Genomic DNA, 141546 nt, shown 5'->3' on the forward strand with positions numbered 1-141546 from the left:
CATGGTAGGCGAGAGTCTGATATGTTGTGATAGAGAGTTCCAGAGTAGGGGTGAAGCACGGGAGAAGTCTTGTATGCGGTTGTGAGAGGAAGATATGAGAGAGGAGTAGAGAAGGAGATCATGAGAGGATCAAAGGTTGCGTGTAGGTAAGTACCGGGCGACCATGTCCAGATGTATGGAGGGGACAGGTTGTGGATGGCTTTGAATGTTATAGGGTTTTGAACTGGAGCCTCTGGGCAATAAGAAGCCAGTGAAGGGCCTGGAAGAGAGGAGAGGCTGGGGAATAACAAGGAGACAGGTGGATTAGTCGGGCAGCAGAGTGTAGGATGGATTGGAGTGGTGCCAGAGTGCTAGAGGGGAGGCCAGAGAGTAGGAGGATGCAATAGTCAAGGCGGGAGATGATAAGCGCGTGCACTAGCATTTTTGCAGTTTCTTGGTCAAGGAATGTACGGATCTGGGAAATGTTTTTGAGTTGGAGTCAGCAGGAGGACGCAAGGGCTTGGATTTGAGGCTTGAAAGAGAGGGCAGAGTCAAGGATCTCCCCGAGGCACCGAGCATGCGGGACTGGGGAAAGTGAGCAGCCATTGACATTGATGGATAGATCTGGTGGAGGGGTAGAGTGAGATGGGGAAAGATGATAAATTCTGTTTTGCCAAGTTCAGTTTTAGAAAGTGAGTAGAAAAGATGAAATAGCGGACAGACATTGTGAGATTTTGGTCAGTAAGGAGGTTATGTCAGGTCCACATAGGTAGATCTGCGTGTCATCGACGTAGAGATAATACTGCATACCGTGGGATTCTATGAGCTGTCCCAGGCCAAAGGTGTAGATGGAGAAGAGCAGGGGTCCTAGGACTGAGCCTTGGGGAACACAGACAGAAGGCGAGATGAGGAGGTGGTGTGGGAGAGGGAGACACTGAATGTCCGGTCTGTTAGATATGACGAGATCCAGGATAGGGCCAAGTCTGTGATGCCAAGAGATGAGAGAATCTGTAGCAGGAGGAGATGGTCCACAGTGTAAAAGGCAGAGGACAGGTCCAGGAAACTGAGAACAGAGTAGTGTCGCTTGCTCTTGGCAGTTAGTAGGTCATTGGTGACTTTAGTTAGAGCAGTTCCAGTTGTGTGATGCGGTCGGAAGCCAGATCGTAACCGGTAAAAGAGGGAGCAGAAGAGGTGAGCGGACAGTTCATGATGGACATGATGCTCCAGTAGTTTTGAGGTATAAGGGAGAAGTGATATTGGGTGATAGCCAGACACAGAGGATGGGTCGAGGGAGGGCTTATTGAGGATGGGTGTGATTGAGGCATGTTTGAAGGATGAGGGGAAGACACCATTTGCAAGTGAAAGGTTGAAGAGATGTGTTAGGGTTGGGATGAAGACTGTGGAGAGGTTATGGATGAGGTGGGACGGGAGAGGATCAAACGCGCCAGTGGTGAAATGTGATCTTGACAGCAGGGTGGAGAGCTTTAGCTTCTGTCATGGTGGAGAAGCTAGTTTTGACCTGAATAGCACCATCCACTGGACTGTTATTAAGATTTATCACCTTTGATGGTAATAGTTGGGACTTGCTTAGATTGGGTATCCAACCCAAAAGCTGTAAGATAGCCATAGTTTTGGAAATCCTCTGATTGAGAATTTCGGCTGAAGGACCAATTACTAGAAGGTCGTCCAAGTATGGCACTATAGCGACGTCTTGCTTCCTGATGTGGGCTACAGCTTCTGCCATGACTCTGGAGAAAACCCTTGGGGCCGAGGCAATCCCGAAGGGAAGAACATTGTATTGGAAGTGTAGGACCTTTTGATTGATTTGGACCGCAAATCTCAGGTATTTCCTGTGGCGAGGATGCATTGGAATATGGAAATAGGCATCTTTGAGATCTATTGTCGCCATATAGGAATGAGGAGCTATCAGAGGGATGGCTGTTTTTACTGACTCCATTTTGAATTTGCGGTAAGTTATGTATTTGTTGAGAGCTTTTAGATTTATTATAATCCGAGCCTGCCCAGAAGGCTTTTTTACCATGAAGATACGGGAATAGTGACCTTCCCCCCGCTCGTTTACCGGGACCACGGAAATAGCTCTCGAGTGTAGTAAGTCCTGTATTCCTGCCATCATCAGTTTTTGAGTCTCCCGAGATGACGGGGCGGTGACTCTTAAGATCCTGGGAGGAGGTGCATCGAACTCTATGAGAAGACCCTGCTGGATTACACTTACTACCCAAGGGCTGTTGGAGATATTTTGCCAACTGAGAACAAAGTTCGAAAGCCTCCCCCCCACCGGATCGGAGTCATTGTTTTTCTTGCTGAGTTTGTTGGGGAATAAGGATATTCTTGGGTTTCCCCTTAGCATAACTCCACCTCCTGGATTTTCCTTTCCCTTTACCCTGGGAGGGCTGAGACTGGAAGGGTCGAAAAAAAACGCTTCCTGGGAGGTCTTTGTTCAGGAAGAGTTTTCTTTCGGTCCGTGGCTTTCTCTAGGATGTCATCCAGTGAGGGCCCAAACACATAATCACCATTAAAGGGGATAGAACACAGCTTTATTTTTGAGGTGACATCTCCACTCCACATCTTTAACCAGAGAGCCCTTCTGGCTGAATTCGTTTGGACTAGAGATCTGGCGGCCACACGGATAGACTCAAGTGAGGCGTCCGCAAGGAATCCAGTTGCTCTATGTAAAATAGGCAAGGAATCCAATACTTCCTCTCGCGGGGTACCCTGAGAGATGTGGTTTTCTAGCTCTTCTATCCAGCGGAAGAGAGAACGGGCCACACAGGTGAATGCAATATTAAATCTGAGGGCCGAGGTAGACGTTTCCCAGGACTTTTTGAGAAGGCTCTCAATCTTCCTATCTAAGGGGTCCTTTAATTGGGAAGAATCTTCGAACGGCAGTGCCGTCTTCTTAGCCACTCTAGCCACCTGAACGTCTATCTTGGGGATGTTCCATTTGATTGAATCCTCATCTAGAGGAAACCGTTTTTTAAAGTCCGAAGGAGTGGATAGCCGTTTCTCAGGTAGTTCCCACTCGTTGTTAATCATGTCAATGATACTTCTATGTACGGGGAAACCTGGTTGCTTTTCGGAATGTATACCGAATAACTCGTCTTGTATAGACTGAGGAACTGGTTCCTCTTTTAGCCCTATAGTGTTCCTCACTGCAGACACCAATTCCTCAATGTATTCAGATGAAAACAGATATTTCCTGACTTCCGCAGATTTATGGGGTAACACATCTTCCCATTTGACTGAAGATGATGTATAAGACTCTTCAGACTCTGACCCGGAATATTCCTGGATTTTCCTTTTTTTGGGAAGTGATGGACCAGGTGAGGATGGTGGTGGTGGTGGAGGAGGGGCGAGCGTGGCCAAAGAGGTCTGAACCTCTTGTCTAACCATGGAGCGAATTTCTTCAATTAATGAAGGGTGTTCCGCCCGGACTATTTTATCCGTACGAGGTTGGCACAGCTTTTTCTCCCAATTTAAGGGCATTTTCACACTACAAGTAGCGCATTTGCACTTAGTAGTTGTTCTAGGGCCAGGCTTGACTCCCTGCAATGAGAGAGGAAGCGGCATAAGAAGGTATACATAAAACTACCATTAAATGGGACCCATCTCTGCCACACTTACAGGGGCTTGAGGAGCGCTGGGCTCTGCAGCTGCAGGGCAAGACGAATCCATGCTTACAGCAGGCTTACCTGAGACGTCTTCGCAGCTTATATAGAAAATAAAGGCTGCACCAGCGCGTGGCAATTAGCCGCCCCTCCCCCTCCGCGGTCCTAGGCAGGTGTGCGAGGGTGCAGCGTGCCTCACACGCCGTTCGGTAGTCCATTTCGCTGGGCTGGACAGTATCGCTCCTATGCAGGAGCGCCGACCCGGAAGTAGAAGACACCACGTGACTTCCGGGTCGCCGAACAGCGCGCACAGGAGGGGGAGACGCCGGAAAGCTCAGGGAGGCCTCCGGGATGGGCTCACCGGTCCGCTTTACCCCCAAGGGGAGCGCAGGAGGACCGGGAAACGCGGTCCCGAATCCGAAGAGACGGGAGCAAGTACCGGAGGAGGAAGCCCAGGGGCCCGACCACCAATGCCCGGCAGAAAATAAGAAACACAGGTACACTGCAGAGCCGGACGCGCAGCGCACCAGAACCTCTCCATGCCCCATGGGGAACAGGAAAGACACTGGTTAATGGGAGGTGGGAGGGGTTTTTAACCTCTTGTGCTTCCTGTCCCCCATTAGGGTATGGAGACAACCTCCAGTGGCTGTCGTGGAAGGCTGCTAGAGAAAATTGTACATTCACACTGAAGGCATCAAAACTATGAATTAACACATGTGGAATTAGATACTTAACAAAAAAAGTGTGAAACAACTCAAATTATGTCTTATATTCTAGGTCCTTCAAAGTAGCCACCTTTTGCTTTGATGACTGCTTTGCACACTCTTGGCATTCTCTTGATGAGCTTCAAGAGGTAGTCACCCGGGATTGGTCTTCCAACAATCTTGAAGGAGTTCCCAGAGATGCTTAGCACTTGTTGGCCCTTTTGCCTTCACTCTGCGGTCCAGCTCACCCCAAACCATCTCCATTGGGTTCAGGTCTGGTGACTGTGGAGGCCAGGTCATCTGGCGTAGCACCCCATCACTCTCCTTCTTGGTCAAATAGCCCTAATACAGCCTGGGGGGGTGTTTTGGGTCATTGTGCTGTTGAAAAATAAATGATGGTCCAACTAAACGCAAACCGGATGGAATAGCATGGCGCTGCAAGATGCTGTGGTAGCCATGCTGATTCAGTATGCCTTCAATTTTGAATTAATCCCCAACAGTGTCACCAGCAAAGCCCCCCCCACCATCACACCTCCTCCTCCATGCTTCACGGTGGGAACCAGGCATGTAGAGTCCATCCGTTCACCTTTTCTGCGTCACACAAAGACACGGTGGTTGGAACCAAAGATCTCAAATTTGGACTCATCAGACCAAAGCACAGATTTCCACTGGTCTAATGTCCATTCCTTGTGTTCTTTAGCCCAAACAAGTCTCTTCTGCTTGTTGCCTGTCCTTAGCAGTGGTTTCCTAGCAGCTATTTTACCATGAAGGCCTGCTGCACAAAGTCTCCTCTTAACAGTTGTTGTAGAGATGTGTCTGCTGCTACAACTCTGTGCGGCATTGACCTGGTCTCTAATCTGAGCTGCTGTTAACCTGCGATTTCTGAGGCTGGTGACTCGGATAAACTTATCCTCAGAAGCAGAGGTGACTCTTGGTCTTCCTTTCCTGGGGCGGTCCTCATGTGAGCCAGTTTCTTTGTAGCACTTGATGGTTTTTGCCACTGCACTTGGGGACACTTTCAAAGTTTGCCCAATTTTTCGAACTGACTGACCCTCATTTCTTAAAGTAATGATGGCCACTTGTTTTTCTTTACTTAGCTGCTTTTTTCTTGCCATAATACAAATTCTAACAGTCTATTCAGTAGGACTATCAGCTGTGTATCCACCAGACTTCTGCACAACACAACTGATGGTCCCAACCCCATTTATAAGGAAGAAATCCCACTTATTAAACCTGACAGGGAACACCTGTGAAGTGAAGACCATTCCCGGTGACTACCTCTTGATGATCATCAAGAGAATGCCAAGAGTGTGCAAAGCAGTCATCAAAGCAAAAGGTGGCTACTTTGAAGAACCTAGAATATAAGACATAATTTCAGTTGTTTCACACTTTTTTGTTAAGTATATAATTCCACATGTGCTAATTCATAGTTTTGATGCCTTCAGTGTGAATGTACAATTTTCATAGTCATGAAAAATCTTTAAATGAGAAGGTGTGTCCAAACTTTTGGTCTGTACTGTATCTCCCATCAATATTGGATAAATGCAAAAGCCCAATATTCATATCTGGAGTTCCTGCAATTGTCCAGTTTTCTTTAATCAGATGAAGCTCTTTCCCAGGGAAGGGTATTCCCCCATCCCCATGTAAACTGTCACAAACGTGGTTTGTGGAACCACTGTGCCACAGACCGTGAAGAGCTTCGAGGTGCGTGACCAAGCGATCACCTGACTATTCACTAGAGCCTCTGATGGTGAAGTTAGACTTGGCTCTCGATGAACACCAGATGCCACTCCAGGACAGACCGACGGATGCGCAACTGCTGGACCCAGAGGACAGACTGGAGGGAGCGGCTGGCAGAGTTTGCATCAGACAGTGTTTGTATCAGAGTGCAGCAGGCAGGAATTGCACGAGAGTGCAGGCAGGCAGTATTTGCACCAGAGTGCTGCAGGAAGGATTTGCAGCAGGGATTGGAATGCAACCTTACACAACTTATTTAGACTGCAAAACAGGAAGGTTGCTCAGGTACCTCCCCAGTGGGGAGGAAGCAATATATACATCATGTCCCTCAGCTATTGGCTGGGGAGGAAATAGCATGTGCACATGCTGACTCTTTAAGAAGGCAGGAGTGCCTGCGCGTGTGCCCTAAGGACATGGCTAGAGGACCAGCTGGTAGCATGCCGAGCGTGGGGAAGGGAAGAACTGTCTGCAGCATGGGTGAGTGAAGAGAAACACCGGAGACCCTGCCTGTCAGCACAGGACTCCTGCATGGTGCTAACATAAATAAATCTCAGTCTTTTCTTCAAAGCATTTCTCTTCTGTAATTACCTAGTCACTGCAGGAAGTTCCAACTATCACTTGTCTTTACGGAGACACTTAGGTTTTAAAGTTTTAGGTTGGGGTCACACTTACGAGTGTGATGCGAGAAACTCACGCGCGTCTCTCGCATCAATACCTGGCATTATATAGAAATACATGCAGCTGCACACTTCGGTCCTGAGTGACGGCAGCAGTGCCGGGTATTGATGCGAGAGATGCGCGCGAGTGTTATGATCAGGTGGCCTTGGAGCAGCATGAAATGACCTTCGCTGGAGCAGTGGTAACTTTACTGACCGCAAACCCTGATCCTATCACCGCAATTAGAAGTAGCCGTGGGGTGTGCCTAACCAGACCTAGACACCTCGACACAGCCTAAGGACTAAATATCCCTAAAGATAGAAATAGGAAAACTCTCTTGCCTTAGAGTAGACCCCCAAAGGATAGGTAGCCCCCCACAAATAATGACTGTGAGTAGGAGAGGAAAAGACACACGCAGAAGAAAACAGGGATAAGCAAAGGAGGCCACTTCTACCTAGATAGGAAAGGATAGTACAGGATACTATGTGGTCAGCATAAAACAGTACAAAATATCCACAGCAGAAAAATACAAAAACTCCACCACCTAACTAAAGATGTGGAGAGTATATCTGCGACTCCAGCGAATCCAACTAGACTGAGAAAAACATCAGGCACAGTCTAGCAGGAACAAAATAGAAACAAGATCAGCACAGAAAATAAACACACAGCAGTGTGTCAAAAAGCAAACACTTATCTTTGCTGAAATGGCAGCAAGCAGGAGGGCCAGGCAGAGGACCAACACTTCCAAAGGAACATTGACTACTGGCAAGGACTAATGAGTCCTGCAAAGCTAAATACCCCAGTCCAAATTGCAATTAGCAGAAACACCTGTCCAAGACTGCTGCTCAGGAATAACTGCATTACCATCAACAACCACCGGAGGGAGCCCAAGAGCAGAATTCACAACAGTACCCCCCCCCTGTTATGACCTGGTGGTCAGGACAAAAATGGACCTGGTGGTTAAGAGCACACGGAATGACCTGATAGTTACTGATAATAAAGGACGAGCTCTGGGACGTGGGAACTCTGCTGACCGCAATCCCTAATCCTATCAAACACACTAGAAATAGCCGTGGATTGCGCCTAATGCTCCCTATGCAACTCGGCACAGCCTAAGGAACTAGCTAGCCCTGAAGATAGAAAAATAAAGCCTACCTTGCCTCAGAGAAATTCCCCAAAGGAAAAGGCAGCCCCCCACATAAAATGACTGTGAGTAAAGATGAAAATACAAACACAGAGATGAAATAGATTTAGCAAAGTGAGGCCCGACTTACTGAACAGACCGAGGATAGGAAAGGTTACTTTGCGGTCAGCACAAAAACCTACAAAAGGACCACGCAGAGGGCGCAAAAAAGACCCTCCGCACCGACTCACAGTGCGGAGGCGCTCCCTCTGCGTCCCAGAGCTCCAGCAAGCAAGACAACAATAAAAATAGCAAGCTGGACAGAAAAATAGCAAACCAGAGAAGTACAAGCTGGAACTTAGCTTCTGCTGGGAAGACAGGTCACAAGAACGATCCAGGAGTGAACTAGACCAATACGGGAACATTGACAGGTGGCATGGAGCAAAGATCTAAGTGGAGTTAAATAGAGCAGCCCGCTAACGAATTAACCTCGTCACCTGTAGAAGGAAACTCAGAAACACCCACCAGAGGAAGTCCATGGACAGAACCAGCCGAAGTACCATTCATGACCACAGGAGGGAGCCCGACAACAGAATTCACAACAGTACCCCCCCCTTGAGGAGGGGTCACCGAACCCTCACCAGAGCCCCCAGGCCGACCAGGATGAGCCAAATGAAAGGCACGAACCAGATCAGCAGCATGAACATCAGAGGCAAAAACCCAGGAATTATCTTCCTGACCATAACCTTTCCACTTGACCAGGTACTGGAGTTTCCGTCTCGAAACACGAGAATCCAAAATCTTCTCCACCACATACTCCAACTCCCCCCCAACCAACATCGGGGCAGGAGGATCAATGGATGGAACCACAGGCGCCACGTATCTCCGCAATAACGACCTATGGAACACATTATGGATGGCAAAAGAAGCAGGAAGGGCCAAACGAAACAACACAGGATTGATAACCTCAGAAATCTTATACGGACCAATGAAACGAGGCTTAAACTTAGGAGAGGAAACCAAATCCCCAACACGAAGTCGGGGACCAACACAGCGCCGGCGGTTAGCGAAACGTTGAGCCTTCTCCTGGGACAATGTCAAATTGTCCGCCACAATCTGCTGCAACCTATCCACCACAGTATCTACACCAGGACAGTCCGAAGACTCAACCTGCCCTGAAGAGAAACGAGGATGGAAACCAGAATTGCAGAAAAACGGCGAAACCAAAGTAGCCGAGCTGGCCCGATTATTAAGGGCGAACTCAGCCAACGGCAAAAAGGACACCCAATCATCCTGATCAGCAGAAACAAAGCATCTCAGATATGTTTCCAAAGTTTGATTAGTTCGTTCGGTTTGGCCATTTGTCTGAGGATGGAAAGCCGAGGAAAAAGACAAATCAATGCCCATCCTAGCACAAAAGGATCGCCAAAACCTCGGAACAAACTGGGAACCTCTGTCAGAAACGATGTTCTCCGGGATACCATGTAAACGAACCACATGCCGGAAAAATAATGGCACCAAATCAGAGGAGGAAGGCAATTTAAACAAAGGTACCAAATGGACCATCTTAGAAAAGCGATCACAAACCACCCAAATGACTGACATCTTTTGATAAACAGGGAGATCCGAAATAAAATCCATAGAAATATGCATCCAGGGCCTCTTCGGGACCGGCAAGGGCAAAAGCAACCCACTGGCACGAGAACAGCAGGGCTTAGCCCGAGCACAAGTCCCACAGGACTGCACAAAAGAACGCACATCCCATGACAAAGACGGCCACCAAAAGGATCTAGCCACCAAATCTCTGGTACCAAAGATTCCAGGATGCCCAGCCAACACTGAACAATGAATCTCAGAGATAACTCTACTAGTCCATTTATCAGGGACAAACAGTTTCTCCGCTGGGCAACGGTCAGGTCTATCAGCCTGAAATTTTTGCAGCACCCGCCGCAAATCAGGGGAGATGGCAGACAAAATTACCCCCTCTTTGAGAATACCCGCCGGCTCAGGAACACCTGGAGAGTCAGGCACAAAACTCCTTGACAGGGCATCAGCCTTCACATTCTTAGAGCCCGGAAGGTACGAAACCACAAAATCAAAACGGGAGAAAAATAACGACCATCGAGCCTGTCTCGGATTCAACCGCTTGGCAGAGTCAAGATAAGTCAAATTCTTGTGATCTGTCAAGACCACCACGCGATGCTTGGCTCCTTCAAGCCAATGACGCCACTCCTCAAATGCCCACTTCATGGCCAACAACTCACGATTACCAATATCATAGTTACGCTCAGCAGGCGAAAACTTTCTAGAAAAGAAAGCACATGGCTTCATCATTGAGCCATCAGAACTTCTTTGCGACAAAACAGCCCCTGCTCCAATCTCAGAAGCATCAACCTCAACCTGAAACGGGAGCGAAACATCTGGCTGGCACAACACAGGGGTAGAAGAAAAACGACGCTTCAACTCCTGAAAAGCCTCTACAGCTGCAGAAGACCAATTGACCACATCAGCACCCTTCTTGGTCAAATCAGTCAACGGTTTAGCAACGCGCCGATAAAAATTAGCAAAGCCCAGGAACTTGTGCAGGCTCTTCACAGATGTCGGCTGAGTCCAATCGTAAATGGCTGGACTTTAACACGGTCCATCTTGATAGTAGAAGGGGAAAAAATTAACCCCAAAAATGAAACCTTCTGGACTCCAAAGAGACACTTTGACCCCTTCACAAACAAGGAATTCGCACGAAGGACCTGGAACACCATTCTGACCTGCTTCACATGAGACTCCCAATCATCCGAAAAGACCAAAATATCATCCAAATACACAATCAGGAATTTATCTAGGTACCCTCGGAAGATGTCATGCATAAAGGACTGAAATACTGATGGAGCATTGGAAAGCCCGAATGACATAACCAGGTACTCAAAATGGCCCTCGGGCATATTAAATGCTGTTTTCCATTCATCGCCCTGTTTAATACGCACAAGATTATACGCCCCTCGAAGATCTATCTTGGTGAACCAACTAGCCCCTTTAATACGAGCAAACAAATCAGACAGCAACGGCAAAGGATACTGAAATTTGACTGTAATTTTATTAAGAAGGCGGTAATCAATACAAGGTCTCAAAGAACCATCCTTCTTGGCCACAAAAAAGAACCCTGCTCCTAACGGTGATGACGACGGGCGAATATGGCCTTTCTCCAAGGATTCCTTCACATAACTCCGCATAGCGGCGTGTTCTGGCACAGACAAATTGAACAATCGGCCCTTAGGAAACTTACTACCAGGAATCAAATTAATTGCACAATCACAATCCCTATGAGGAGGTAGGGCACTGGCTTTGGGCTCATCAAATACATCCCGATAATCCGACAAAAACTCCGAAACTTCAGAAGGAGTGGAAGACGAAATTGACAAAAATGGAACATCACCATGTACCCCCTGGCAACCCCAGCTGGACACAGACATAGATTTCCAGTCCAATACTGGATTATGAACCTGTAGCCATGGCAACCCCAAAACGACCACATCATGCAGATTATGCAACACCAGAAAGCAGATATCCTCCTGATGTGCAGGAGCCATGCACATGGTCAATTGGGTCCAGTACTGAGGCTTATTCTTGGCCAAAGGCGTAGCATCAATTCCTCTCAATGGAATAGGATACTGCAAGGGCTCCAAGAAAAAACCACAGCGCCTAGCATACTCCAAGTCCATCAAATTCAGGGCAGCGCCTGAATCCACAAATGCCATAACAGAATAGGATGACAAAGAGCAAATCAGAGTAACGGACAATAGAAATTTAGACTGTACCGTACCAATGGTGGCAGACCTAGCGAAACGCTTAGTGCACTTAGGACAATCGGAGATAGCATGAGTGGAATCACCACAGTAAAAACATAGCCCATTCCGACGTCTGTGTTCTTGCCGTTCAGCTCTGGTCAAAGTCCTATCACATTGCATAGGCTCAGGCCCATGCTCAGATAGCACCGCCAAATGGTGCACAGCTTTACGCTCACGCAAGCGTCGATCGATCTGAATGGCCAAGGACATAGACTCATTCAGACCAGCAGGCATGGGAAATCCCACCATGACATCCTTAAGGGCTTCAGAGAGACCCTTTCTGAAGATTGCTGCCAGGGCACATTCATTCCACTGAGTGAGCACAGACCACTTTCTAAACTTCTGACAATATATCTCCGCTTCATCCTGACCCTGACACAGAGCCAGCAAGATTTTCTCTGCCTGATCCACTGAATTAGGTTCGTCATAAAGCAATCCAAGCGCCAGGAAAAACGCATCAACATCACGCAATGCCGGATCTCCTGGCGCAAGGGAAAATGCCCAGTCTTGAGGGTCACCACGCAACAAAGAAATAATGATCTTTACTTGTTGAACAGGGTCACCTGAGGAGCGAGGTTTCAAGGCAAGAAACAATTTACAATTATTTTTGAAATTCAAGAACTTAGATCTATCACCAAAAAACAAATCAGGAATTGGAATCCTAGGCTCTGACATCGGATTCTGAACCACAAAATCTTGAATGTCTTGTACCCTTGTAGTGAGATTATCCATCCAAGAGGACAGACCTTGAATGTCCATGTTTACACCAGTGTCCTGAACCACCCAGAGGTAAAGGGGAAAAGAGAGACAAAACACACTGCAAAGAAAAAAAAAATGGTCTCAGAACTTGTCTTATCCCTCTATTGAGATGCATTAGTACTTTGGGCCACCTGTACTGTTATGACCTGGTGGTCAGGACAAAAATGGACCTGGTGGTTAAGAGCACATGGAATGACCTGATAGTTACTGATAATAAAGGACGAGCTCTGGGACTTGGGAACTCTGCTGACCGCAATCCCTAATCCTTTCAAACACACTAGAAATAGCCGTGGATTGCGCCTAAAGCTCCCTATGCAACTCGGCACAGCCTAAGGAACTAGCTAGCCCTGAAGATAGAAAAATAAAGCCTACCTTGCCTCAGAGAAATTCCCCAAAGGAAAAGGCAGCCCCCCACATATAATGACTGTGAGTAAAGATGAAAATACAAACACAGAGATGAAATAGATTTAGCAAAGTGAGGCCCGACTTACTGAACAGACCGAGGATAGGAAAGGTTACTTTGCGGTCAGCACAAAAACCTACAAAAGGACCACGCAGAGGGCGCAAAAAAGACCCTCCGCACCGACTCACAGTGCGGAGGCGCACCCTCTGCGTCCCAGACCTTCCAGCAAGCAAGACAACAATAAAAATAGCAAGCTGGGCAGAAAAATTGCAAACCAAATAAATACAAGCTGGAACTTAGCTTCTGCTGGGAAGACAGGTCACAAGAACGATCCAGGAGTGAACTAGACCAATACTGGAACATTGACAGGTGGCATGGAGCAAAGATCTAAATGGAGTTAAATAGAGCAGCCCGCTAACGAATTAACCTCGTCACCTGTAGAAGGAAACTCAGAAACACCCACCAGAGGAAGTCCATGGACAGAACCAGCCGAAGTACCATCTATGACCACAGGAGGGAGCCCGACAACAGAATTCACAACACCCCCCCCCTTGAGGAGGGGTCACCCAACCCTCACCAGAGCCCCCAGGCCGGTTAGGACGAGCAAGATGAAAGGCACGAACCAAATCAGCGGCATGGACATCAGAGGCCGAAACCCAAGAATTATCCTCCTGGTCATAACCCTTCCATTTGACAAGGTACTGAAGCTTCCGCCTCGAAAAACGAGAATCCAAAATCTTCTCAACCACATATTCTAACTCCCCATCGACCAACACAGGGGCCGGAGGATCGACAGAGGGAACAACAGGCTCCACATATTTCCGCAACAAAGATCTATGGAAGACATTATGGATAGAAAAAGAGGCCGGAAGCGCCAGACGAAAAGACACCGGATTAATAATCTCAGAATTCCTATAAGGACCAATAAACCGAGGCTTAAACTTAGTAGAAGAAACCTTCATAGGAACATGACGGGAAGATAACCAGACCAGATCCCCAACCCGAAGCCGGAACCAACACACCAACGGCGGTTAGCAAAACGTTGAGCCTCCTCCTGAGACAACACCAAATTGTCCACCCACTGAGCCCAAATCTGCTGCAACCTGTCAACCACAGAATCCACACCAGGAAAGTCAGAAGACTCAACCTGCCCAGAAGAAAAACGAGGATGAAAACCAAAATTACAAAAAAAAGGCGAAACCAAAGTAGCCGAACTAGCCCGATTATTAAGGGCAAACTCGGCCAATGGCAAAAAAGCCACCCAATCATCCTGATCAGCAGACTCAAAGCATCTCAAATAGGTCTCCAAGGTCTGATTAGTACGCTCAGTCTGGCCATTTGTCTGAGGCTGAAATGCAGAAGAAAAAGACAAATCAATGCCCAGCTTGGCACAAAAGGCCCGCCAAAACCTGGAAACAAACTGGGAACCTCTGTTGGACACAATATTCTCAGGAATACCATGCAAACGGACCACATGCTGAAAAAACAACGGAAACAAATCAGAAGAAGAAGGCAATTTAGACAAAGGCACCAAATGAACCATCTTAGAGAAGCGGTCACAAACAACCCAGATAACCGACATCCTCTGGGAAACAGGAAGATCGGAAATAAAATCCATAGAAATATGCGTCCAGGGCCTCTCAGGGACCGGCAAAGGCAAAAGCAACCCACTAGCACGGGAGCAACAAGGCTTAGCCCGCGCACAAGTCCCACAGGACTGCACAAAAGACCGCACATCACGCGATAAAGAAGGCCACCAAAATGACCTACCAACCAAGTCTCTGGTACCAAAAATGCCAGGATGACCAGCCAACACAGAACAGTGAACCTCAGAAATCACTCTACTAGTCCATCTGTTAGGAACAAACAGCTTCCCCACAGGACTACGATCAGGTTTGTCAGCCTGAAATTTCTGAAGAACCCGTCGTAAATCAGGAGAAACGGCAGAAAGGACCACCCTTTCCTTCAAAATACCGACTGGTTCCATGACCTCAGGAGAATGAGGCAAAAAACTCCTAGAGAGTGCATCAGCTTTAATGTACTTAGAACCCGGATGGTACGAGACCACGAAATCAAAACGAGAAAAAAACAAGGACCATCGAGCCTGTCTAGGATTCAACCGTTTGGCAGACTCGAGGTAAATCAGATTCTTATGATCGGTCAAGACCACAATACGGTGCTTAGCTCCCTCAAGCCAATGTCGCCACTCCTCAAACGCCCACTTCATAGCCAACAACTCCCGATTGCCGACATCATAATTGCGTTCAGCAGGCGAAAACTTACGGGAAAAGAAGGCACACGGTTTCATTAAGGAACCAACAGGATCCCTCTGTTGTGAATTCTGTGGCCAAGCTCCCTCCTGTGGTCGTGAGTGGTACTGCGGCTGGTTCTGTCTGTAGGCTTCCTTTGGTGGATGAGAGTGGTACTGCGGCTTCTGAGTTTCCTTCCTCAGGTGATGAGGTTAAGTCGTTAGGTGCTGCTCTATTTAACTCCACCTGGTGCTTTGATCCTGGCCTCCAGTCAATGTTCTAGTATTGGTCTTGCTTCCTCCTGGATCGTTCCTGTGGCCTCTCTATCCTGCATAAGCTAAGTTCTGCTTGTGTTATTTTTGTTTGCTATATTTTCTGTCCAGCTTGCTATATTGTTTTTTTCTTGCTTGCTGGAAGCTCTGAGACGCAGAGGGAGCACCTCCGTACCGTTAGTCGGTGCGGAGGGTCTTTTTGCCCCTCTGCGTGGTTGTTTGTAGGTTTTTGTGTTGACCGCAAAGCTATCTTTCCTATCCTCGGTCTATTCAGTAAGTCGGGCCTCACTTTGCTAAATCTATTTCATCTCTGTGTTTGTATTTCATCTTTACTCACAGTCATTGTATGTGGGGGGCTGCCTTTTCCTTTGGGGAATTTCTCTGAGGCAAGGTAGGCTTATTTTTCTATCTTCAGGGCTAGTTAGTTTCTCAGGCTGTGCCGAGTTGCATAGGGAGCGTTAGGCGCAATCCACGGCTACCTCTAGTGTGGTGTGTTAGGATTAGGGATTGCGGTCAGCAGAGTTTCCACGTCTCAGAGCTTGTCCTATGTTTTTGGTAAATGTCAGGTCACCTTGTGTGCTCTGAACTTCAAGGTCCACTGTGGTTCTGAATAACCTGATCATAACAGTACTGGAGGCCCAAAGTACTAATGCTTCTCGATAGAGGGAAAAGAGAAGTTCTGAGACCATTTTTTTTTTCTTTGCACTGTGTTCTGTCTTTCTTTTCCCCTTTACATCAGGGTGGTTCAGAACACAGGTGTGGACATGGATATTCAGGGTCTGTCCTCTTTGATGGATAATCTCACTATAAGAGTACAGAATATTCAAGATTTAGTGGTTCAGAATCCTATGTTAGAACCTAAAATTCCTATTCCTGAGTTATTTTCTGGAGAGAGAGCTAAGTTTTTGAATTTTAAAAATAATTGTAAACTGTTTCTGGCTTTGAAACCCCGCTCCTCTGGTGACCCAGTTCAACAAGTTAAAATCATTATTTCTTTATGACGTGGCGACCCTCAAGACTGGGCATTTTCCCTTGTGCCAGGAGATCCTGCATTATGTAATATTGATGCGTTTTTTCTGGCGCTCGCATTGCTGTACGACAAACCTAATTCAGTGGATCAGGCAGAGAAAAATTTGCTGGCTCTGTGTCAGGGTCAGGATGAGATAGAGATTTATTGTCAGAAGTTTAGAAAGTGGTCCGTGCTCACTCAATGGAATGAATCTGCGCTGGCAGCTATTTTCAGAAAGGGTCTCTCTGAAGCCCTTAAGGATGTCATGGTGGGATTTCCTATGCCTGCTGGTCTGAATGAGTCTATGTCCTTGGCCATTCAGATCGATCGACGCTTGCGTGAGCGTAAAGCTGTGCACCATTTGGCGGTACTATCTGAGCATGGGCCTGAGCCTATGCAATGTGATAGGACTTTGACCAGAGCTGAACGGCAAGAACACAGACGTCGGAATGGGCTATGTTTTTACTGTGGTGATTCCACTCATGCTATCTCCGATTGTCCTAAGCGCACTAAGCGGTTCGCTAGGTCTGCCACCATTGGTACGGTACAGTCTAAATTTCTATTGTCCGTTACTCTGATTTGCTCTTTGTCATCCTATTCTGTTATGGCATTTGTGGATTCAGGCGCTGCCCTGAATTTGATGGACTTGGAGTATGCTAGGCGCTGTGGGTTTGTCTTGGAGCCCTTGCAGTGTCCTATTCCATTGAGAGGAATTGATGCTACGCTTTTGGCCAAGAATAAGCCTCAGTATTGGACCCAGCTGACCATGTGCATGGCTCCTGCGCACCAGGAGGATATTCGCTTTCTGGTGTTGCATAATCTGCATGATGTGGTCGTGTTGGGGTTGCCATGGCTACAAGTCCATAACCCAGTATTAGATTGGAAATCAATGTCTGTGTCCAGCTGGGGTTGTCAGGGGGTACATGGTGATGTTCCATTTCTGTCTATCTCATCATCCACCCCTTCTGAGGTCCCAGAGTTCTTGTCTGATTACCGGGATGTATTCGATGAGCCCAAGTCCAGTGCCCTACCTCCGCATAGGGATTGTGATTGTGCTATCGATTTGATTCCTGGTAGTAAGTTTCCTAAGGGTCGACTGTTCAATTTATCTGTACCTGAGCACGCCGCTATGCGGAGTTACGTGAAGGAATCTTTGGTACCAGAGATTTGGTGGCTAGATCCTTTTGGTGGCCGTCTCTGTCGCGGGATGTGCGTTCTTTTGTGCAGTCCTGTGGGATTTGTGCTCGGGCTAAGCCCTGCTGTTCTCGTGCCAGTGGGTTGCTTTTGCCCTTGCCGGTCCCGAAGAGGCCTTGGACACATATCTCTATGGATTTTATTTCGGATCTCCCCGTCTCTCAAAGAATGTCGGTCATTTGGGTGGTTTGTGATCGCTTCTCTAAGATGGTCCATTTGGTGCCCTTGTCTAAATTGCCTTCCTCCTCTGATTTGGTGCCATTGTTTTTTCAGCATGTGGTTCGTTTGCATGGCATTCCAGAGAACATAGTTTCTGACAGAGGTTCTCAGTTTGTTTCGAGGTTTTGGCGAGCCTTTTGTGCTAGGATGGGCATTGATTTGTCTTTTTCCTCGGCTTTCCATCCTCAGACAAATGGCCAGACTGAACGAACCAATCAGACCTTGGAGACATATCTGAGATGTTTTGTTTCTGCTGATCAGGATGATTGGGTGTCCTTTTTGCCTTTGGCTGAGTTCGCCCTTAATAATCGGGCCAGCTCGGCTACTTTGGTTTTGCCGTTTTTCTGCAATTCCGGGTTCCACCCTCGTTTCTCTTCAGGGCAGGTTGAGTCTTCGGACTGTCCTGGTGTGGATATTGTGGTGGATAGGTTGCAGCAGATTTGGACTCATGTAGTGGACAATTTGACCTTGTCCCAGGAGAAGGCTCAACGTTTCGCTAACCGCAGGCGCTGTGTGGGTCCCCGACTTCGTGTTGGGGATTTGGTTTGGTTGTCATCTCGTTATATTCCTATGAAGGTTTCCTCTCCTAAATTTAAGCCTCGTTTCATTGGTCCATATAGGATTTCTGAGGTTCTTAATCCTGTGTCTTTTCGTTTGACTCTTCCGGCTTCTTTTTCCATCCATAACGTGTTCCATAGGTCATTGTTGCGGAGATACGTGGCACCTGTGGTTCCATCTATTGATCCTCCTGCTCCGGTTTTGGTTGAAGGGGAATTGGAGTATATTGTGGAGAAGATTTTGGATTCTCGTGTTTCGAGACGGAAACTCCAGTATCTGGTTAAGTGGAAAGGTTATGGTCAGGAGGATAATTCCTGGGTCTTTGCCTCTGATGTCCATGCTGCCGATCTGGTTCGTGCCTTTCATGTGGCTCATCCTGGTCGGCCTGGGGGCTCTGGTGAGGGTTCGGTGACCCCTCCTCAAGGGGGGGGTACTGTTGTGAATTCTGTGGCCAAGCTCCCTCCTGTGGTCGTGAGTGGTACTGCAGCTGGTTCTGTCTGTAGGCTTCCTTTGGTGGATGAGAGTGGTACTGCGGCTTCTGAGTTTCCTTCCTCAGGTGATGATGTTAAGTCGTTAGGTGCTGCTCTATTTAACTCCACCTGGTGCTTTGATCCTGGCCTCCAGTCAATGTTCTAGTATTGGTCTTGCTTCCTCCTGGATCGTTCCTGTGGCCTCTCTATCCTGCATAAGCTAAGTTCTGCTTGTGTTATTTTTGTTTGCTATATTTTCTGTCCAGCTTGCTATATTGGTTTTTTCTTGCTTGCTGGAAGCTCTGAGATGCAGAGGGAGCACCTCCGTACCGTTAGTCGGTGCGGAGGGTCTTTTTGCCCCTCTGCGTGGTTGTTTGTAGGTTTTTGTGTTGACCGCAAAGCTATCTTTCCTATCCTCGGTCTATTCAGTAAGTCGGGCCTCACTTTGCTAAATCTATTTCATCTCTGTGTTTGTATTTCATCTTTACTCACAGTCATTGTATGTGGGGGGCTGCCTTTTCCTTTGGGGAATTTCTCTGAGGCAAGGTAGGCTTATTTTTCTATCTTCAGGGCTAGTTAGTTTCTCAGGCTGTGCCGAGTTGCATAGGGAGCGTTAGGCGCAATCCACGGCTACCTCTAGTGTGGTGTGTTAGGATTAGGGATTGCGGTCAGCAGAGTTTCCACGTCTCAGAGCTTGTCCTATGTTTTTGGTAAATGTCAGGTCACCTTGTGTGCTCTGAACTTCAAGGTCCACTGTGGTTCTGAATTACCTGATCATAACACCCTCTGAGACAAAACAGCCTCTGCCCCAATCTCAGAAGCGTCAACCTCAACCTGAAATGGAAGAGAAACATCCGCTTGACGCAACACAGGAGCAGAAGTAAAACGATGCTTAAGTTTCTGAAAGGAAGAGACAGCCGCAGGGGACCAATTCGCCACATCAGCGCCCTTCTTCGTCAAATCAGTCAAGGGTTTAACCACGCTGGAAAAATGAGGAATGAAACGGCGATAAAAATTAGCAAAACCCAAAAATTTCTGAAGGCTCTTCACGGATGTGGGCTGAATCCAATCATGAATGGCCTGAACCTTAACCAGATCCATTTCTATAGACAAGGGAGAAAAAATAAAGCCCAAAAAGGAAACCTTCTGCACCCCAAAAAGACACTTAGACCCTTTCACAAACAAGGCATTGTCACGAAGGATCTGAAATACCATCCTGACCTGCTGCACATGAGACTCCCAATCATCGGAAAAAATCAAAATATCGTCCAAATATACAATCAGGAATTTATCAAGATAATCCCAGAAGATATCATGCATGAAGGACTGAAAAACAGATGGAGCATTAGAGAGTCCAAATGGCATCACAAGGTATTCAAAATGGCCCTCGGGCGTGTTAAACGCAGTTTTCCATTCATCACCCTGCTTAATACGAACAAGATTATATGCCCCTCGAAGGTCAATCTTAGTAAACCAACTAGCTCCCTTAATCCTAGCAAACAAATAAGAAAGCAAAGGTAAAGGGTATTGATACTTGACCGTGATCTTATTCAAGAGGCGATAATCAATACAGGGTCTCAAGGAGCCATGTTTTTTAGCAACAAAAAAGAACCCCGCTCCCATCGGTGAAGAAGATGGCCGAATATGCCCCTTCTCCAAAGACTCCTCAATATAGCTCCGCATGGCGGTATGTTCAGGCACAGACAGGTTGAAAAGTCGACCCCTAGGAAACTCTTAGCCTGGAATCAAGTCAATAGCACAATCGCAGTCCCTGTATGGTGGATGGAATCAAGTCAATAGCACAATCGCAGTCCCTGTGTGGTGGAAGGAAACTGGACTTGGGCTCATCGAATACATCCTGAAAATCAGACAAAACCTCCGGAATTTCAGAAGAGGGAGAAGGGGCGATAGACATCAGAGGAACATCATTATGAACCCCCTGACAACCCCAACTAGTCACAGACATGGACTTCCAATCCAAAACAGGATTATGTACTTGCAACCATGCAAAATCCAGCACGATAGCATCATGCAAATTATGCAACACCAGAAATCGACAATCTTCCTGATGGGCTGGCGCCATGCGCATGGTCACCTGTGTCCAAAACTGGGGCTTATTTTTAGCCAAGGGTGTAGCATCAATGCCCCTTAAAGGAATAGGGTTCTGCAAAGGCTGCAAGGAAAAACCACAACGCCTGGCAAACTCAAAGTCCATTAAGTTCAAGGCGGCGCCTGAAACCACAAACGCCATGACAGAAAATGATGACAATGAACAGATCAAGGACACAGATAACAGAAATTTAGGTTGTACAGTACTGATGGTAATTTAACTGGCGATCCTCTTGGTCCGCTTAGGGCAGACTGAAATGACATGAGAAGCGTCGCCACAATAATAACACAACCTATTGAGACGTCTGAAACCTTGTTGTTCTGTTTTAGACAGAATCCTATCACACTGCATTGGCTCCGGAATTTGCTCTGAGGATAACGCCATAGCGCGCACAGTTCTGCGCTCCCGCAAGCGCCAATCAATCTGAATGGCCAGAGACATAGAATCACTCAGATTGGAGGGTGTGGGAAACCCCACCATAACATCTTTAACGGATTCAGAAAGACCCTTTCTGAAAATTGCCGCCAAAGCATCATTATTCCATTTAGTCAATACAGACCATTTTCTGAATTTCTGACAATACAATTCTGCCGCCTCTTGACCCTGAGACAGGGCCAACAAGGTCTTCTCAGCTTGATCCACCGAATTAGGTTCATCATACAGTAATCCTAACGCCTGAAAGAAGGAGTCTACATTAAGCAAAGCAGGATCCCCAGATTCCAGGGAAAATGCCCAATCCTGTGGATCACCACGCAGCAGGGAACTGATGATTTTAACTTGTTGAATGGAATCACCGGAGGATCGAGGTTTCAATGCAAAAAACAGTTTACAATTGTTTTTAAAACTCAAAAATTTGGACCTGTCACCAAAAAACAAATCAGGAGTAGGTATCTTCGGTTCTAAATCAGGAGTCTGAACAATGTAATCAGAAATACCCTGTACTCTAGCAGCAAGCTGGTCTACACGAGAAGCTAATTCCTGAACATTCATGCTAGCACAAGGCTCTTCAGCCACCCAGAGGTAAAGAGGGAGGAGAAGACAAAACAGGCTGGAGAAAAAAAAAATGGCTCAAGATCTTTCCTCCCTTCTTCTGAGATGCAATTTACTCATTGTTGGCCAGTAGTACTGTTATGATCAGATGGCCTTGGAGCAACATGAAATGACCTTCGCTGGAGCAGTGGTAACTTTACTGACCGCAAACCCTGATCCTATCACCGCAACTAGAAGTAGCCGTGGGGTGTGCCTAACCAGACCTAGACACCTCGAAACAGCCTAAGGTCTAAATATCCCTAAAGATAGAAATAGGAAAACTCTCTTGCCTCAGAGTAGACCCCCAAAGGATAGGTAGCCCCCCACAAATAATGACTGTGAGTAGGAGAGGAAAAGACACACGCAGACAGAAAACAGGGATAAGCAAAGGAGGCCACTTCTACCTAGATAGGAAAGGATAGTACAGGATACTATGCGGTCAGCATAAAACACTACAAAATATACACAGCAGAAAAATACAAAAACTCCACCACCTAACTAAAGATGTGGAGAGTATATCTGCAACTCCAGCGAATCCAACTAGACTGAGAAAAACATCAGGCACAGTCTAGCAGGAACAAAATAGAAACAAGATCGGCACAGAAAATAAACACACAGCAGTGTGTCAAAAAACAAACACTTATCTTTGCTGAAATGGCAGCAAGCAGGAGGGCCAGGCAGGGGACCAACACTTCCAAAGGAACATTGACTACTGGCAAGGACTAGTGAGTCCTGCAAAGCTAAATACCCCAGTCCGAATTGCAATTAGCAGAAACACCTGTCCAAGACTGCTGCTCAGGAATAACTGCATTACCATCAACAACCACCGGAGGGAGCCCAAGAGCAGAATTCACAACACTCGAGTTTTCTCACATCACACTTGCAAGTGTGACCCCGACCTTAGTCTTTAACCCCTTTCTGCCATTGGACGTACTATTCCGTCCATGTGGGGTGGGACTTAATTCCTAAGGACGGAATAGTACGTGCAGCGAGATCGGCCGCGCTCATGGGGGGAGCGCGGCCGATCGCGGTCGGGTGTCAGCTGCCTATCGCAGCTGACATCCGGCACTATGTGCCAGGAGAGGTCACGGACCGCCCCCGGCACATTAACCCCCGGCACACCACGATCAACCATGATCGCGGTGTGCCGGCGGTATAGGGAAGCATCGCACAGGGAGGAGGCTCCCTGCGGGCTTCCCTGAGACCCCTGCAGCAACGCGATGTGATCGCATTGCTGCGAGGGTCTCTTACCTTCCTTCCTGCAGCAACCCCGGATCCAAAATGGCCACGGCATCTGGGTCCTGCAGGGAGGGAGGTGGCTTCACAGAGCCTGCTCAGAGCAGGCGCTTGGTAAGCCTGCAGTGCTGCAAGTCAGATCGCTGATCTGACAGAGTGCTGTGCAAACTGTCAGATCACCGATCTGTGATGTCCCCCCTGGGACAAAGTAAAAAAGTAAAAAAAAAATTCCACATGTGTAAAAAAAAAAAAATTCCTAAATAAAGAAAAAAAAAATATTATTCCCAAAAATACATTTCTTTATCTAAATAAAAAAAACAAACAATAAAAGTACACATATTTAGTATCGCCGCATCCATAATGACCCGACCTATAAAACTGTCCCACTAGTTAACCCCTTCAGTAAACACCGTAAGAAAAAAAAAAAACGAGGCAAAAAACAATATTATCATACTGCCGAACAAAAAGTGGAATAACACGCGATCAAAAAGACAGATATAAATAACCATGGTACCGCTGAAAACGTCATCTTGTCCCGCAAAAAAACGAGCCGCCATACAGCATCATCAGCAAAAAAATAAAAAAATGATAGTCCTCAGAATAAAGCGATGCAAAAATAATTATTTTTTCTATAAAATAGTTTTTATCGTATAAAAGCGCCAAAACATTAAAAAATGATATAAATGGTGTCGCTGTAATTGTACTGAACCGAAGAATAAAACTGCTTTATCAATTTTACCAAACATGGAACGGTATAAACACCTCCCCCCAAAGAAATTCATGAATAGCTGGTTTTTGGTCATTCTGCCTCACAAAAATCGGAATAAAAAGCGATCAAAAAATGTTACGTGCCCAAAAATGTTACCAATAAAAATGTCAACTCGTCCCGCAAAAAACAAGACCTCACATGACTCTGTGGACCAAAATATAGAAAAATTATAGCTCTCAAAATGTGGTAACGCAAAAAATATTTTTTGCAATAAAATAAAATAAAAGCGTCTTTCAGTGTGTGACGGCTGCCAATCATAAAAATCCGCTAAAATCCTGCTATAAAAGTAAATCAAACCCCCCTCCATCACCCCCTTTGTTAGGGAAAAATGAAAAAATTAAAAAAATGTATTTATTTCCATTTTCCCGTTAAGGTTAGGGCTAGGGTTAGGGTTAAGGCTACAGTTAGGGTTGGGGCTAAAGTTAGGGTTAGGGTTTAGATTACATTTACGGTTGGGATTAGGGTTGGGATTAGGGTTAGGGGTGTGGTTAGGGTTACCGTTGGGATTAGAGTTATAATTGGGGGGTTTCCACTGTTTAGGCACATCAGGGGCTCTCCAAACGTGACATGGCGTTTGATCTCAATTCCAGCCAATTCTGCGTTGAAAAAGTAAAACAGTGCTCCTTCCCTTCCGAGCTCTCCCGTGTGCCCAAACGGGTTTACCCCAACATATGGGGTATCAGCGTACTCAGGACAAATTGGACAACAACTTTTGGGGTCCAATTTCTCCTGTTACCCTTGGAAAAATACAAAACTGGGGGCTAAAAAATTGTTTTTGTGGGAAAAAATTTTTGTTTTATTTTTACGGCTCTGCATTTTAAACTTCTGTGAAGCCCTTGGTGGGTCAAAGTGCTCACCACACCTCTAGATAAGTTCCTTAGGGGGGTCTACTTTCCAAAATGGTGTCACTTGTGGGGGGTTTCAATGTTTAGGCACATCAGTGGCTCTCCAAATGCAACATGGCGTCCCATCTCAATTCCTGTCAATTTTGCCTTGAAAAGTCAAACGGCGCTCCTTCCCTTCCGAGCTCTCCCATGCGCCCAAACAGTGGTTTACCCCCACATATGGGGTATCAGCGTACTCAGGACAAATTGTACAACAACTTTTGGGGTCCATTTTCTCCTGTTGCCCTTGGTAAAATAAAACAAATTGGAGCTGAAGTAAATTTTTTGTGAAAAAAAGTTAAATGTTCATTTTTATTTAAACATTCCAAAAATTCCTGTGAAACACCTGAAGGGTTAATAAACTTCTTGAATGTGGTTTTGAGCACCTTGAGGGGTGCAGTTTTTAGAATGGTGTCACACTTGGGTATTTTCTATCATATAGACCCCTCAAAATGACTTCAAATGAGATGTGGTCCCTAAAATAAAATGGTGTTGTAAAAATGAGAAATTGCTGGTCAACTTTTAACCCTTATAACGCCCTAACAAAAAAAAATTTTGGTTCCAAAATTGTGCTGATGTAAAGTAGACATGTGGGAAATGTTACTTATTAAGTATTTTGAGTGACATATCTCTGTGATTTAATTGCATAAAAATTCAAAGTTGGAAAATTGCGACATTTTCAAAATTTTCGCCAAATTTTCATTTTTTTCACAAATAAACGCAGGTAATATCAAAGAATTTTTACCACTATCATGAAGTACAATATGTCACGAGAAAACAATGTCAGAATCACCGGGATCCGTTGAAGCGTTCCAGAGTTATAACCTCATAAAGGGACAGTGGTCAGAATTGTAAAAAATGGCCCGGTCATTAACGTGCAAACCACCCTAGGGGGTAAAGGGGTTAATACACAAACGGTCCAGTGCTTAATATGTACATAAAAATAAAATAACAGACATATATAAAAGGTACAGAAACACTTATACAAATAAAGGGGCAAAAACAGCAGGATTATCCTGTACGCAGCAGTTCTCTGTAAGGCTAGCTTCAGACTTGCGTTCGGCAGGGCTGCGGATGAAAGCCTTTTCCCTCCATGAAGCCCCGCCCACTGCAGCACCTCTTCCTTCAGCTCCACCCATGCATGCGTCCTGCGTACCCTATCTTTAACATTGGTTATGCAGGCCTTGCGGATGTATGCGGATGCCTCCCCATGCATCATTTTGATGCTGCATGGACCAACAAAATGCAACATGTTGCGTTTGACACAGTTCAGCGCAGCTTCAAAACGGTGCATGCGGATACATCCGCATGGCCTGCGTAACCAATGTTAAAGATAGGGTACACAGGACGCATGCAGATGTAGGCGGAGCTGAAGGAAGAGGTGCGGCAGTGGGCGGAGCTTAACGGAGGAAGAATGCTTTGATCCGCAGCCCAGCTGAACGCAAGTCTGAAACTAGCCTAAGGCATCACTGGACCCCAGCCTGATCAATAAAACTGAGACTTTATAGAGACTTACGTGATTATGAGAGTAATCGTGTGTATTTATGGAGAAAAGTGGCTCCACAAGGCCAGCAGATCAGACGTACACCTTCACAATCCTCGGTTTCGTCAATTAGTGATCGGTCGGAGATGTCTGGTCCGTCTATGACCACTAGGTCAGGAGTGTCTTTGAGGAGGCAGAGGGACCACAACTTTCATCCATGACATGAATACCATTCACCTGACTATCAGAGACGCGACAATAAGGTAATCAATCTAAGTAAACATAGATTTACGGAAACTGATTTGGCCCTTTTAGAAAAGGGTCTATCCTTTTCACCAGCTGCGCCGTTTGATGTGTTTACGGCTGTAAAGGACCTGCATTTGTTTGCGCGTTCTTTAATTTTTAAAAAATATATTTTTTTATGGTAAAATTGTTGAATTGTTCCCAACAGAGGAAGAACAAATAGCGCTACGCACTTTGGAGGAATTGGCTATTGAACACCATACTCCCGAGGGAGGTAAGGTTCCATCAACAATTCGCCCCAAATCCAAGAAGTCCCCTCCCCTGTCATCCTGTCCGAATGTGGACCTCTTTGTTCAGATTGTAACCAAGGAGTTCAGAGAAATTCCACGGTACATCCATTGTGATAATCTGTCCAAGAGGGAGAGGGAGCGTCTGTGCGTCCTTCAGGAATTACCTGATGTAGAATTTAAACCGGCGGACAAGGGGGGTAAAATTGTGGTATGGCCTAAGGCCCTCTATGAGAGGGAGGCCTTTCACCAATTACATAATACCCCTTGTCCGCCTATTCCGCACAGTTATTGTCCATTATCAATAATGCGAGGGAAGTGGGGACAATTACTAAGGAGTTGGCAGCGGCATTGGTGGTGACAGAGCCTACTGTCCCCACCTTCTATCTGTTACCTAAAATCCACAAGGACGCGCAGACGCCCTCTGGTTGTCCAATAGTGTCAGGGAGGGGGGGCTTCTTGGAAAACATCAATAAATGGATTGATTCCAAATTACAGCCTTTAGTCGAGGGCTTGCCATCGTTCTTAAAGGATACTGGTGATTTGTTAAGACAGGTGGACTGTATATGTCTTGGTAACGATATGATGATGATTGAGTCCCTATATACCAGCATCAGGCACGAGGACGGTCTAAGGGCAGTTACATTTTATTTGGGTACCTCTAATCTGCCAAAGGACATTATTGACTTAGTGATCCAGTTGCTTGGCTTCACCTTGACGCACAATTTTTTTGTTTTTAAGGGGTCTTTCCTACAGCTCCAAGGAACAGCTATGGGGGCATCTTTTGCCCCGGCTTATGCCAACCTGTTACTGGGGCTGTGGGAGAGGGACCTCTCCCTGCCAGATCAGTCGTCGCCGATGTGCCACGTCCTTTCTTGGATGCGGTACATCGACGACATTTTACTGATCTGGCAGGTGTCTGAAAAGGACCGCCGGGACTTCATGGTGTCACTTAATGATAATACATTGAATATATATGTTACCTTTAAATATGACATTGACACCACGGAGTTCCTTGATGTCACACTTAAACGGGATATACATGGGGAGATACAGATATCTTCCAAAAACCAACGGCCACCAACATGCTATTGCATGCTACCTCCTCCCATCCTGGCCACATGATTCAGTCCATTCCCACCGGACAATTTTTGCGCCTTCGCAGGTTGTGCTCAACGGATGCTGATTTCTTCAGACAAGTGGAAGATCTTAAGGACCGACTAATTCAGCGTGGTTATAGTAACCGTAAGATAAACAAGGCGTATAATAGAGCAAGGTTTTCTACTCGGCATACATTGCTCTATGAAACGAGCAGGGATAAAAATAATGACGAGGTGGTTCGTTTTGTCACTAAATTCCATTATCATTTCCCTCATATGAGAAGGGGGTTGGAGAGATCTTGGCACATCCTGAAAGCGGATCCAGTAATTTCCAGATTCCTCCCTGAGAGGGCATCCGTCACAGCTAGGCGATCCAGAAATTTACGTGACCATTTGGTCCATAGTCATTACGTGAGACAACTACTTTTTTGGATAAAATGGCGGGGAAGTATGGTTGTGCCCCTTGTGGCCGTTGTGTTGCGTGCTCCAGCATTGATCGGTGCAATACATTTATTAATGCTGAGGGATCACGTCAGTTTAGTATAAAAAAATGGATTACGTATATTGACAAAAATGTAATATATTATGCCGTATGCCCGTGTGGTAAAATCTCCGTGGGCATGACGACACGGCAATTCAAAATACGGATTAGGGAGCACGTACGTGGCATTACGGCAGCAGCTACGGAATCTGACACATCCATGTTAAAAACACTTCCCCGCCATTTTAAGGATCACCACAACTGTGACTGTGCCCTCCTTAGATTCCGCGGGATTGATAAAATAGATGCTGGTATCCGCGGTGGGGGGATTTCAAAACGTTTGGCCCAATTGGAGTCCAGATGGATTTGGACCTTGAATACGGTCCATCCATCTAGGCTCAACGAAAATGTGAGCTTCGCACCATTTTTATGATCATCCATGCCCTGAGCATCACCCATCTGCTTGTTTAGGGATTATCTGTGCTTCTGGCCCTGTGGTCTTTACATAGTAACATAGTTAGTAAGGCCGAAAAAAGACATTTGTCCATCCAGTTAAGCCTATATTCCATCATAATAAATACCCAGATCTACGTCCTTCTACAGAACCTAATAATTGTATGATACAATATTGTTCTGCTCCAGGAAGACATCCAGGCCTCTCTTGAACCCCTCGACTGAGTTCGCCATCACCACCTCCTCAGGCAAGCAATTCCAGATTCTCACTGCCCTAACAGTAAAGAATCCTCTTCTATGTTGGTGGAAAAACCTTCTCTCCTCCAGACGCAAAGAATGCCCCCTTGTGCCCGTCACCTTCCTTGGTATAAACAGATCCTCAGCGAGATATTTGTATTGTCCCCTTATATACTTATACATGGTTATTAGATCGCCCCTCAGTCGTCTTTTTTCTAGACTAAATAATCCTAATTTCGCTAATCTATCTGGGTATTGTAGTTCTCCCATCCCCTTTATTAATTTTGTTGCCCTCCTTTGTACTCTCTCTAGTTCCATTATATCCTTCCTGAACACCGGTGCCCAAAACTGGACACAGTACTCCATGTGCGGTCTAACTAGGGATTTGTACAGAGGCAGTATAATGCTCTCATCATGTGTATCCAGACCTCTTTTAATGCACCCCATGATCCTGTTTGCCTTGGCAGCTGCTGCCTGGCACTGGCTGCTCCAGGTAAGTTTATCATTAACTAGGATCCCCAAGTCCTTCTCCCTGTCAGATTTACCCAGTGGTTTCCCGTTCAGTGTGTAATGGTGATATTGATTCCCTCTTCCCATGTGTATAACCTTACATTTATCATTGTTAAACCTCATCTGCCACCTTTCAGCCCAAGTTTCCAACTTATCCAGATCCATCTGTAGCAGAATACTATCTTCTCTTGTATTAACTGCTTTACATAGTTTTGTATCATCTGCAAAATGTAATGTCTTTGTAATTGTTACCCTGCATTTTTGATTTTAATTGTTTTTATATACTTTTATTGTAGTTCCCGAGTGTCTTCTTTGTACCTTTATTTCGACTGAAGATCTGGTGTCAAGAAATTAAGGGACAAGTGATGGAGATAATCCAATTAAAGACACTATGAAAATAAACGGATACTATTTCATGTAACTGTGTCCTATTGTCTTGACATGTATTGAGCTATCTGAGACTCAGTCGTCTGTTTTTTGTTCTGGTTACATATTTGTATTTTTGTTTGGTGTTTTGCCCCGTTCCCCATTCCTTATCTGTTGTATACATATACATTTTCCATCTGGCGACTTAGTTTGGGTCTAACAGGGGTTGCACTGTGTGATTACACCTATTTCTGCGCTGCTGTGGTAAGTGGTGCTCCCGTACCTGTACGCGCCTGTCTCCCTGTCTCTGCGCCCCTGGGCGGCTTTCGGCGTCTCTCTGTGGCGAGCGGTGTCCTTGCAGGACCTGCCGTCACGTGATGCCGATGCCGGCGTCGCAGTTGCCAAGGAGATGCGTGTGTCACTTCCGGTTGGGTCCGCGACTTCCGGTTGGCGGCCACGCTTTTCTGGCCGGCATTCTGCGGTGTAGGTTTATGAGGTGGGACATTACATGGGATTGCAGGCCCCCTTGGAAGAAGGAAGGTCCGAAACGCGCGTCGGAGCGGACGGATCGGTCATTGGTAGACTGATGCCTGGTATCGCCTATATTCTGGTAATTATGGTTATGATATTATTGTGAGGCGGTTACCTTATACCAAACATGGTGCTGTGGTTACTCACTGCGGTACTGAGCGCAGGCACAATAGGGCTGTAATTGTTATTAACTTTTTTGTTGTTTGGGGTCTATATGGTTATAATTGTGCTTTTGCCCTTATGTGAGGTTATAGTTTTTCTGCCTCATTTAGTTCCAATGTCCCGGTGTGTTCTGACATTTACAACATTCCACAATGTATCAATCTTTTTGAATATTTTCCTCTTACACGTTGTTGTTTGACCTAATTTTTGGTCATTTTTAACTAATAAATTATAATTTTCTATACATTATCCGGACCTTTTAGTCATTTTGTTGTGTGGACTTTTGTACATTTGTGTTAATGATAGGGGCTGATAGTCCGTATAGCATACACAGGGACATTATAATTGTTTATTGGGATCTGCTGTGTTACTATGTGGCTCTGTTCGTTAGGGATTGTGATCTATAAAGCTGTCACACTGTTTAACCCCTACAGTGAACACTGAGAACCTGGCCAATCAAACAGCGGAATAAAGCATGATCAAATGTTGGCTGTAGATCAAAATGGCTTTCCTAAAAAAAATCCTGAAAAAAAAGCACGGCCTTCTCATCTTTGGCAGCAGAAACATAAAAAAGAGATAGGAAATAATAAAGGTAAAGTTTAAGTTTAGTGTGCCGACCGTGGGTAGGTGAGGTGATGATGGAACGGACTGAAGAGCCCCTGGTGCTGGTGGAACGGGCTGAAGAGCCCCTGGTGCTGGTGGAACGGGCTGAAGAGCCTCTGGTGCTGGTGGAATGGGGCGAGGAGACCCTGGTGCTGGGTATTATTATTTCTATGGCACCATTAATTCCATGGTGCTGTACATGAAAAGGGGTTACATACAGTTATAGATATCGTTTACAGTAAACGAATTTACAATTACAGACTGGTACAGAGGGGAGAGGACCCTGTCCTTGCAGACTTACATTCTATGGGATAGTGGGGAAGAGACAGGAGGTCCGGGATGCAACAGCTCTGGTGGTTGGTGAGGCGGCAGAATGGTTATTGCAGGCTGTAGGCTTTCCTGAAGAGATGGGATCTCAGGTACCATCTAAAGGATCCGAGGGTGTTGGATAGTCGGACGTGTTGAGGCGTGGAATTCCAGAGGATGGGGGATATTGGGGAGAAATCTTGGAGGCGGTTGTGTGAGGTTCGAATAAGTGTGGGGGAGAGAAGGAGGTCTTGGGAGGATCGAAGATTACGTGAGGGAAGATATTGGGAGATTAGTTCAGAGATATAGGGAGGGGACAGGTTGTGGATGGTTTTGTAGATCAGTGTTAGTAGTTTGAACTGGATTCGTTGGGGAATTGGGAGCCAGTGGAGGGATTTGCAGAGGGGAGAAGCAGAGGAGCAGCGAGGAGAGAGGTGGATTAGTCGGGCAGCAGAGTTGAGGACAGACTGGAGTGGTGCAGGAGAGTTAGCGGGGAGGCCACAGAGGAGGGTGTTGCATTAGTCGAGGCGGGAGATGATGAGGGCATGCACAAGAGTTTTGGTAGATTGTGGGATGAGGAAGGAATGGATTCTGGCAATATTTTTGAGATAGAGGCGACAGGAGGTGGCAAGAGTTTGGATGTGCGGTGGTGGACCGGGCTGAAGAGCCCCTGGTGCTGGTGGAACGGCTAAGTAGCCTCTGGTACTTAAGAATTAAAATACAACGTAAACTCCTGAGTTCATGGGGAAAAAGCTTTTTTTTTTATTAAAGTCCCTCTACAAAATCAATATTCAAGGGAGCGAAACAGGTGATGATACGAAAAAGGGACTAGCGCTAAAGTAGACGTTAACACCCGTCCTGGGTCTTTAATCATTGAGTCACTGTATTGAGTAGGTAACTTAAGAGTTGGCTGTAGAAATGCTGGTGACTGCTGTTGTGATTTTGCAGTGCTCCTGTGCGTTGCTGGGGTGGTCCCATGCGTTGCTGTGGTGCTCCCGTGCCTTGCTGTGGTGCTCCCGTTCCTTGCTGCGGTGCTCCCGTGCCTTGCTGTGGTGCTTCTGTGCCTTGTTGTCGTGCTCCCATGCCTTGCTGTGGTGCTCTCGTGTGTTGCTGCGGTGCTCCTGTGCCTTGCTGTGGTGCTCCCGTGCCTTGCTGTGGTGCTCCCGTGCCTTGCTGTGGTGCTCCCGTGCCTTGCTGTGGTGCTCCCGTGCCTTGCTGTGGTGCTCTCGTGTGTTGCTGCGGTGCTCCTGTGCCTTGCTGTGGTCCTCTCGTGTGTTGCTGCAGTGCTCCCGTGCCTTGCTGTGGTGCTCCCGTGCCTTGCTGTGGTGCTCCCGTGCCTTGCTGTGGTGCTCCCGTGCCTTGCTGTGGTGCTCTCGTGTGTTGCTGCGGTGCTCCCGTGCCTTGCTGTGGTGCTCTCGTGTGTTGCTGTGGTGCTCCCGTGCCTTGCTGTGGTGCTCCCGTGCCTTGCTGTGGTGCTCCCGTGCCTTGCTGTGGTGCTCCCGTGCCTTGCTGTGGTGCTCCCGTGCCTTGCTGTGGTGCTCCCGTGCCTTGCTGTGGTGCTCTCGTGTGTTGCTGCGGTGCTCCCGTGCCTTGTTATCATGCTCCCGGGCATTGCTGTGGTGCTCCTGTGCATTACTGTGGTGCTCCAGTGTGTTGCTGCAGTGCTCCCGTGCCTTGTCGTGCTCTCGTGCCTTGCTGCAGTGCTCCCGTGCATTGCTGTGCTCTCGTGCCTGGCTGTCATACTCCCATGCATTGCTGCGGTGCTCCCGCTGATTCTCCATATGTGGGGGAAATCTACTGTTTGGGCGCATGGCGGCGCTCGGAAGGGAAGGAGCCATTTCACTTTCTGAATGCAAAATTGGCTGGAATAATTATCGGTCGCCATGTCACATTTGCAGAGCCCCTGATGTCCGTGGAAAGCCCCAACAAGTGACCCCATTGTGGGCACCAGACCCCTCAGGGACCTTCTGTAGATCTGCACTGAGCGCCCTAAGCCCACAGGAGCTTCACACAAGTTTATAAGGTGGAACTAAAAACATCACATTGTTCTCAGATACAAACAATCTGCGGCGCAAGGTCTCCTGAGGAAGCTGCAGAGCCTGGGCGGCGCTCATAGGGTTAATGAGCAGCGTGGAGGGGGCGGGGCTGACACTGCAGAGTGCCTGCGACAGGCAAACTCTGACCGGAAGTGACTACAAAAAGGCGCGGAAGTCAGCGCTCCCTCCTGTCCTGCTGTGCTCCGCCCCTCCTGGTCACATGGTGGTGTCGTCACCACAGGTCCTTCGGATTAGAAATACTGCTGTGCTCCGCCCCTCCTAGTCACACGGTGATGACATCACGACAGGTCCTTCAGCTTAGAAATGCTGCTGTGCTCCGCCCTCCTAGTCACACGGTGGTGACGTCATTAAAGGTCCTTCAGCTTAGAAATACTCCTGCGCTCCGCCCCTCCTGGTCACATGGTAAAGACGTCACCACAGGTCCTTCAGCTTAGAGATACTGCTGTGCTCCGCCCCTTCTAGTCACACGGTGGTGACGTCATTAAAGGTCCTTCAGCTTAGAAATGATGCAGTGCTCCGCCCCTCCTGGTCACATGGTTTGGACGTCACCACAGGTCCTTCAGCTTAGTGATACTGCTGTGCTCCGCCCCTCCCGGTCGCATGATGGTGACGTCACCACAGGTCCTTCAGCTCGTGCGGCGCGGGCAGGTGCTGTGTCCGTTGGACGTATAAATAGCTCCTCCCCAGCGATCACCGGCCCCGCACGGCTCCTCCGCTCCCGGCTGTTATGTGGCGGCTCCGGGAGAAGGTAAGAGGCCGCTGAGCAGCATTGGGCGCCATTGTGCGGGCAGACTCCACTGCCGCCCCCTCACCAGAGGCGACCTGAGATTGTGGTTCCGGGGGCGAAGCTTCTGAGTGGCCCCTAAGAAGGGAACCGCCCTAATAGTGCAGGAGAAGCTCAGCAGATGAGCGGCTGTTACTGAGGATAATCTCTATATATATAATTGTCTAAGGGTCACTTCCGTCTGTCTGTCCTTCTGTCACGGTTATTCATTCGCTGATTGGTCTCGGCAGCTGCCTGTCATGGCTGCCGCGACCAATCAGCGACGGGCACAGTCCGATTAGTCCCTCCCCTACTCCCCTGCACTCACTGCCCGGCGCCCGCTCCGTAATCCCCTCCACTCACCGCTCACACAGGGTTAATGGCAGCGGTAACGGCCGCGGTGTAACGCACTCAGTTACCGCTGCTATTAACCCTGTGTGTCCCCAACTAGTTACTATAGATGCTGCCTATGCGGCATCAATAGTAAAAATAGGTCATGTTAAAAATAATTTTAAAAAAACCTGCTATACTCACCATCCGCCACCTTTCCCGCTCCTCGCGATGCTCCCAGGATCGCTCCATTGCAAGCGGCAGCTTCTGGTCCCGTCCCAGGGCTGGTGTGCGACAAGGACCTGCCGCGACGTCACGGTCATGTGACCGCGACATCATCACAGGTCCTGCTCACACCAGCCCTGGGAACGCAAACTGCCGCTTGCAATGGAGCGATCCTGGGAGCATCGCGAGGAGCGGGAAAGATGGTAAGTATAGCAGGACTTCAACGGGCTATAGGTGAGTATATGTTTATTCTTATTTTTTTTATAGGTCTCTATACTACGTGGCTCTGTGCTGTATACTCCGTAGCTGTGCAATATACTACGTGACTGGGCAATATACTACGTGGCTGTGCAATATACTACGTGGCTGGGCAATATACTCCGTAGCTGTGCAATATACTTCGTGGCTGGGCAATATACTACGTGACTGGGCAATATACTACGTGGCTGGGCAATATACTACGTGACTGGGCAATATACTACGTGGCTGGGCAATATACTACGTGGCTGGGCAATATACTACGTGACTGGGCAATATACTACGTGGCTGGGCAATATACTCCGTAGCTGTGCAATATACTTCGTGGCTGGGCAATATACTACGTGACTGGGCAATATACTACGTGGCTGGGCAATATACTATGTGGCTGGGCAATATACTACGTGGCTGGGCAATATACTACGTGGCTGGGCAATATACTACGTGGCTGGGCAATATACTACGTGGCTGGGCAATATACTACGTGGCTGGGCAATATACTACGTGGCTCTGTGCTGTATACTCCGTAGCTGTGCAATATACTACGTGACTGGGCAATATACTACGTGACTGGGCAATATACTACGTGGCTGGGCAATATACTATGTGGCTGGGCAATATACTACGTGGCTGGGCAATATACTACGTGGCTGGGCAATATACTCCGTAGCTGTGCAATATACTACGTGACTGGGCAATATACTACGTGGCTGTGCAATATACTACGTGGCTGGGCAATATACTCCGTAGCTGTGCAATATACTTCGTGGCTGGGCAATATACTACGTGACTGGGCAATATACTACGTGGCTGGGCAATATACTACGTGGCTGGGCAATATACTACGTGGCTGGGCAATATACTACGTGGCTGGGCAATATACTACGTGGCTGGGCAATATACTACGTGACTGGGCAATATACTACGTGGCTGGGCAATATACTCCGTAGCTGTGCAATATACTTCGTGGCTGGGCAATATACTACGTGACTGGGCAATATACTACGTGGCTCTGTGCTGTATACTCCGTAGCTGTGCAATATACTACGTGACTGGGCAATATACTACGTGACTGGGCAATATACTACGTGGCTGGGCAATATACTATGTGGCTGGGCAATATACTACGTGGCTGGGCAATATACTACGTGGCTGGGCAATATACTACGTGGCTGGGCAATATACTATGTGGCTGGGCAATATACTACGTGACTGGGCAATATACTACGTGGCTGGGCAATATACTATGTGACTGGGCAATATACTACGTGGCTGGGCAATATACTCCGTAGCTGTGCAATATACTACGTGACTGGGCAATATACTACGTGGCTGGGCAATATATTCCGTAGCTGTGCAATATACTATGTGACTGGGCAATATACTACGTGGCTGGGCAATATACTCCGTAGCTGTGCAATATACTACGTGACTGGGCAATATACTACGTGGCTGGGCAATATACTCCGTAGCTGTGCAATATACTATGTGACTGGGCAATATACTACGAGGACATGCATATTCTAGAATACCCGATGCGTGAGAATCGGGCCACCATCTAGTTCTACAATATGTATATAGCAGTCACATACTATATAGCACAGGCCACATAGTATTTGTCTGCTATATACTACATGGCTCCTATATACTACGTGGTCTGTGCTATATACTATGTGGCTGCTATATACATACATACATACATACATACATACATATTCTAGAATACCCGATGCGTTAGAATCGTGCCACCATCTAGTCTCTTTATGAAGACTGTCACAATTCCCACCGTGACCGTCACCCCTACGTCACGGATTGAGGTGACTTTGGGCCAACAGACGGCTATCACATGTGCAGGGGGGCTTATCTTAGTTATCCCTCCACTGCTAACAATGTGATGAAAAACCACACACAAGGCTATTGACCTCTTAGTTTACAGCAGGGGCTTATTCTAGGTATCCCACTGCTTTTCTATATACCACGAACTGCAGGGATTTATGTATATCCCGCTTACAGTTCCACTTAACACTTGCAGCTCTCTGGCGCCCCCTTACTCTCAGGTCAGATTAGGTACTGCACCCTGGGTAATTAGTCGCCAGACAGGCTGCCTGCTATGTACTGGCTATTGGGCACGCTGCAGCGACGCGATAAACTACTCCCACACAGGCAGGAACAATAATTATCAACGCCGCAGTCGCTACAATGCCACCCAACTACCCAGTACAAAGGTATGCTGCCACCAGCTTCGATTAAACGGGTCCGAAGCTAACCCGCAACAGTAGTGTAATTCCCTTCAGAAGACTTAGGGTACGGTTTAGAACAGAAGAACGAATCTAGTATTAAATATTATACTCCATCAAAGGTTTAAGGCAGTGTTTATAAACAGTTATATAAAGATGTTACAATATGAGACCATTGAAAATATGTACAAGATAATTATAAACCCCCCCCAAAAAACAGGGATTACATGAGAAATCAACACTTACATGTGTTCAGAGCATTGCATGCAACCAGACTAGTTCCCATATGTCCCAATGCATCAGGACTGGCAGTCAGGCTCCTCAGGTCAAAACTAAACTGCTGGGGGCCTGGCAGAAACTTATAAACTGCAGCCCGTGACATCACCAACAGGGCTGGTTTACCCAGACCCTCCTATCTCTTCAGTCTTAGTAAATTTCACACAAGTTTGTCTAATGCCTGTATCTCTGCTCCAGAACATGTCAGAATCATAACACACCCAGCATTCATCTTGTATTAAGATTTGCTCTCTATAGATACTAAATTCGGGCTAGTAGGGACACACAGTTCCAGAGAAATCTGTACTTATTTACCTGGTGGAATTAGAAGCCCGCGTTTACCGTGGCGGATAGATCCACCGATGGACGTTAACAATATGTACTTTTTATTTTCCTAGCCTAAATCGTTGGCCCAATATCTTGCAATATTAGGACAAAGGACCTCATGTTTTTAAAGAACTTCTATACCAGTTTCAGCTGGTACAACTGTCCATGCATCTATGCGGTTGTAAAAATTCCTTTAGGAGGGGCATGAGGGGTTTGGGAGCTGAAAGTCAGGAATGCAGCAAGAAGCAATAAAAGCTCTTCTACATCCATTGAAAAGAAAAGCTAAACCCTGAAGTAAAGGAGAAACTAAACTTATTATATACATTTTCCTCACAATGATGCTCTCTAATACCCCTATAATGCCTCCTCACTGTATAGTACCACCCACACAGTATACTGACCCCTTAGTAGCCCCCAAACTGTTTGATAGCTCCAACACTGTATGATGGCCCCTTCACTATAATCTCCACACTGTATGATGGCCCCCTAGATAGCCTCCATGTAGTATAATGCACCAGGTAGTCCTCAATATAGTATAATGCACCCCCCATATGACTCTATATAGTACAATGCACTCCCCATAGGCAGACTCTATAGCATAAGGCAGCACCTATAGGCAGACTCTGTAGTATGAGGCAGCAACCCCCCGCCGCGGCAGGCAGACCCTGCACTATAAGGCAGCACCCCACACACACACACACACAGTTAAACTCTGCAGTATAAGGCAGCCCCCATAAAGAAGAACAGTAAATAAATACTCGCCTCCCTTCTTCCTGGTTCCTCTTCTCCCGCTCACCTCTGGACCGCAGGCGCCGGGCAGTGATGTCATCTCTCCCCGTCAGTGTCGGTGATGTCATACGCTGACAGGGGGGGTGATAGGAGCGTACCGCTCCTTCCCTCATCAATGCCATCAGCTGCATCGGCTAGATGCTGATCCTACGATGCCAAGCGGGGGGGCCACTGCTGTCATCGCCCCCCCTCCCCTCCCCCCCCCCGCCTTCTCAGGGGCCCCATAGCGGCTGGGTGGCAGAGCCGAGAGATGGACTCTCCCTGCTCTGCCGCAGAATGTAACTGTATCGGCACGCTGTGCATGCAAATACAGTTACAGTAGTGTAGCTCCGGGTGGGTCCCCTCTGCCCCCCGGGTAGCTACGCTACTGCTTCTCACAGCCTGGCCCCCGGTGTAATGTCCTCAGGAGGATCTCTGTATACACTGTGGTGATTTTTGATGCTTTTTGTGTTCTTGGCATTTTCTAGAGCATTAAGCAGCTGTGCGCTGTTATTAATGGGATGTCACCCTTTGTGGCTATTGGCCCCTTCCCAGAACACTAACTCCAACCCCGGCCACTTTTTTTTTTTTTTTATTGCGATGCACAGACAGTGCCTACTGATTCCAACTCTCAGCAGCGATGAGCTGATCTCACGGAGACCAGGTGACCATGATGAATTGGCTTCCGTACTTGGCTCAGCGCTAACTGCGGATTTTCCTGGACACCAGTGCGTGTCCTACTGATGGGATGGGCACGTAGATTCTACATAGGATGGCACTGGTACCAGAGGATTCACGACTTGTCACGAAAAGGGGGGTGACCTTTAGCTGACACACGGGTATCACATGTGCAGGGGGCTTATCTTCTTTATCCCTCCACTGCTACAATGTGATGAAAACACAAACAAGGCTACTGACCTATCGATTTACCGTAGGGGCTTATTTTAGTTATCCCACTGCTGCTACAATTTATCTCGAACTGCAGGGATTGATGTATATCCCGCTTTCCAGTTCCGCTTCGGAACTTGCAGCTCTCTGGTGCCCCCCTTACCCTCAGGTCAGTCAGGAAACTGCAAAAAAAAAACCAGGGATTAAAGAAGATAAACACTCGCATGTTGCTTAGATCGTCCTAGCTAACCATACTGGTGGGAGGAGCCAGACATCCCAATTCATCAGAGGGTCCTGGTTCAAGAGCTTCTCAGTAAAAACTGAAGGCTTGCCTGAGTGCATTAACTTATACTTCTGGGCTTGTGACATCACTAAAGGGGCTGGTTTACCTGCACCCTCCCCTTAGCTGCCCGGGTGCACACTTTGGTAAGAAAACTTATAATGCTCCTAAATGTGCTTGAACCTAGCAGAATAACGGAACACACATCACTCATCTTATATTGAAATTAGCTTTCTAATGAGTCTAAACTCGGGCTAGCTATTCCACTCTGTTTAGGAGAAATCCATTTCTCTGGTTCTCTTGGTGCTAGATTTTAGCTAAAGGCCCTGTAACGAAGCTCTATCAAAGCACATTCGAAATGTGTATCTATCATACACTGGCGTCGCAATATGGCTTCTTTAAGATCTCCCCCACACACAGCAAGCCCAGGTGGTTGGAGACAAAGAAATTCCTACGGAAGGAAGGAGTGAGGAGGGTCAGAGCCCACACTGGAGTTTCCAGTTACTCAGGGTCTCGGCCATAGGGGGTTTGTGCCTATACCAGTGCAGGCAGTAGGAAGGGAAAGAAGGCGGGTCGGAATAGCCCGCAGCGTGTCTTGTAAAGTTGGGCAGATACTCAAACATGGCATATTCACATTATCATGACAACTTGTGAGAGCGGCCTTAAAGGAGTCGTGCAGGTCCCCACAAGCTCCAGCTTCTCACTGATCCTATGGATGTGTTGGTGATGAAAGGGCTGTCCGGGGAAACCATTGTTACAAGATACAATTGTCCTCACTGATGGAGAGACCTTGTCGTTCTGTACACCATCTATGTACATAGACTTTTTGTTACTGCAAGTTGTCGTCCTCCTCGGCTAAAATTATTCTTCAAAAATGCACGGAGGTGTTTTGTAACCCATCTGTAAAAAGGGCGGTCACCAGAAGCTGCTCTGCTGATGGTGGAGGCGGCGGGCGGTCACCAGAAGCTGCTCTGCTGATGGTGGAGGCGGCGGGCGGTCACCACAAGCTGCTCTGATGATGATGGTGGAGGTGGCGGGCGGTCACCAGAAGCTGCTCTGCTGATGGTGGAGGCGGCGGGCGGTCACCAGAAGCTGCTCTGCTGATGGTGGAGGCGGCGGGCGGTCACCAGAAGCTGCTCTGCTGATGGTGGAGGCGGCAGGCGGTCACCAGAAGCTGCTCTGATGATGGTGGAGGCGGCGGGCGGTCACCACAAGCTGCTCTGCTGATGGTGGAGGCGGCGGGCGGTCACCACAAGCTGCTCTGCTGATGGTGGAGGCGGCGGGCGGTCACCACAAGCTGCTCTGCTGATGGTGGAGGTGGCGGGCGGTCACCAGAAGCTGCTCTGCTGATGGTGGAGGCGGCGGGCGGTCACCAGAAGCTGCTCTGCTGATGGTGGAGGCGGCGGGCGGTCACCACAAGCTGCTCTGCTGATGGTGGAGGCGGCGGGCGGTTCTTCGTTCATCGATGCTTATTACCACTCCTCTGTATGAAGCTTCTGACTCTGCGGCGTGTCTTTCGCACCCACCGAACAGTTTTTCACAGAACTTTCTTTTTCCACTATGGATGCACTCAGAATAGTAAATAATCAGTGTGAAGTGTCTCCTGTACATTGTGCACGTTCTCTGGAGACACGACCAGGACACGTCTCTACTTTCTGCACATACTGTACTGTATAGACAATAATTCACACAATATATACCGTAATAATTTCTATAGTGCCAACATATTCAGCAGCACATGACAAGCTGAGAAATGTCCAGGAGAAAGATATTGGAGCTCACAAGCTACAGTCTATAAGAACTGGGGGGACGCAATCGGTAAAATGTCCTTGTCGTGTATGGTCCAGCCATAATAAATGGGACAGTCACATAAAGCTGCATGACCCGGTCACCGACCAATATATGTACAGGGGCTACGGAAAGTATTCAGACTCCTTTACATTTTTCACTATTTGATTAATTGCAGCCATTTGGTAAATTAAAAAAAGTTCATTTTTTTCTCATTAATGTTCACTCTGACTGGAAAAAAATGTAGACATTTTTTGCAAGGTAAATAAAAAAGAAAAGCTGAACTATCACATGGCCATAAGCATTCAGCCCCTTTGCTCAGACACTCATATGTAAGTCCCATGCTGTCCATTTCCTTGTGATTCTCCTTGAGATGGTTCTCCTCCTTCATTGGAGTCCAGCTGTGTGTAATTAAACTGATAGGACGTGATTTGGAGCGGCGCACACCTGTCTATATAAGACCTCACCGCTCACAGTGCATGTCAGACCAAAGGAGAATCATGAGGGCAAAGAAACTGGCCAAGGAGCTGAGAGACAGAATTGTGGCAAGGCACAGATCTGGCCAAGGTTACAACAGAATTTCTGCAGGACTCAATGTTCCTAAGAGCACAGTGGCCTCCATAATCCTTAAATGGAAGACGTTTGGGACCACCAGAAGTCTTCCTAGACCTGGCCGTCCAACCAAACTGAGCAATCGTGGGAGAAGAGCCTTAAGGTGCCTTCACACTGAGCAACTTTAGAACGATAATGATAGTGATCTGTGACGTTGCAGCGTCCTAGATAGCGATATCGTTGTGTTTGACACGCAGCAGCGATCAGGATCCTGCTGTGCCATCGTTGGTCGGGGAAGAAAGTCCAGAACTTTATTTGGTCGCTGGATCTCCCGCTGACATCGCTGAATCGGCGTGTGTGACGCCGATCCAGCGATGTGTTCACTGGCAACCAGGGTAAATATCGAGTTACTAAGCGCAGGGCCGCACTTAGTAACCCGATGTTTACCCTGGTTACCATAGTAAATGTAAAAAAAAACCAAACACTACATACTTACATTCCTGTGTCTGTCGCGTCCCCCGGCGTTCTGCTTCCCTGCACTGTCAGCGCCGGCCGTAAAGCAGAGCACAGCGGTGACGTCACCGCTCTGCTTTACGGCCGGCGCTTACAGTGCAGGGAAGCAGAACGCCGGGGGACGCGACAGACACAGGAATGTAAGTATGTAGTTTTTTTTTTTTGTTTTTTTTTTACATTTACTATGGTAACCAGGGTAAACATCGGGTTACTAAGCGCGGCCCTGCGCTTAGTAACCCGATGGTTACCCGGGGACTTCGGCATCGTTGGTCGCTGGAGAGCTGTCTGTGTGACAGCTCTCCAGCGACCACACAGCGACGCTGCAGCGTCACTTTAATGTGATGGTACCTTTAGTGAGAGAGGTGAAGCAGAACCCCCAAGATCACTGTGGCTGAGCTCCAGAGATGCAGTAGGGAGATGGGAGAAAGTTCCAGAAAGTCAACTATCACTGCAGCCTCCACCAGTCAGACCTTTATGGCAGAGTGGCCCGATGGAAGCCTCTCCTCAGTGCAAGACATATGAAAGCCCACATACAGTTTGCTTAAAAACATATGAAGGACTCCCAGACTATGAGAAATAAGATTCTCTGCTCTGATGAGATGAATAAGGACCTTTTTAGTGATAATTCTAGGCGGTATGTGTGGAGAAAACCAGGCACTGCTCATCACCTGCCCAATACAATCCCAACAGTGAAGCATGGTGGAGGCAGCATCATGCTATGGGGGTGTTTTTTCAGCTGCAGGGACAGGACGACTGGTTGTCATTGAAGGAAACATGAATGCAGCCAAGTACAGAGAGATCCTGGATGAAAACCTCTTCCAGAGAGCTCTGGACCTCAGACTTGGCCGAAGGTTCATCTTCCAACAAGACAATGACCCTAAGCACACAGCTAAAATATGGAGTGGCTTCAGAACAACTCTGTGACCATTCTTGACCGGCCCAGCCAGAGCCCTGACCTAAACCCAATGGAGCATCTCTGGAGAGACCGGAAAATGGCGTCCACCAACGTTCACCATCCAACCTGACGGAACTGGAGAGGATCTGCAAGGAAGAATGGCCGAGGATCCCCGAATCCAGGGGGGGAAAAACTTGTTGCATCATTCCCAAGAAGACTAATGAGTGTACGAGCTCAAAAGGGGCTTCTACCCAATACTGAGCAAAGGGTCTGAAGACTCATGACCATGTGAGGTTTAGGTTTTGCTTTTTTGTATAAATCAGATTTATTGAAGCAAATAAACAATTCAAACAATGGTACAATGCTGAAACAATTATTAAACTCAACGGGGTACAACCCGTAGATCGTACAAATAGAGAAAGTCTCAGCAAATATTAAATGTAGTTGGCCACTGCCAACGATAACACTTTCAAGTTAGCAATGATACTTTTCATAGTTGAAACATATAAACAGCATCAAAGGCAATCAAGCATTACTAGCTATATTTAATCGTTTATATTAGTATAGAATGTCGTTAGATATAAGAAGTAAGCAGAAGTAGAAAGAATTAAAGAAACGGAAATAGGAGGAAAGAAAGAAGAGAAAAAGAAAGGGAAAAAAAAAGGGGGGGGGAGGAAAGCGGGTGAAGGAGGTTTTGCTTTTTTAATAACTGCAAAAATCTCTTTTTTTTTTTTTTTTTTTTTTTACCCCACTCACAATGGAGCACATTAATGAGAAAAAATGGATTTTTTTTGAATTTACTTAAAGGCTGCAATGAAACAAAGAGTGATTTTTTTTTTAAAGGGGTCTGAATACTTTCTGTACCCACTGTATGTCTGATCCGGTCACTGGCCAGTATACAGTGGGGCAAAAAAGTATTTAGTCAGTCAGCAATAGTGCAAGTTCCACCACTTAAAAAGATGAGAGGCGTCTGTAATTTACATCATAGGTAGACCTCAACTATGGGAGACAAACTGAGGAAAAAAAATCCAGAAAATCACATTGTCTGTTTTTTTAACATTTTATTTGCATATTATGGTGGAAAATAAGTATTTGGTCAGAAACAAACAATCAAGACTTCTGGCTCTCACAGACCTGTAACTTCTTCTTTAAGAGTCTCCTCTTTCCTCCACTCATTACCTGTAGTAATGGCACCTGTTTAAACTTGTTATCAGTATAAAAAGACACCTGTGCACACCCTCAAACAGTCTGACTCCAAACTCCACTATGGTGAAGACCAAAGAGCTGTCAAAGGACACCAGAAACAAAATTGTAGCCCTGCACCAGGCTGGGAAGACTGAATCTGCAATAGCCAACCAGCTTGGAGTGAAGAAATCAACAGTGGGAGCAATAATTAGAAAATGGAAGACATACAAGACCACTGATAATCTCCCTCGATCTGGGGCTCCACGCAAAATCCCACCCCGTGGGGTCAGAATGATCACAAGAACGGTGAGCAAAAATCCCAGAACCACGCGGGGGGACCTAGTGAATGAACTGCAGAGAGCTGGGACCAATGTAACAAGGCCTACCATAAGTAACACACTACGCCACCATGGACTCAGATCCTGCAGTGCCAGACGTGTCCCACTGCTTAAGCCAGTACATGTCCGGGCCCGTCTGAAGTTTGCTAGAGAGCATTTGGATGATCCAGAGGAGTTTTGGGAGAATGTCCTATGGTCTGATGAAACCAAACTGGAACTGTTTGGTAGAAACACAACTTGTCGTGTTTGGAGGAAAAAGAATACTGAGTTGCATCCATCAAACACCATACCTACTGTAAAGCATGGTGGTGGAAACATCATGCTTTGGGGCTGTTTCTCTGCAAAGGGGCCAGGACGACTGATCTGGGTACATGAAAGAATGAATGGGGCCATGTATCGTGAGATTTTGAGTGCAAACCTCCTTCCATCAGCAAGGGCATTGAAGATGAAACGTGGCTGGGTCTTTCAACATGACAATGATCCAAAGCACACCGCCAGGGCAACGAAGGAGTGGCTTCGTAAGAAGCATTTCAAGGTCCTGGAGTGGCCTAGCCAGTCTCCAGATCTCAACCCTATAGAAAACCTTTGGAGGGACTTGAAAGTCCGTGTTGCCAAGCGAAAAGCCAAAAACATCACTGCTCTAGAGGAGATCTGCATGGAGGAATGGGCCAACATACCAACAACAGTGTGTGGCAACCTTGTGAAGACTTACAGAAAACGTTTGACCTCTGTCATTGCCAACAAAGGATATATTACAAAGTATTGAGATGAAATTTTGTTTCTGACCAAATACTTATTTTCCACCATAATATGCAAATAAAATGTTAAAAAAACAGACAATGTGATTTTCTGGATTTTTTTTTCTCAGTTTGTCTCCCATAGTTGAGGTCTACCTATGATGTAAATTACAGACGCCTCTCATCTTTTTAAGTGGTGGAACTTGCACTATTGCTGACTGACTAAATACTTTTTTGCCCCACTGTATGTACATGGACGAGCTGGGAGCCACCTACGTAACAAGTCCGCCCATGATATTTCTTGGTGAATCTTCCTTTATCACCTATGTGTGATATTGAGAAGTCAAGATTTCCTCCGGTATTTACATCCGCACAAACACTGCGACACTGCCGGGTTCTCTATATCCGAGCACCTGCAGCCTTACGTTACCAAGCACAATGCTGAACGTTGGGTGGCGTGCATATAGGAATACTAGCCGATGACTGAACCATACGTGGTGTAAAGCCACCACCACTGGACTCTAGAGGAGACGTGTTCTGTGCAGTGACGGATCGCACTTCTTCACCCCCTGACTGCATTGTGCCCGCTGTGCAGGTGCTGGAGGAGGATAATGCTGTGCAGGTGCTGGAGGAGGATAGTGCTATGGGCTTATTGGGGTCACACAGTTCAAACCTCAACCCCATCCAAGACCAGAGGGATGAACAAAAGCTGAGATTGTTGGGAAGAGGTCGGGCACATCAGCCTGACTTCACAAATGCTTATCTGAATGAATGGGCGACAATTCCCATAGACACCTCCCAAATCTTGTAACAATCCTCAAGAGCGGCTGCGATTACATCTGCAGATGGGCAAATGCCATAGTAATGTTTATGGATGTAGATGGAGGACAGAGAAGCTCCTGGACGTGACTTTGGAGATGGGAGCTCTAAAAACATGTCTCAATATGTTCTGAATCTATGAATGATCCCTCTGACTTCAACCCTCTCTATCAAAGACGCCTGCAGGACCAGATCCCTCCAGATCATCCAGTTCTCTTACGTTCCCTCTCCTGAATCACCAACCTCGAATGGAGAAAGAGATCACCAGAAGAATAATCGACCTCGCCTTGGAGATCATCTCCCTGCTGAGCGGAGAGGTAAACTCTTCTATATTTCTATTATTATCTGCTGAGTGGAGAGGTAAACTCTTCTATATTTCTATTATTATCTGCTGAGCGGAGAGGTAAACTCTTCTATATTTCTATTATTATCTGCTGAGTGGAGAGGTAAACTCTTCTATATTTCTATTATCTGCTGAGTGGAGAGGTAAACTCTTCTATATTTCTATTATTATCTGCTGAGTGGAGAGGTAAACTCTTCTATATTTCTATTATTATCTGCTGAGTGGAGAGGTAAACTCTTCTATATTTCTATTATTATCTGCTGAGTGGAGAGGTAAACTCTTCTATATTTCTATTATTATCTGCTGAGTGGAGAGGTAAACTCTTCAATATTTCTATTATTATCTGCAGAGTGGAGAGGTAAACTATTCTATATTTCTATTATCTGCTGAGCGGAGAGGTAAACTCTTCTATATTTCTATTATTATCTGCTGAGTGGAGAGGTAAACGCTTCTATATTTCTATTATTATCTGCTGAGTGGAGAGGTAAACTCTTCTATATTTCTATTATTATCTGCTGAGTGGAGAGGTAAACTCTTCTATATTTCTATTATTATCTGCTGAGTGGAGAGGTAAACTCTTCTATATTTCTATTATTATCTGCTGAGTGGAGAGGTAAACTCTTCTATATTTCTATTATTATCTGCAGAGTGGAGAGGTAAACTCTTCTATATTTCTATTATTATCTGCTGAGTGGAGAGGTAAACTCTTCTATATTTCTATTATTATCTGCTGAGCGGAGAGGTAAACTCTTCTATATTTCTATTATCTGCTGAGTGGAGAGGTAAACTCTTCTATATTTCTATTATTATCTGCTGAGTGGAGAGGTAAACTCTTCTATATTTCTATTATTATCTGCTGAGCGGAGAGGTAAACTCTTCTATATTTCTATTATCTGCTGAGTGGAGAGGTAAACTCTTCTATATTTCTATTATTATCTGCTGAGTGGAGAGGTAAACTCTTCTATATTTCTATTATTATCTGCTGAGCGGAGAGGTAAACTCTTCTATATTTCTATTATCTGCTGAGTGGAGAGGTAAACTCTTCTATATTTCTATTATTATCTGCTGAGTGGAGAGGTAAACTCTTCTATATTTCTATTATCTGCTGAGTGGAGAGGTAAACTCTTCTATATTTCTATTATTATCTGCTGAGCGGAGAGGTAAACTCCTCTATATTTCTATTATCTGCTGAGTGGAGAGGTAAACTCTTCTATATTTCTATTATTATCTGCTGAGTGGAGAGGTAAACTCTTCTATATTTCTATTATTATCTGCTGAGTGGAGAGGTAAACTCTTCTATATTTCTATTATTATCTGCTGAGTGGAGAGGTAAACTCTTCTATATTTCTATTATTATCTGCTGAGCGGAGAGGTAAACTCTTCTATATTTCTATTATTATCTGCTGAGTGGAGAGGTAAACTCTTCTATATTTCTATTATTATCTCCTGAGTGGAGAGGTAAACTCTTCTATATTTCTATTATCTGCTGAGTGGAGAGGTAAACTCTTCTATATTTCTATTATTATCTGCTGAGTGGAGAGGTAAACTCTTCTATATTTCTATTATTATCTGCTGAGTGGAGAGGTAAACTCTTCTATATTTCTATTATTATCTGCTGAGTGGAGAGGTAAACTCTTCTATATTTCTATTATTATCTGCTGAGCGGAGAGGTAAACTCTTCTATATTTCTATTATCTGCTGAGTGGAGAGGTAAACTCTTCTATATTTCTATTATCTGCTGAGTGGAGAGGTAAACTCTTCTATATTTCTATTATCTGCTGAGTGGAGAGGTAAACTCTTCTATATTTCTATTATTATCTGCTGAGTGGAGAGGTAAACTCTTCTATATTTCTATTATCTGCTGAGTGGAGAGGTAAACTCTTCTATATTTCTATTATCTGCTGAGTGGAGAGGTAAACTCTTCTGTATTTCTATTATTATCTGCTGAGTGGAGAGGTAAACTCTTCTATATTTCTATTATCTGCTGAGTGGAGAGGTAAACTCTTCTATATTTCTATTATTATCTGCTGAGTGGAGAGGTAAACTCTTCTATATTTCTATTATCTGCTGAGTGGAGAGGTAAACTCTTCTATATTTCTATTATCTGCTGAGTGGAGAGGTAAACTCTTCTATATTTCTATTATTATCTGCTGAGTGGAGAGGTAAACTCTTCTATATTTCTATTATCTGCTGAGCGGAGAGGTAAACTCTTCTATATTTCTATTATTATCTGCTGAGTGGAGAGGTAAACTCTTCTATATTTCTATTATTATCTGATGAGTGGAGAGGTAAACTCTTCTATATTTCTATTATTATCTGCTGAGTGGAGGGGTAAACTCTTCTATATTTCTATTATCTGCTGAGTGGAGAGGTAAACTCTTCTATATTTCTATTATTATCTGATGAGTGGAGAGGTAAACTCTTCTATATTTCTATTATTATCTGCTGAGTGGAGGGGTAAACTCTTCTATATTTCTATTATCTGCTGAGTGGAGAGGTAAACTCTTCTATATTTCTATTATCTGCTGAGCGGAGAGGTAAACTCTTCTATATTTCTATTATTATCTGCTGAGTGGAGAGGTAAACTCTTCTATATTTCTATTATTATCTGATGAGTGGAGAGGTAAACTCTTCTATATTTCTATTATTATCTGCTGAGTGGAGGGGTAAACTCTTCTATATTTCTATTATCTGCTGAGTGGAGAGGTAAACTCTTCTATATTTCTATTATTATCTGATGAGTGGAGAGGTAAACTCTTCTATATTTCTATTATTATCTGCTGAGTGGAGGGGTAAACTCTTCTATATTTCTATTATCTGCTGAGTGGAGAGGTAAACTCTTCTATATTTCTATTATCTGCTGAGCGGAGAGGTAAACTCTTCTATATTTCTATTATTATCTGCTGAGTGGAGAGGTAAACTCTTCTATATTTCTATTATTATCTGCTGAGTGGAGAGGTAAACTCTTCTATATTTCTATTATCTGCTGAGTGGAGAGGTAAACTCTTCTATATTTCTATTATTATCTGCTGAGTGGAGAGGTAAACTCTTCTATATTTCTATTATTATCTGCTGAGTGGAGAGGTAAACTCTTCTATATTTCTATTATTATCTGCTGAGTGGAGGGGTAAACTCTTCTATATTTCTATTATTATCTGCTGAGCGGAGAGGTAAACTCTTCTATATTTCTATTATTATCTGCTGAGTGGAGAGGTAAACTCTTCTATATTTCTATTATCTGCTGAGTGGAGAGGTAAACTCTTCTATATTTCTATTATTATCTGATGAGTGGAGAGGTAAACTCTTCTATATTTCTATTATCTGATGAGTGGAGAGGTAAACTCTTCTATATTTCTATTATCTGCTGAGCGGAGAGGTAAACTCTTCTATATTTCTATTATCTGCTGAGTGGAGAGGTAAACTCTTCTATATTTCTATTATTATCTGCTGAGCGGAGAGGTAAACTCTTCTATATTTCTATTATTATCTGCTGAGTGGAGAGGTAAACTCTTCTATATTTCTATTATTATCTGCTGAGTGGAGAGGTAAACTCTTCTATATTTCTATTATCTGCTGAGCGGATAGGTAAACTCTTCTGTATTTCTATTATTATCTGCTGAGCGGAGAGGTAAACTCTTCTATATTTCTATTATTATCTGCTGAGTGGAGAGGTAAACTCTTCTATATTTCTATTATCTGCTGAGCGGATAGGTAAACTCTTCTATATTTCTATTATTATCTGCTGAGTGGAGAGATAAACTCTTCTATATTTCTATTATCTGCTGAGCGGAGAGGTAAACTCTTCTATATTTCTATTATCTGCTGAGTGGAGAGGTAAACTCTTCTATATTTCTATTATTATCTGCTGAGTGGAGAGATAAACTCTTCTATATTTCTATTATTATCTGCTGAGCGGAGAGGTAAACTCTTCTATATTTCTATTATCTGCTGAGCGGAGAGGTAAACTCTTCTATATTTCTATTATTATCTGCTGAGTGGAGAGGTAAACTCTTCTATATTTCTATTATCTGCTGAGCGGAGAGGTAAACTCTTCTATATTTCTATTATCTGCTGAGCGGAGAGGTAAACTCTTCTATATTTCTATTATTATCTGATGAGTGGAGAGGTAAACTCTTCTATATTTCTATTATCTGCTGAGCGGAGAGGTAAACTCTTCTATATTTCTATTATTATCTGATGAGTGGAGAGGTAAACTCTTCTATATTTCTATTATTATCTGCTGAGTGGAGAGGTAAACTCTTCTATATTTCTATTATTATCTGATGAGTGGAGAGGTAAACTCTTCTATATTTCTATTATTATCTGCTGAGTGGAGGGGTAAACTCTTCTATATTTCTATTATCTGCTGAGTGGAGAGGTAAACTCTTCTATATTTCTATTATTATCTGATGAGTGGAGAGGTAAACTCTTCTATATTTCTATTATTATCTGCTGAGTGGAGGGGTAAACTCTTCTATATTTCTATTATCTGCTGAGTGGAGAGGTAAACTCTTCTATATTTCTATTATCTGCTGAGTGGAGAGGTAAACTCTTCTATATTTCTATTATCTGATGAGCGGAGAGGTAAACTCTTCTATATTTCTATTATTATCTGCTGAGTGGAGAGGTAAACTCTTCTATATTTCTATTATTATCTGCTGAGTGGAGAGGTAAACTCTTCTATATTTCTATTATCTGCTGAGTGGAGAGGTAAACTCTTCTATATTTCTATTATTATCTGCTGAGCGGAGAGGTAAACTCTTCTATATTTCTATTATTATCTGCTGAGTGGAGAGGTAAACTCTTCTATATTTCTATTATCTGCTGAGTGGAGAGGTAAACTCTTCTATATTTCTATTATTATCTGATGAGTGGAGAGGTAAACTCTTCTATATTTCTATTATCTGATGAGTGGAGAGGTAAACTCTTCTATATTTCTATTATCTGCTGAGCGGAGAGGTAAACTCTTCTATATTTCTATTATCTGCTGAGTGGAGAGGTAAACTCTTCTATATTTCTATTATTATCTGCTGAGCGGAGAGGTAAACTCTTCTATATTTCTATTATTATCTGCTGAGTGGAGAGGTAAACTCTTCTATATTTCTATTATTATCTGCTGAGTGGAGAGGTAAACTCTTCTATATTTCTATTATCTGATGAGTGGAGAGGTAAACTCTTCTATATTTCTATTATCTGCTGAGCGGAGAGGTAAACTCTTCTATATTTCTATTATTATCTGCTGAGTGGAGAGGTAAACTCTTCTATATTTCTATTATTATCTGCTGAGCGGAGAGGTAAACTCTTCTATATTTCTATTATTATCTGCTGAGTGGAGAGGTAAACTCTTCTATATTTCTATTATTATCTGCTGAGTGGAGAGGTAAACTCTTCTATATTTCTATTATTATTTGCTGAGTGGAGAGGTAAACTCTTCTATATTTCTATTATTATCTGCTGAGTGGAGAGGTAAACTTTTCTATATTTCTGTCACCTGCTGAGGGGTAAACTGAGGTCTGTGGTCCTTCATGTGTTTAAGGCAGCGTGCTATCCTGGAATGGGATGTGATAGCAGCTGTATAGGCTTTGCTATGATATAGATATACAGGGGGTACGGAAAGTATTCAGACCTCTTTACATTTTTTCCACTCTTTGTTTCATTGCAGCTGTGAGGAGGGAGCAGCCGCCATCTTGGATATGGGGCATAACGCTGGCCTCCTATCAGAGATCGGCCTGACTCCATTTTGTCTCGTATCAGAATTCACCTGGTCACACGTCTGCAGGGACATGAGCACTCCTGGCCCCCACCTTTTTCCTACTTGAATGAAGACGCTTTAGTATAGTAATGGACTAGACCAGTGTAGCAGGCAGATGGCACTTCAAAGCTTGATTGAGGAAGCCACACCAGCAGGGGGCATGGAGGTGCCTGGGGGCTCAATTAAAGCATACATGTCAGGTGGCTACAGGAGGACACGTCTATTGTCTTCCCAGCTGGACCATCTACAACATAACATTATGAATTATTGACGCATCGTCCGAGGTACAGGCTCGTAAAAAATTTCCTCATAGCCCTGAAGAAATTGTGCAACTCCCAGGTCAGTGAGAGTTTTGGAACCTGAGATATAGAGATCAGCCTCCCACAGTGATCGAATGGGTCTAGGTTTGATCCCTGTACGACCGGCAGAACAAACCGCATGCGTTGGTACCTCCCGTGTACTGATCCGATCATCCTGAGAGAAGTTATTCCATTTATTAGGTATTGGGAATAGATTCTGCAGGGAAGCTAGAGGGTGGAGATGATTAGCCCGCCCAGGTACAGGGGGGAAGGGACACATGGAGAGTCAGACGCAACAGAAGAAGATGATGATGAAATAAGGAACAGGGCATATGCCAGCCAGAGGGGAGCAAGCACATGCTTTTTGGGGGCTGCCCGGCAACTAGAAGTCTTGTACCTGTGGAACGCAGAGCTCCCCGGCCTCCACAAGCGACCTTCAACCTGGTAAATTGACCTAGAGGTTTTATACCTGTAAGCCTTGTACTATTATTGTTCTATTTTACTCTGACTGTAACTCTTGAAATATTTTTACTGTATATTTCTTGTAATTATCTAGTGCGTCCTTAAGGCAATTAAACCATAAATTAATTTTGGGCTGATCCTTTTATTCTGATTGCGAATCTTAGAATACCCGGCGTGGGTAACAGGGCAGTCTCCCCAGCGGCCATTTGCTCTAGGTGCAGTTCCCTTATTGACCTGAGACGAAGGGGGCGCCGGAGAGCTGTGCCTGTGTAGTTACGTCACGAATTGGTGACGTGGGAGGAACTGGGTTTCCTTCACAGCAGCCATTTGGAAAATTCAGAAAAGTTTTTTTTTTTTTTCTCATTAATGTGCACTCTGCACCCCATCTTGACTGGAAAAAGCAGAAAATGTAGTAATTTTTGCAAATGTATTAAAGAAAAACTGAAATCTCCCATGGTCATAAGTCTTCAGCCCCTTTGCTCAGTATTGAGTAGAAGCACCTTTTGAGCTAGTACAGCCATGAGTCTTTTTCAGAATGATGCAAAAAGTTTTCCCCCCTGTCACGATTCCCCTGACCGCTGTCACCAATGGGTCAGGATTCACACCGTGACCTTCACCCCTACGTCACAGATTGAGGTGACTTTAGGCCAACAGACGGCTATCACATGTGCAGGGGGGCTTATCTTAGTTATCCCTCCACTGCTACACTGTGATGAAAAACCACACACACAAGGCTATTGACCTCTTAGGCTTCTTTCACACTAGCGTCGGGCCCGGCCCGTCGCAGTGCGTCGGGCCGAGGTTACCGACGCTAGCGTTGCCTCCGCCGCACAACGGGTGCAGCGGATGCTGCTTTTCAGCGCATCCGCTGCCCCATTGTGAGGTGCGGGGAGGTGGGGGAGGAGTTCCGGCCGCGCATGCGCGGTCGGAAAAGACGGTCCGTCGGCTGCAAAAAATGTTACATGGAACGTTTTTTGCGGCCGACGGTCGGCCGAAAAACGGCGCAACCGTCGCGCGACGGTTGCGACGTGTGGCAATCCGTCGCAATGCGTCGCGTAATGTTAGTCAATGGAGAAAAAACGCATCCTGCAAACACTTTTGCAGGATGCGTTTTTTCTGCAAAACGACGCATTGTGACGGATTGCAGTTAACGCTAGTGTGAAAGTAGCCTTAGCTTACAGCAGGGGCTTATTCTAGGTATCCCACTGCTTTCAATATACCACAAACTGCAGGGATTTATGTACAGTGGGGCAAAAAAGTATTTAGTCAGTCAGCAATAGTGCAAGTTCCACCACTTAAAAAGATGAGAGGCGTCTGTAATTTACATCATAGGTAGACCTCAACTATGGGAGACAAACTGAGGAAAAAAAATCCAGAAAATCACATTGTCTGTTTTTTTAACATTTTATTTGCATATTATGGTGGAAAATAAGTATTTGGTCAGAAACAAAATTTCATCTCAATACTTTGTAATATATCCTTTGTTGGCAATGACAGAGGTCAAACGTTTTCTGTAAGTCTTCACAAGGTTGCCACACACTGTTGTTGGTATGTTGGCCCATTCCTCCATGCAGATCTCCTCTAGAGCAGTGATGTTTTTGGCTTTTCGCTTGACAACACGGACTTTCAACTCCCTCCAAAGGTTTTCTATAGCGTTGAGATCTGGAGACTGGCTAGGCCAGTCCAGGACCTTGAAATGCTTCTTACGAAGCCACTCCTTCGTTGCCCTGGCGGTGTCCTTTGGATCATTGTCATGTTGAAAGACCCAGCCATGTTTCATCTTCAATGCCCTTGCTGATGGAAGGAGGTTTGCACTCAAAATCTCACGATACATGGCCCCATTCATTCTTTCATGTACCCGGATCAGTCGTCCTGGCCCCTTTGCAGAGAAACAGTCCCAAAGCATGATGTTTCCACCACCATGCTTTACAGTAGGTATGGTGTTTGATGGATGCAACTCAGTATTCTTTTTCCTCCAAACACGACAAGTTGTGTTTCTACCAAACAGTTCCAGTTTGGTTTCATCAGACCATAGGACATTCTCCCAAAACTCCTCTGGATCATCCAAATGCTCTCTAGCAAACTTCAGACGGGCCCGGACATGTACTGGCTTAAGCAGTGGGACACGTCTGGCACTGCAGGATCTGAGTCCATGGTGGCGTAGTGTGTTACTTATGGTAGGCCTTGTTACATTGGTCCCAGCTCTCTGCAGTTCATTCACTAGGTCCTCCCGCGTGGTTCTGGGATTTTTGCTCACCGTTCTTGTGATCATTCTGACCCCACGGGGTGGGATTTTGCATGGAGTCCCAGATCGAGGGAGATTATCAGTGGTCTTGTATGTCTTCCATTTTCTAATTATTGCTCCCACTGTTGATTTCTGCACTCCAAGCTGGTTGGCTATTGCAGATTCAGTCTTCCCAGCCTGGTGCAGGGCTACAATTTTGTTTCTGGTGTCCTTTGACAGCTCTTTGGTCTTCACCATAGTGGAGTTTGGAGTCAGACTGTTTGAGGGTGTGCACAGGTGTCTTTTTATACTGATAACAAGTTTAAACAGGTGCCATTACTACAGGTAATGAGTGGAGGAAAGAGGAGACTCTTAAAGAAGAAGTTACAGGTCTGTGAGAGCCAGAAATCTTGATTGTTTGTTTCTGACCAAATACTTATTTTCCACCATAAAATGCAAAACAAATGATAAAAAAACAGACAATGTGATTTTCTGGATTTTTTTTTCTCAGTTTGTCTCCCATAGTTGAGGTCTACCTATGATGTAAATTACAGACGCCTCACATCTTTTTAAGTGGTGGAACTTGCACTATTGCTGACTGACTAAATACTTTTTTGCCCCACTGTATATCCCGCTTACAGTTCCACTTAACACTTGCAGCTCTCTGGCGCCCCCTTACTCTCAGGTCAGATTAGGTACTGCACCCTGGGTAATTAGTCGCCAGAAAGGCTGCCTGCTATGTACTGGCTATTGGGCACGCTGCAGCGACGCGATAACTACTCCCACTCAGGCAGGAACAATAATTATTAACCCCGCAGTCGCTTCAGCATCGCTCAACAGTCTGCACACTTTCGCTGCCACCAGCTTCGATTAAACGGGTCCGAAGCTAACCCAACACAACAGTAACAGTAGCGTATTTTCCCTTCAAGAGACTTAGGGTACGGTTTAGAACAGGAGAACGGACTAATATATAATATTATATCCCATAAAAATTAGGCAGTGCTTTATCAAAAATATTTTATAAGATGTTACGAATGAGACGATTGCAAATATGTACATGGGTAATTATAACATAAAGGGAATAAAAGAGAAAAGATAACACTCACATGTTAAAAGCATGGCGGGCACCCCAGGCTAGTGCAGTTTCCATACATCCCAGTCCATGGGATGTACTCAGCTCTTCCAGGACAATAGGACAAGAAGTCCAGAAGAAGAAATCAAGCAGAAAGACTCAGCTGGGGAGCCTGCCACAACTTAATACCTTCAAGGCTTTGACATCACAGAAGGGCTGGCTTATCCAGACCCTCCTCTCTCTACATTCTGAGTACTTCAATCTTAAATTTATCTACTTGCTATAACTTCGCTACAAAACATGACAGAGTCAGACTCAACCTATCATTCATCTCGGATTAACGTGAGCATTCTAATGAGATCAAATATGTCCTATCTGGGATACATATTTACAGAGAAAACCCTACTTCTTTACCAGACGGAGTTAGAAGCCCGAGTTTCAAGGGATGGGTAAATACACCGAGTGAGGATAAGAATATATATTTTCGTATTTCTAGCTTAAATCGTTTGCCTAATATCTAACAAAAGCTAAACAAAGGATCTTTCATGGATCCTGGAAGATTCTACTTCACTTTGAACTCAGTCGAGGGGTTCAAGAGAGGCCTGGATGTCTTCCTGGAGCAGAACAATATTGTATCATACAATTATTAGGTTCTGTAGAAGGACGTAGATCTGGGGATTTATTATGATGGAATATAGGCTGAACTGGATGGACAAATGTCTTTTTTCGGCTTTACTAACTATGTTACTATGTTACTTATAGCTGAACAAGAGCTTACACAGGGAATGCCAGTTGTAAATTCCTTTCGGCCATAAAACTTCCCCCAGTCTCTGAGAAGGAAAGCCAGGAGTTGGCAGCTACAAACTGTTACTCCAAGAAGGGGGGCTTAGCCCACGCAGGCTAGCAAGAGAACTACCTATGATATTTCATACCATATCGTGACACCCCCCCCCCCCCCCCCCCTGGATTTGGGGATCCTCGGCCATTCTTCCTTGCAGATCCTCTCCAGTTCCGTCAGGTTGGACGGTGAACGTTGGTGGACGCCATTTTCAGGTCTCCAGAGATGCTCCATTGGTTTAGGTCAGGGCTCTGGCTCAGCCGGTCAGGAATGGTCACAGTTGTTCTGAGGCCGCTCCTTTGTTATTTTAGCTGTGTGCTTAGGGTCATTGTCTTGTTGGAAGATGAACCTTCGGCCAGGTCAGAGGTCCAGAGCACTCTGGAAGAGGTTCTCATCCAGAATATCTCTGTACTTGGCCACATTCATGTTTCCTTCAAAGACAACCAGTCGTCCTGTCCCTGCAGCTGAAAAACACCCCCATAGCATGATGCTGCCACCACCATGCTTCACTGTGGGGATTGTATTGGGCAGGTGTTGAGCAGTGCCTGGTTTTCTCCACACATAACCGCTTAGGCCTCTTTCACACTTCAGTCTTTTGGCGTCAGTCACTACCGACATAGTGACAGATTGACGGATCCGTCACAATTGTTGCGAAAACGGTTCTAACGGATCCGTTTTTTTGACGGATCCTTTACTTGGGGGTTGTCTGGGAGAAGTATCTACTTTTTGGAGCATGCGCAATTGAAAAAACGGATTGGGGCGATGGATACGCCGAAAAAATGGTTGCGGCGGATCCGTCGCCCATAGGCGCCCATTCTATGGAATGGCGGACGCGACGGATCCGTCGCGATCTGCTATTTCGGCGTTGACAAAAAACGTTCCAATGTCCGTCTATTTTCAGAAAACGTCCGCCAAATTTCGACGGATCCGTCGCATGGCGGATGGAACGGACGACCATCCGTCACAATCCGTCACTAATGCAAGTCTATGGGAAAATAACGGATCCGTCAAAAAAAAATGACGGATCCGTTATTTGAGGAAAATGGCGGTTTTAGACTGTCGCCAAATAACTGAAGTGTGAAAGAGGCCTTAGAATTATCACCAAAAAGGTCCTTATTACATAGTAACATAGTAACATAGTTAGTAAGGCCGAAAAAAGACATTTGTCCATCCAGTTCAGCCTATATTCCATCATAATAAATCCCCAGATCTACGTCCTTCTACAGAACCTAATAATTGTATGATACAATATTGTTCTGCTCCAGGAAGACATCCAGGCCTCTCTTGAACCCCTCGACTGAGTTCGCCATCACCACCTCCTCAGGCAAGCAATTCCAGATTCTCACTGCCCTAACAGTAAAGAATCCTCTTCTATGTTGGTGGAAAAACCTTCTCTCCTCCAGACGCAAAGAATGCCCCCTTGTGCCCGTCACCTTCCTTGGTATAAACAGATCCTCAGCGAGATATTTGTATTGTCCCCTTATATACTTATACATGGTTATTAGATCGCCCCTCAGTCGTCTTTTTTCTAGACTAAATAATCCTAATTTCGCTAATCTATCTGGGTATTGTAGTTCTCCCATCCCCTTTATTAATTTTGTTGCCCTCCTTTGTACTCTCTCTAGTTCCATTATATCCTTCCTGAGCACCGGTGCCCAAAACTGGACACAGTACTCCATGTGCGGTCTAACTAGGGATTTGTACAGAGGCAGTATAATGCTCTCATCATGTGTATCCAGACCTCTTTTAATGCACCCCATGATCCTGTTTGCCTTGGCAGCTGCTGCCTGGCACTGGCTGCTCCAGGTAAGTTTATCATTAACTAGGATCCCCAAGTCCTTCTCCCTGTCAGATTTACCCAGTGGTTTCCCATTCAGTGTGTAATGGTGATATTGATTCCTTCTTCCCATGTGTATAACCTTACATTTATCATTGTTAAACCTCATCTGCCACCTTTCAGCCCAAGTTTCCAACTTATCCAGATCCATCTGTAGCAGAATACTATCTTCTCTTGTATTAACTGCTTTACATAGTTTTGTATCATCTGCAAATATCGATATTTTACTGTGTAAACCTTCTACCAGATCATTAATGAATATGTTGAAGAGAACAGGTCCCAATACTGACCCCTGCGGTACCCCACTGGTCACAGCGACCCAGTTAGAGACTATACCATTTATAACCACCCTCTGCTTTCTATCACTAAGCCAGTTACTAACCCATTTACACACATTTTCCCCCATCAGAGCAGAGAATCTTATTTCTCATAGTCTGGGAGTCCTTCATGTGTTTTTTAGTAAACTCTATGCGGCTTTCATATGTCTTGCACTGAGGAGAGGCTTCCGTCGGGCCACTCTGCCAAAAAGGCCCGACTGGTGGAGGCTGCAGTGATAGGTGACTTTGTGGAACTTTCTCCCGTCTCCCTTCTGCATGTCTGGAGCTCAGCCACAGTGATCTTGGGGATCTTCTTTACCTCTCTCATCAAGGCTCTTGTCCCACGATTGCTCAGTTTGGCTGGACGGCCAGGTCTAGGAAGACTTCTGGTGACCCCAAACTTCTTCCATTTAAGGATTATGGAGGCCACTGTGCTCTTAGGAACCTTGAGTCCTGCAGAAATTCTGTTGTATCCTTGGCAGATCTGTGCCTTGCCACAATTCTGTCTCTGAGCTCCTTGGCCAGTTCTTTTGACCTCATGATTCTCCTTTGGTCTGACATGCACTGTGAGCTGTGAGGTCTTATATAGACAGGTGTGCGCCGCTCCAAATCAAGTCCTATCAGTTTAATCACACACAGCTGGACTCCAATGAAGGAGTAGAACCATCTCAAGGAGAATCACAAGGAAATGGACAGCATGGGACTTACATATGAGTGTCTGAGCAAAGGGGCTGAATGCTTATGACCATGTGATATATCAGGTTTTTTTTCTTCAGTCAAGATGGGGTGCAGAGTGCACATTAATGAGAAAAAATGAACTTTTTTGAATTTAACAAATGACTGCAATGAAACAGAGTGAAAAATTTAAAGGAGTTTGAATACTTTCCGTACCCCCTGTAGAAGGAAGAGAATATAATGCGAGAAATGAGATTTCTCAGAGAATTAAATCATAGTGTGCAAAACCCGAGAGACATTATTACTATCTCCTCACACAGGAATACACAGTGGTGAGGAAGACGGCGGGGGGTCCGAGCCCCGACACCAAACCGCCCCCAATCTCATGGATACCTGACAGGAAGCAGAAGATCCTGCACCTGACCACCAAGATCACTGATCTGCTGACCGGAGAGGTGACTGCTGGGAGATTATACAGTGTACACTGGAGGATTCTGGGTGATGAGAGGAGACTGCTGGGAGATTATGCAGTATACACTGGAGGATTCTGGGTGATGAGAGGAGACTGCTGGGAGATTATACAGTATACACTGGAGGATTCTGGGTGATGAGAGGAGACTGCTGGGAGATTATACAGTATACACTGGAGGATTCTGGGTGATGAGAGGAGACTGCTGGGAGATTATGCAGTATACACTGGAGGATTCTGGGTGATGAGAGGAGACTGCTGGGAGATTATACAGTATACACTGGAGGATTCTGGGTGATGAGAGGAGACTGCTGGGAGATTATACAGTATACACTGGAGGATTCTGGGTGATGAGAGGAGACTGCTGGGAGATTATACAGTATACACTGGAGGATTCTGGGTGATGAGAGGAGACTGCTGGGAGATTATACAGTATACACTGGAGGATTCTGGGTGATGAGACTGGGTGATTATACAGTATACACTGGAGGATTCTGGGTGATGAGAGGAGACTGCTGGGAGATTATACAGTGTACACTGGAGGATTCTGGGTGATGAGGAGACTGCTGGGAGATTATACAGTATACACTGGAGGATTCTGGGTGATGAGAGGAGACTGCTGGGAGATTATACAGTATACACTGGAGGATTCTGGGTGATGAGAGGAGACTGCTGGGAGATTATACAGTATACACTGGAGGATTCTGGGTGATGAGAGGAGACTGTGGGGAGATTATACAGTATACACTGGAGGATTCTGGGTGATGAGAGGAGACTGCTGGGAGATTATACAGTGTACACTGGAGGATTCTGGGTGATGAGAGGAGACTGCTGGGAGATTATACAGTGTACACTGGAGGATTCTGGGTGATGAGAGGAGACTGCTGGGAGATTATACAGTATACACTGGAGGATTCTGGGTGATGAGAGGAGACTGTGGGGAGATTATACAGTATACACTGGAGGATTCTGGGTGATGAGAGGAGACTGCTGGGAGATTATACAGTGTACACTGGAGGATTCTGGGTGATGAGAGGAGACTGCTGGGAGATTATACAGTGTACACTGCGGGATTCTGGGTGATGTTGGCCTTGGGTACCATCTGCCATTTCTTCCTACAGGTGTCGGAGGACTATGGAGGACATCAGGACGTTGTGATGGAGGATCAGCGGCTTGCTATGTTCCCTGGTAAGGAGAGGCCAGGATATAACAGGAGGAGAATCTCGCACACAGTAGTGCGGGGGTCACTCCCGGGATATTGGTCTTTCTTGTCCTGATGTAGCAGCGATTGTGAGTCCTTGTTTTCAGCTTTGATGTAAATGAAAGTGACCACAGGAGATCTGGCGGGATCAGGAATACGACCCCCAAGAAGGGAGCGGTGTCGGCGGTGGCCACAGACAAGTCCTTTCTCCTTCTTCCTGACCGATCGTCTTTTATATCACAAGATAATTTCCTGCTTGTAATAGAATCACATCGAGCTTAGAGGAGACTCCATATCATGAGTTTTATGTTGTTACTAGAGAAGACACATTATGGAGACGGTTGCGTCCGGCCTTCTCCTCCTCTGCTGTCGGAGGTCACTGCAATGTCTGAAGACCCTTATCTGATATACAGGTTTATTCTCACAGTTTGTTTCCTATAGACGGACGCAGTGTAAGAAATTCCCCGGAGAGATGTTTGTCTCCTCTCTATTCCCAGGACTGTCCGGAGGAGAATAATCAGGTAGATGATGCTATGATCTCCCCCACATACAGTACAGACCAAAAGTTTGGACACGCCTCCTCATTTAAAGAATTTTCTGTATTTTCATGACGATAAAAATTGTACATTCACACTGAAGACATCAAAACTATGAATTAACACATGTGGAATTATATACTTAACAAAAAAGTGTGAAACAACTGAAATTATGTCTTATATTCTAGGTTCTTCAAAGTAGCCACCTTTTGCTTTGATGACTGCTTTGCACACTCTTGGCATTCTCTTGATGAGCTTCTAGAGGTAGTTACCGGGAATGGTTTTCACTTCACAGCTATGCCCTGTCAGGTTTAATAAGTGGGATTTCTTGCCTTATAAATTGGGTTGGGACCATCAGTTGTGTTGTGCAGAAGTCTGGTGGATACACAGCTGATAGTCCTACTGAATAGACTGTTAGAATTTGTATTATGGCAAGAAAAAAGCAGCTAAGTAAAGAAAAACGAGTGGCCATCATTACTTTAAGAAATGAAGGTCAGTCAGTCCGAAAAATTGGGAAAACTTTGAAAGTGTCCCCAAGTGCAGTGGCAAAAACCATCCAGCGCTACAAAGAAACTGGCTCACATGAGGACCGGCCCAGGAAAGGAAGACCAAGAGTCACCTCTGCTTCTGAGGATAAGTTTATCCGAGTCACCAGCCTCAGAAATCGCAGGTTAACAGCAGCTCAGATTAGAGACCAGGTCAATGCCACACAGAGTTCTAGCAACAGACACATCTCTACAACAACTGTTAAGAGGAGACTTTGTGCAGCAGGCCTTCATGGTAAAATAGCTGCTAGGAAACCACTGCTAAGGACAGGCAACAAGCAGAAGAGACTTGTTTGGGCTAAAGAACACAAGGAATGGACATTAGACCAGTGGAAATCTGTGCTTTGGTCTGATGAGTCCAAATTTGAGATCTTTGGTTCCAACCACCGTGTCTTTGTGCGACGCAGAAAAGGTGAATGGATGGACTCTAGATGCCTGGTTCCCACCGTGAAGCATGGAGGAGGAGGTGTGATGGTGTGGGGGTGCTTTGCTGGTGACACTGTTGGGGATTTATTCAAAATTGAAGGGATACTGAACCAGCATGGCTACCACAGCATCTTGCAGCGGCATGCTATTACATCCGGTTTGCGTTTAGTTGGACCATCATTTATTTTTCAACAGGACAATGACCCCAAACACCTCCAGGCTGTGTAAGGGCTATTTGACCAAGAAGGAGAGTGATGGGGGCTACACCAGATGACCTGGCCTCCACAGTCACCAGACCTGAACCCAATCGAGATGGTTTGGGGTGAGCTGGACCGAGAGTGAAGGCAAAAGGGCCAACAAGTGCTAAGCATTTCTGGGAACTCCTTCAAGATTGTTGGAAGACCATTCCCGGTGACTACCTCTTGAAGCTCATCAAGAGAATGCCAAGAGTGTGCAAAGCAGTCATCAAAGCAAAAGGTGGCTACTTTGAAGAACCTAGAATATAAGACATAACTTCAGTTGTTTCACACTTTTTTGTTAAGTATATAATTCCACATGTGTTAATTCATAGATTTGATGCCTTCAGCGTGAATTTACCATTTTCATAGTCATGAAAATACAGAAAAATCTTTAAATGAGAAGGTGTGTCCAAACTTTTGGTCTGTACTGTGCAAACATAAATCACTGATTTGTGACTCCTCTCACATTTTTCTTGTGTTTTTAGGGTGAAGATCTGGTTAGTATTAAGGTTGAGGTCATAGATGAAGATGTGGGAACAGATTTCATGTCCGATCAGCAGTGTAAGGAGGTTGTTGTTAATGTCTGTTAGAGGGTCACCTCCATGCTACTCCCGTCATCCCATGTAACACTCTTTTGTTCGTCTGTTTCCTACAGATGGACTCCGTGTAAGAAATCCCCCGGAGAGATGTCCGGCTCCTCCGTATTCCCAGGACTGTCCGGAAACTCACCAGGTAGATGAAGCTCGGCCTCCACCACCTCTATATGGGGCCGCGCTCAGAGATTTGGGGTCTTCTGGTGATGTGTCTGCTGTATTGTACTGAGTTGTTGTATATGTGACATCAGGGCGGAGATCTGACCATCATTAAAGTGGAGGATGAAGAACAGCAGATAAAGGACGATCAGCCGTGTGTGAGCGATGTGAAGGAGGAGGAGAGTCCAGGACATGATACCGCAGGTATGTAATAATGGGGTCACTGGGGTCTTCTGGTGCCGTTCCACCTTACAGCTATGTGACAGTAACAAATCTGATAATAGTGATGGACTGATGTGTGTAGATTAACCCCTTTCTGACATATGACGTACTATCCCGTCGAGGTGACCTGGGCCTATCTGACCCTCGACGGGATAGTACGTCATAGCGATCGGCCGCGCTCACGGGAGGAGTGCGGCCGGGTGTCAGCTGCCTATGGGCACGCCCCCGGCACATTAACCCCTGGCACACCGCGATCAAACATGATCTTGGTGCGTCGGCGGTATAGGAAAGCATCGCGCAGGGAGGGGGCTCCCTGCGGGCTTCCCTGAGACCCCCGCAGCAAAAAACAAGACCTCACATGACTCTGTGGACCAAAATCTGGAAAAATTATTGCTCTCAAAATGTGGAGATGCAAAAAATATTTTTTGCTATAAAAAGCGTCTTTCAGTGTGTGACGGCTGCCAATCATAAAAATCCGCTAAAAAAGTAAATCAAACCCCCCTTCATCACCCCCTTAGTTAGGGAAAAATAAAAAAATGTATTTATTTCCATTTTCCCATTAGGGTTAGGGCTGGGGTTAGGGCCACAGTTAGGGTTGGGGCTAAAGTTACGGTTAGGGTTTAGATTACATTTACAGTTGGGAATAGGGTTGGGATTAGGGTTAGGTGTGTGTCAGGGTTAGAGGTGTGGTTAGGGTTATTGTTGGGATTAGGGATGTGTTTGGATTAGGGTTTCAGTTATAATTGGGGAGTTTCCACTGTTTAGGCACATCAGGGGCTCTCCAAACACGACATGGCGTCCGATCTCAATTCCTGTCAATTCTGCGTTGAAAAAGTAAAACAGTGCTCCTTCCCTTCCGAGCTCTCCCGTGTGCCCAAACAGGGGTTTACCCCAACATATGGGGTATCGGCGTACTCAGGACAAATAGGACAACAACTTTTGGGGTCCAATTTCTCCTGTTACCCTTTGGAAAATACAAAACTGGGGGCTAAAAAATAATTTTTGTGGGAAAAAGATTTTCTATTTTCACGGCTCTGCATTATAAACTGTAGTGAAACACTTGGGGGCTCAAAGTTCTCAAAACACATCTAGATGAGTTCCTTAAGGGGTCTAGTTTCCAATATGGGGTCACTTGTGGGGGGTTTCTACTGTTTAGGTACATCAGGAGCGCTGCAAGCGCAATGTGACGCCTGCAGACCATTCCATCTAAGTCTGCATTCCAAATGGCACTCCTTCCCTTCCGAGCCCTCCCATGCGCCCAAACAGTGGTTCCCCCCCACATATGGTGTATCAGCGTACCCAGGACAAATTAGACAACAACTTTCTAGGTCCAATTTCTTCTCTTACCATTGGGAAAATAAAAAATTGGGGGCGAAAAGATAATTTTTGTGAAAAAATATGATTTTTTTATTTTTACGGTTCTGCATTATAAACTTCTGTGAAGCACTTGGTGGGTCAAAGTGCTCACAACACCTCTAGATAAGTTCCTTAGCGGGTCTACTTTCCAAAATGGTGTCACTTGTGGGGGGTTTCAATGTTTAGGCACATCAGGGGCTCTCCAAACGCAACATGGCGTCCCATCTCAATTCCTGTCAATTTTGCATTGAAAAGTCAAACGGCGCTCCTTCCCTTCCGAGCCCTGTCATCCGCCCAAACAGTGGTTTACCCCCACATATGGGGTATCGGCGTACTCAGGAGAAAATGGACCCCAAAACTTGTTGTACAATTTGTCCTGTTACCCTTGGTAAAATAAAACATTGGAGCTGAAGTAAATTTTTTGTAAATAAAAATGAACATTTAACTTTTTTTTTCAAACATTCCAAAAATTCCTGTGACACACCTGAAGGGTTAATAAACTTCTTGAATGTGGTTTTGAGCACCTTGAGGGGTGCAGTTTTTAGAATGGTGTCACACTTGGGTATTTTCCCTCATGTAGACCCCTCAAAATGACTTCAAATGTGATGTGGTCCCTAAAAAAAATGGTGTTGTAAAAATGAGAAATTGCTGGTCAACAACCACCCTTGGGGGTAAAGGGGTTAACATCTATCTCTTGTGCCTATTGTATCCTGTGTCAATGGTTTGCCACCACAGAGAGGGGCCAGAAGACCTCTGTGTCTGATTTCTCCTATTCCTGGACTGATTAGAAGAACTTCACCTTCATATTATAAGTTGTCAGGTTCTTTTAGCAGTTAAGGTGTTAATCTTCTCATTTGAGCTCCTGGAAGCTTTCCTGCATTAATGCTCTCAGCTGTTCACTGTTGGCCACTCCCATATAATCTGGGCCATGGCTATCACTCATTGCCAGAGATAGCTTTTGCTGCATGGTTAAGAGATGTTGGTTTGTTATTGTTTGAGAAGGTGTTTGGTGGATTTATCTGTGTGTGCTAATCCCCATCCTCCACTCCTTGGTGTATTCTTCTGTTATATCTGTAAGCATGTCTGTATGATTGGTGTTTTCCTTTATTCCTGTTTACATTACTCTTAGTCTGGTGTATAATGGTGCACTACTACTCCCCTCTTCCCTGGGTGGGGTAAGGCACAGACTGAGGATGAATTCGGCTGCTAGGGCAAGGTCCCCGGCAACGTCACCATCAGAAGTGATCCGGGGAACAGGGCGCGCTAAGGCGTCCCTAACCTTGGGGATAGGGAAGGAACCCCTGGTCCCGGCACACCCTTGGGGATAGGGAAGGAACCCCTGGTCCCGGCACACCCTTGGGGATAGGGAAGGAACCCCTGGTCCCGGCACACCCTTGGGGATAGGGAAGGAACCCCTGGTCCCGGCACACCCTTGGGGATAGGGAAGGAACCCCTGGTCCCGGCACACCCTTGGGGATAGGGAAGGTACCCCTGGTCCCGGCACACCCTTGGGGATAGGGAAGGAACCCCTGGTCCCGGCACACCCTTGGGGATAGGGAAGGAACCCCTGGTCCCGGCACACCCTTGGGGATAGGGAAGGAACCCCTGGTCCCGGCACACCCGACAACAGAGTTGAGACGTCTCGCTTGTGGTTTAGAGTTAGTTCTTTGGATACTTTAGCTGTGAATATCAGCTGCACAAGTGACCGACATCTGAGGGAAGACTTAATATTTTATTTATTGATTGACAATGTTCATTGACTGTTTGGAAGTCACCAAAATCTTTCAAAGAAATTATCAATTTTATTCAGGAAGACGACTCCAATGACTGGAATAAAACATAAGTACAGACTCCCTTCCTCCTCTATATAAGAAATGTTATGAAAACGCTTCTTGCCCTGCCAGGACCTTGGTGTCCTTCAGACCCTCATATCAAAAACCTGACTGTTGCCTCCATTAGCAGTTGAGAGGCTTTGGCAGTGGTTCTGAAGCCTTAGAATTTGGAGTAATATCCAAGATAAAACCTCCAACCTTTAATTTCCGCTGTTCTGGTTTTCACTCAAGCTTCTGACTTCCCTGCGAATTCTCCCATTGATTGGGTTAGTGTAACAATGTAAGAGTGCGGAGTTATTGATGAACAGGCATGAGATGTCCGGCTGTGAAGCAGTGGTGGTGGCAGAATCGGCACAGTATGGAACATAACGAACAGGCAGGAGATGGTCATGTTTTTATTAGTAGTTTCCTTTTTATTTTTTAGTTACCCTCCCCTTTGTAGGACAGAGTTCCTTCCCTGCAGCTACATGTCCGTATGTCTAATGATTATACTAATGTAACTGTATCATTATTTTTTTTCTTTTTGGTAGCCATTTGTGTAGGGTATGGATCCTGAATCCACTAGACTATCACCAGGAGATGAGACCCGCAGGGGAGGTTTAGATAGTGCCACCGGCCGTGTGATAGGACAGGCCAGATAACTAACGAAAAACACCGACTGTCCAAAAGGAATGGAAACGGCTAAAGGTAATCGGCTCAGCGGCCAGACGCCAACAGAAGAGCACTGGACTGCTTTGCAGATTTAATGGAAAGTCACAATATGTTTTTTCGGTGTTGGGGGCAGTAGAAATGGCAGAACAGAGTGGAATATCAAATGATCATAAGTATTCAGCCCCTTTGCTCAGACACTCATATGTAAGTCACATGCTGTCCATTTCCTTGTGATCCTCCCTGAGATGGTTCTACTCCTATATTGGAGTCCAGCTGTGTGTAATTACACTGATAGGACTTGATTTGGAGCGGCGCACACCTGTCTATATAAGACCTCACAGCTCACCGTGCATGTCAGACCAAATGAGAATCATGAGGTCAAAGGAACTGGCCAAGGAGCTCAGAGACAGAATTGTGGCAAGGCACAGATCTGGCCAAGGTTACAACATAATTTCTGCAGTACTCAAGGTTCCTAAGAGCACAGTGACCTTCATAATCCTTAAATGGAAGACGTTTGGGACACCGGAAGTCTTCCTAGACCTGGACGTCCAGCCAAACTGAGGAATCGTGGGAGAAGAGCCTTGGTGAGAGAGGAAAAGAAGAACCCCAAGATCACTGTGGCTGAGCTCCAGAGATAGTCCCCAGACGATCAGACTGATACCTAGCCCCGACCTATTCAAGCGCGCTTTAAAAACCCATCTCTTCAAACAAGCCGACCACATCAACTACTCAGTAAACTAAATTTTCCCTGTTCCCTCCTTCCAAATATTATTCTGAATCTGCCCCCTACTATTCATCTGTCTCCACACCCTCCATGCACATGATAACTGCACTTGATACTTGACTATTGCACTTAAACACACGGGCTGATGACCGGATCATGCAGCTTTATATGAAAATCCCTATTTATTATAATTGACAGACCTGTAATAACGAGCACTTTTCACCTATTGTGTCCCCCCATTTCCCTGTAGATTGTGAGCTTGCGAGCAGGGACCTCACCCCTAATGTCACTGGTTAAATTGTCTTAACTTGTACTGAATTTATTGTCTGTACATGTCCCCGCTTATTGTAAAGTGCTGCGGAATATGTTGGCGCTATATAAATAATTATTATACGGAGATGGGACAAAGTTCCACAACTATCACTGCAGCCTCCACCTGTCGGGTCTTTATGGCAGAGTGACCCTACGGAAGCTTCTCCTCAGTGCAAGACATATGAAAACCGCATAGAGTTTGCTAAAAAACACATGAAGGACTCGCAGACTATGAGAAATAAGATTCTTTGGTCTGATGAGATGAAGATAGACCTTTATGGTGATAATTCTAAGCAGGTATGTGTGGAGAAAACCAGGCACTGCTCATCACCTGCCCAATACAATCCCCACAGTAAAACATGGTGGTGGCAGCATCATGCTATGGGGACAGGATGACTGGTTGTCATTGAAGGAAACATGAATGTGGCCAAGTACAGAGATATCCTGGATGAAAACCTCTTCCAGAGTGCTCTGGACCTCAAACTTGGCCGAAGGTTCACCTTCCAACAAGAACATTTCTAAAACAATCCACAGCGAGGAGATTGGAACAAAACAAAATCCTCTAAACTGCATGCTCGCAAACGCCAGAAGCCTGACAAACAAGATGGAAGAACTAGAAGCAGAAATATCTACAGGTAACTTTGACATAGTGGGAATAACCGAGACATGGTTAGATGAAAGCTATGACTGGGCAGTTAACTTACAGGGTTACAGTCTGTTTAGAAAGGATCGTAAAAATCGGAGAGGAGGAGGGGTTTGTCTCTATGTAAAGTCTTGTCTAAAGTCCACTTTAAGGGAGGATATTAGCGAAGGAAATGAGGATGTCGAGTCCATATGGGTTGAAATTCATGGAGGGAAAAATGGTAACAAAATTCTCATTGGGGTCTGTTACAAACCCCCAAATATAACAGAAAGCATGGAAAGTCTACTTCTAAAGCAGATAGATGAAGCTGCAACCCATAATGAGGTCCTGGTTATGGGGGACTTTAACTACCCGGATATTAACTGGGAAACAGAAACCTGTGAAACCCATAAAGGCAACAGGTTTCTGCTAATAACCAAGAAAAATTATCTTTCACAATTGGTGCAGAATCCAACCAGAGGAGCAGCACTTTTAGACCTAATACTATCTAATAGACCTGACAGAATAACAAATCTGCAGGTGGTCGGGCATTTAGGAAATAGCGACCACAATATTGTACAGTTTCACTTGTCTTTCACTAGGGGGACTTGTCAGGGAGTCACAAAAACATTGAACTTTAGGAAGGCAAAGTTTGAACAGCTTAGAGATGCCCTTAATCTGGTAGACTGGGACAATATCCTCAGAAATAAGAATACAGATAATAAATGGGAAATGTTTAAGAACATCCTAAATAGGCAGTGTAAGCGGTTTATACCTTGTGGGAATAAAAGGACTAGAAATAGGAAAAACCCAATGTGGCTAAACAAAGAAGTAAGACAGGCAATTAACAGTAAAAAGAAAGCATTTGCACTACTAAAGCAGGATGGCACCATTGAAGCTCTAAAAAACTATAGGGAGAAAAATACTTTATCTAAAAAACTAATTAAAGCTGCCAAAAAGGAAACAGAGAAGCACATTGCTAAGGAGAGTAAAACTAATCCCAAACTGTTCTTCAACTATATCAATAGTAAAAGAATAAAAACTGAAAATGTAGGCCCCTTAAAAAATAGTGAGGAAAGAATGGTTGTAGATGACGAGGAAAAAGCTAACATATTAAACACCTTCTTCTCCACGGTATTCACGGTGGAAAATGAAATGCTAGGTGAAATCCCAAGAAACAATGAAAACCCTATATTAAGGGTCACCAATCTAACCCAAGAAGAGGTGCGAAACCGGCTAAATAAGATTAAAATAGATAAATCTCCGGGTCCGGATGGCATACACCCACGAGTACTAAGAGAACTAAGTAATGTAATAGATAAACCATTATTTCTTATTTTTAGGGACTCTATAGCGACAGGGTCTGTTCCGCAGGACTGGCGCATAGCAAATGTGGTGCCAATATTCAAAAAGGGCTCTAAAAGTGAACCTGGAAATTATAGGCCAGTAAGTCTAACCTCTATTGTTGGTAAAATATTTGAAGGGTTTCTGAGGGATGTTATTCTGGATTATCTCAATGAGAATAACTGTTTAACTCCATATCAGCATGGGTTTATGAGAAATCGCTCCTGTCAAACCAATCTAATCAGTTTTTATGAAGAGGTAAGCTATAGGCTGGACCACGGTGAGTCATTGGACGTGGTATATCTCGATTTTTCCAAAGCGTTTGATACCGTGCCGCACAAGAGGTTGGTACACAAAATGAGAATGCTTGGTCTGGGGGAAAATGTGTGTAAATGGGTTAGTAACTGGCTTAGTGATAGAAAGCAGAGGGTGGTTATAAATGGTATAGTCTCTAACTGGGTCGCTGTGACCAGTGGGGTACCGCAGGGGTCGGTATTGGGACCTGTTCTCTTCAACATATTCATTAATGATCTGGTAGAAGGTTTACACAGTAAAATATCGATATTTGCAGATGATACAAAACTATGTAAAGCAGTTAATACAAGAGAAGATAGTATTCTGCTACAGATGGATCTGGATAAGTTGGAAACTTGGGCTGAAAGGTGGCAGATGAGGTTTAACAATGATAAATGTAAGGTTATACACATGGGAAGAAGGAATCAATATCACCATTACACACTGAACGGGAAACCACTGGGTAAATCTGACAGGGAGAAGGACTTGGGGATCCTAGTTAATGATAAACTTACCTGGAGCAGCCTTAGAATTTTCCACAGGTCTGACCGCTTCATCATTGACATTACCTGTCGCAGAGCTGATCACTGTAGAAGCAGGTCTGGTTTAGATCTCATGGCTGTGTGTTTGTTTCTCTGATCATCGGTGATCCAGCCCCTATTCTCCTATGAGAACATGCACAATCTTTATCATGGTCGTCGTCCTCATCCCTGTCAGTTTTCTCAGCCTGAAAAATATGATAGGATACTTGCGACTACCACCATGGCTGCTGGTGCTGCTCCCACCCACAATTACAGCTGCCTGTGCCACTACTAGCACCAGCAGCGCAGCTCTGCATTTCACGTATGACCTGGGCCTCATCCCTGTCCAGTTCATCAGTGCAGAGAAATGGCTTCCTTATCATCCAGCCTGGTCGCCGGGGCTCAGTGATGACATTGGCTGAATAGAAACTCCATTGTGGAACTGTTATCGCTGCAGCAGAGGACTGGTATAGACACTGCCTCAGACTCGCTGCGTTCTTGTCAGGTAACGACCTCTTATGTGACTGAGAAGTCTGAGCACCCTCCCCCAGTCCAAAATGTCCACCTCTTCTACCCCAGTATTATGCTTACCATAGCTGAAGGGGAGGACAGTCGTGGCCTCTGCCTGCTCCCAATGGCTGGACTGCCAATGCCGTGAGTTCTTGTTGGCAGGTCATGTGGCGTGTTTTCTTTTCCATCTCCCGCTCCATTGCTGCTCCTCTACCAGACATTGATATGTAACGCGCTGGTTAGTGCACACTCCTTAATAGTCAGACTAGGCTCACTGTATGTGTGGCCATGTGGTCGCCATTACCGAGCAAGTCTATGGCAGAACCAGGCTGCGAAAGCGGCGCCATAGGCTACATGTACATAAGGTGCGTCAGAATCATCGTGTGACTCGGAAGATTACGTGGTAGTAAATACGGGGTAAAAGGAACGAACTATGGACTATGGTTAAACTAAAGGTGACCACTCGAACCCGGTCCCTGAGAGGCCATCGAGTGTATATCGGACCAACTAAGGAACCGAGGGAGAGTGCAGCACAGGAAAGAATCCCCAGCAGTACACACATCGTACAGGCCTACATACTCAGATGTAGGGCTAGATCTCCAAGCGGAATCCACTGAAGACTATTGCCACAAAGGAGACCAGCAGGGGAAGGTTCAAATGGTGTCACCTGCAATGTGATAGGACAGGCTAGATAACAAACACAAAAAACAAGGTTATCTGCACCTGGACAGAGACGCCGACAGAAGAGCACAGGACCGCAAGACCAAATCCCGAGGCACGACAATGAGCGCCTGAAACACAAAACGTATCGCCCTGGGTTTCTCAGTAACAGAGGATGCAATGTGTCAGAGTCTGTATCAGAATCACAGGGTCATCACCACATGATAGGGCATCAGGCAGACTGGATGATTTGTCTGGTCAGGAAGATGACAGCACCAGCATTATCTCACTGCTGCCTCCTGTCAAGGGTCCGTGCCGGAGTCGGGCTCTGTATTCATTAACCCTTTTTTTTTGTTTCCCCCTTCTTTTTCCAAGAACCACTTTTTTCCCATTCACATAGCCGTACAACGGATTGTTTTTCAAGATAGATTTTTTTTTTTTCATTTTTTCAATACAAAACTACAAGTGTGAAGTTTTGGGAAAAAAATGCAATTTTGTCAGGTTTTTTTGTGCTTTATATAATCGCGACTCTCCAGGTTGGTGTGATTTCAGTGATCCGAAACGTAAAGAAAAATAGAATTCGGACATTTTCAAAAATGGTTTGTGTCGACACATTCCAAGACTCGTGATATTTTTGTTTTTCCATCGTTTGATCTGGGTGAAGGCTTTTTTTGTGTGATAATCTGGCCGTTTTACGAATACCATTTCTGGCTATACAAGACAGTTTATCAGTTTTTTTTTTTTTTTTATTACATTGCTTTGTTTTATTTTGGTTACAATTTTTCGTTTCTGATTATTTTATATTTTGGCAGATGTCATTTTTATGAACGCAGCAATAGAAAACAAAGTGTTTTATTCTTGATTTCTGGCTGAAGCACTTTGACCAATCGGCTAAAGTGGTCCATTTCCATTCCAGGGCAGACGGTGGGCACTGCCATGGGGATGAGCTGCGCCCCCTAGTTATGGAGACATTGACCTTTACTTGTATCAGACCCGTTTTAATCATCGTATTCACCTTTTAAAACAAAATCGTGATGATTTGTTTATCATGTGGTAAGTTACTGGAGCAGAGGCCAAGTTTGTTGAAACGATGACCCTTAACGATGGGGCGTTTCCTTGGCCCCTAATGTGTCCGTTCTCATCATATTTGGTGTCTAGTTAACAAACCACGTTTTCACCGTACTGTACACACTACCATACACTTGTTAATGGTTTTTCTTGGAGTTATTGGAATGTGCACATTGTAGATTCAGACTGAAGGCAGCAAAACAACAAAGGGACAGATATGGAAACAAGGAGTAAAGAACACGTGTGAACCAAAGCACAATAAGTGTTGTACTCTAGATTCATGAAACAAGCCGTCACCCCAACGGGCTAATTACGGTCTGAAACCCCCAACGGGCTAATTACGGTCTGAAACCCCCAACGGGCTAATTACGGTCTGAAACCTTGGTCAAAGTTATCTGAGCAATTTTCCAAGGGTGCACAGACTTTTTCCATCGGCCCATTTTCATTTTTTAAAATTTTTAATGTAAAAATTTACTTTTATGCAAAATATATACACACAGGGCATGTAGTTTTTAACTTTAGGCCCTTTAGAGATCATTTTATCTTCTTGCTTAACTGTTCATACAGTGGATAAATAATTATTTGAGCCCCGGCCAATTTTACAAGTTTTCCCAACTACAAAGAATGGAGAAATCTGTCATTTTTATCATCGTTACAGTTCACCTGTGAGACAGAATCTAAAGATAAAAAAAGAAAGAGAAAATCACATTTTATGATTGTTACATCATTAATCTGCATTTTATTACATTAAATAAGTATTTGATACAATATAAAAACAGAGCTTAACATTTGGTCCAGAAACCTTTGCAGTTACAGAGGTCCGATGTTTCCTGTGGTTCTTGACCAGTTTGACCACAGGGATTGTGGCCTCCTCCTTACACATCTCCAGATATTTCAGAGTTCAGGGGCCATGCATACCAGGCTTATACTCCAGTCAATAAGGAGCCTCTATACTCGAGTATATATGGTCCTTATTTTCCCCACTGTGTGTGCCTAAAACATAATTGAAGGTTTTCATTTAAATGGCATCTGACTGAAATCCCCTCCTGGAACATAAAAGCACTCAACAGCATGATCCTGTGGTACTATGGTCCTGTGGTACTATGATCCTGTGGTATTCTGGCCCTGTGGTACTGTGGCCCTGTGGTACTATGATCCTGTGGTACTATGGTCCTGTGGTACTATGATCCGGTGGTACTGTGGTACTGTGGCCCTGTGGTACTATGGCCCTGTGGTACTATGGCCGTGTGGTACTATGATCCTGTGGTACTATGGCCCTGTGGTGCTATGGCCCTGTGGTACTATGATCGTTTGGTACTATGGCCCTGTGGTACTATGGTCCTGTGGTACTATGATCGTGTGGTACTATGATCCTGTGGTACTATGGCCCTGTGGTACTATGGCCCTGTGGTACTATGGCCCTGTGGTACTATGATCCTGTGGTACTATGGTCCTGTGGTACTCTGGTCCTGTGGTACTCTGATCCTGTGGTACTATGGTCCTGTGGTACTATGGTCCTGTGGTACTATGATCCGGTGGTACTGTGGCCCTGTGGTACTATGGCCCTGTGGTGCTATGGCCCTTTAGTACTATGGCCCTGTGGTACTATGGCCCTGTGGTACTATGATCGTTTGGTACTTTGGCCCTGTGGTACTATGGTCCTGTGGTACTATGATCGTGTGGTACTATGATCCTGTGGTACTATGGCCCTGTGGTACTATGCCCTGTGGTACTATGGCCCTGTGGTACTATGGCCCTGTGGTACTATGGTCTTGTGGTACTATGGCCCTGTGGTACTATGATCGTGTGGTACTATGATCGTGTGGTGCTGTGGCCCTGTGGTGCTATGGTCCTGTGGTGCTATGGTCCTGTGGTGCTATGGTCCTGTGGTACTATGATCCTGTGGTACTATGGCCCTGTGATACTGTGGCCCTGTGGTACTATGGTCCTGTGGTACTATGATCGTGTGGTACTATGATCCTGTGGTACTATGATCCTGTGGTACTATGGCCCTGTGGTACTATGGCCCTGTGGTACTATGATCGTGTGGTACTATGGTCCTGTGGTGCTATGGTCCTGTGGTGCTATGGCCCTGTGGTGCTATGGCCCTGTGGTACTATGGTCCTGTGGTACTATGGCCCTGTGGTACTATGGCCCTGTGGTACTATGATCCTGTGGTACTATGGTCCTGTGGTGCTATGGTCCTGTGGTGCTATGGCCCTGTGGTACTATGGCCCTGTGGTGCTATGGCCCTGTGGTGCTGTGACCCTGTGGTACTATGAGCGTGTGGTGCTATGGTCCTGTGGTGCTATGGTCCTGTGGTGCTATGGTCCTGTGGTGCTATGGTCCTGTGGTGCTATGGCCCTGTGGTGCTATGGCCCTGTGGTACTATGGTCCTGACTGTGTGACATGCGCCAAGTGGGCGTTCCAGGAGAGGTCCCATCCAGTCATCTGTTATGATCTGGTGGTTAGAACAAATAGTGGATCTGGTAGTTAGAGCACCAGAAAAGACCTGATAGCACATTAATACAGGACAAGCTCTGGGAAGTGGAACCTCTGCTGACCGCAATCCCTAACCCTATCACGTACACTAGAAATAGCCGTGGAGCGCTCCTATCATGACCTAGGCACCTCGTCACAGCCTCAGAACTAGCTAGCCCTAGAGATAGGAAAAATAAGCCTATCTTGCCTCAGAGAAATTCCCCAAAGAAAAAGGCAGCCCCCACATATATTGACTGTGAGTAAGATGAAATCACAAACACAGAGATGAAATAGATTTAGCAAAGAGAGGCCCGACTTACTAAACAGACAGAAGATAGGAAAGGTCACTTTGCAGTCAGCACAAAACCCTACAAAAGGCCACACAGAGAGTGCAGGGAAAAATACCTTCCGCACCGACTAACGGAGCGGAGGCGCCCCTCTGCGTCCCAGAGCTTCCAGCAAGCAAGGCAATATTCACATAAGCATGCTGGACAGAAAAAATAGCAAACAAGAAAAAAGCAAAGCGAAACTTAGCTTCTTCTGGAGAAAACAGGTAACCAGGAAGATCCAGGAGCGAACTAGACCAATGCTACAACATTGACAGCTGGCATCGGACAAGGATCCAAGTGGAGTTAAATAGAGCAGCCCACTAACGAATTAGCCTCGCCACCTGTGGAAGGAAACTCAGAAACACCCACAGGCACCAGAGAAAGTCCATGGACAGAACCAGCCGAAGTACCATTCATGACCACATGAGGGAGCCCGAAAACAGAATTCACAACAGTACCCCCCCCCCCACTTGAGGAGGGGTCACCGAACCCTCACGAGAGCCCCCAGGCCGACCAGGATGAGCCAAATGAAAGGCACGAACCAGATCGGCCGCATGAACATCAGAGGCAAAAACCCAGGAATTATCCTCCTGACCATAACCCTTCCACTTTACCAAGTACTGGAGTTATCTGTCTCGAAATACGAGAATCCAAAATCTTCTCCACCACATACTCCAACTCCCCCTCAACCAACACCGGAGCAGGAGGGTCAACGGATGGAACCACAGGCGCCACGTATCTCCGCAACAACGACCTATGGAACACATTATGGATGGCAAAAGAATCTGGAAGGGCCAAACGAAATGATACAGGATTGATAACCTCAGAAATTTTATACAGACCAATGAAACGAGGCTTAAACTTAGGAGAGGAAACCTTCATAGGAACATAACGAGATGACAACCAAACTAAATCCCCAACACGAAGTCGGGGACCTACACAGCGCCGGCGGTTAGCGAAACGTTGAGCCTTCTCCTGGGACAATGTCAAATTGTCCACCACATGAGTCCAAATCTGCTGCAACCTATTCACCACAGTATCCACACCAGGACAGTCCGAAGACTCAACCTGCCCTGAAGAGAAACGAGGATGGAAACCAGAATTGCAGAAAAACGGCGAAACCAAAGTAGCCAAGCTGGCCCGATTATTAAGGGCGATCTCAGCCAAAGGCAAAAAGGACACCCAATCATCCTGATCAGCAGAAACAAAGCATCTCAGATATGTTTCCAACGTCTGATTAGTTCGTTCGGTTTGGCCATTTGTCTGAGGATGGAAAGCCGAGGAAAAAGACAAATCAATGCCCATCCTAGCACAAAAGGACCGCCAAAACCTCGAAACAAACTGGGAACCTCTGTCCGAAACGATGTTCTCCGGGATGCCATGTAAACGAACCACATGCTGGAAAAACAATGGCACCAAATCAGAGGAGGAAGGCAATTTAGACAAGGGCACCAAATGGACCATCTTAGAAAAGCGATCACAAACCACCCAAATGACCGACATCTTTTGAGAGACGGGGAGATCCGAAATAAAATCCATAGAAATATGCGTCCAGGGCCTCTTCGGGACCGGCAGGGGCAAAAGCAACCCACTAGCACGAGAACAGCAGGGCTTAGCCCGAGCACAAGTCCCACAGGACTGCACAAAAGAACGCACATCCCGTGACAAAGAAGGCCACCAAAAGGATCTAGCCACCAAATCTCTGGTACCAAAGATTCCAGGATGCCCAGCCAACACCGAACAATGAAGCTCAGAGATAACTCTGCTAGTCCATTTATCAGGGACAAACCGTTTCTCTGCTGGGCAACGGTCAGGTCTATCAGCCTGAAATTTTTGCAGCACCCGCCGCAAATCAGGGGAGATGGCAGACAAAATTATCCCCTCTTTGAGAATACCTGCCGGCTCAGAAACACCCGGAGAGTCAGGCACAAAACTCCTTGACAGGGCATCAGCTTTCACATTCTTAGAGCCCGGAAGGTACGAAACCACAAAATCAAAACTGGAGAAAAATAACGCCCATCGAGCCTGTCTCGGATTCAACCGTTTGGCAGACTCAAGGTAAGTCAAATTTTTGTGATCTGTCAAGACCACCACGCGATGCTTGGCTCCTTCAAGCCAATGACGCCACTCCTCGAATGCCCACTTCATGGCCAACAATTCTCGATTACCAACATCATTATTGCGCTCAGCAGGCAAAAACTTTCTAGAAAAGAAGGCGCATGGTTTCATCACCGAGCCATCAGAACTTCTTTGCGACAAAACAGCCCCTGCTCCAATCTCAGAGGCATCAACCTCAACCTGAAACGGGAGCGAAACATCTGGCTGGCACAACACAGGGGCAGAAGAAAAACGACGCTTCAATTCCTGAAAAGCATCCACGGCCGCAGAAGACCAATTAACCACATCAGCACCCTTCTTGGTCAAATCAGTCAACGGTTTAGCAACACTAGAAAAATTAGCGATGAAGCGACGATAAAAATTAGCAAAGCCCAGGAACTTTTGCAGGTTCTTCACAGATGTCGGCTGAGTCCAATCATGAATGGCCTGGACTTTAACAGGATCCATCTCGACAGTAGAAGGGGAAAAAATGAACCCCAAAAATGAAACCTTCTGAACTCCAAAGAGACACTTTGACCCCTTCACAAACAAGGAATTAGCACGAAGGACCTGGAACACCATTCTGACCTGCTTCACATGAGACTCCCAATCATCCGAAAAGACCAAAATATCATCCAAATACACAATCAGGAATTTATCCAGGTACTCTCGGAAGATGTCATGCATAAAGGACTGAAATACTGATGGAGCATTGGAAAGCCCGAATGGCATCACCAGGTACTCAAAATGGCCCTCGGGCGTATTAAATGCTGTTTTCCATTCATCGCCCTGTTTAATACGCACAAGATTATACGCCCCTCGAAGGTCTATCTTGGTAAACCAACTAGCCCCTTTAATACGAGCAAACAAGTCGGACAGCAACGGCAAAGGATACTGAAATTTGACAGTAATTTTATTAAGAAGGCGGTAATCAATACAAGGTCTCAAAGAACCATCCTTCTTGGCCACAAAAAAGAACCCTGCTCCCAACGGTGATGACGACGGGCGAATATGGCCTTTCTCCAAGGATTCCTTTATATAACTCCGCATAGCGGCGTGTTCTGGCACAGATAAATTGAACAATCGGCCCTTAGGAAACTTACTACCAGGAATCAAATTAATTGCACAATCGCAATCCCTATGAGGAGGTAGGGCACTGGCTTTGGGCTCATCAAATACATCCTGATAATCCGACAAAAACTCCGGAACTTCAGAAGATGTAGAAGACGAAATTGACAAAAATGGAACATCACCATGTACCCCCTGGCAACCCCAGCTGGACACAGACATAGATTTCCAGTCCAATACTGGATTATGGACCTGTAGCCATGGTAACCCTAAAACGACCACATCATGCAGATTATGCAACACCAAAAAACGGATATCCTCCCGATGTGCAGGAGCCATGCACATGGTCAATTGGTTCCAGTACTGAGGCTTATTCTTGGCCAAAGGCGTAGCATCAATTCCTCTCAATGGAATAGGATATTGCAAGGGCTCCAAGAAAAAAACACAGCGCCTAGCATACTCCAAGTCCATCAAATTCAGGGCAGCGCCTGAATCCACAAATGCCATAACAGACTAGGATGACAAAGAGCAAATCAGAGTAACGGACAATAGAAATTTTGACTGTACCGTACCAATGGTGGCAGACCTAGCGAAACGCTTAGTGCGCTTAGGACAATCGGAGATAGCATGAGTGGAATCACCACAGTAAAAACATAGCCCATTCCGACGTCTGTGTTCTTGCCGTTCAGCTCTGGTCAAAGTCCTAACACACTGCATAGGCTCAGGCCCATGCTCAGATAGTACCGCCAGATGGTGCACAGTTTTACGCTCACGCAAGCGCCGATCGATCTGAATAGCCAAAGACATAGACTCATTCAGACCAGCAGGCATGGGAAATCCCACCATGACATCCTTAAGGGCTTCAGAGAGACCCTTTCTGAAGATTGCTGCCAGGGCACATTCATTCCACTGAGTGAGCACAGACCACTTTCTAAACTTCTGACAATATATCTCCGCTTCATCCTGACCCTGACACAGAGCCAGCAAGATTTTCTCTGCCTGATCCACTGAATTAGGTTCGTCATAAAGCAATCCGAGCGCCAGGAAAAATGCATCCACATCACGCAATGCCGGATCTCCTGGCGCAAGGGAAAATGCCCAGTCTTGAGGGTCACCACGTAACAAAGAAATAATGATCCTTACTTGTTGAGCAGGATCACCTGAGGAGCGAGGTTTCAAAGCTAGAAACAATTTACAATTATTTTTGAAATTCAAGAACTTAGATCTATCACCAAAAAATAAATCAGGAATTGGAATCCTAGGCTCTGACATCGGATTCTGAACCACAAATTCTTGAATGTTTTGTACCCTTGTAGTGATATTATCCATCCAAGAGGACAGACCTTGAATGTCCATGTCTACACCTGTGTCCTGAACCACCCAGAGGTAAAGGGGAAAAGAGAGACAAAACACACTGCAAAGAAAAAAAAAATGGTCTCAGAGCTTCACTTATCCCTCTATTGAGATGCATCAATACTTTTGGCCAGCTGTACTGTTATGATCTGGTGGTTAGAACAAATAGTGGATCTGGTAGTTAGAGCACCAGAAAAGATCTGATAGCACATTAATACAGGACAAGCTCTGGGAAGTGGAACCTCTGCTGACCGCAATCCCTAATCCTATCACGTACACTAGAAATAGTCGTGGAGCGCTCCTAACATGACCTAGGCGCCTCGTCACAGCCTCAGAACTAGCTAGCCCTAGAGATAGGAAAAATTAGCCTATCTTGCCTCAGAGAAATTCCCCAAAGGAAAAGGCAGCCCCCCACATATATTGACTGTAAGTAAGATGAAATCACAAACACAGAGATGAAATAGATTTAGCAAAGAGAGGCCCGACTTACTAAACAGACAGAAGATAGGAAAGGTCACTTTGCAGTCAGCACAAAACCCTACAAAAGGCCACACAGAGAGTGCAGGGAAAAATACCTTCCGCACCGACTAACGGAGCGGAGGCGCCCCTCTGCGTCCCAGAGCTTCCAGCAAGCAAGGCAATATTCACATAAGCATGCTGGACAGAAAAAATAGCAAACAAGAAAAAAGCAAAGCGAAACTTAGCTTCTGCTGGAGAAAACAGGTAACCAGGAAGATCCAGGAGCGAACTAGACCAATGCTACAACATTGACAGCTGGCATCGGACAAGGATCCAAGTGGAGTTAAATAGAGCAGCCCACTAACGAATTAGCCTCGCCACCTGTGGAAGGAAACTCAGAAACACCCACAGGCACCAGAGAAAGTCCATGGACAGAACCAGCCGAAGTACCATTCATGACCACAGGAGGGAGCCCAAAAACATAATTCACAACAGTCATCCCTTCATACAGAGGACAGCCATTATAGGTGATAGCAGTGACCTCTGACCTCTTTCATTTAGCCAATGACACTGCAACATTCAAGCTGTTCCCAGGAGCTTCTTGGCCACAATGTCCAGCATCTCACCCTCAGTGGGTTCACAAAGGACCCTTCACTATTCTACATGACATCTTTTGACTTTGATAGCCTCTTCTGGGTACAAAAAGGTAACACAGAGCAAAAATGGAAAATAACCTGTCCATATACCACACGGGCTAACCTGAGCAGCATGTACAAGGCATCTTCACCTCGCGCACAGACCCAGAGAAACCGCACCCGCTGCCTTAAATTGGCCACCCCAAACCTGGACTGGAGGTAATGGAGCAGCCGATCCCACCCAGCTCCTTGTAAAAACCGGGCTCATCAAACACCTCTCAGCACCAAGGCTATGTGCACACGTTGCGGATTGTTCCGCGCAGAAACGCTGCAGATCCGCAAGTGACTTACAGTACAATGTAAATCAATGGAAAAAAAAAAATTCTGTGCTAACGGAAAACGCTGCGGATTAAAAGAAGGAGCATGTCATTTATTTGTGCGGATCTCCATTATAGAAATCCGCAGGGGTAAAAACACATGAAATCTGCACAAAATCCGCATAAAAAAAGCATCAAATCCACATCTGCGTTTTCTCCCAAGAGATGCGGAATCCACACAAAAAATTCCAAAGGCAAATCCGCCTGACTGTGCTGGAGTATGCTTCTCCGACCATGACCTCCGACCACGACCTGTCCCGCTGCCACCTTGCAGGGTGTAGATTTCGGCACAAGGTGATTTTTGTGTGTTGAGGTTATTTGTCCTAGGATCGCCTCAGGGGGAGTTCACTCCTATTTGTAATCTATGCACTTAGGTTCTTACATGTTGCATGTGCTTTAAGTAGATTGTTGCATTTTTACGTTTTGGCCTCTGGCCCTTAAGACGACGCTGGTACTAGTGGACTGACAATGAGGAACCAATCCCCGCCCAATGGTCAGATTCGTGTTTTGGGAAGGGGGTCAATGTGGACCCAAATTGTGCGGGTTGTTAACTTCCATATAGTATCAGTGGGTGCCTGGAATAAAGGTTTATTATCCCATATTCACCTCCAGAGTCCTATTCTATTTAATTGACAACCCGTGAAATGTATTAATGCCAGTGACGGAGCGCCTGTGTGTAAGGGGCACAAGGTGTCCGTAATTCTGAATGTTTGCCATCCTTGCTATGCTATTGTACATAACTCGTGTTGTGCATATTTATGGTACCGTTGTGGAAGTGCTCTGTATGATTACTGTTATAGTTGTAGGGAAAGCGTAGTACCTTAGTTTGGCCACTAGATTGGGGTACAGAGTTATTCAGCTTGTAAATAGTAAAGTGGGAGGAGCTAACGGCCGTTATTCTGGGAAACCTCTGGACATCCGAATCAGTTGGGCGGGAGCGCCTGTCAGGGCAGTCAGCTCTGCAGAAGTCCACGGTCCAGTCAGGCAGCATCAGGGCCAGAACGGCCAGCCGAGAGAGAAGAAGGGCCCCGTAATGGTTAAGAACAAGCCCAGCTATCCAGGGTCCGTGACCACGTAACGATCCACAGCTATAGGATACAACTGAGGCCGAAGAAGAAGCCAGGGCAGAAGGGCCGGTGTCTCGCCTGTTTGCGGCTGATTTCGGGGGCTGAAGGGCTTGTGATTACAGGATGCCTGACCGTGATAGACTGAACAGGGAAGACTCTGAGAAGCCGTGCGGTACGGTACGACCCTGGTACGTGCTGTGTGACAGGAAGGATAGTGCAGGGAAAGAGGAAGACGTGTACTGCCTAGAACATGGTATTAATGCTGCCACAGACATGGACGGGCTGCGTCCTGAAGTCAGTAAAGTTGTTCGATTGCAATGGACTGTGACTCTGTTCGTGTGAAATCGACCGAAGAAAGGAGGCTGAAGGAGTTGGACCTGGAGACACAGGTACACTTACTAAAGGAGCGGCAGGTATGCTGACTGGGAGTGTATGTGATGGGAGGCCAGGGTGTTATGGAGCAGAAGTCCTCAGCCACGACTACGCGCCTGGCCCACCCTTACATGTGCAGCGTGCCCCGCGTCTGCTTGCTGGGCGACACATTATATTTTGCTACTTTCACATTTTCTCTTCTGCTGTTAGGAAATTTCCAATTTTTGGCAGCCCAGTCCTTACAGTCTGCCTTGTGTAGTTTTCAAATGATCCCTTGGATTTTTTTAGACACATTTCCTTGTATCTTACTCCTCTCGTGGCGTTTCCACTGTTGTCTCGCCCACCATTGAGTCATTGTGTCTGTGGGATTCATATGTTCCCTGTTTAATCCTTATTTAATCGGTTACATTTTAATTAGCAAAAGAACAATAGAGGAATGTGGGCGAGAACGCCCACTAATTCGCAGAATCGCCATAGCGTGAGTGTCATGGGGTCATTCTCCGGTATCACACAATCAAGAGAGTGAGAGCTGAGGGAACCGTCCCAAGGACCTTTATTATACGCAAACAGAAAGGTCCATGGAACAGTCCAACCCAGGATAAAGTATTTCAGGAGCACGGCTGCAGACCAGGGATGGGATAAATGCCCCGGAAGAGGAGTCACAATCCTCCAACAGTATTCGCCAGGGTAATCGGGGTTTCCCAAAGTCTCTGGGGTGCCGGCCTGAGCAACAGCGTCCCACAAAGGATCTGTCTTGCTTGTCTCTGTCGTCCTCAAACCCCCTTGTTATAGCCAGGGGTAGTTAGACATTGGAGAGTTTTCAGGCCTCCGAGATCGAGGCACTACAGGGGGTGATTTGTGGCATTTGTAGAGCAGAGAGGTCATGAATGGACAGTCGGGAAGTGTCAACAGCAGGGATCATCAAGAGGCATGGGCACATTCAGGCTGGTGATGGTAACTGCGCCAATTCAATTATCGGACCTTCTGTAAGATAATTAAGACTCCAGACAAGAAGGGGAATAAACGGAATGATCCAGAGCAACAAGACAACACTCCTAAAATCAGTAACATTATGAATATAGACAGAATGAAGCCCCACACACCATATCACATCTGTTATTTAAAAACTGTAACAAGGAAATGAAAAGTTTGGAAAAAAACATTACCTGAAAAATAAGCATGTTTCCTGCATCTCCTACTGTGCCACTGACTTCCAGCCAACATGTGGCTGCGTTGTCCACAGATACTCACACGCTCTCATACTCACACATACACGCACAATGCAGCACTTATACGAGTTCTATAGGGCTGAATGGCGCCTGCAGTTTGGGGCAGTGCTTCATGCAGGTTTTATTTGAGCACAGACACTGCCCCATGCATGGAGCAGATGAAACTGAATTTGGAAATGTGCAGAGCTTTTGTGCTTTTTCCTTTTGCAATGTCACATAAAGAAAGCCAGCTCACCTAGCACTTGAAGTCCAGTTTGCACGGAACCAGGTGGATCCACACCAGATAATATCCTCGAGGGGGAAAAAAAGGGTTGTTCCAGCATCTGGTAAAATTTGTTTTTAAATCCATTAAAACTTGTAAAAATGACAATGGTTGCATAAAGAATGCGGGGGAGCAAGACGCGTTTCGAACGCTCACTTGTGTTCTTTACCACAGCTAAGCTACATAATCAAAAAATGTGACACAATTATATCAATGAATACATTCATTAAACAACAGATGTGTGAAAACAATAGTGATTTATGGTTTCTCTTTTTAGAGTAAAACCGCAAATTAAATGAATTATCATTGAAAAATGTGAGAAATCCTGATCTGGCAGACACATCCCCCTGCCGTATGAAGACCATCTCATCTATGAGTCCACCATAGCAGGACAATGATTCATTTAATTTGCGCTTCACTGTTTCCTCCGGTGTTCTTGGATTTGCTTCTTCTGGGCATTCCCGGTGACGTTGTATCCACTGCTGTCCATCGCAAACCGTCTGCAGGTAACGTCATCATCATTTTCCCAGCAGCCGACCGCAGCATGTGGCTGGAGCCTTACCAGTAGGGGAGTTCACAAGGATTGTCAGAAATTGTTCAGACCCCGCACTGGTCGAAAAAGAAATATCAACCTCAGATTAAAACTCCGGGGTTATCCCCAATGGGTATTAGATAGAGGTAAGAAAATAACTTCTGACAAAGCGGAATTATTGTGTCCTAAAACTAAAGTAAAATATGTTGGGGGGTTTTTCACACAAACCTCTCATAAACATTTTCCAATACTTTTTGAGGATGAGACATTAGCACGCTTTTCGAAAAAAGGCTGCAGTGTTGTAATAAAAGAGGCACCTTCAATTGGTAATTCACTTTCTTCAACATCTTTTACTGACTCACAAATATATATATATATATATATATATATATATATATATATATATATATATATATATATATATATATATATACAAAGCCCGTGGCTGCAGCAAAAAGGACACATGAAATGTGGTTCACGGAGATGTCGCATGCGCTCATTCACATTATGCAGTTCTGTTTTCTATGATTCTGATCATTCAAATGAGTCTAAAATGAAGCAGTATATTAATTGTGACTCAGAGAACGTAGTATATAAAATACATTGCACCATATGTGATACATTTTATATAGGTTGCACCGCACGTAAATTAAAAACCAGGTTGAATGAACATTACGATGATGGACTCATCATGGATGCAAATCACATTAATAGAAACGTCTCTGCTATTGCAAAACATTTTATTATTGAACACAATCGTGATATGTCTTTGCAAGTTTTAGGTATTGAAAAACCATTTCCACATGCAGGAGGTGGGGATATTAAACGCAAATTATTGACAAAAGAAGCGTATTGGATTTTTTATCTGGATTCAAGAAACCCTAAAGGTTTTAATCTAAGCGAGAAACCATGTATCACTATTGGCTGTTTACATTCAACAGGTGAATGAATTCATTGATATAATTGTGTCATGTGACTTGCTCCAATAGTTTTCATTGGCACATCTATAGTATTGTAGTAACATTTTTTGATTATGTAGCTAAGCTGTGATAAAGAACACAAGTGAGCGTTCGAAACGCGTCTTGCTCCCCCGCCTTGTCTACGCAACCAATGTAATTTTTACAACTTTTAATGGATTTAAAATAAAGAATTAATTTTACCAGATGCTGGAACAACCCTTTTTTTTCCTTGAGCACAAAATGATGTACCAAAAACTTCATGTATATTCCAACCTAATAGAATTGAAATCAATGTATTTACTTTGTGGTTTCCAAATAAGTCCTTAATGCATTTCTAACTCTTACAGAAAATCCCAGTAAGAACATGTTATCACTAAGTTATAAAATGGAAGAAGATATTGTGCAAAACTCATCAGAAGAAAACCTCCTCAAGCGTAACATGCATCCAGGATCTCACAGTGCAGATGTTTCACATGATGTTCCTACTCTACAAGGGCCTTTTCCTGATCAATCACAGATTGTTACCACCAGTGCGGGTCAGGACCGCGTTAAAGGGTTTCAATGTGGGGAGTGTGGAAAACAGTTTGCAAAAAGCTCAAGTCTTTCTACACACCAGAAATCACATATGGGAGAGAAGCCGTTCTTCTGTAAAGAATGTGAGAAATACTTTACCAATAAATACAGTTTTATTAAACATCAGAGAATTCACACAGGAGAGAAGCTGTATTCATGTTCTGGATGTGGGAAACGTTTTACAAGGAAATCACATCTTATTACACATGAGAGAATTCACACCGGAGAGAAACCATTTTCATGTTTGCTATGTGGGAAGTGCTTTTCTGATAAATCAACTCTTAAAACACATGAGAGAATTCACAGAGGAGAGAAGCCGTATTCATGTTCAAGATGTGAAAAATGTTTTACAAGTAAATCAAGTCTTCTTGCACATGAGAGAATTCACACAGGAGAGAAGCCGTATTCATGTTCCGAATGTGGAAAATGTTTTACTGATAAATCCACTCTTACTACACACGAGAGAATTCACACAGGAGAGAAGCCGTATTCATGTTCACAATGTCCGAAATGTTTTACTGATAAATCAAGTCGTATAACACATGAGCGAATTCACACAGGAGAAAGGCCACATTCATGTTCACTATGTGGGAAAGGTTTTACAAATAAATCAAGTCTTGTTACACATCAGAGAAGTCACACAGGGGAGAAGCCGTATTCATGTTCAGAATGTGGAAAGTGTTTCACAAATAAATCATGTCTTGTTCGACATGAGAGGATTCACACAGGAGAGAAGCCGTATTCATGTTTAGTATGTGGGAAATGTTTTACAAACAGGTCCCATCTGGTTACACATGAAAGTCGTCACACAGGAGTGAAACTGTAATTGAGTTTTTTTTTTATCAAGGTAATGTTTTTAAGGAAATCAAATGTTTAGAATTCAGACATAGAAGAAACCATATTCTTATTGAAAATGTGTAAAATAATGGCAAAATAAATGTCACTTGTTTACAGATTTACATTAGTCAATAAGAGTTTTATTTTCTTGGATAGATTAGCTTTGTTCTGCTTGGATCTGTGTGGATGAATTTCAATTATTCACATTAACAAACCTACTGTAATATTTACACCCATGGAAAATGCCCCCACAGACCTCGGAAGCATGCTCACGTGGAGCTCCTTGTAAGGCCACGTTCACACTATCAGTATTTGGTCAGTATTCTGCATCAGTATTATAAGCAAAAACCAGGTGAGGAACAATCAGAGGAAAAGTGTAATAGAGACATGCCACCACTTCAGTATTTATCACCCACTCCTGGTTTTGGCTACAAATACTGAGGTAAAATACTGAACATGTGAATGTGGCATAAGTCAGAGGTGTGGAAAGTGCGGTCTTATTGCAGCATGCGATGTGCTGTATGTAGAAATGTCTGCTAATGTAACAGACCAAACCTCCCCACAGACGGTAAAGCCTGACAGTTTGGTAGAATGGCAGCGAACCTATGGCATGCCTAGCAGATGGAGCACCAAGAGCCTTCTGTTGGCACATGTGCCGGTGCCTCTGCACTATCACCTTTTCTCTGTCACTGCGAGCACGCAGATTTCACAACCGAACACTGCTGAGCATGCAGTGATGGATTATATGCTTTCTGGGCAGAGCTATCACACAATCAAATACCCCATAAATGAAGATAGCAGTAGCAGCCCCCGTGTCATTTGACATATGCACCAGCCCCACGGTCTTCTATGATGTGTGCACCAGCCATAAATGTCTCCTGTGATGAGTGCACCAGCCCCAGTGTCTCCTGTGATTTGTGCACTAGACACAAATGTCTCCTGTGATGCGTGGACCTGTGATGTACCAGCCACAAATGTCTCCTGTGATGCGTGGACCTGCCCCAGTGTCTCCTATGATGCGTGCACCAGCCACAGTGTCTCCTGTTGTGAATTCTGTGGCTGAGTTCACTTCTGTGGTCACAAGTGGTATTGCAGTCTCTGGGCTTCCTCCCTCAGGTGTTTTGGTGAGCTCGTTGGCTGCCTTGCTATTTAGCTCCGCCTGAGTCTGTCTTCCTTGCTCCTTGTCAATGTTCCAGTGTTGGATCTGAGCTACTGCATCTTTCCTTGGGCCTGCTGCTCTGCTAGATAAGTGCTTCTAGTTTGTTTTCTGTTTTTTCTGTCCAGCTTGTTATTATCTTTTGCTGGAAGCTCTGAGAAGCAAAGGGGTGCACCGCCGTGCTGTTAGTTCGGCACGGTGGGTCTTTTTGCCCCTTTGCGTGGTTTTCGCTTTAGGGTTTTTTGTAGACTGCATAGTTCTCTTTGCTATCCTCGCTCTGTCTAGAATATCGGGCCTCACTTTGCTGAATCTATTTCATTCCTACGTTTGTCTTTTCATCTTGCTAACAGTCATTATATGTGGGGGGCTGCCTATTCCTTTGGGGTATTTCTCTGAGGTAAGTCAGGCTTGTATTTCTATCTTCAGGCTAGTCAGCTCCTCAGGCAGTGCCGAGTTGCATAGGTAGTTGATAGGCGCAATCCACTGCTGCTTCCAGTTGTGTGAGGATAGATCAGGTACTGCAGTCTACAGAGATTCCACGTCTCAGAGCTCGTTCTATTGTTTTGGGTTATTGCCAGATCTCTGTATGTGCGCTGATTACTGCACGCTGTGTTGCCTGATTGCCAGCCATAACAGTCTCCTATGATGCGTGCACTAGACACAAATGTCTCCTATGATGCGTGGACCAGCCCCAGTGTCTCCTGTGATGCATGGACCAGCCCCAGTGTCTCCTGTGATGCGTGGACCAGCCCCAGTGTCTCCTGTGATGCGTGGACCAGCCCCAGTGTCTCCTGTGATGCGTGCACTAGACACTAATGTCTCCTGTGATGCGTGGACCAAACCCAATGTCTCATGAGATGCGTGCACCAAACACAAATGTCTCCTGTGATGCGTGCAACATCCATCACCGGTATGCAGTAGTCGACAATGGTAAGTCAGTAATACAAGAAAACCATGGATGGGTCAGAGGCTGGATCAGTAAAGGGCAGAGAGCTCCACTCCGACTCAGACGCCAGCAAGGTGGAGGTGGGGTACTGGTATGGGCTGGTATCATCAAAGATGGACTTGTGGGACCTTTTCGGGTTGAGGATGAGGGAAGCTCATCTCCCAGACCTACTGCCAGTTTCTGGAAGACAACTTCTTCAAGCAGTGGTACAGGAAGAAGCCGGTATCGTTCAAGAAAAACATGATTTTCATGCCGGACAATGCTCCATCACATGCCTCCAACTACTCCACAGCGTGGCTGGCCAGTAAAGGTCTCCAAGAAGAAAAAATAATGACATGGCACCTTGCTCACCTGATCTGAGCCCCATAGAGAACCTGTGGTCCCTCATGAAAATGTGAGATCTACAGGGAGGGAAAACAGTCCACCTCTCGGAACAGTGTCTGGAGGCTGTCGTGGCTGCTGCACCAATGTTGGTCGTAAACAGATCAAGCAACTGACAATCTATGGATGGAGGTTGCTGAGTGTCATCAGAAAGAAAGGGGGCTATATTGGTCACAAATTTTTTAGGTTTTGTTTTTGCATGTCAGAAATGTTTATTTCTAAATTTTGTGCAGTTATATCGGTTTACCTGGTGAAAATAAACAAATAAATCTGGTAGACTGGGACAATATCCTCAGAAATCAGAATACAGTTAAAAAATTTAACTATAGGGAGAAAAATACTTTATCTAAAAAACTAATTAAAGCTGCCAAAAAGGAAACAGAGAAGCACATTGCTAAGGAGAGTAAAACTAATCCCAAACTGTTCTTCAACTATATCAATAGTAAAAGAATAAAAACTGAAAATGTAGGCCCCTTAAAAAATAGTGAGGAAAGAATGGTTGTAGATGACGAAGAAAAAGCTAATATATTAAACACCTTCTTCTCCACGGTATTCACGGTGGAAAATGAAATGCTAGGTAAAATCCCAAGAAACAATGAAAACCCTATATTAAGGGTCACCAATCTAACCCAAGAAGAGGTGCGAAACCGGCTAAATAAGATTAAAATAGATAAATCTCCGGGTCCAGATGGCATACACCCACAAGTACTAAGTAATGTAATAGATAAACCATTATTTCTTATTTTTAGGGACTCTATAGTGACAGGGTCTGTTCCGCAGGACTGGCGCATAGCAAATGTGGTGCCAATATTCAAAAAGGGCTCTAAAAGTGAACCTGGAAATTATAGGCCAGTAAGTCTAACCTCTATTGTTGGTAAAATATTTGAAGGGTTTCTGAGGGATGTTATTCTGGATTATCTCAATGAGAATAACTGTGTAACTCCATATCAGCATGGGTTTATGAGAAATCGCTCCTGTCAAACCAATCTAATCAGTTTTTATGAAGAGGTAAGCTATAGGCTGGACCACGGTGAGTCATTGGACGTGGTATATCTCGATTTTTCCAAAGCGTTTGATACCGTGCCGCACAAGAGGTTGGTACACAAAATGAGAATGCTTGGTCTGGGGGAAAATGTGTGTAAATGGGTTAGTAACTGGCTTAGTGATAGAAAGCAGAGGGTGGTTATAAATGGTATAGTCTCTAACTGGGTCGCTGTCACCAGTGGGGTACCGCAGGGGTCAGTATTGGGACCTGTTCTCTTCAACATATTCATTAATGATCTGGTAGAAGGTTTACACAGTAAAATATCGATATTTGCAGATGATACAAAACTATGTAAAGCAGTTAATACAAGAGAAGATAGTATTCTGCTACAGATGGATCTGGATAAGTTGGAAACTTGGGCTGAAAGGTGGCAGATGAGGTTTAACAATGATAAATGTAAGGTTATACACATGGGAAGAAGGAATCAATATCACCATTACACACTGAACGGGAAACCACTGGGTAAATCTGACAGGGAAAAGGACTTGGGGATCCTAGTTAATGATAAACTTACCTGGAGCAGCCAGTGCCAGGCAGCAGCTGCCAAGGCAAACAGGATCATGGGGTGCATTAAAAGAGGTCTGGATACACATGATGAGAGCATTATACTGCCTCTGTACAAATCCCTAGTTAGACCGCACATGGAGTACTGTGTCCAGTTTTGGGCACCGGTGCTCAGGAAGGATATAATGGAACTAGAGAGAGTACAAAGGAGGGCAACAAAATTAATAAAGGGGATGGGAGAACTACAATACCCAGATAGATTAGCGAAATTAGGATTATTTAGTCTAGAAAAAAGACGACTGAGGGGCGATCTAATAACCATGTATAAGTATATAAGGGGACAATACAAATATCTCGCTGAGGATCTGTTTATACCAAGGAAGGTGACGGGCACAAGGGGGCATTCTTTGCGTCTGGAGGAGAGAAGGATTTTCCACCAACATAGAAGAGGATTCTTTACTGTTAGGGCAGTGAGAATCTGGAATTGCTTGCCTGAGGAGGTGGTGATGGCGAACTCAGTCGAGGGGTTCAAGAGAGGCCTGGATGTCTTCCTGGAGCAGAACAATATTGTATCACACAATTATTAGGTTCTGTAGAAGGACGTAGATCTGGGGATTTATTATGATGGAATATAGGCTGAACTGGATGGACAAATGTCTTTTTTCGGCCTTACTAACTATGTTACTATGAGATGGGAATATATTTGGTTTTTATGAAGTTGCCTAATAATTCTGCACAGTAATAGTTACCTGCACAAACAGATATCCTCCTAAGATAGCCAAATCTAAAAAAAAAAAAACACTCCAACTTCCAAAAATATTAAGCTTTGATATTTATGAGTCTTTTGGGTTGATTAAGAACATAGTTGTTGATAAATAATAATAATAATCCTCTAAAATACAACTTGCCTAATAATTCTGCACACGGTGTATTTACCTCGCCTCTTCGTTCCCCAGCTACTCTGACTTCTGCAGAGCGTCTCATCAGTTTCACCATACCTCCCAACTTTTGAGGAAGGGAAAGAGGGTCAAAGTTAGGGGCGCGCAAAGCAAATTTTAGGCCATGCCTCTGACCACACCCATTTCACAACTAGTCACGCCCCAACCACACCCATTTAGCACTGCTGATCACAATGTTTCATAAACAATAATTATAAACAAAAAAATGTGGTCACAGTGCCCCATACTGTATAATGGCCACACATGAAGCTCCATACTGTATAATGGCCACACATAGTTCCCCATACTGTATAATGGTCACACATGATGCTCCATACTGTATAATGGCCACACAGTGCTCCATACTGTATAATGGCCACACATAGTGCTCCATACTGTATAATGGCCCCAAATGATGCTCAATACAGTATAATGGGCCCACATGATGCTGCATACTGTATAATGGCCACACATGATGCTCCATACTGTATAATGGCTCCACATGATGCTCCATACTGTATAATGGCCACACATGATGCTCCATACTGTATAATGGCCATACATCATGCTCCATACTGTATAATGTCTCCACATGATGCTCCATACTGTATAATGGCTCCACATGATGCTCCATACTGTATAATGGCCACACATAGTTCCCCATACTGTATAATGGCCACACATGATGCTCCATACTGTATAATGGCCACACATGATGCTCCATACTGTATAATGGCTCCACATGATGCTCCATACTGTATAATGGCCACACATGATGCTCCATACTGTATAATGGCCATACATCATGCTCCATACTGTATAATGTCTCCACATGATGCTCCATACTGTATAATGGCTCCACATGATGCTCCATACTGTATAATGGCCACACATGATGCTCCATACTGTATAATGGCTCCACATGATGCTCCATACTGTATAATGGCTCCACATGATGCTCCATACTGTATAATAGCCACACATAGTTCCCCATACTGTATAATGGCCACACATGATGCTCCATACTGTATAATGGCCACACAGTGCTCCATACTGTATAATGGCCACACATAGTGCTCCATACTGTATAATGGCCCCAAATGATGCTCCATACAGTATAATGGGCCCACATGATGCTGCATACTGTATAATGGCCACACATGATGCTCCATACTGTATAATGGCTCCACATGATGCTCCATACTGTATAATGGCCACACATGATGCTCCATACTGTATAATGGCCATACATCATGCTCCATACTGTATAATGTCTCCACATGATGCTCCATACTGTATAATGGCTCCACATGATGCTCCATACTGTATAATGGCCACACATGATGCTCCATACTGTATAATGGCTCCACATGATGCTCCATACTATATAATGGCCACACATGATGCTCCATACTGTATAATGGCCACACATGATGCTCCATACTTTCTAATGGCCACGCATGATCCTGCATACTGTATAATGGCTCCATATGATGCTCCATACTGCATAATGGCCACATTATGCTCCATACTGTATAATGGCCCTGATAATGCTGCGTACAGTATACTGGCCCCACGTGATGGTCCATACAGTATAATGGGCTCACATGATGGGCGTACAGTATAATGGCCCAACAATGCTGGGTACAGTATAATGGTCACACATGGTTACCCCACCCCCATCACTGCCTTCTCCATCACTACACACACACACTTTTCACCACGCTCCCTCGCAGCAGCCAGCAGCTTCCACTCCCGTGGTGCTGAATGATGTCATCCAGCTGCGCCGCTGACTGCTCACGTTGCTGCAGCTGTGATACGCCACTGATGAAGACCTCTCCATGTCTCCTGTGCCAGTCAGTGTCAGAGCGAGGAGCAATATCTGATCCGATCCGACACAGCTAGCATCCACTCCATACACCTCGTACACACATGGCTCCGCTCCATACACCTCGTACACACATGACTCCTGTCACTCCCTACAGATGTGTCTATCGAGTGGACCCACTGGACCGCAAATACAGTGGTTACTGATACCAGGAAGGGAGAACCAGACCAGGAAAGCAGGTTCAAATGCTTTATTGTACTGTAATACAAATACTAGGGGAGACACCCCAAAGGAAGGCCACAGGCCCACAACACCAGGGTGCCTCTAAGGGGTCCAAGGCTTGGAGTGACCCCTATACAGGGATTTCCCCTTGACCACCAATAGAGGGTCCGATGAGGCAGACACCTGTGTTAAACCAACCTAGGAGGTAGGAAGAAATGAATAAACAAAACAGGGCAGAATGTGGAACTTGGAAGCAGGAAGAAGACTGCAGGGAACCGCACAGGATACTGGACTCAGGATGCTATGAAGACCAGACTCGATCCTAGGGAAAAAGGAACACAGAGTAAGACCGGCAAATTGCACTGGTAAGCCTAGCAGGATCAGACCTGGAACAGCAACTTCAGGATAATAGAAGTTGCCCAGGCGGCGTCCAGGAGTGACTGAGATCCTTTTATCCCTCCAGCCTGCAGGTGATAGGCCGGGAGGAGGGGCAGTGAGTAGGAACGGGCTGGCCCTTTAAGAATCCTGAGAGCTCGCCTGCCCGCCCCCTATGCAATCCCTAGGAGAGGGAGAGGAAGGAGGAAGTGCAGCGGACATGGGAGCAAGGACCTGGGCAGCATGTCTGCAGAGACGGACCCTGGAGCGCCGGCGGATGACCGGAGCGTGACCCTGCTGGCTCAGGACAGGACCGGAGGAGGTAAGAACTGGCGGAGAAGAGAAAGGCGCCGCGGGCCGTGAGGTGGTGACAGTACCCCCCCCTCCAGGCCCCCCCGGGAGGCGACTGGCAAGGAACCGACGTAGGAGACGAGAAGCATGGACGTTGCCCTCCGGTTCCCAGGACCTCTCCTCAGGACCAAACCCCTTCCAGTTGACCAGGTACCATGTGGCACGCCCTCTCTTCTTCATGTCCAGAATGGCACTGACCTCATACTCGTCATTGGCCGAGATCGGAGGAGGACGCTCTCCCAGATCCCGGGAGAAGCGGTTAAGGATCACAGGCTTGAGGAGGGAACGTTGGAAAAAATTATGTATTCGCAGAGAAGGAGGCAGTCGTAGCCAATAGCACACATTGTTGAGTCTCCGGGACACCTCGAATAGTCCGATGTACCGAGGTCCGAGCTTGAAGGAGGGCACCTTAAGGCGAACGTACTTGGCTGATAACCATACCTTGTCACCCAGTTGAAACATCTGGGCATCAAGTCTTCTCTTGTCGGCATGGTCCTTAATACGCTGGGATGCTTTCTCAAGAGCAATACGAGTCTTGTTCCAGATGTCGGCGAAGTCGCGAGCCACGGCCTCTGCTGCAGGATTGGGAGTCGCGATGTCCAAGGGAGTCGGGATCCTCGGGTGCTGCCCATATACAATTAAAAATGGAGTGTTACTCACCAACATGATTATTGTACGAGAACTCCGCCCAAGGCAGTAGGGACGTCCAGTTGTCGTGGTGTGCGTTGACAGTGCCGTAGATAACCTGCCAACACCTGGTTTACCCGTTCCACCTGTCCGTTAGACTGTGGATGATAAGCCGAAGAGAAGTCCAAGACAATATCGAGTTTCCTGCAGAGAGACCGCCAGAATCGGGACACGAATTGAACTCCCCTATCGGAAACAATGTTGGAGGGTAACCCATGCAACCGGAGGATATGTTGAACAAACAATTCGGCCAGCTTGGGTGCCGACGGAAGACCAGGCAGAGAAACGAAGTGACCCATCTTGGAAAATCTGTCCACCACGACCCAGATGACAGTATTCCCGGAGGATGCAGGAAGATCCGTGATGAAGTCCATCGCAATATGTGTTGCCATGGTCTTGATGGTGTAGGCAAGGGCAAGAGTTGACCAGCGGGAAGCCGTTTGGGGGTCTTGTTGCGGGCACAGGAAGAACAGGCAGAGACGTAGTCTGTCACCTCTTGACGCATCCCAGGCCACCAGTAGTGCCGGCCGATCAACTGTAGAGTCTTAGTCAGACCCGCGTGCCCGGCTAGTAAGGAGGAATGTCCCCAGCGAAGGACGCGTTCTCGATTCGGTTCGGGCACCAGCATTTTACCTGGGGGTACCTGCGACAGTCGGAGCGGTGCAACCATTATCACCTTGGATGAATCGATGATAGGACGAGGTTCCTCCTCATGATCGTCGGTGAGAAAAGACCGGGAAAGGGCGTCAGCCTTGACATTCTTATCTGCGGGGCGAAAATGAAGACGGTAGTCAAACCGAGCAAAGAATAAAGACCAACGGGCCTGGCGAGGATTGAGCCTCTGGGCACACTGGAGATAGGCCAAGTTCTTGTGGTCGGTGTAGATCACCACCGGGTGCACCGCACCCTCTAGGAGGTAACGCCACTCCTCCAAGGCCATTTTGATGGCAAGCAACTCACGGTCACCAATGGAGTAATTCCGCTCACAGGAGGTAAAGGCCTTCGAAAAGAAGCCGCAAGAGACCATACGTCCGGAGGCGGCTTTCTGCGTGAGGACGGCCCCGCCACCTGTGGAGGATGCGTCCACCTCCAGAAAGAACTGCTTCTCAGCGACGGGCCTGTGCAGGGCTGGTGCGGAGGAGAAGGCCCGTTTGAGTGCCTGGAAGGAGCACTCGACCTCTGGAGTCCATCCATTAGCAGGTGTTCCCTTGCGTGTGAGTGCTGTGAGGGGCTTGACCAGATCCGAGAAGTGTGGGATAAACTGCCGGTAGTAGTTGGCGAATCCCAAGAACCGCTGGATGGGTTTGATCCCGACCGGCCGAGGCCAGTTCATGATGGCCAACACTTTATCAGGATCCATCTCCAGCCCAGAGTCAGAGACGATGTATCCTAGGAACGGCAGAGAAGACCGCTCGAAGAGGCTTTTCTCATACTTGGCGTACAAGCGGTTCTCCCGTAATCAAAGGAGAACTCGTCGGACGTCTCTTCTGTGTGTGGGTAGGTCTGGGGAGAAAACCAAGACGTCATCTAGGTATACCACTACACATACGTACAGCAGGTCACGGAAGACGTCATTCACGAACTCCTGGAAAACGGCTGGTGCATTGCACAGTCCGAAGGGCATCACCCGGTACTCGAAGTGACCATCACGGGTGTTGAAGGCTGTTTTCCACTCGTCACCGGCCCGGATGCGGACAAGGTTGTAAGCCCCTCGAAGGTCCAGCTTGGTGAACATCCGGGCTCCCCGGAGCCGATCAAAGAGTTCTGGAATAAGAGGCAGTGGGTACTTATTCTTTACTGTGATGGCGTTTAATCCGCGGTAGTCAATGCAAGGACGCAAAGACCCGTCCTTCTTTTTCACGAAGAAGAACCCGGCTCCTACAGGGGATGTGGACCTCTGGATGAATCCCCGGGCCAAGCTGTCTGTGACGTATTCTGACATCGCCTGAGTCTCAGCAGGGGACAGTGGGTAGATTCGTCCTGTAGGAAAAGAAGCACCTGGAACCAAATCGATGGGACAATCATAAGGCCTGTGCGGCGGCAAGACCTCTGCTTCTCGTTTATCGAAGACATCCGCATATGCCCAGTAGGCCTCCGGAAGTCCGGGCAAGGACGTAGGTACGGGCGGCAAACGGATAGGCCGGACGGACAACAAGCAATGGCTATGGCAGGCCGAACCCCAACGCTGGACCTCCCCACTTCGCCAGTCAATGACTGGCTCATGCGTACGCAGCCATGGCAGACTGAGCATGAAAGGCGGGGAGAGAGTGGGTATCACGTAAAAGGCAATCCTCTCGGTATGGAGAGCTCCAATCTGAAGCTCCACCTCACTGGTAATGCACTCAACGGAGTCTTGTAAGGGTCTCCCGTCAATGGAGGTGATGGTGCGAGGATGCTGCAGAGGGTGTATAGGAATGCCGAGGTGGAGAGCCATGTCTCGCTGAATAAAGTTACTTGCAGACCCCGAGTCCAAATACGCCAACTCTGAGAACCGCCTGTCACCGACTCTCACCTGTATGGAAACAGTTAACGGTAGAGAGGTATCACTCTCACCTAGGATGGCCTCTCTTACCTGACCTAGGTGGAGGAGTTTTCCGGTCTTCTGGGATATTGCCGGCGGAAGTGGTTGGAGCCACCACAATAGAGACACAACCTCCGGGCGACTCTCTCCTCACGCTCCCGTGGACTCATCCGGAGATGGTCCACCTCCATGGGTTCAGGTACTACGGCAGACGAAGAATTACCTGGTAACAGGAGCCTCTGAAAAGAGGGTGCCAATCGAGGTGGTCCTCTCTCCTGGGTTCTCTCCTTGGTGCGTTCTTGTAGGCGGCAGTCCATCCGGACGGCAAGGGAGATGAATTCATCCAGGGTAACGGGAAGGTCTCGTACAGCAAGCTCGTCCTTCAGGCGACTGGATAGCCCTCTCCGGAAGACACCGATCAGGGGCTCGTCAGACCAGCGAAGCTCCGAAGCCAAAGTGCGAAACTGTATGGCATATTGGCCAACCGACAGAGTACCTTGCTGTAAGTTGAACAACTCCTCCGTAGCAGAAGCCACCCGACCTGGCGCCTCAAAGATCCTCCGGAAGGTGTCAAGAAGACCCGCAGATCGGATACAATGGGATCCTCTCTCTCCAGTAGTGGGTTGAACCAGGCCAAGGCCTCGCCCTCTAGGTGTGATGCCAGAAAGGCCACTTTTGCCACATCCGTAGGGTATTGATGAGGGAGAAGCCTGAAATGCAGCTAGCATTGGTTGATGAAACCCCTGCACATCTTTGGATCCCCCGAGTACCTGGTGGGTTTGCAGAGACGAGGGGAAAAGAAGACACCTCCTACGGCATCGGGATCCAACACGGGTGCAGCAACCGGGGCAGGAGGAGACCGCTGCAGATTCGAGAGCCGCTCGTCCACAGACGTCATGAAATCCAGCATCTGGGTCTGCATCCGTCCTTGTTGACCCAGCTCTTGAAGGAGATCTGCAAGATGAGAGGAGTAAGATGCATCCACCCCCTGAGGGGAATTAAGACGGGCCTCAAGGGTCCGCATGAATGCAACAAACTTTTCCTGGCTCTGGCGGAGACTAGCGAGCTCTCTCTGAGCATCGAACCTGGCATCAGCGGGGTCCATGGCCTGGGCAAAATCTGTCACGCCCTACAGATGTGTCTATCGAGTGGACCCACTGGACCGCAAATACAGCGGTTACTGATACCAGGAAGGGAGAACCAGACCAGGAAAGCAGGTTCAAACGCTTTATTGTACTGTAATACAAATACTAGGGGAGACACCCCAAAGGAAGGCCACAGGGCCACAACACCAGGGTGCCTCTACAGGGTCCAAGGCTTGGAGTGACCCCTATATAGGGATTTCCCCTTGACCACCAATAGAGGGTCCGATGAGGCAAACACCTGTGTTAAACCGACCTAGGAGGTAGGAAGAAATGAATAAACAAAACAGGGCAGAATGTGGAACTTGGAAGCAGGAAGAAGACTGCAGGGAACCGCACAGGATACTGGACTCAGGATGCTATGAAGACCAGACTCGATCCTAGGGAAAAAGGAACACAGAGTAAGACCGGCAAATTGCACTGGTAAGCCTAGCAGGATCAGACCTGGAGCAGCAACTTCAGGATAATAGAAGTTGCCCAGGCGGCGTCCAGGAGTGACTGAGATCCTTTTATCCCTCCAGCCTGCAGGTGATAGGCCGGGAGGAGGGGCAGTGAGTAGGAACGGGCTGGCCCTTTAAGAAGCCTGAGAACTCGCCTGCCCGCCCCCTATGCACTCCCTAGGAGAGGGAGAGGAAGGAGGAAGTGCAGCGGACATGGGAGCAAGGACCTGGGCAGCATGTCTGCAGAGATGGACCCTGGAGCGCCGGCTGACGACCGGAGTGTGACCCTGCTGGCTCAGTACAGGATCGGAGGAGGTAAGAACAGGCGGAGAAGAGAGAGTAGGTGCCGCGGGCCGCGAGGTGGTGACAACTCCGCTCCATACACCTTGCACATGCGGCTCCGCTCCGTACACCTCACACACACACACGCCTCCGCTCCGTACACCTCGTACATACATGGCTCCGCTCCATACACCTCGTACACACATGACTCTACTCCGTACACCTCGTACACACATGGCTCCACTCCGTACACACAAACGACTCCGCTCCATACACATTGCACACTCTGCTCCGCTCCGTATACCTTGTACACACATGGCTCTGCTCCGTACACACGTGGCTCTGCTCCGTACACCTCGTACACGCAGCTCCGCTCTGTACACCTCTTACACACATGGCTCCGCTCCGTACACCTCATACACACACAACTCCGCTCCATACACCTTTCACACGCTGCTCCGATCCATACACACGGCTCTGCTACATCCACACTGTAAACACCTCCTGACCTCACACATACGCTTACCCTCGTCAGCGCCATGACAACCAGCAGAGTCCTGTACATGGAGGTCCTCCCGATCATGTGACCCCTGACTCCTCCCATCCTGTAACCTCATCACAGGTCCTGCGTGCACAGAGCAGCCAATATGTGGTGTGCTGCTCTGCGGGTGCAGGGACTCGGAGCTGACCGGGTGATATTATACAGCTCCCAACCAGTGCGGGACAACTAATGTCCCGCCCGTGATTACAGGGCTGACTGTCAAAATCGGGACAGTCTCGCTGGATCCGGGACAGCTGGGAGGTGTGGTTTCACTGCAAAAACACGCTGAGTCACAAGCAGAGGGGGAGTGATGGGAGAGAGCGTCACATGATGCTCTCCTCGAACACTGCTTTCAACTTTATTGGCATGTATGATGCTAAGCTGAATGCACGATGCGGGGAGAGGGCGGCACAAGGCCCCTCTTACTCAGGAGCCCTAGAGCGGCTACTGGCTGGGGGCCTCTGGAGCAGCAGGGGACCTAGGCGGCTGGCTGCCCCTAACGTCGGTGTCACGATTCCCACCATGCTGACACCTATATGTCACGGATCGTGTGTGACCTTTGGCCAGCACACGGCTATCACATGTGGAGGGGGGCTTATCTTAGTTATCTCTCCACTGCTACAATGTGATGAAAACACAAAAAAGGCTATTGACCTATCAATTTACCGCAGGGGCTTATTTTAGTTATCCCACTGCTGCTACAATATCACAAACTGCAGGGATTTATGTATATCCCGTTTTCCAGTTCCGCTTCGGAACTTGCAGCTCTCCGGCGCCCCCCTTACCCTCAGGTCAGTCAGGGAACTACACCTGGGATAATTAGTCGCCGGATGGGCCGCTTCACTGTGGACTGGCTAGCAGGTATGCTGCAGCGAGGGAATTATAAATGCTCAGGCCACAGCCAGATAATAACTTATATAACCCCGTTCCGTCGCTGCCAGCTCACATGCCTAGCCCAGAACACACTTTGCGGCCACCAGCTCAGATTTCTCACAGAGAGGGGTTCAGTGCCAACCCAATTTAGTAGCGTAAATAACTTCAGAAGACTTAGGGTACATATTAGAGCAAGAGAACAAAGCTAGTAATTTATATAATTTACTCTAAAAAAGATTAGGCAGTGTTTATAAAAGGCATATAAAGATGTTAAAATATGAGACAAAGTATGTACTAAGCAATTACAAAAAAAACAGGGATTAAAAGAGAAAGTAACACTTGCATGTGCTCAGATCATTTCAGGCTAACCAGGCTGGTGGGCGGAGCCCAAATGTCCCAATTCATGAAGAGGATCCTGCTGTAACAGCTCCTCAGGCAAGAATGAAGGGCTCACTGGCAGTCACTTATACCTGCAGGCTTGTTACATCACAAAAGGGGCTGAGTTACCACCGCCCTCCCCTTTCCCTCAAAGTGACAGATTTGCCAGCCTAACTTATTATCATATCTTGGCTTCAGAACATGCCAGAGTCACAGCACACCCATCATTCATCTTAAAATTAGCTTTCTATTGATACCAAATTTGTACTAGTTGTTCCACACTGTTCCGGAGGAATCTGCACTTTGTACCTGTTGTGTTTAGCTTCTAGCGCTTACATTGGTTGACAGATCTACCAATGGAAATTCGCAATATGGACGTCTTATTTTTCTAGCCCAAATCGGTGACCCAATATCTCGCTATAATAGAACAAAGAACCTCATGTCTTTTGAGAGAGACAATACCAGTTCTAGCTGGTACTAGATGGGAGAATAGTCTATTGCAGCTACAGAGGTCATAAAAATTCTTGTGGAGAGAGGGAAAGAGAGGTTTAGAATTCACACACACAGCAGAAACAAAGAGAGAAGGGGGGTCAGAGCCTACAGCGTGTGTGATAACATGGAAAATGAAAAATCCTACTCCATTTTATGCATTATCGTGACACCTCCCCCTTTTGGTCTGCGCTACAGAGGCAGAACCCCTTGGTATGCCTCCATGTGCACCTCAGTAGGTTCTCCCTGGCGGGACAACCCATCCGCATTGTCATGCTTCCTGCCCGTTTTGTATTCAATGGTGAAGTCAAACTGCTGAAAGGAAAGGCTCTAGCGTAGCAACCTTCCGTGGTTCCACACATGGCGTTTAGCCAGCGCAGAGGGTTGTGGTCAGTCACCACAGTGAAGGTGTGACCGTACAAGTAGGGCTGTAAGCGCTGCAGGGCCCAGATTATGGCCAGGCACTAGGCCACTTCCCTCGACATAAGTTTCTGGCTCAGGTACTACACGGGGTGCTCTTGGTCCTCCGAGTCAACCTGGCTGAGTACAGCACAGAGGCCAGACTCGCTGGCGTTGGTCTGCACCAAGAACGGTCGACTGCTGTGGACTGAATTCAACACAGGGGCATTGCACAGTGCAGTTTTCAACGCCTGGAAGGCCCCCTCACAGCCGTCGGTCCAGTTGACAATGTGGGGTAGCTTCTTCCTCATGAGGTCCGTCAAGGGTTTTGCCAGGCTACTATAGTGCGGTACGAAGCGCCTATAGTACCCTGCGGTGCCTAAGAAGGACATCACCTGTTTCTTGGTCCTGGGGGTGGGCCAGTTCATGATCGCTCCCACTTTCTCAGGCTCTGGCTTTAGGGTGCCCCCGCCTACCTGGTGCCCCAGGTAGTGGACCTCACTCATGCCCATCTGGCACTTTCCTGGCTTGATAGTCAGTCCGGCTCGGTGAATTCGCCTGAGCACCTCCTCGAGATGCTGCAGGTTTTCATCCCAGGAGGAACTGAAGATGGCAATATCATCCAAGTACGCCACCGCGTACATCTCCAGTCCTTCAAGCAGGTGGTTGACCATCTGCTGGAAAGTGGCAGGGGCATTCTTCATGCTGAAAGGCATGACCATGAACTCATACAGTCCGAAGGGTGTGATAAAGGCAGACTTCTCCTGCGCCTCAGGGCTCAGGGGAATCTGCCAGTACCCTCGACTCAGATCCATTATGGTCAGACATTTTGCGCCAGCTAACTTCTCAAGCAGCTCCTTGATGTGCGGCATTGGGTTCGCGTCAGAGGCTGTGATGGCGATGAGCCCCTTGTAGTCCATGCGGAACCAGGTGGTCCGATCCTTCTTTGGCATAAGAACTACAGGTGAGGCCCACATACTCTTTGACCATTGAATCACCCCCAGCTGTAACATCCCATCGATCTCTTGGTGCATAACCTGCCGCACCTGGTTGGAGATTCGATAGGGTGGTCGCGTAAGTGGGGCATGATTCCCGGTGTCCACCTCGTAGACTGCTAACTCAGTCCTTCCAGGTCGGTTGGAGAACACGGCCCGGAAGGGTTCCAGCTTGATCCGCAACTGCAACCGCTGGGGTTCGGTTTGCGAGGCGCTTACCTACACGTCCTCAATGGACCCACGGGCCTTGGCTTGGGCCAGCTTGTCCAAGAGGGGGTCTTCCTCCCCGTCTTTGGGCAGGCTGCAGACCGGTAGGACGAAAGGTTAACGTTCGTGATGAGCCTTCATGATGTTGACGTGAAAGGCCTTTCGCCTACTCCAAGCGTGGTCAAGCGTGACCACGTAGGTGACCAGGTTGAACTGTTTGTGGACGACGTACGGGCCTTCCCAGGCTGCCTGAAGCTTATCCTTTGGCACAGGGACCAGCACCCACACCTTTTGACCCACGTGGTAGGTCCGCTCCCGGGTGTTCTGATCGTACCAGTGCTTCTGATCAGCCTGAGCCTGCGTCATGTTGTCATGCACCAACTGCGTCAAGGTCTGCATCTTGTCACGGAAGCGCATGACATACTCCACTATGGACACTTCAGAAGGATTTGTCTCCTCTTCCCAAGATTCTCTTCCAAATGAAGGGGTCCCCGGACTCACCTGCCATACAGGAGCTCGAAGGGGGAGAACCCCGTCGAGGACTGCAGAACCTCTCAGTAAGCGAACAGCTGGTGTGGGAGGTATCGCTCCCAGTCGCGTCCCTGGGTCTCAACCAGCATGCGGAGCATCTGTTTGAGGGTACCATTAAAGCATTCACACAAGCCATTGGTCTGTGGGTGATACGCACTCGATACCAGGCTCTCCACCTGCATTCTATTACAGAGAGCCTCCATTAGGCGAGACATAAATTGGGTCCCTTGATCGGTAAGCATGTCCCTGGGAAATCTTACAAGTGAATAGATAGCCAACAGTGCATCCACCACCTTATCTGCCCTAGTTGTGGACAGAGCTACTGCTTCTGGGTACCGGGTAGCGTAGTCTACCACAGTAAGGATGTATTGCTTTCCAGAGCTGCTGGGGACTGCCAGCGGGCCCACAATGTCCACTGCGATCCTCTGAAAAGGCTCCTCTATCACTGGCAAAGGGATCAGGGGAGCCTTAAGAGCAGGCCCCGCTTTCCCCACTCTTTGACAGGTGATACAGGAGCGGCAGTAGTTGATACATCTGTCCCCATGTTGGGCCAATAGAAGTGTTGAGACAGCCGAGCATAGTTTTGCTGATCCCCACGTGTCCAGCTAGCGGGATCTAATGGGCAATCCCCAACAACTCACTCTGGAATTGATGTGGGACGGCCAGCTGTCTTTCCCTCAACCACTCCTTTTGCAATTTTCCGGGAACTGTCTCCCGGTACAACCTCCCTCGTTGCCAGAACAACCTCTCCTTATCAGTCACGGAGGTGGGCGTCTCGGCAAGTTGTCTCAAATTCTCTAGGCTCACATCTGAGTGCAGAGCGGCCTGGAACTCCTGGCTAGGTGAAGCCAGAAGCGACGTCAGGGTCCCTTCCCCACAGGAACCCTCTGGGACCTGCTCTGGTTCAGTCACAATGATGACTGAGGAGGGTCCGGAACGCAGACCGTTACCTGCGTTCCGGGCACTCTGACTACGTAGGCTGTCTTCCCGGGGATTTCCACAGACTTATCAGCTGGCGCTGCTATGGGCTCTACCTCCCCATCCACCCCCATTACCTCAGGAGCAGTGCTACTTATGGGCCAGTTATCTTCCTCGGTGGTACTGGTCAGTTGCATGGAATCCCCTTCCTCACGGTTCCCATGCACCTCCCCATTTTCTTGAGCACAGATGCTTGCTCCTGTTAGGGGTTCCTCAGCCATCCCAACCCACGGAGTGACGTGGCTGAGCACTCCTGCACCTCTGGACACATCATTCCTAGGAAACAAATGGTTATCAGGTGACACATGCATATGTTCGTCATTAGCATCATCAATATTACTCTCGGTATTTTCTGAAAAATCATTATCCAATACATCATTACCCGTTGAAGCAGTGTCAGGTAACACATGCAATTTCCCATCATTATCAGCATTTGATCGGGGAGAGGAGTTAAGGAAATAGCATGCAACCATCCTCCCCAAATCAGTCACCAATAAAACATCAGTGGGCAAGTTATCGGACAGCTCCACTTCCTTCATCCCTTTCCCGGCACCCCAATCTATGTACACCCAGGCCATTAGCAAGGGACAGCTGATGCCCCCAATCCCAGTGACAGTCAGGGTTTTCCCCAGAATGATCTCTACAGGGGCCGCTAGTTCGGGTCGGATGAGGGTCTGTTCAGCCCCAGTGTCCTTGAGGCCTGTAGCGACATAGCCCCCCACGGTGACGTGCTGCACATTGTCACACACCCTCCCAACTGCCCCACCCACCAAAAGAACTGCTGCATTGGGCCCTGGGACCTTGGCTGGGGGTATCCTCTGCTTGTCTGGACAGTAGGGACTGATATGACCAGTCCGTTTGCAAACAAAGCACTGGCGTTTGGTGGTAGGTCTGGTGCTGTTGGCAACAGGGACAGGGCCTCTGTTGTGTTGGCTGGCAGGGGCACTATCGTTGGTTGCAGGCTTACGATGACTGGCTTCCGCACTTTTGATTTACAGTTGGCCTCGTAGACATCGGCAATCTGCGCTGCTTTCGTCACGTCTTTGGGTTCTCGGTCCATCACAAACTGTCGCACCTCACATGGACAAAGACATAAGAACGGGTCTTTGATCATCAGGTTTCGCAGCTGTGCAAAGGTGGTCACTGAGAGTCCTTGGGTCCACTGGTAAAAGTGGGTCCCGAGTCCATGCGCCACATCGCTGTAACTGTCGTGTGGGCCACGTTGGAGTTTCCGGAAGTTCTACGGTAAACCTCAGGTGTAAGCTAGTACTTGGCTATCAGGGCCTGCTTGAGGGCCTCATAGTCACCATCTTGCTCTTGAGGGAGAGCAGCAAACACCTCGAGAGCTTTGCCTTTTAGCCCTGGAGTCAGGTATCTGGCCCATTTTTCCGCAGGCAGCTGGTACTGTCTGCAGGCTTTCGCAAAGGCCCACAGAAAAGTGTCCAAGTCCCCATCCTTTTCCATCACAGGAGAGTGCTTGGTCTGGGGCTTCGGTATCTGAGCGCTGGTGGGCTCACGGCTTCAGGTGGTGGAGGGTATCCCCCCTGCCGGACCATCTCTAGTTCATATTCTCCCTGGGCTTGGTGCATGGCTCTTTCAGTCTCCCGTTCGGCTCGCTGGTACTCTCGGTCAGCTTGGGCCTCTTGACGGTACTGCTGGATCAGCTGCAGACGTCCCTCACGGTCGATAGCGAGGAGTTCCAAGGCCGTCAGAAGGTGGGGGTCCAATTCGCCCTGATTGCTAGTAGGGACGATATTCAGTGGTTGGACCCCTGCTGCAGCACCACCTCTGCTTGTGCTGGCTTCTGCAGCCTCTGGCCGTTTTCCCGTTGCACGAGAGCCGTGACCAGTTGGTCTTTGTTTTTGTTTGTGACATCAATCCACCACACCCCGCAGAGGGCAATAAGAGCGTCCTTCTTAAGCTACTTATACCACTCTTCTCTCATCGCAGCCATGGTTGCCAAATAAAAGATAGGAAAGAAAAACGAAGAGAAGGGTAGGGGATAATCACCAGTACATACAATTGTCTCAGGACTCAGGACTGCTACAATGTGATGAAAACGCAAACAAGGCTATTGACTTATCAATTTACCGCAGGGGCTTATTTTAGTTATCCCACTGCTGCTACAATATCACGAACTGCAGGGATTTATGTATATCCTGCTTTCCAGTTCCGCTTTGGAACTTGCAGCTCTCCGGCGCCCCCTTACCCTCAGGTCAGTCAAGGAACTACACCTGGGAAAATTAGTCGCCGGATGGGTCGCTTCACTGTGGACTGGCTAGCAGGTACGCTGCAGCGAGGGAATTATAAATGCTCAGGCCGCAGCCAGACAATAACTTATATAACCCCGTTCCGTGCTGCCAGCTCACCTGCCTAGCCCAGAACACACTTTGCTGCCACCAGCTCAGATTGCTCACAGAGAGGGGTTCAGAGCCAACCCAATTTAGTAGCGTAATTAATAGTGATGAGCGAATATACTCGTTACTCGAGATTTCTCCAGCATGCTCGGGGATTCCCTAGCAACCAGGCAACCCCCACATGTACTTATGCTGGCTAACAGATGTAAATCATTCAGCTGCGGCAAGAAAAACGAAATCTCCAAGCACTAAAAAATACTCGGAGGACTCCCGAGCATGCTCGAGAAATCTCGAGTAACGAGTATAAACCAGGGATTCAAGCTTCAGGAGGCTAATTTGCATATTCCAGGTGCCTTCTGGGAGAAGCGAAGTCTCCCTAAGCTAGAAGATCGTTGGGTACAGCCGGGACCAGCTGCTTCGAAAGCATCACCAAACCAGGGATTCAAGCTTTAGGAGGCTAATTTGCATATTCCAGGTGCCTTCTGGGAGAAGCGAAGTCTCCCTAAGCTAGAAGATCGTTGGGTACAGCCGGGACCAGCTGCTTCGAAAGCATCACCAAACCAGGGATTCAAGCTTCAGGAGGCTAATTTGCATATTCCAGGTGCCTTCTGGGAGAAGCGAAGTCTCCCTAAGCTAGAAGATCGTTGGGTACAGCCGGGACCAGCTGCTTCGAAAGCATCACCAAACCAGGGATTCAAGCTTTAGGAGGCTAATTTGCATATTCCAGGTGCCTTCTGGGAGAAGCGAAGTCTCCCTAAGCTAGAAGATCGTTGGGTACAGCCGGGACCAGCTGCTTCGAAAGCATCACCAAACCAGGGATTCAAGCTTTAGGAGGCTAATTTGCATATTCCAGGTGCCTTCTGGGAGAAGCGAAGTCTCCCTAAGCTAGAAGATCGTTGGGTACAGCCGGGACCAGCTGCTTCGAAAGCATCACCAAAGAATTTTTGCCTGTAGGACATTATTGCAAGAGAGCTTGGCTGAGTAGATTACACAAGAAGGAAAACACACAGCAAGTCAGCAGGATCTAGGAGCAACATGGCAGATGTGACAACCTACATGGTGAGCTGCAGCATGTGCTACATGTTCACAGATCGACCAGAAGAAGAATCCAATTTCACCTGTCAGAAGTGTAGACTAGTGGCCCTTTTAGAAGAAAAGGTGCGGGGTCTGGAAGAAAGAATAGCAACTTTGAAACTCATCAAAGAGAATGAAGACTTTCTAGACAGAACAGAAGCATCTCTACTGGTCACAGAAGGTGCAAAAAGTGTCAGAGAACCTCCAAAAGCAGATGAGTGGAAGCATGTGACCAAAAGAAGCAAGAAGACCATGGAGAAATCACCAACCACACAACTGAAGAACCGATATCAAATCTTTGTAGAGGATGAAGATGGCACACCTAAGAATGAAGCAATACCAGCAAGCAAAAAAGAAAAGGGCACACAGCAACAAGTGACAGCAAAAAGTACAGCCAAGAAGCAACGAAGAGTGGTGGTGGTGGGAGACTCACTACTGAGAGGCACCGAAGCAGCCATCTGCAGACCGGACATAACTGCAAGAGAAGTATGCTGCCTTCCAGGTGCGATGATCAAGGATGTGACCGATAGGATACCAAAGCTCTTCAGCTCCAAGGACGTCCACCCATTTCTTCTGATACATGTTGGCACCAATGACACGGCAAGGAAGGACCTACCGACAATCTGCAAGGACTTTGAAGAGTTGGGGAAGAAAGTAAAGGAACTGGATGCACAGGTAGTTTTTTCTTCTATCCTTCCAGTAGACGGGCATGGCACCAGGAGATGGAACAGGATCCTTGATGCAAACAACTGGCTAAGACGATGGTGCAGACAACAAGGATTTGGATTCCTGGACCACGGTGTGAATTACTGGTATGATGGACTCCTCGCCAGAGACGGACTACACCTCAACAAACCTGGGAAACACACATTCGCCAGAAGACTCGCTACACTCATCAGGAGGGCGTTAAACTAGAAGAAGAGGGGACGGGAAGAAAAACATTAGACTCGAACAAAGACGACCCAGGAAAACATACTCAGAAGGGAGGTAAGAACATTTCTAAAACAATCCACAGTGAGGAGATTGGAACAAAACAAAATCCTCTAAACTGCATGCTCGCAAACGCCAGAAGCCTGACAAACAAGATGGAAGAACTAGAAGCAGAAATATCTACAGGTAACTTTGACATAGTGGGAATAACCGAGACATGGTTAGATGAAAGCTATGACTGGGCAGTTAACTTACAGGGTTACAGTCTGTTTAGAAAGGATCGTAAAAATCGGAGAGGAGGAGGGGTTTGTCTCTATGTAAAGTCTTGTCTAAAGTCCACTTTAAGGGAGGATATTAGCGAAGGGAATGAGGATGTCGAGTCCATATGGGTCGAAATTCATGGAGGGAAAAATGGTAACAAAATTCTCATTGGGGTCTGTTACAAACCCCCAAATATAACAGAAAGCATGGAAAGTCTACTTCTAAAGCAGATAGATGAAGCTGCAACCCATAATGAGGTCCTGGTTATGGGGGACTTTAACTACCCGGATATTAACTGGGAAACAGAAACCTGTGAAACCCATAAAGGCAACAGGTTTCTACTAATAACCAAGAAAAATTATCTTTCACAATTGGTGCAGAATCCAACCAGAGGAGCAGCACTTTTAGACCTAATACTATCTAATAGACCTGACAGAATAACAAATCTGCAGGTGGTTGGGCATTTAGGAAATAGCGACCACAATATTGTGCAGTTTCACCTGTCTTTCACTAGGGGGACTTGTCAGGGAGTCACAAAAACACTGAACTTTAGGAAGGCAAAGTTTGACCAGCTTAGAGATGCCCTTAATCTGGTAGACTGGGACAATATCCTCAGAAATGAGAATACAGATAATAAATGGGAAATGTTTAAGAACATCCTAAATAGGCAGTGTAAGCGGTTTATACCTTGTGGGAATAAAAGGACTAGAAATAGGAAAAACCCAATGTGGCTAAACAAAGAAGTAAGACAGGCAATTAACAGTAAAAAGAAAGCATTTGCACTACTAAAGCAGGATGGCACCATTGAAGCTCTAAAAAACTATAGGGAGAAAAATACTTTATCTAAAAAACTAATTAAAGCTGCCAAAAAGGAAACAGAGAAGCACATTGCTAAGGAGAGTAAAACTAATCCCAAACTGTTCTTCAACTATATCAATAGTAAAAGAATAAAAACTGAAAATGTAGGCCCCTTAAAAAATAGTGAGGAAAGAATGGTTGTAGATGACGAGGAAAAAGCTAACATATTAAACACCTTCTTCTCCACGGTATTCACGGTGGAAAATGAAATGCTAGGTGAAATCCCAAGAAACAATGAAAACCCTATATTAAGGGTCACCAATCTAACCCAAGAAGAGGTGCGAAACCGGCTAAATAAGATTAAAATAGATAAATCTCCGGGTCCGGATGGCATACACCCACGAGTACTAAGAGAACTAAGTAATGTAATAGATAAACCATTATTTCTTATTTTTAGTGACTCTATAGCGACAGGGTCTGTTCCGCAGGACTGGCGCATAGCAAATGTGGTGCCAATATTCAAAAAGGGCTCTAAAAGTGAACCTGGAAATTATAGGCCAGTAAGTCTAACCTCTATTGTTGGTAAAATATTTGAAGGGTTTCTGAGGGATGTTATTCTGGATTATCTCAATGAGAATAACTGTTTAACTCCATATCAGCATGGGTTTATGAGAAATCGCTCCTGTCAAACCAATCTAATCAGTTTTTATGAAGAGGTAAGCTATAGACTGGACCACGGTGAGTCATTGGACGTGGTATATCTCGATTTTTCCAAAGCGTTTGATACCGTGCCGCACAAGAGGTTGGTACACAAAATGAGAATGCTTGGTCTGGGGGAAAATGTGTGTAAATGGGTTAGTAACTGGCTTAGTGATAGAAAGCAGAGGGTGGTTATAAATGGTATAGTCTCTAACTGGGTCGCTGTGACCAGTGGGGTACCGCAGGGGTCAGTATTGGGACCTGTTCTCTTCAACATATTCATTAATGATCTGGTAGAAGGTTTACACAGTAAAATATCGATATTTGCAGATGATACAAAACTATGTAAAGCAGTTAATACAAGAGAAGATAGTATTCTGCTACAGATGGATCTGGATAAGTTGGAAACTTGGGCTGAAAGGTGGCAGATGAGGTTTAACAATGATAAATGTAAGGTTATACACATGGGAAGAAGGAATCAATATCACCATTACACACTGAACGGGAAACCACTGGGTAAATCTGACAGGGAGAAGGACTTGGGGATCCTAGTTAATGATAAACTTACCTGGAGCAGCCAGTGCCAGGCAGCAGCTGCCAAGGCAAACAGGATCATGGGGTGCATTAAAAGAGGTCTGGATACACATGATGAGAGCATTATACTGCCTCTGTACAAATCCCTAGTTAGACCGCACATGGAGTACTGTGTCCAGTTTTGGGCACCGGTGCTCAGGAAGGATATAATGGAACTAGAGAGAGTACAAAGGAGGGCAACAAAATTAATAAAGGGGATGGGAGAACTACAATACCCAGATAGATTAGCGAAATTAGGATTATTTAGTCTAGAAAAAAGACGACTGAGGGGCGATCTAATAACCATGTATAAGTATATAAGGGGACAATACAAATATCTCGCTGAGGATCTGTTTATACCAAGGAAGGTGACGGGCACAAGGGGGCATTCTTTGCGTCTGGAGGAGAGAAGGTTTTTCCACCAACATAGAAGAGGATTCTTTACTGTTAGGGCAGTGAGAATCTGGAATTGCTTGCCTGAGGAGGTGGTGATGGCGAACTCAGTCGAGGGGTTCAAGAGAGGCCTGGATGTCTTCCTGGAGCAGAACAATATTGTATCATACAATTATTAGGTTCTGTAGAAGGACGTAGATCTGGGTATTTATTATGATGGAATATAGGCTGAACTGGATGGACAAATGTCTTTTTTCGGCCTTACTAACTATGTTACTATATGTTATGTTACTATATCCGCTCATCACTAGTAATTAACTTCAGAAGACTTGGGGTATGTTTTAGAGCAAGAGAACAAAGCTAGTAATTTATATATTTTACTCCATAAAAGATTAGGCAGTGTTTATAAAAGGCATATAAAGATGGTACAATATGAGATAAAGTATGTACAAAGCAATTACAAAAAAACGGATTAAAACAGAAAGTAACACATGTGCTCAGATCATTTCAGGCTAACCAGGCTGGTGGGTGGAGCCCAAATGTCCCATTTCACCGAAGTGGTGTTTAAATCCAATGCCAATATCGCTGATTGGTCACGGCCGGCCGTGTGCGACCAGTCAGCGAAGCGTGGTTCAAATCCTGCGTCAATTCGCGGCTGGACTGCGTCAATAGCATCAATAGTAAAAAGTTTGTCCGGGATGGGGCGACACATTGGCACTGACTGGAGGGGAGTAGGGAGGGGGCACTGACTGGCGGAGAGTAGGGAGGGGCCAATTTGCGACCAATTAATGACGCGGGATTTTTGTGAGAGGCAAGCAGACGGAAGAACCCCTTAGACGATTATATAGATAGATATCTTGGCTTCAGAACATGCCAGAGTCACAGCACACCCATCATTCATCTTATATTAAAATTAGCTTTCTATTGATACCAAATTCATACTACACAGTGTTCCAAATTATTATGCAAATAATATTTCCTCATATTTTCTCTAAATTACCTATCTGAATTGCAGTCATTGTTATTTTCCAGTCATCTACTATTCTAGTATAATTGCAATGTTTTGCAACAAACTGCCTATGAAAACAGTATCTTTTAAAAAAAAAATAAACACTCAAAATGCATGTTCCAAATTATTATGCACAGCAGAGTTTTCAACCTTTTTTATTTAATTTTGAACAAAAAAAAAAGGTCAATTGTGAAGTTATAAGCATCATCAGCTTATTACAAAATGAAATCAAACAGTTTTCAAGTGAAAACTTTATTCTAGGTGAAGTTACATTTGCACATAGGTCCCCTTGTTTGAAAGAAGCTTCTGAACTCTCTCATCCATTGAATTTGTCAGTTTTAAGATGGTTTCTGCTTCAATTGTTTTGCATGTGGACAGAATACCCTCCCAGAGCTGTTGCTTAGATGTGAACTGCCTCCCGCCATCATAGACACTCCTATTTGATAATGCTCCAGAGGTTCTCAATGGGGTTGGGGTCAGGGGAAGATGGTGGCCGCACCATTAGTTTGTCCTCTTTTATGCCCATAGCAGCCAGAGATGCAGATGTGTTTTTTGCAGCATGAGACGGTGCATAATCGTGCATGAAAATGATCTTGCTGCAGAAAGCGCGGTTCTTCCTCTTGAACCATGGCAGGAAGTGTTGTTTTAGAAACTCCACATAGATTATGGAGTTCATCTTTACCCCTTCAGGGATCATAGAGGGGCCGACAATCTCTCTCCCCATGATTCCAGCCCCAAACATGACTCCACCTCCTCCTTGTTGGCGCCTTAGCCGTGTTTTCATGGGGTGTCCATCAACCAGCCATCCTCCACTCCATCCATCTGGACCATCGAGCGTTGCACGACACTCATCGGTGAGCAAAACAGTTTGGAAGTCAGTCTTCATATATCGTTTGGCCCACTGGAGCCGTTTCTGCTTGTATGCAGTGGAGAGACGTGGTCGACAGGATGGCTTACGCACAGCTGCAATCCTCTGAAGGACCCTGCATCTTGTTGTTCTGGAGACGTTGGAGGCACCAGCAGCTTCACAAACTTGTCGGCTGCTATGACGAGGCATTTTTGCAGCTGCTCTTTTAACCTTACGCAATGGCCTGTTAGAAAGAGTCCTCAATTTTTCCTTATCAGCACGCACACGTGTGTGCTGGGAATCAGCTACATACTTCTTGATTGTGCGATGATCACGATGAAGTGTCTTGGCAATGTTGATTGTAGTAATGCCTTGACCTAAATACTCCACAGTTTGTTGCTTCTCAGCAGCAGACACATCCTTTATCTTTCCCATTTTGGCCAAAAATATAGTTGCTTAATAATGTGGAACAGCCTTCTTAAGTCGTCTTGCCTTTATTTGGACACATCTGCCAAACTAATGTGCACAGGTATCTGCAATTGCTTTGAGTGATATAAAGAGTATATAAAAGCGACTACGGGCGCTGCACACAAAGTATATATTTGTACTGGTAATTCTACTGCTGCAGATAAACGGACATAACTACAAAAAATGTCCGATGTAGAGTGAAAAAACACCAATGATCATATACATATATATATATATATATATATATCTGCGCTGTAGGTTCCAGAGGAGAACAATTAATAAGAGGATTTTCTGCATATATTGTCCATCATAAAATATGTCCACAGTTACCTAGTTGAAGGTTTATTAGTGTGTTATTAATGCGTTATATATAGTGCATATAAGATGCTAATAATTACCGGGTGTGTCACAGTAAAGGTCTCCTGAATATGTCCACAGTTACCGGTTGTATCGCAGTCAAGATCTCCTGAATAAGTGCACAGCGGTGATGCGTTCAACCGCTTTACTTCCAAAGAATGTGCGAGGAAAGGGTGTAAAAAACCTGTCCCGGCCGGTGACAGTCACCCCTTACCTCACCGATGGTGCTCCTGGGTCTTCAGCGTGAGCCTGCGCTCCCACACGCTAGTTGCCGGCGAGGTGCAGTGAAGCTGTTTCGGAGTCGGCGGACTCCTTCCTCAGGGATGATCCCTGAGGAAGGAGTCCGCCGACTCCGAAACGCGTTGGAGAGATCCTTTTCGGTACTGTGTGCACTTCGTTAGCCGTTCACGTGTAACATCACGTGTATGTGACGTCACGCGAGGTCTTGCAGCTTCACTTTACCTCGCCGGCAACTAGCGTGGAATTCTTTGGAAGTAAAGCGGTTGAACGCATCACCGCTGTGCACTTATTCAGGAGATCTTGACTGCGATACAACCAGTAACTGTGGACATATTCAGGAGACCTTTACTGTGACACACCCGGTAATTATTAGCATCTTATATGCACTATATATAACGCATTAATAACACACTAATAAACCTTCAACTAGGTAACTGTGGACATATGTTGTGAATTCTGTGGCTGAATTCACTCCTGTGGTCACAAGTGGTACTGCAGCTTCTGAGCTTCCTCCCTCAGGTGTTCTGGTGAGCTCGTTAACTGCTTCATTACTTAACTCCGCCTGATGCTGCTATCCTTGCTCCTTGTCAATGTTTCAGTGTTGGATCTGAGCTTCTCCTGATTGTTCCTGTGACCTGCTGCTCTGTATAGCTAAGTGCTTTTTGCTTTTTTGTTGCTTTTTTTCTGTCCAGCTTGTCTTTTGTTTTGCTGGAAGCTCTGAGACGCAAAGGGTGTACCGCCGTGCCGTTAGTTCGGCACGGTGGGTTTTTTTTGCCCCCTTTGCGTGGTTTTGCTTTAGGGTTTTTTGTAGACTGCAAAGTTCGCTTTACTGTCCTCGCTCTGTCCTAGAATATCGGGCCCCACTTTGCTGAATCTATTTCATCCCTACGTTTTGTCTTTTCATCTTACTCACAGTCATTATATGTGGGGGGCTGCCTTTTCCTTTGGGGAATTTCTCTGGGGCAAGTCAGGCCTATTTTTCTGTCTTCAGGCTGGCTAGTTTCTTAGGCTGTGCCGAGTTGCCTAGGTAGTTGTTAGGCGCAATCCACAGCCGCTTTTAGTTGTGTTTAGGATAGGATCAGGTGTGCAGTCTACAGAGTTTCCACGTCTCAGAGCTCGTTCTTGTATTTTTGGGTATTTGTCAGATCACTGTGTGCGCTCTGATCGCTAAGCACACTGTGTTTCTGGATTTCCTTCATAACACCTGTCATTAGCAAACATAACAGTACAAGGAGCCAAACTAATGATTCTCAATAGAGGGAAAGAAAAAGTTCTGACATCATTTTTTTTTTTTTTTTTCTGCTCTGTGTTCACTTTTTTTTTTTCCCCTAGACATTTGGGTGATTCTGGACACAGGTGTGGACATGGATATTCAGGGTCTGTGCTCTTCAATGGATAATCTCGTTATAAATGTACAAAAAATTCAAGATACTATTGATCAGAAATCTATGTTAGAACCAAGAATTCCTATTCCTGATTTGTTTTTTGGAGATAGAACTAAGTTTCTAAGTTTCAAAAATAATTGTAAGCTATTTCTGGCCTTGAAACCTCATTCTTCTGGTAATCCTATTCAACAGGTTTTGATTATTATTTCTTTTTTGCGCGGCGACCCTCAAGACTGGGCATTTTCTCTTGCGCCAGGAGACCCTGCATTGAGTAGTGTCGATGCGTTTTTCCTGGCGCTCGGATTGCTGTACGATGAGCCTAATTCAGTGGATCAGGCTGAGAAAAATTTGCTGGCTTTGTGCCAGGGTCAGGATGATATAGAAGTATATTGTCAGAAATTTAGGAAATGGTCAGTACTCACTCAGTGGAATGAATCTGCGCTGGCAGCTTTGTTCAGAAAGGGTCTCTCTGAGGCTCTTAAGGATGTCATGGTGGGATTTCCTATGCCTGCTGGTTTGAATGAGTCTTTGTCTTTGGCCATTCAGATCGGTCGACTCTTGCGCGAGCGTAAATCTGTGCACCATTTGGCGGTACTGCCTGAGGTTAAACCTGAGCCTATGCAGTGCGATAGGACTATGACTAGAGTTGAACGGCAAGAACACAGACGTCTGAATGGTCTGTGTTTCTACTGTGGTGATTCCACTCATGCTATTTCTGATTGTCCTAAGCGCACTAAGCGGTCCGCTAGGTCTGCCGTCATTGGTACTGTACAGTCCAAATTCCTTCTGTCCATTACCTTGATATGCTCTTTGTCGTCGTTTTCTGTTATGGCGTTTGTGGATTCGGGCGCTGCCCTGAATCTGATGGATTTGGAATATGCTAAGCGTTGTGGGTTTTTCTTGGAGCCTTTGCGGTGTCCTATTCCATTGAGAGGAATTGATGCTACGCCTTTGGCCAAGAATAAACCTCAATACTGGGCCCAGCTGACCATGTGCATGGCTCCTGCACATCAGGAAGTTATTCGCTTTCTGGTGTTGCATAATCTGCATGATGTGGTCGTGTTGGGGTTGCCATGGCTACAAACCCATAATCCAGTATTGGATTGGAATTCCATGTCGGTATCCAGCTGGGGTTGTCAGGGGGTACATGGTGATGTTCCATTTTTGTCGATTTCGTCATCCACCCCTTCTGAGGTCCCAGAGTTCTTGTCTGATTATCAGGATGTATTTGAAGAGCCCAAGTCCGATGCTCTACCTCCGCATAGGGATTGTGATTGTGCTATCAATTTGATTCCTGGTAGTAAATTCCCTAAAGGTCGATTATTTAATTTATCCGTGCCCGAACACGCCGCTATGCGCAGTTATGTGAAGGAATCCCTGGAGAAGGGACATATTCGCCCATCGTCATCACCACTGGGAGCAGGGTTCTTCTTTGTAGCCAAGAAGGATGGTTCGCTGAGACCGTGTATTGATTACCGCCTTCTTAATAAGATCACTGTTAAATTTCAGTATCCCTTGCCATTGTTATCTGACTTGTTTGCTCGGATTAAGGGGGCTAGTTGGTTCACTAAGATAGATCTTCGTGGTGCGTATAATCTGGTGAGAATCAGGCAAGGAGATGAATGGAAAACTGCATTCAATACGCCCGAGGGTCATTTTGAGTATCTAGTGATGCCGTTCGGACTTGCCAATGCTCCATCTGTGTTTCAGTCTTTTATGCATGACATCTTCCGTGAGTATCTGGATAAATTCCTGATTGTTTACTTGGATGACATTTTGATCTTCTCAGATGATTGGGAGTCTCATGTGAAGCAGGTCAGAATGGTTTTTCAGGTCCTGCGTGCTAACTCTTTGTTTGTGAAGGGATCAAAGTGTCTCTTCGGTGTGCAGAAAGTTTGATTTTTGGGGTTCATCTTTACCCCTTCTACTATCGAGATGGATCCAGTTAAGGTCCAAGCCATCCAGGATTGGATTCAGCCGACATCTCTGAAAAGTCTGCAAAAGTTCCTGGGCTTTGCTAATTTTTATCGTCGCTTCATCTGTAATTTTTCTAGCATTGCCAAACCATTGACCGATTTGACCAAGAAGGGTGCTGATTTGGTTAATTGGTCTTCTGCTGCTGTGGAAGCTTTTCAGGAGTTGAAGCGTCGTTTTTGTTCTGCCCCTGTGTTGTGTCAGCCAGATGTTTCTCTTCCGTTCCAGGTCGAGGTTGATGCTTCTGAGATTGGAGCAGGGGCGGTTTTGTCACAGAGAGGTTCTGATTGCTCAGTGATGAAACCATGTGCTTTCTTTTCCAGGAAGTTTTCGCCCGCTGAGCGTAATTATGATGTGGGCAATCGAGAGTTGCTGGCCATGAAGTGGGCATTCGAGGAGTGGCGTCATTGGCTTGAAGGAGCTAAGCATCGCGTGGTGGTATTGACTGATCATAAGAACTTGACTTATCTCGAGTCTGCCAAGCGCTTGAATCCTAGACAGGCCCGTTGGTCGTTATTTTTTGCCCGCTTCGACTTTGTGATTTCGTACCTTCCGGGCTCTAAAAATGTGAAGGCGGATGCTCTGTCTAGGAGTTTTGTGCCCGACTCTCCGGGTTTATCTGAGCCAGCGGGTATCCTCAAGGAAGGAGTCATTGTGTCTGCCATCTCCCCTGATTTGCGGCGGGTGCTGCAAAAATTTCAGGCGAATAAACCTGATCGTTGTCCAGCAGAGAAACTGTTCGTCCCTGATAGGTGGACTAATAAACTTATCTCTGAACTTCATTGTTCGGTGTTGGCTGGTCATCCTGGAATCTTTGGTACCAGAGAGTTAGTGGCTAGATCCTTCTGGTGGCCATCTCTGTTACGGGATGTACGTACTTTTGTGCAGTCCTGTGGGATTTGTGCTAGGGCTAAGCCCTGCTGTTCTCGTGCCAGTGGGTTGCTTTTGCCCTTGCCAGTCCCAAAGAGGCCTTGGACACATATTTCGATGGATTTCATTTCTGACCTTCCCGTTTCTCAAAAGATGTCAGTCATTTGGGTGGTCTGTGATCGCTTTTCTAAAATGGTCCATCTGGTGCCCTTGGCTAAATTGCCTTCCTCCTCTGATTTGGTACCTTTGTTCTTTCAGCATGTGGTTCGGTTGCATGGCATTCCTGAGAATATTGTTTCTGACAGAGGTTCCCAGTTTGTTTCAAGGTTTTGGCGAGCCTTTTGTGGTAGGATGGGCATTGACCTATCCTTTTCCTCGGCTTTCCATCCTCAGACTAATGGCCAGACCGAACGAACCAATCAGACCTTGGAAACATATCTGAGATGTTTTGTTTCTGCAGACCAGGATGATTGGGTGTCCTTTTTGCCGTTGGCTGAGTTCGCCCTTAATAATCGGGCCAGCTCGGCTACCTTGGTTTCTCCATTTTTTTGCAATTCTGGGTTCCATCCTCGTTTCTCTTCAGGACAGGTTGAGTCTTCGGACTGTCCTGGTGTGGATTCTGTGGTGGATAGGTTGCAGCAGATCTGGACTCAGGTAGTGGACAATTTGATCTTGTCCCAGGAGAAAGCTCAACTTTTCGCTAATCGCAGACGCCGTGTGGGTCCCCGACTTCGTGTTGGGGATCTGGTTTGGTTATCTTCTCGTCATATTCCTATGAAGGTTTCCTCTCCTAAATTTAAACCTCGTTTTATTGGTCCGTATAGGATTTCTGAGGTTCTCAATCCTGTGTCTTTTCGTTTGACCCTCCCAGACTCCTTTTCCATACATAATGTATTCCATAGGTCGTTGTTGCGGAGATACGTGGCACCTATGGTTCCATCTGTTGAGCCTCCTGCCCCGGTTTTGGTGGAGGGGGAATTGGATTATATTGTGGAGAAGATTTTGGATTCTCGTGTTTCTAGACGGAAACTCCAGTATCTGGTTAAATGGAAGGGTTATGCTCAGGAAGATAATTCCTGGGTTTTTGCCTCTGATGTTCATGCTTCCGATCTTGTTCGTGCCTTTCATGCGGCTCATCCTGGTCGGCCTGGGGGCTCTGGTGAGGGTTCGGTGACCCCTCCTCAAGGGGGGGGTACTGTTGTGAATTCTGTGGCTGAATTCACTCCTGTGGTCACAAGTGGTACTGCAGCTTCTGAGCTTCCTCCCTCAGGTGTTCTGGTGAGCTCGTTAACTGCTTCATTACTTAACTCCGCCTGATGCTGCTATCCTTGCTCCTTGTCAATGTTTCAGTGTTGGATCTGAGCTTCTCCTGATTGTTCCTGTGACCTGCTGCTCTGTATAGCTAAGTGCTTTTTGCTTTTTTGTTGCTTTTTTTCTGTTCAGCTTGTCTTTTGTTTTGCTGGAAGCTCTGAGACGCAAAGGGTGTACCGCCGTGCCGTTAGTTCGGCACGGTGGGTTTTTTTGCCCCCTTTGCGTGGTTTTGCTTTAGGGTTTTTTGTAGACTGCAAAGTTCGCTTTACTGTCCTCGCTCTGTCCTAGAATATCGGGCCCCACTTTGCTGAATCTATTTCATCCCTACGTTTTGTCTTTTCATCTTACTCACAGTCATTATATGTGGGGGGCTGCCTTTTCCTTTGGGGAATTTCTCTGGGGCAAGTCAGGCCTATTTTTCTATCTTGAGGCTAGCTAGTTTCTTAGGCTGTGCCGAGTTGCCTAGGTAGTTGTTAGGCGCTATCCACAGCCGCTTTTAGTTGTGTTTAGGATAGGATCAGGTGTGCAGTCTACAGAGTTTCCACGTCTCAGAGCTCGTTCTTGTATTTTTGGGTATTTGTCAGATCACTGTGTGCGCTCTGATCGCTAAGCACACTGTGTTTCTGGATTGCCTTCATAACACCTGTCATTAGCAAACATAACAGACATATTTTATGATGGACAATATATGCAGAAAATCCTCTTATTAATTGTTCTCCTCTGGAACCTACAGTGCAGTGATATAAAGAGCCCTGACACACATTACCATCAATGAGTTTAAATGAAAGACAAAAAAAATTCTAACCTTATCACTCCTAAACTCTTTGTGCATAATAATTTGGAACACAGTGTAGTTGTTCCACACAGTTCTGGAGAAATCTGCACTTTGTACTCGTGTTTAGCTGCTAGCGCTTACAGTGGTTTACAGATCTACTAATGGAAATTCGCAGTATGGACTTCTTATTTTTCTAGCCCAAATCAGTGGCCCAATATCTCACTATAATAGAACAAAGAACCTCAGGTCCTTTGAGAGAGACTATACCAGTTCTAGCTGGTACTAGATGGGAGTATGGTCTACTGCAGCTACACAGGTCGTAAAAACTCTTGTGGGGAGAGGGAAAGAGTGGTTTAGAATTCACACACACAGTAGCAGCAAAGAGAGAAGGAGGGGTCAGAGCCCACAGCGTGCGTGATAACAGGGAAAATGAAAAATCCTTCTCTATTTTATACATTATTGTGACAGCTGGCCCTGCCTGCACCTCAGCATGCCTTACGCCTGCTACCTTCACACTTTTGCATGGTGACCTAGATATAAATACTGTCCCCATACATTCCCTATATAAATGAGCTGCAGACAATCGCCCTGAATGGTGGACCTCATAGTGGAGATGGGGACAGGGAGTAAGAGTATACACATTCACCCTTTCATTACTTGAATGTTGATATTACTAGTGTATGTAACCGATAGAACTGGTAGATTTGTTATGATAAGATTTACAAACAAGGTATCTGTCAGTGAGCGGGATTCATCCCCTCCAGGCTCTCATAGCACAGGGAAGTATCTGCTGGATAAATGTCTGTAATAATAAAAGGGAGGAAGTGTTGTGGGAAATATTTATACTTTATGATTACATCTCCCTCTAGATCTCTGATAATTCTGGGTTTTAGTATTTAGTGTTGTAACGGGGTCTACCAAGCTGGGGTACCTTTTTCAGTACCACCCCGTGTTTCAGGAGGTCCACTCTGCTTTGGCTGGAGTCTGAATGAAGGACGCTGGCTGGAATTGCTTGGTTACATGGGTGCATATAAAAGATCACTGCTTCTCCACGTATTCCCAGTCTGACAACACTTTACTCACAGGACACAGAATATATAACACAGATACAGAGGGCAGGCCAATAGAAAAGTGGCAGGCCAGACATACATTACAATAGCCGCAGGTGGCCGGAGCCTGCCGATATTTACTGTGGGAATTACAAAGATGGGGGGGGGGACAAAAGGAGAATATCGTGTCCCCTCTGCCCAGGGATGCAGCCTGTGGACTGATGCATTAGGGACATGCATCTCACATGGAACCTATTATATATACATATAACTGCACAACATATTCTGGGTGCTGAGTGGTTCCGTAACACGTAACAAGTGTTATCCATAAAATCAATAACACAGGGCGCTGACTCTTATATAGAGCTGTCTGTTACACATCCCCTTGTCTTTGCAAGTCTAGTAATCTGGGTAGGAACAGTGTGAAAGGAATTTGACAGAATCCTTAATTTACGACTTTGTTTTTCCAAACGTAAATATCTTCTCTCTTAGGTAATGTAACATAAGCTGCCATTCCTCCCACATTTCTTATCTCTGTGGTTGTAATAAAGACTTGTGACCGGAGATCTGAGACCAGACAAGAATTGTACAGGACAGAGCCGGATTGTGCGCTCTGGTCTCCGATCTATCGACTTCCTGATGTGATCAAAACTGGCAAACGTGTGAAACCTTCTGAGGTTATCCTAACACTTTCTAGACAGGTTTCCACATCACTCCCCATACAGATCAGCTCTACTCCTCCTCCCCCATACACCTCAGCTCATTCCTCTCCCATACACCTCAGCTCTCCTCCTCCTCCTCCATACCTCAGCTCTCCTCCAACCCCATACACCTTAGCTCTCCTCCCCCATACACCTCAGCTCTCCTCCTCCCCCATACACCTTAGCTCTCCTCCCCAGGCACCTCAGCTCTCCTCCTCCATACACCTCAGCTCTCCTCCTCCCCCATACACCTCAGCTCTCCTCCCCAGGCACCTCAGCTCTCCTCCTCCATACACATCAGCTCCACTCCTCCCCTCATACACCTCAGCTCCACTCCCCCCTTTACACCTCAGCTCTCCTCCTCCTCCCATTCACCTCAGCTCTCTCCTCCCTCCATATACCTCACCTCCTCTTCTCCCCCGATACACCTCAGCTCTCCTCCTCCTAACCCCATACACCTCTCCTCTCCTCCTTATACACCTCAGCTCATTCCTCCTCCCATGTACCTCAGCTCTCCTTCTCCTAACCCCATACACCTCTGCTCCTCTCCTCCCAGACACCTCAGCTCTCTCCTCCTCCCCCATACACCTCAGCTCTCCTCTTCCCTCCATACACCTCAGATCTCTCCTCCTCTTCCCTCCATACACCTCAGATCTCTCCTCCTCCCCCCATACACCTCAGCTCCACTCCTGCCCCCATTAACCTCAGCTCTCTCCTCCCCCATACACCTCAGCTCTCCTCCCCAGGCACCTCAGCTCTCCTCCTCCCCCATACACCTCAGCTCTCCTCCTCCCCTCATACACCAGCTCTCCTCTTCCCTACATACGCCTCAGCTCTCCTCCTCTTCCCTCCATACACCTCAGATCTCTCCTCCTCCCCCCATACACCTCAGCTCCACTCCTCCCCCATACACCTCAGCTCTCCTCCCCAGGCACCTCAGCTCTCCTCCTCCCCCATACACCTCAGCTCTCCTCCTCCCCTCATACACCAGCTCTCCTCTTTCCTACATACGCCTCAGCTCTCCTCCTCCATACACTTCAGCTCCACTCCTCCCCTCATACACCTCCTCTCCTCCCCCATACACCTCAGCTCCACTCCTCCCTTTACACCTCAGCTCTCTTCCTCCCATTCACCTCAGCTCTCTCCTCCCTCCATATACCTCAGCTCCTCTTCTCCCCCCATACACCTCAGCTCTCCTCCTCCTCCCCCATACACCTCTCCTCCTTATACACCTCAGCTCATTACTCCTCCCATATACCTCTGCTCCTCTCCTCCCCAGACACCTCAGCTCTCCTCTCCTCATACACCACAGCTCTCTCCTCCTCCCCCATACACCTCAGCTCTCCTCCTTTTCTCTCCATACCCCTCAGCTCTCCTCCTCTTCCATCCATACACCTCAGATCTCTCCTCCTCCCCCATACACCTCAGCTCCACTCCTCCCCCATACACCTCAGCTCTCTCCTCCCCCCATACACCTCAGCTCTCCTCCTCCCCCCATACACCTCAGCTCTCCTCCTCCCCCCATACACCTCAGATCTCTCCTTTTCCCTCCATACACCTCAGATCTCTCCTCCTCCCCCCATACACCTCAGCTCTCCTCCCCCATACACCTCAGTTCTCCTCCTCCCCCATACTCCTCAGCTCTCTCCTCCCCCCATACACCTCAGCTCTCTCCTCCCCCCATACACCTCAGCTCTCTTCCCCCCATACACCTCAGCTCTCCTCCTCCTCCCCCCATACACCTCAGTTCTCCTCCTCCCCCCATACACCTCAGCTCTCCTCCTCCTCCCCCCCATACACCTCAGCTCCTCCCCCATAAACATCTGCCCTCCTCCCCCATACACCTCAGCTCTCCTCCTCCCCCATACACCTCAGCTCTCTCCTCCCCATACACCTCAGCTCTCCTCCTCCTCCCCCCATACACCTCAGCTCTCCTCCTCCCCCGTACACCTCAGCTCTCTCCTCGCCATACACCTCAGCTCTCCTCCACCTCCCCCCATACACCTCAGCTCTCCTCCCCCCATACACCTCAGCTCTCCTCCTCCCCCCATACACCTCAGCTCTCCTCCCCCATACACCTCAGCTCTCTCCTCCCCATACACCTCAGCTCTCCTCCACCTCCCCCCATACACCTCAGCTCTCCTCCCCCCCCCACACCTCAGCTTCCCCCCATGCACCTCAGCTCTCCTCCTCCTCCTCCCCCCATACACCTCAGCTCTCCTCCTCCCCCTACACCTCAACTCTCCTCCTCCCCCATACACCTCAGCTCTCGTCCCCCTAAACACCTCAGCTCTCCTCCCCCCTCAAACATCTCAGCTCTCCTCCTCCCTCCATACACCTGTTCTCCTCCTCCCCCATACACCTCAGCTCTCCTCCTCCTCCCACACTCAGCTCTCCTCCTCTCCCCATACACCTCAGCTCTCCTCCTCCCCCCATACACCTCAGCGCTCCTCCTCCCCTATACAGCTCACCTCTCCTCCCCATACACCTCAGCTCTCCTCCTCCCCCATACACCTCAGCTCTCCTCCTCCTCCCATACACCTCAGCTCTCCTCCTTCCCCATACATCTCAGCTCTCCTCCTCCCCCATACACCTCATCTCTCCTCCCCCCCACACACCTCAGCTCTCCTCCTCCACCCAAACACCTCAGCTCTCTCCTCCTCCCCCCATACACCTCAGCTCTCCTCTTCTCCCCATACACCTCAGCCCTCCTCCTCCTCACCCCATACACCTCAGCTCTCCTCCTCCCCCATACACCTCAGCTCTCCACCTCCCCCCATACACCTCAGCTCTCCTCCTCCCCCCCATACACCTCAGCTCTGCTCCCCCCATACACCTCAGCTCTCCTCCTCCCCCATACACCTCAGCTCTCTCCTCCCCTCATACACCTCAGCGCTCCTCCTCCCCCCCCATACACCTCAGCTCTCCTCCTCCCCGCATACACCTCAGCTCTCTCCTCCTCCCCCATACACCTCAGCTCTCTCCTCCCCTCATACACCTCAGCGCTCCTCCTCCTCCCCCCATACACCTCAGCTTTCCTCCTCCTCCTCCCCCCCTACACCTCAGCTCTCCTCCTTCTCCCCCCATACACCTCAGCTCTCCTCCCCCATACACCTCAGCTCTCCTCCTCCTCCCCCCACACCTCAGCTCTCCTCCTCCCCCATACACCTCAGCTCTCCTCCTCCCCCCCATACACCTCAGCTCTCCTCCTCCCCCCATACACCTCAGCTCTCCTCCTCCCCCCATACACCTCAGCTCTCCTCCTCCCCCACCCATACACCTCAGCTCTCCTCCTCCCCCACCCATACACCTCAGCTCTCCTCCTCCTTCCCCCATACACCTCAACTCTCCTCCCACCACACACCTCAGCTCTCCTCCTCCCCCCATACACCTCAGCTCTCCTCCTCCCCCCATACACCTCAGCTCTCCTCCCCCCACACCTCAGCTCTCCTCCTCCCCTCACACACCTCAGCTCTCCTCCTCCCACCACGCACCTCAGCTCTCCTCCTCCCCATGCACCTCAGCTCTCCTCCTCCCCCCCCCATACACCTCAGCTCTCCTCCTCCCTCCATACACCTCAGCTCTCCTCCTCTCCCCATACACCTCAGCCCTCCTCCTCCCCCATACACCTCAGCTCTCCTCCTCCTCCTCCCCCATACACCTCAGCTCTCTCCTCCCCCATACACCTCAGCTCTCCTCCTCCCCCATACACCTCAGCTCTCCTCCTCCCTCCATACACCTCAGCTCTCCTCCTCCCCCCATACACCTCAGCTCTCCTCCTCCCCCATACACCTCAGCTCTCCTCCTCCCCCATACACCTCAGCTCTCCTCCTCCTCCCCCCATACACCTCAGCTCTCTCCTCCCCCCATACACCTCAGCTCTCCTCCTCCCTCCATACACCTCAGCTCTCCTCCTTCCCCCATACACCTCAGCTCTCCTCCTCCTCCATACACCTCAGCTCTCCTCCTCCCCCATACACCTCAGCTCTCCTCCTCCCCCCATACACCTCAGCTCTCCTCCCCCATACACCTTCCGCTTTCCTCCTCCCCCATACACCTCAGCTCTCCTCCTCCCCCCATACACCTCAGCTCTCTCCTCCCCCATACACCTCAGCTCTCCTCCTCCTCCCCCCATACACCTCAGCTCTCCTCCCCCCCCCCATACACCTCAGCTCTCCTCCTCCTCCTCCCCCCATACACCTCAGCTCTCCTCCCCCCACACACCTCAGCTCTCCGCCTCCCCCCACACATCTCAGCTCTCCTCCTTCTCCCCCCATACACCTCAGCTCTCCTCCTCCCCCCATACACCTCAGCTCTCCTCCCCCCACACACCTCAGCTCTCCTCCTCCCCCCATACACCTCAGCTCTCTCCTCCCCCCCATAAACCTCAGCTCTCCTCCTCCCTCTATACACCTCAGCTCTCCTCCTCCTCCCCCCATACACCTCAGCTCTCTTTTCCCCCCCATACACCTCAGCTCTCCTCCTCCCCCCATACACCTCAGCTCTCCTCCTCCCCCCCATACACCTCAGCTCTCCTCCTCCCCCCATACACCTCAGCTCTCCTCTCCTCCTCCATACACCTCAGCTCTCCTCCTCCTCCCCCCATACACCTCAGCTCTCCTCCTCCCCCCCATACACCTCAGCTCTCCTCCTCCCTCTATACACCTCAGCTCTCCTCCCCCCCATACACCTCAGCTCTCCTCCTCCCGCATACACCTCAGCTCTCCTCCTCCCCCCATACACCTCAGCTCTCCTCCTCCCCCCAAACACCTCAGCTCTCCTCCTCCCCCCCATACACCTCAGCTCTCCTCCTCCTCCCCCCATACACCTCAGCTCTCCTCCTCCCCCCATACACCTCAGCTCTCTCCTCTCCCCTTACACCTCAGCTCTCCTCCTCCCCCCATACACCTCAGCTCTCCTCCTCCCTCCATACACCTCAGCTCTCCTCCTCCCCCCATACACCTCAGATCTCTCCATTTCCCTGCATACACCTCAGATCTCTCCTCCTCTTCCCTCCATACACCTCAGATCTCTCCTCCTCCCCCATACACCTCAGCTCCACTCCTCCCCCATACACCTCAACTCTCTCCTCCCCCCATACACCTCAGCTTTCCTCCTCCCCCCATACACCTCAGCTCTCCTCCTCCCCCCATACACCTCAGATCTCTCCTTTTCCCTCCATACACCTCAGATCTCTCCTCCTCCCCCCCATATACCTCAGCTCTCTACTCCCCCCATACACCTCAGCTCTCCTCCCCCATACACCTCAGTTCTCCTCCTCCCCCATACACCTCAGTTCTCTCCTCCCCCCATACACCTCAGCTCTCTCCTCCCCCCATACACCTCAGCTCTCCTCCCCCCATACACCTCAGCTCTCCTCCTCCTCCTCCCCCCCATACACCTCAGTTCTCCTCCTCTCCCCCATACACCTCAGATCTCCTCCTCCTCCCCCTCCCCCCATACACCTCAGCTCCTCCCCCATAAACTTCAGCCCTACTCCCCCATACACCTCAGCCCTCCTCCACCTCCCCCCATACACCTCAGCTCTCTCCTCCCCCATACACCTCAGCTCTCCTCCTCCCCCATAAACATCTGTCCTCCTCCCCCATACACCTCAGCTCTCCTCCTCCCCCATACACCTCTGCTCTCCTCCTCCCCCATAAACATCTGTCCTCCTCCCCCATACACCTCAGCTCTCCTCCTCCTCCCCCCATACACCTCAGCTCTCCTCCTCCCCCATACACCTCAGCTCTCTCCTCCCCATACACCTCAGCTCTCCTCCACCTCCCCCCATACACCTCAGCTCTCCTCCCCCCCCCACACCTCAGCTTCCCCCCATGCACCTCAGCTCTCCTCCTCCTCCCCCCATACACCTCAGCTCTCCTCCTCCCCCTACACCTCAACTCTCCTCCTCCCCCATACACCTCAGCTCTCCTCCCCCCATACACCTCAGCTCTCTTCCCCCCTCAAACATCTCAGCTCTCCTCCTCTCCCCATACACCTCAGCTCTCTCCTCCTCCCCCCATACACCTCAGCGCTCCTCCTCCCCTATACAGCTCACCTCTCCTCCCCATACACCTCAGCTCTCCTCCTCCCCCATACACCTCAGCTCTCCTCCTCCTCCCATACACCTCAGCTCTCCTCCTTCCCCATACATCTCAGCTCTCATCCTCCTCCCATACACCTCAGCTCTCCTCCTCCCCCATACACCTCATTTCTCCTCCACCCCACACACCTCAGCTCTCCTCTTCCCCCCAAACACCTCAGCTCTCTCCTCCTCCCCCCATACACCTCAGCTCTCCTCCTCTCCCCATACACCTCAGCCCTCCTCCTCCTCCCCCATACACCTCAGCTCTCCTCCTCCTCCCCCAAACACCTCAGCTCTCTCCTCCTCCCCCATACACCTCAGCTCTCCTCCTCTCCCCATACACCTCAGCCCTCCTCCTCCTCACCCATACACCTCAGCTCTCCTCCCCCCATACACCTCAGCTCTCCTCCTCCTCCCCCATACACCTCAGCTCTCCTCCTCCCCCATAAACCTCAGCTCTCCTCCTCCTCCCCCCATACACCTCAGCTCTCCTCCACCTCCCCCCATACACCTCAGCTCTCCTCCTCCCCCATACACCTCAGCTCTCCACCTCCCCCCATACACCTCAGCTCTCCTCCTCCCCCCATACACCTCAGCTCTGCTCCCCCCATACACCTCAGCTCTCCTCCTCCCCCATACACCTCAGTTCTCTCCTCCTCCCCCCATACACCTCAGCTCTCTCCTCCCCTCATACACCTCAGCGCTCCTCCTCCTCCCCCCCATACACCTCAGCTCTCCTCCTCCCCGCATACACCTCAGCTCTCTCCTCCTCCCCCATACACCTCAGCTCTCTCCTCCCCTCATACACCTCAGCTCTCCTCCTCCTCCCCTCATACACCTCAGCTTTCCTCCTCCTCCTCCCCCCCTACACCTCAGCTCTCCTCCTTCTCCCCCCATACACCTCAGCTCTCCTCCTCCTCCCCCCACACACCTCAGCTCTCCTCCTCCCCCATACACCTCAGCTCTCCTCCTCCCCCCCATACACCTCAGCTCTCCTCCTCCCCCCATACACCTCAGCTCTCCTCCTCCTTCCCCCATACACCTCAGCTCTCCTCCCCCCACACACCTCAGCTCTCCTCCTCCCCCCATACACCTCAGCTCTCCTCCTCCCCCCATACACCTCAGCTCTCCTCCCCCCACACCTCAGCTCTCCTCCTCCCCCCACACACCTCAGCTCTCCTCCTCCCACCACGCACCTCAGCTCTCCTCCTCCCCCATGCACCTCAGCTGTCCTCCTCCCCCCCATACACCTCAGCTCTCCTCCTCCCTCCATACACCTCAGCACTCCTCCTCCCCCCATACACCTCAGCCCTCCTCCTCCACCATACACCTCAGCTCTCCTCCTCCTCCCCCCATACACCTCAGCTCTCTCCTCCCCCCATACACCTCAGCTCTCCTCCTCCCCCCATACACCTCAGCTCTCTCCTCCCCTCATACACCTCAGCGCTCCTCCTCCTCCCCCCCATACACCTCAGCTCTCCTCCTCCCCGCATACACCTCAGCTCTCTCCTCCTCCCCCATACACCTCAGCTCTCTCCTCCCCTCATACACCTCAGCGCTCCTCCTCCTCCCCCCATACACCTCAGCTTTCCTCCTCCTCCTCCCCCCCTACACCTCAGCTCTCCTCCTTCTCCCCCCATACACCTCAGCTCTCTCCTCCCCTCATACACCTCAGCGCTCCTCCTCCTCCCCCCATACACCTAAGCTCTCCTCCTCCCCGCATACACCTCAGCTCTCTCCTCCTCCCCCATACACCTCAGCTCTCTCCTCCCCTCATACACCTCAGCGCTCCTCCTCCTCCCCCCATACACCTCAGCTTTCCTCCTCCTCCTCCCCCCCTACACCTCAGCTCTCCTCCTTCTCCCCCCATACACCTCAGCTCTCCTCCTCCCCCCACACACCTCAGCTCTCCTCCTCCCCCATACACCTCAGCTCTCCTCCTACCCCCATACACCTCAGCTCTCCTCCTCCCCCCATACACCTCAGCTCTCCTCCTCCTTCCCCCATACACCTCAGCTCTCCTCCCCCCACACACCTCAGCTCTCCTCCTCCCCCCATACACCTCAGCTCTCCTCCTCCCTCTATACACCTCAGCTCTCCTCCTCCTCCCCCCATACACCTCCTCTCTCCTCCTCCCCACATACACCTCAGCTCTCCTCCTCCCCCCATACACCTCAGCTCTCCTCCTCCTCCATACACCTCAGCTCTCCTCCTCCCCATACACCTCAGCTCTCCTGCTCCCTCCATACACCTCAGCTCTCCTCCTCCTCCTCCCCCCATACACCTCAGCTCTCCTCCCCCCATACACCTCAGCTCTCCTCCTCCTCCATACACCTCAGCTCTACTCCTCCTCCCCCATACAACTCAGCTCTCCTGCTCCCTCCATACCCCTCAGCCCTCCTCCTCCTCCCCCATACACCTCAGCTCTCCTCCCCCCATACACCTCAGCTCTCCTCCTCCTCCCCCCATACACCTCAGCTCTCCTCCTCCTCCCCCCATACACCTCAGCTCTCCTCCTCCTCCCATACACCTCAGCTCTCCTCCTCCTCCCCCATACACCTCAGCTCTCCTCCTCCTCCCCCCATACACCTCAGCTCTCCTCCTCCCCCCCCATACACCTCAGCTCTCCTCCTCCTCCCCCCATACACCTCAGCTCTCCTCCTCCCCCCATACACCTCAGCTCTCCTCCTCCCTCCATACACCTCAGCTCTCCTCCTCCCCCCATACACCTCAGCTCTCCTCCTCCCCCATACACCTCAGCTCTCCTCCTCCCCCATACACCTCAGCTCTCCTCCTCCTCCTCCCCCCATACACCTCAGCTCTCCTCCCACCACACACCTCAGCTCTCCTCCTCCCCCCACACACCTCAGCTCTCCTCCTCCCACCACGCACCTCAGCTCTCCTCCTCCCCCATGCACCTCAGCTGTCCTCCTCCCCCCATACACCTCAGCTCTCCTCCTCCCTCCATACACCTCAGCACTCCTCCTCCCCCCATACACCTCAGCCCTCCTCCTCCCCCATACACCTCAGCTCTCCTCCTCCTCCCCCCATACACCTCAGCTCTCTCCTCCCCCCATACACCTCATTTCTCCTCCCTCCATACACCTCAGCTCTCCTCCTCCCCCCATACACCTCAGCTCTCCTCCTCCCCCATACACCTCAGCTCTCCTCTTCCCTCTATACACCTCAGCTCTCCTCCCCTCATACACCTCAGCTCTCTCCTCCCCCGATACACCTCAGCTCTCCTCCTCCCCCCATACACCTCAGCTCTCCTCCTCCCCCCATACACCTCAGCTCTCCTCGTCCCCCCATACACCTCAGCTCTCCTCTCCTCCTCCATACACCTCAGCTCTCCTCCTCCCCCCATACACCTCAGCTCTCCTCCTCCCCCCCATACACCTCAGCTCTCCTCCTCCTCCCCCCATACACCTCAGCTCTCCTCCTCCTCCCACCCATACCCCTCAGCTCTCCTCCTCCTCCCCCCATACACCTCAGCTCTCCTCCTCCCCCCATACACCTCAGCTCTCCTCCTCCCCCCCATACACCTCAGCTCTCCTCCTCCTCCCCCCATACACCTCAGCTCTCCTCCTCCTCCCCCCATACACCTCAGCTCTCCTCCTCCTCCCCCCATACACCTCAGCTCTCTCCTCCCCCCCCATACACCTCAGCTCTCCTCCTCCCCCCATACACCTCAGCTCTCCTCCTCCCCCCTTACACCTCAGCTCTCCTCCTCCCTCTATACACCTCAGCTCTCCTCCTCCTCCCCCCATACACCTCAGCTCTCCTCCTCCCATACACCTCAGCACTCCTCCTCCCCCCCATACACCTCAGCTCTCCTCCTCCCTCTATACACCTCAGCTCTCCTCCTCCCCCCAATACACCTCAGCTCTCTCCTCCCCCCCATACACCTCAGCTCTCCTCCTCCCCCCCATACACCTCAGCTCTCCTCCTCCCTCTATACACCTCAGCTCTCCTCCTCCTCCCCCCATACACCTCCTCTCTCCTCCTCCCCCCATACACCTCAGCTCTCCTCCTCCCCCCCATACACCTCAGCTCTCCTCCTCCCTCTATACACCTCAGCTCTCCTCCTCCCTCTATACACCTCAGCTCTCCTCCTCCTCCCCCCATACACCTCAGCTCTCCTCCCCCCACACACCTCAGCTCTCCTCCTCCCCCCATACACCTCAGCTCTCCTACTCTTCCTCCCCCCATACACCTCAGCTCTCCTCCCCCCACACACCTCAGCTCTCCTCCTCCCCCCACACACCTCAGCTCTCCTCCTCCCACCACGCACCTCAGCTCTCCTCCCCCATGCACCTCAGCTGTCCTCCTCCCCCATACACCTCAGCTCTCCTCCTCCCTCCATACACCTCAGCACTCCTCCTCCCCCCATACACCTCAGCCCTCCTTCTCCCCCATACACCTCAGCTCTCCTCCTCCTCCCCCCATACACCTCAGCTCTCTCCTCCCCCCATACACCTCAGCTCTCCTCCTCCCCCCATACACCTCAGCTCTCCTCCCTCCATACACTTCAGCTCTCCTCCTCCCCCCATACACCTCAGCTCTCCTCCTCCCCCATACACCTCAGCTCTCCTCCTCCCCCATACACCTCAGCTCTCCTCCCCCTCCCCCCATACACCTCAGCTCTCTCCCCCCCCAAACACCTCAGCTCTCCTCCTCCCTCCATACACCTCAGCTCTCCTCCTTCCCCCATACACCTCAGCTCTCCTCCTCCTCCATACACCTCAGCTCTCCTCCTCCCCCATACACCTCAGCTCTCCTCCTCCCCCCATACACCTCAGCTCTCCTCCTCCCCCATACACCTTCCGCTTTCCTCCTCCCCCATACACCTCAGCTCTCTTCCTCCTCCCCCCATACACCTCAGCTCTCTCCTCCCCCCCATACACCTCAGCTCTCCTCCTCCTCCCCCCATACACCTCAGCTCTCCTCCTCCCCCCATACACCTCAGCTCTCTCCTCCCCCCCATACACCTCAGCTCTCCTCCTCCCCCCATACACCTCAGCTCTCCTCCTCCCTCTATACACCTCAGCTCTCCTCCTCCTCCCCCCATACACCTCCTCTCTCCTCCTCCCCACATACACCTCAGCTCTCCTCCTCCCCGCCATACACCTCAGCTCTCCTCCTCCCTCTATACACCTCAGCTCTCCTCCTCCTCCCCCCATACACCTCAGCTCTCCTCCTCCCCCCATACACCTCCGCTCTCCTCCTCCTCCCCCTACACCTCAGCTCTCCTCCTCCTCCCCCCATGCACCTCAGCTCTCCTCCTCCCCCCATACACCTCAGCTCTCCTCCTCCCCCCATACACCTCAGCTCTCCTCCTCCATACACCTCAGCTCTCCTCCTCCCCATACACCTCAGCTCTCCTGCTCCCTCCATACACCTCAGCTCTCCTCCTCCTCCTCCCCCCATACACCTCAGCTCTCCTCCCCCCATACACCTCAGCTCTCCTCCTCCTCCATACACCTCAGCTCTACTCCTCCTCCCCCATACACCTCAGCTCTCCTGCTCCCTCCATACCCCTCAGCCCTCCTCCTCCTCCCCCATACACCTCAGCTCTCCTCCCCCCATACACCTCAGCTCTCCTCCTCCTCCCCCCATACACCTCAGCTCTCCTCCTCCTCCCCCCATACACCTCAGCTCTCCTCCTCCTCCCCCATACACCTCAGCTCTCCTCCTCCTCCCATACACCTCAGCTCTCCTCCTCCTCCCCCATACACCTCAGCTCTCCTCCTCCTCCCCCCATACACCTCAGCTCTCCTCCCCCCATACACCTCAGCTCTCCTGCTCCCTCCATACCCCTCAGCTCTCCTCCTCCCTCCATACCCCTCAGCTCTCCTCCTCCCCCCATACACCTCAGCTCTCCTCCCCCCATACACGTCAGCTCTCCTCCTCCTCCCCCATACACCTCAGCTCCACTCCTCCCCCATACACCTCAGCTCTCCTCCTCCTCCCCCCATACACCTCAGCTCTCCTCCTCCCCCCATACACCTCAGCTCTCCTCCTCCCTCCATACACCTCAGCTCTCCTCCTCCTCCCCCCATACACCTCAGCTCTCCTCCTCCTCCCATACACCTCAGCTCTCCTCCTCCTCCCATACACCTCAGCTCTCCTCCTCCTCCCCCATACACCTCAGCTCTCCTCCTCCTCCCCCCCATACACCTCAGCTCTCCTCCTCCTCCATACACCTCAGCTCTCCTCCTCCTCCATACACTTCAGCTCTCCTCCTCCCCCCATACACCTCAGCTCTCCTCCTCCTCCCCCCATACACCTCAGCTCTCCTCCTCCTCCCACCCATACCCCTCAGCTCTCCTCCTCCTCCTCGCCCCATACACCTCAGCTCTCCTCCTCCCCATACACCTCAGCTCTCCTTCTCCATACACCTCAGCTCTCCTCCTCCCCCCATACACCTCAGCTCTCCTCCTCCTCCCCCCATACACCTCAGCTCCACTCCTCCCCCCCATACACCTCAGCTCTCCTCCTCCTCCATACACCTCAGCTCTCCTCCTCCCCCCATACACCTCAGCTCTCTCCTGCCCCTCATACACCTCAGCTCTCCTCCTCCCTCTATACACCTCAGCTCTCCTCCCCCATACACCTCAGCTCTCTTCCTCCCCCCATACACCTCAGCTCTCCTCCTCCTCCTCCCCCATACACCTCAGCTCTCCTCCCTCTATACACCTCAGCTCTCCTCCCCCCATACACCTCAGCTCTCTCCTCCCCCCCATACACCTCAGCTCTCCTCCTCCCTCTATACACCTCAGCTCTCCTCCCCCATACACCTCAGCTCTCCTCCTCCCCCATACACCTCAGCTCTCCTCCTCCCCCCATACACCTCAGCTCTCCTCCTCCTCCCCCCATACACCTCAGCTCTCCTCCTCCCCCCATACACCTCAGCTCTCCTCCTCCCCCCATACACCTCAGCTCTCCTCCCCCCATACACCTCAGCTCTCCTCCCCCCATACACCTCAGCTCTCCTCCTCCTCCCCCCATACACCTCAGCTCTCCTCCCCCTCCCCCCCATACACCTCAGCTCTCCTCCTCCTCCATACACCTCAGCTCTCCTCCTCCCCCCATACACCTCAGCTCTCCTCCTCCCCCCCATACACCTCAGCTCTCCTCCTCCCCCCATGCACCTCAGCTCTCCTCCTCCCCCCATACACCTCAGCTCCACTCCTCCCCCCCATACACCTCAGCTCTCCTCCTCCTCCATACACCTCAGCTCTCCTCCTCCCCCCATACACCTCAGCTCTCCTCCTCCCCCATACACCTCAGCTCTCCTCCTCCCTCTATACACCTCAGCTCTCCTCCCCCCATACACCTCAGCTCTCTCCTCCCCCCTCTATACACCTCAGCTCTCCTCCCCCATACACCTCAGCTCTCCTCCTCCCCCCATACACCTCAGCTCTCTCCTCCCCCCCATACACCTCAGCTCTCCTCCTCCCCCCATACACCTCAGCTCTCCTCCTCCCTCTATACACCTCAGCTCTCCTCCTCCTCCCCCCATACACCTCCTCTCTCCTCCTCCCCCCATACACCTCAGCTCTCTCCTCCCCCCTCTATACACCTCAGCTCTCCTCCCCCATACACCTCAGCTCTCCTCCTCCCCCCATACACCTCAGCTCTCCTCCTCCCCCCCATACACCTCAGCTCTCCTCCTCCCCCCCATACACCTCAGCTCTCCTCCTCCCCCCCATACACCTCAGCTCTCCTCCTCCTCCCCCCCATACACCTCAGCTCTCCTCCTCCCCCCCATACACCTCAGCTCTCCTCCTCCCCCCATACACCTCAGCTCTCCTCTTCCCCCCATACACCTCAGCTCTCCTCCCCCCATACACCTCAGCTCTCCTCCTCCCCATACACCTCAGCTCTCTCCTCCTCCCCATACACCTCAGCTCTCCTCCCCCCATACACCTCAGCTCTCCTCCCCCTCCCCCCCATACACCTCAGCTCTCCTCCTCCCCCCATACACCTCAGCTCTCCTCCTCCCCCCATACACCTCAGCTCTCCTCCTCCTCCCCCCATACACCTCAGCTCTCCTCCTCCTCCCCCCATACACCTCAGCTCTCCTCCTCCTCCCCCCATGCACCTCAGCTCTCCTCCTCCTCCCCCCATGCACCTCAGCTCTCCTCCTCTTCCTCCCCCCATACACTTCAGCTCTCCTCCTCTTCCTCCCCCCATACACCTCAGCTCTCCTCCTCCTCCCCCCATACACCTCAGCTCTCCTCCTCCTCCCCCCATACACCTCAGCTCTCCTCCTCCTCCCCCCATACACCTCAGCTCTCCTCCTCTTCCTCCCCCCATACACCTCAGCTCTCCTCCTCTTCCTCCCCCCATACACCTCAGCTCTCTCCTCCCCCCATACACCTCAGCTCTCCTCCTCCCCCCATACACCTCAGCTCTCCTCCTCCCCCCATACACCTCAGCTCCCCTCCTCCTCCCCCATACACCTCAGCTCTCCTCCTCCTCCCCCCCATACACCTCAGCTCTCCTCCTCCTCCCCCCATACACCTCAGCTCTCCTCCTCTTCCTCCCCCCATACACCTCAGCTCTCCTCCTCTTCCTCCCCCCATACACCTCAGCTCTCCTCCTCCTCCCCCCATACACCTCAGCTCTCCTCCTCCTCCCCCATACACCTCAGCTCTCCTCTTCTTCCTCCCCCCATACACCTCAGCTCTCCTCTTCTTCCTCCCCCCATACACCTCAGCTCTCCTCCCCCCATACACCTCAGCTCTCCTCCTCCTCCCCCCATACACCTCAGCTCTCCTCCTCTTCCTCCCCCCATACACCTCAGCTCTCCTCCTCTTCCTCCCCCCATACACCTCAGCTCTCCTCCTCCTCCCCCATACACCTCAGCTCTCCTCCTCTTCCTCCCCCCATACACCTCAGCTCTCCTCCTCCTCCCCCCATACACCTCAGCTCTCCTCCTCCTCCCCCATACACCTCAGCTCTCCTCCTCTTCCTCCCCCCATACACCTCAGCTCTCCTCTTCTTCCTCCCCCCATACACCTCAGCTCTCCTCCTCCTCCCCCCATACACCTTAGCTCTCCTCCTCCCCCATACACCTCAGCTCTCCTCCTCCTCCCCCATACACCTCAGCTCTCCTCCTCCCCCCATACACCTCAGCTCTCCTCCCCCATACACCTCAGCTCTCTTCCTCCTCCTCCCCCCATACACCTCAGCTCTCCTCTTCCTCCCCCCATACACCTCAGCTCTCCTCCTCTTCCTCCCCCCATACACCTCAGCTCTCCTCCTCCTCCCCCCATACACCTCAGCTCTCCTCCTCTTCCTCCCCCCATACACCTCAGCTCTCCTCCTTTTCCTCCCCCCATACACCTCAGCTCTCCTCCTCCTCCCCCCATACACCTCAGCTCTCCTCCTCTTCCTTCCCCCATACACCTCAGCTCTCCTCCTCCTCCCCCATACACCTCAGCTCTCCTCCTCCTCCCCCCATACACCTCAGCTCTCCTCCTCCTCCCCCCATACACCTCAGCTCTCCTCCTCTTCCTTCCCCCATACACCTCAGCTCTCCTCCTCCTCCCCCCATACACCTCAGCTCTCCTCCTCTTCCCCCCATACACCTCAGCTCTCCTCCTCCTC

At 47.8% G+C, this 141546-nt stretch overlaps 1 protein-coding gene across 1 annotated transcript; it reads left to right on the plus strand.

Moving 5' to 3' along the window:
- The first annotated feature begins 32337 nt into the window (after positions 1-32337).
- LOC138638936 (oocyte zinc finger protein XlCOF22-like) lies at positions 32338-89679 on the plus strand. Its single transcript, XM_069728694.1, has 9 exons — positions 32338-34396; positions 47004-47144; positions 60967-61101; positions 62237-62303; positions 62758-62837; positions 64548-64623; positions 64718-64794; positions 64907-65018; positions 88498-89679. The coding sequence occupies exons 1-9, from the start codon at positions 34376-34378 to the stop codon at positions 89547-89549; spliced, it is 1761 nt and encodes a 586-aa protein (XP_069584795.1). The 5' UTR covers positions 32338-34375; the 3' UTR covers positions 89550-89679.
- Positions 89680-141546: the final 51867 nt, after the last annotated feature.

Source organism: Ranitomeya imitator, chromosome 5 (assembly GCF_032444005.1).
Source record: "Ranitomeya imitator isolate aRanImi1 chromosome 5, aRanImi1.pri, whole genome shotgun sequence".
In the NCBI taxonomy this organism is placed as follows: Eukaryota; Metazoa; Chordata; class Amphibia; order Anura; family Dendrobatidae; genus Ranitomeya; species Ranitomeya imitator.

What these genes read in the sequence shown, in the direction of transcription:
- LOC138638936 (XM_069728694.1), top strand. Translation starts at nt 34,376, where the DNA reads ATGTGGCGGCTCCGGGAGAAG. An exon ending in TCTCCCTGCTGAGCGGAGAG is followed by an intron (nt 47,145 to 60,966) that starts GTAAACTCTTCT and finishes CTCCTCACACAG; the next exon opens with GAATACACAGTGGTGAGGAA. An exon ending in GTCCGGAGGAGAATAATCAG is followed by an intron (nt 62,838 to 64,547) that starts GTAGATGATGCT and finishes TTGTGTTTTTAG; the next exon opens with GGTGAAGATCTGGTTAGTAT.